The sequence below is a fragment of the Vidua macroura genome, chromosome 1 (assembly GCF_024509145.1).
Source record: "Vidua macroura isolate BioBank_ID:100142 chromosome 1, ASM2450914v1, whole genome shotgun sequence".
Taxonomy (NCBI): domain Eukaryota; kingdom Metazoa; phylum Chordata; class Aves; order Passeriformes; family Viduidae; genus Vidua; species Vidua macroura.
The window spans coordinates 125,523,616-125,667,794 of NC_071571.1; the positions used below are offsets into that span (position 1 = coordinate 125,523,616).

The following is a 144,179-nucleotide window of genomic DNA, read 5'->3' on the forward strand; positions in this document are numbered from 1 at the left end:
TTCAGGGACAAGTGACCAAGTTCCCAAGTCAGTATTTTGTGGTTTTACAATCACACTTTGAAAAATGTTTTCTCATTCCTGTTGCTGTGTGGAAGATCCACCAAAATAGCTCTGAAGATTGCCAACACACCAGGCAAAAGAATAAAATACTACTAATAGCATCTGTTTTGAAGTTTGTATGACATACAATACCAGGAGACAAATAGATTTGAAATGCAAGTGTGTTTTCTATTGTTTTTAATTTGACAGTGACTCCTTAAGAACATAACATTGCCTGCAGAGTTTATTTTACAGTTCACAGTAAGTAAGAGTGAGGCTGCCAGGCAGGATTACTTTGTTTTGGGTTTTCTTTTCTTTTCTTTTCTTTTCTTTTCTTTTCTTTTCTTTTCTTTTCTTTTCTTTTCTTTTCTTTTCTTTTCTTTTCTTTTCTTTTCTTTTCTTTTCTTTTCTTTTCTTTTTTTCTTTCCTTTCCTTTCCTTTCCTTTCCTTTCCTTTCCTTTCCTTTCCTTTCCTTTCCTTTCCTTTCCTTTCCTTTCCTTTCCTTTCCTTTCCTTTCCTTTCCTTCCTTTCCTTTCCTTTCCTTTCCTTTCCTTTCCTTTCCTTTCCTTTCCTTTCCTTTCCTTTCCTTTCCTTTCCTTTCCTTTCCTTTCCTTTCCTTTCCTTTCCTCTCCTCTCCTCTCCTCTCCTCTCCTCTCCTCTCCTCTCCTCTCCTCTCCTCTCCTCTCCTCTCCTCTCCTCTCCTCTCCTCTCCTCTCCCTCTCCTCTCCTCTCCTCTCCTCTCCTCTCCTCTCCTCTCCTCTCCTCTCCTCTCCTCTCCTCTCCTCTCCTCTCCTCTCCTCTCCTCTCCTCTCCTCTCCTCTCCTCTCCTCTCCTCTCCTCTCCTCTCCTCTCCTCTCCTCTCCTCTCCTCTCCTCTCCTCTCCTCTCCTCCTCTCCTCTCCTCTCCTCTCCTCTCTCTTCTTTCTTTTTTCAGTTGCTCCTAAAATCATGGTCTAAAAACTCCTAAAATGCAGATTGAACTCCTGCATGGTTTTGGAAGGACTGGGTCATTGTGTCCCCATAGCACCGCATACTCTGCTCCTCTGTTGCACAGTTGCCTGTAAGTCTGTATTCAAATGAATTGTTTTCATAATGACTTTATTATCTTTTGAGGAGCACTTCCCTTTTTTAATAACTACAATTTAAAAATAATGAGCTAAACAGGGCACAAGTGGTGACTGATGAGTTCATGCTGACAACATGCTTCTTGGGATGGCTTTGGTCCATGCAGCCCATACTTCTCAGTCAGTGCCCAGACACAAGCCAGAAACTGTTCCGGGAGACATCATGGAGACTTGTTTTAGGAGACAAGGAAAATACTGCCACATGGACACAAGCTGGGCAGGGCCACTGGCCTTTAGAGTCAGAGGACAGGCACTAAAACTGTTCAGTGTAATATAGATGTAACTGTGATCAGGTAACTAGAAGAAAAACCAACACAAATTTCAGCTTCATTAAGTACTTAGCTGTCCTGTGTAATGAATCTGTAGAATCTGCTAGGAGGGTCTCAAGCTGGTAGAACATGTAGGGTGCATGAAGCTGCTTGCTTCTATTCTTTATAGAGTATATAGTGATTTAAGTTGAAAAATGCAGATTTCACCAGCACCAGATATATCTGAAGAGTCTTCTTTTTATCAAAAAATGTTTGTTTGTTCTATAGGGTGTGAAGTATAAACTACAAGATAAAGGGAGAAATAAGATGGGTGTAACTTGTGTTTTCTTCTCCTACTACAAGTCTGTAACATCTGGCAGTGAGTGCCTTGTCAGCTAGCCACTTTCATGCCTCAGACGTTACTGCTAAGCCTTCCAGCATTTCTCTCTGAGAGACCAATTGGAAGGAGAAGTCTCCTTCAGCATGTCACTTCAGCTATTCAGCCACTAAACTTAGGGATTTAGCTGTAAAACAACAAAATAAATTCCAACTTCCCTTCTTCTCCCTCCCCAAGCCCCCTGGGTTCTCCTTAAATAATGTCTGTGGTCACTCATTTAGGTTATTTGCAAAGTTTCCACTTACCACAGTAATTTCGTAGGAATGACTGTGTTCCTTCAGTGTTTTGTGATAATAAGAATAGAAATAGGGAATGGAAAAAAAGAGCAGAGGAGAGTAGAGGCCTCACTTAGAACTGCCCTATTACTAAGTAGCCTGAGCAGAGTGTCAGGGAAAAACCAGGCAGTACTTCATCCTGAGCTATCACATCACTTAAAACTGAAAGCAATTATTGACATTTTCACAGGGCTAAGACCACATTTAGGGTTGAATATGTTTGTTCAGCATAAAGTCCGCCTGTGCAGTTAACTTCAAGACATTTAGTTAGTCTGATTCATCTGAAAACAGTAAAGTCCAGTTGAACTGGGAAACAGGGCATGAGGACCCTTTAAGACTGCCTTCCTTAAAAACAAGAAGGTGAATGCAAGCTCTCACTTGTAAAATAATTGTGCCTTAAAATCCCTGAAGTTTTGCTCCTCACTCCTCCTGTTAGGCTGTGTGAATACCCGGGGACTTTAAATCACATAATTTCCCTGGATAAATGAATTGATGACCTGAAGCTTCATCAGAGCATTATCCTTATACCCTGCAGCAGCTGTCTGTAGAAGACCAGGGGGGTCGTGCAGTTAAACCTTTAAAATCAAGTAACAAGCTCACCTGCTACATACATAAGATAGGTCTTTGTTAAGGCAGGGAAAATACAAATGTTAAGGAAAAGATAATATGCGTAAAGTATTGTGTGCAATTTGGGGCACCACAATATAAAGAAGATACAAAGAAGCTGTTCCAGAGCATCCTGAGGAGGGCTAGGATAATGGTCAAGGGCCTTGAGAGGAAGCCATGAGTGGCTGAGGACACTTGGTCTGTTCATTCTGGAGAAGAGGAGACTGAGGGGAGACCTCATTGCAGTTTAGAACTTCATTATGAGGGGAAGAGGAGGGACGGGCACTGATCAATGTTCTCTGTGGTGACCAGTGACAGGACATGAGGGAATGGCCCGAGGCTGTGTCAGAGGAGGTTTAGGATGGATATTAGAAAAAGATTCTTCCCACAGAGAGTGGCTGAGCACTGGAACAGGCTCCCCAAGGAAGTGGTCACAGCACCAAGCTTGACAGAATTCAAGAAGCGTTTGGACAATGCTGTCAGGCACATGGTGTGACTCTAGGGGATGTTCTGTGCAGGACTAGGAATTGGGCTTGATGGTCCCTGTGAGTCCCTTCCAACTCAGGATACTCTATGACTCTATGCATACAATAGTGAAGGAGAGCTTCCAGCACAAAGTTGGATGTGTGTGGAATCAGGATGTAGCAGTCCAGATTTGCACAGATAACATGCTGAATTCACATATACCTTTTTCTTGGGAGTTTCAAATGGCCAAAGGTGCCTCTTGGATTTAGGTAATCAATTTGCAGTGGTACCAGGGTGCTTAAAAGCAGTAATTAGAAGTACAGATTTAGTGTTAAGGCACAAAGAGAAGAGCTAAGAGATTCTGAGTAATAATTCTATTACTCAAAGCAATGCCAGTGTGTGTCCCAGCTCCCATAGCTGTGCACCATTTCAGCAAGAATGGTGTAATGCCACATCCCTGGGAGTGTACAAGGCCAGTTTGGATGGGTTTTCGAGCAATCTGGTCTAGTGGAAGGTGTCCCTGCACAGCAGTGGGGTTGGAATTAAATAGTCTTTAAGGTTCCCTTCCAACCCAAATCATTCTATGATTCTTGAACAACTCCAGCCACTGTGTTGTAAATTGGATTTAAAGGTACTAGACTTTCCTTATCAGCATAGAGGAGGAAAAGCACCCTGGAATATTTATTGATACTACTCTTTATCTTACAAGCAGGGCCATCCTTGGCTTGACCCAAAGAAACTTTCAGTGCTTCAGAAATGAGTTGTCATTGCTTTTGCATTGCTCTTAAGTGGAATGCTTTCTATGCCTGGCCTTATAAGTGTCAAAAGCCTCCAGCCTAAAGTCTACAGCTACATAACTCTCTGTTCCCCCTTTTATTTCAATCTTTTCTCAGAAGCTCAGAGTACAGAAATATGGTTCTGTTTCCCCAAGCAGTTCTAGTAATCAAATATGAAAACAGTAGAAAAATCTGTCTATGATATTAAAGAATATCTTACAGAAAATTTGAGTGGAGTTTTGAATAGCATAGTTTTAAAGCTAATCAGTAGCTAGAAATGCACTTTATCTATGTAACTTCACATGAAAACCACTTCTAAAAGAAAACACCCCTGTTTCTCCTTTTTCTTAATTTCTGGGGTAATTGCAATAGCTTGTATTTTACGTGGTGAAATTAGTGTATTAGGCACTGAATTGAAAGAAACTAAATGATACTTGTGCTTTGTTTATCTTGTTTATTTGCTGACTTCTTTCAGACCGAGTTGATTCCTTCTGTCCTTTACAGAAATCACACTCCTTCACATCATGGACCGAGCCACCAGCCCTTCAGAACAGCCCACATTTTAGGCAGTAACAACCTCTCCATCTCTCTTTTAAACGGCCAGTGGACTGAACTTGTTAAATTCTTTCTGTGGAGTCTCATGACATGTGAAAGGGAGTGCCAAGGAGGCCTGGACATGGTAAAGGGATAAACTACAGTACCCTACATAGCCAACATATATAGATGGTATAACATATAAAGATGGTACAGAATGGCTGAAGAGAGAAAAAACCCAAACCAACAGAAAACTATTTTAAGACCCTTTCAGCAAAGCACTTGTGTGTCTACTTTACCATGCTGGGTTTTGTGGCAGTGCTCTACAGAATTTGTCAGCCAGACCCTTAAAAAATCTTGGCTTCCACCCTACTCACTGACATTGCCATCTAAGCCAAAGATTTCACTGTCTTTCTCTCCTTCACCTGCACTCCCTTGGAAAGTTCCTCCTCTCTCTTCCCTTTACTCCACACAAGGTTCTTGTTAGCTGTCCACTACCTTCTAGCCCTTTACCCTTCTGAGTCTGACCATATCTCTCAGATAATTTTAATATATTTTAGAAACTACTACATTAGAATGCCTCCAGTTTTGAAGCCTCTCTTCTTGTATTTCCCTCAGCTGTACACTAGCAGATCAAAGGAGAAATTGTTGCCAGCTTAAAACATCTCCGCTTCATCTAAGCACAGCTCTTGATGAGCACAGACTGTCCTATCATTTTTCTGTTCCTTCCCTGTGGCTGCTGTCACTACAAGCCCATTTTTAAAATTTTCTTCCTCATCTTGTTCCAAAACCAGGATCCAGCTATTAAGGTATTATGAAGTGCATTAGAACTCAGAAGTTTATCTTTACAGCAGGCCAACAAGCACCAGCCTTTCAAAAAGCAGGGCCAACAAAAGGGTGCTCCAAAGCTTTTCCTCCAAAGCAAACTGAGAATTGTAAATTGTACTAAGATGTGAATTACATTCATATGAATGTCATGTGTAATGAAGAGAAGTGTTCTCAGAGTAATGATTGTGATTACTTGAACAAACAAGATAGGCACCTTGGACATGTAACCCTAGTCCTCTTTATCTGCACCACACCTTTCTCCCTAACACCATACATTGCCTCCCATCTAGACTTAATTCAACACTTTGAATTGTGTTTGATCAGGGACAGATCAAAGAAGTTGTCACCAGACATCTTTGACAGATTTTAGAATGACCTAGTTTTTGATTTAAAACAGAAACTTAAAATGTCTGGTGGCTTGTCCTCAGAGATAGTAGTTTGCTCAGTTTAAAACACAAAATTCCTTGCTTGCTGTAACCTGCTGGGCCAGGATTCTGATATCCTCAGAAATTACATGCACGCTGGCCTTCGCTGTGCTGAACACGTCACCGGAACACTTTCAGTTCTAGTATTTCAACATAATATTTTTATCTCATGTTCAGGATGAAAACTGAAAAAAATTACCCCTAACCCTCAGTGAAATATGTAGAAATGCTCTCATGTGGAAAGTTTTATTTTGAAATCTTCCAATTCAAACTAGTTCATTTTGGCTTTGTTTCACATGGAGATGTATCCTTACGGGTGGTTTTACTGCTTTTCAGTCCTTGGGATCTATATCCGCTCAACATTGTCACAGTTCTCCTCATGCTCTACTCCTGCCAGAAAATAGAATGCAGTGAGGGGAAAAAACCCCACCTTGATAAGAACCACCATCCCAAACTTGTTCCTTGTGTGTTCCAACAAGACATGTTTGAATTAAGATGATAGAGTCATTGATCAAATAATTCATTCTTCTAGGGAAAAAAAAAGTACAACTTCTTCACAGTTGCGTTTTCCTATAAAAATTTGTTTTGGTGCAAGTTTTAAAGCAGCTGTAAAATGTGATATATTGACAATTATCCTCTTATTTATGGACCTTAATGTAGACTAAAGACACCCAGATTCAACTCTTCAAAGTTTTAGTTAGGAAAGAATGTATTCAAATATTTACTGAACAGTACTACTATACATTGGATTAATCTCTACCATAGTTTTCCTAGATGGAAATGTCACTTCCAACTTGATTCTCCCCCAGTGTTGATAATGCCCTCTAGTCAGTGACTACTGTTTGCAGTACAAGCAAAAGGGCTCTGTTGTGAAAGAGCAAAATCAGCTTGGCCACAAATAGTCAACTCAGAATAAAAATAAAGTCCCAGAAGAAGGGCTGAGGTTGAAGAACACCATTCAGAAGATGCAAGAAGCCAAATTAGTCAAAAATAGACCAAATGGCAGGGAAATGTTGGGTGAAATTGAAGAAGAAGTCCTCAATATTGCGTCTTTCACTACATAAACCTGCATTTTCATTTTCTGTCACAAGTCATTAAAAATGTCAATTCCTATTCAGAGAACCTCACTGCTGACTGTATCTCAGTTTCACTTGGAGGTATCACTTTTCTAGTTTGATTTGTCTGTGCCTGTACCTTAAGACAGCTGCACTAAATTTCCCAGTGACATCTGCAGTTAAGATCCCTATAATGAGAATTCAAAAATTCTTCCCATCCGTCTGTCTGAAGAGCTATGGTAGCCAAGTGTTTCCTCTGAAGTCCGCGTGCCCCCTTCTCCCCCACAGCCTTTGTGCCCGTGCTCTGACACAGGCCTGAAGTCAGCAAGTGAACAGTACACACTGCAGGGCCTCCTTTCTGTGCAGGGCCTCCTTTCTGGACTGAGGGACTGCTGTTGCCTGTACACTCTCCCCTTCCCCCTGATGAAACCTGGAGTAATAAGGAGGAGTCAGGGACTCGAGCTCTGTCCAGCTTCCACTTTGGATAATTACAATAGATTTGTCTGTATCCCCTCTGCAGAATTAACTAGATACAGTGCACAATTCACTTCCCACTAGAGCATGCCATGTAGTTTGTTGGGTGATTAAGATACAGTTCAGCAAGAAGATAGTGGATAGCCTTTGTGTGTCTGACGAAAGATAAACAGCATCTGAATAGACTGAGCACAGCCTTGAGTCTTTAGTCTATGAAGAAAGAAAAGCCCTTACATCTGCTTCTGAAACCTGATTCCTGATGAAACATACACCACACACTCTGGATCACACCTTAAGATCAGACGAGAAAAACATCAAAACCCAAGTCAGACCTCTGCAGCTAATGGCTCACAACTTGGGGCTCCTGGTGGCAGGAGGCTGCCCAGGAAGTTCTGACACCCCAGGAAATTCAAGCTGCCAGAATGGCCTTGAGAGAGAGAGCCCTTCTGCTTTGTACTGCTGACACAGTGCAGGCTAAGCAGAGAACCCCAGCAGAAAGGACCCCTATCCTATCTGCCTCTCCTCTGTGGGTGTCAAGCACATCACCACATCAGACAAAGAGCACATTTGCACACACATTTCATCAGTGCTCTGCAAATTCTGGGTCCAGCTCCACCATCTGTCCACATCTTCTTGTTCATGCTGGGAACTAGCAGACTGACCACTCAACACATCTCTCACCCGCCCACTGAGATAACTGTTACCACTGTTACTTTGGTAGCCATAAAAAAACCCAAAAAACATTAAAAAAAACCACCAAAAAACCCAAAAAAACAAACAAAAAAAAACCCACCCAAAAACAAAACAAAACAAAAAAAAACCCACCCCAAAAACCAAAAACAAAACACCCCCCCCCCCAAAAAAAAAAACCAAAAAAAACACAAACCCACACCCAACCAAAAACCCAAAAAAACTCGAACCAAATCAGAGTCAGTCAGGCTTTCTTTCTTTCTGGTGAATCATAAGAGATTTGAATCACCAAGACAAACAATATATTCCTCTCCCAAACGAGAAGCTTTTGAAGTCTTTGAGGGTGGGACATGCAGCCCTGTGAGTCAATTCATGTCAGCTGTGCCCATCCACACCCCCCAGGAGGGCAGCTGCCCTTTGGAGGTCTCAAAGAGCCTCCCCGATCTGTGATGTATCCCCAGCACATAATGCATAATGCTCTCCAACACTTGGTAGCCATTTGTTGGCTTGCTGATGCTAATGCTCTGTGAACTCTTATCAGATGTATTTATTACCACAGTTGTTAATGTTTTGGGAAGCACTGGCTGGCTTGAGTTCAAAGGAGAACCACAAGAACAGAAAATAAGCCCTGAAGGTGCTTATTTCAGGAGTCTGACTAATGCACCTTACTAAAGAGAAAGTTGAAAACACAACTTGGTGAGTGGGTGTTGATACTCACAGCTGCAAAAGGTGTTTTAGTGCAGGGCTTTTCAGTTCTTCAGAGCAAGATCCAGTTTCTTGCTCTCAATCTTAGAATCTTCAGCAATATTTGAAGTATATTCCTGAGACATAAATATAATTAATCACTGGGGCTGAAGTGTGGGGCTTTTGTGATTAATTGTAACTGATCAGCAGGGAACACAGGGGGCATCAATTAACTCGCTGTTGGTAAAAATTTTAAGAGAGAGAAGGCTGAGCTGCATCACTTGAGATGTGATGGTGTGTTGAAGAGAATAGTGCAGGTGAGGATGTGAGGTAGCAACATCCTGAGGTCTCTCTTCTAATGCAATAACATGCAAATAATTTGTGTGTCTACAGTGTAGCCTGTAAGGGTGGCAGTGGAAACATGTTCAAGGTTATATTGTGATCTAAGAATACAAAACAATGAGGTCCCGCATCTTATACTGCTCTGTATTCAAATAAATCCATCTTACTAACAGATTTATTTGAATACAGAGCAGTATAAGAAACAACCATGGTCCCATTTAATTCCAGGGAGGCAGTGCTGCATGTGCAAGAGCTTAAAGCTAAAAAAACCTAAATGCATTTTGTCACTCTCATCTCTTTAGATGCTTTGTTCAGTGCTTGTTAGCACAAAACTCACATGAAGGAAAATGAAATGAAATCACTTGTTGCTCTTCTAGAATCTCAAATAACTCTCTTCTTCACAAGGACGGGCATAGTGAGGCCAGCATGGGTCTGATACTCTGGAGGACATGAAGCCATGGAGAATACAAGCTTGAATTTTCTAGAAGATGTGTTGCTTCATAGAAGATTAATGTAGGTCAGGATGAAAATTACAGTTTAGGTGCTCTCCTAATTCCTTTCAGTGGCTCTTTTTTTCCCCCTAAGCTCTTGGGGTGCTTATTTGTAGGTGCTTGTCAGGAATTCAGTGATCAAGGGAAAGAAGAATTTTTCCATCATGTTCTATGTTTCTTTTAAAATCAAGAGGTTTAATTAACTATATTCATGCTACAAGCTTCTTAAATATTTTGTGGAGTTTGGTGTTTTTTGACACTCCTTATCACATTCATAAGTGTAGAATACATACATGCAGTTGACTGCTTCAGACTATCCAGGCCATTACTTTAATGTTTCTTTTAGAGAAGAAGAACAAAGACAAGATTTCCTTGCCATCCAGGGACAGTGTGATTCATACACTCAAAAGGATTTACCACAGCTAAAATAATATTACTTAAAACCAGTGAGAAGGAGATAAAATGTGCATAGGGCTTCAGGTGTTCTTGCCTGTTATCAGTCCTGTGAGAGAGAGGCTGCTCTGGTGTGTGGGAGCTGCCCTACCCCTGCAGAGGGATGGGCCAGGCTGGGCTGGGCAGCTCTGCTTTGCCTCCTGCTCCCCACCAGAGAAGGCAGCCCTGGCTTGTCCTTGGGAGAAAGAGCATCTTCCCTATTGACTTTCCAGCTGACTCAGCTCTATTCTGACATTTCCAACTATTCTGCTCCACTCCCTGTCATCTCAGGGAATGCTTCAGCCCTGCCAGCAAGCCCAGTCTGCAGGGACAGGGGAAGCAGGGGTCCCAGGAGAGGTTGGTAGAAGGGAGGCAAGGGGATGAACAGAAAAAAGAGGTGGGTTTTTTTGCAGAAGTTAAAAAAAAGAAAGAGTCAAGGGGCTGCCAGCCACAGCTTTGTTTCTTTATTGGACTCTGCTTAGCCTTGCCATGAAGAGCAAACTTAGGCATTCCTCTCTGTAGATTGTGTTCTTTTATTGTGTAAAATTGTAACTGTAACTTGTGCAAAATGAAGACATTAGAAGGAGCTTTCCATTTGCAACATTTTTACTGGGAGTGATGCCTTAAGTTGTAGCTTTCATATTTTTCAGATTCTGTACTGCATTAGTATGTAACTTTGAACTTCATATAAAGTGTTAGCAAGTTCTCTTCACAGTTTAGTTAGACAAAACAATCCTTTTCCTGTCTGAGAACCAAGGACACCATTGCAGCTTTATGCCCAAAAAGTATAAACAACAGTGAATTGAGGAGAGCAATCTAGGAAGATAGGGCTTCATAATCTGAAGCTGTAATTAGACAATTAATCCCAATATATAAATGGACCAAAACTTATAAAAGTGTGAAAACTTGTGACTTGAAGTCCATCTTAGGTGGAGCCATGGCCGGGCTCTTGTACTGCCCAAGGTGTATCCTTTGAAAGCCTTTTTAATAAATACTGACTTTATTCCTTTAGCTCTGTCCAGCCTCTGTTCTAGGCAGCCTCTTTAGGCATCAGGAGCTGAGTCAAGCCTAACTGAGGTAAGCAGAAAGGATTGTGGAAGGACACACAACTTAACTGGAGGTACAATGGGGAAATGAAGTTGAAGTAAATGTACGTTTTTACATATATATGCAGCAGTCACACAATCACTCATATGGCAAGAAGGCATGGATCAAAGAGGAAGAGCCTAGCATGAGATTAAAGGGGGGATAATTGCAAGCAACCAGAAAGTTTTATAATAGAGGTGATAATAATATACAGCAGAGGAAGGAAATGGCAAGGAACAGAAATGAGGATAAAATGCAAATATAAGAGATCCTTTGATCCTTCTGGCTTGCTCCTATATAACAGAATTATTTTATCACCCACTTACTTCATTTCCCTTCCACTTTCATCTTGCTTTCCTCTGATAGCTTTCTAGTTCCCCTGCCCTGACAACATACCCGCTCTGCCTCTCCACATGTCTGGTAGCAGTGCAGTGCAGGATATGTCTTTATCATAAAGTGCTGGTTCTAAATATGAAACATCTTCAGTGAGGGATTGTACTTCTCCTTTTGCTGCTGACTTTGGGAAGCAAAAAAGCTGGCAGGGGGAGGAACGCAGAAAATGAGCACATGTAGTGAGCCAAATAGTCTAAGTTCAGCCTGAAATGCCAAAACCCCTCACCACCATTCTGGGGGAAAACACAAATATTTAAAGAAAAGAGAACCCAAGAAAGAAGCAGCCTAGGAGTGGGATTTTGCAAATATTTTTGAAAATGTCTATTTTTTAATAAAGCTGCAGAAGTAAAAAACATTTTCCTTCCTCCTTCCTCCTGTTTTTCTGTATCCTGTTTAGTTTTATAGGTCAAGAGGTCTGTGACCAGAAGGAAGGAACCAGCCCTTTTCTAAAGAGGATGTCATTTAAGTCTCCAAACAGAAATCTCTGCCCTACAGCACTGTAGAAAGCCTGGTCAGCCCTGGCTAAAAACTCAGGCTAAACTTGGTTACGTGAGTCACCACTTCACTGACTTCATACTGCAGGCACGATGGGAAGCAACCACGGTGATGCTGATAGACACCAGAGCATAGAAGAGGGGGGAAATAATGAGAAGCAAAAATAAAGTGCCAGTTTCTCCTCTACAATGGCTAGAAGGTGTGTTGATGGCCTGAAAAAGACTTAAAAGCATATCTGGCAGTGATTTCTGGGGGTGGCTTGCTCACTGTGCGGGTGTGGGACTTGAAAGCACAGGATCTGCAGCTAGAAGGATTTTGTGTTTGTGTTTGAGTAGCAGTTCCAGCTGTGTGGTAAGATGAAGGCATCCTCGGTGTGCTCTGGTTTCAGAGGGTGCACTGGGAAGGCCTGCTTTATACACTGCTGCTTCTGCCAGTGACAAAAGAGCAAGGCTGCAGGAATAAATTTGTTCCCTCTTCTGAGGTAGGACTCAGAGCCCCCTTTTTACTGAACACTTGTATGGACACTGTTGGTCAGAGCCTTGTGCCTGAGAGGGTAGGGAATGCTCTGCATCATCTGGAGAGTAGGTGAGGTGTATCCCAGAGATGGGGAAGCAGGCCTAGTGGGACAGGTATAGGTGTACCAAAATGAAAGGGTACCTAGTGAAAGTGGACTTCAGGGTGGGTAAGAATATGATAACCCTGTTTTGTTGCAGCCCTCAGGCTTTGACAGTTCACTCCTGGCAGAGCTAGTAGTGTCTGCTTCCTGTGACCTTAAATGGGCTCACCACTGAGATGAGGTGTTAAATATATTTGGATTCCCACTTACAGACTCATTTTCTGATCCTCTGGAGCCTAAATGGAATGAGTGATTTGAATGATGAGAGCAAGCCCTTAGAGGAGTGAATATTGAGCTGTAGAGCATGTGTATCACCTCCCTTGGACAGCTGTGGTCCTGCACCATGCTGGTGGGGAATGGAACAACAGCAAAGGTATCAGAAGTGGGACAAAAGACTTGGCCTTCCACAGATTAATTAGTCAAATGTTCTCAACCACAAGTAGTGAGAGAGGGATGCTCCATGCCTTGTACACAGTGAGATAACTCAGTGTTGATGATGACACAAACACAGCTCTGACCTGCAAGAAGGACAGGAATCCAAGCTAAAGCTGCTTGTATTTCTTTGCAAGGAATTTAGATCAACCCTTCTCAAATTTAGGAACTATTTTTACCTGATTCATTCACCATGTTTAAGTATTGGGTAAGTTGTAGGATTTTGTGTGCATGAGAGTTAAACACCAAAGTTTAAAAGCACGTGGGATGTGTGTTCTCTGGGACATGCTCATTGTGTTCCCTGCGTTCCCAGCCTGGGACTGGAGGACCAGCCAACCGGTATTTATCCGACCTCGCCATCCTCTTGACTTCTGGCGACTGCAGATTCCTTACGTACCACAGGAGGTCAGCACGGGATAAGTTTTTACTTCCACTGAATGCGTGGAAAAAATGTGTCTCAATCTCGAGACTGCATTTCACACCTGCAACGTGGTGTTGCTCTTGGTATCAGTTGTATGTAATATAGTTTTAGGCTGCACATATTTTTATTCTCCTCTTTTCTAAGAAGGGCTAATTTATAGTTTTCCCCCCCTTTTTCTGGATGTTGTCACTATGAAAACTAATTTTGTGAAAAGCATCTCTGAAATATATATACACACGCATACTATCACATGTATCTTTTATATATATATACTGCTTATAGTATTTAGAAGGAAAGCTAAAAAGCCTACAAAGTTAACAGTTTAAAAGCCTGGGAAAGGTGGGTAAGTTTGCTTTTAGCCAATAGCCAAAGGGGAATGTTCACATATTAATGAAAAATACTGAAATGAATGTTTGGTGGACTAGTGATTGTCAGAGTCAGACAAGACACTTGGAGCTGTGGCCCTTGCTTGGTTAAAAACAACCTTGGTGGTTTAATCCAGTCCTTGGTAGTGGTTCTTCCCTTTCTCACCACCCATAACTTTTACAACTTGGAAAAAAATTCAATGAAGTCTTGTCTCAGAGCAAGACTTTACAATAGGTATCACAAGGCAGAGCTGAGACAGAGTAATAAGAAATTTGCTTGTCATTTGCCTTGCAATGAAACAAATGTGTTTGAAAACTCTTTTCTTTCCCCAGAAATTATAAAAAAAAAAAAAAAAAAAAAAAGAAGAGCTGTGTCTGTTCACAGTGGTATCTTCTTGGTATAAACAGGCAAAATATAATTCAGGAAGGTGCAAATTCTTTTTCCTCTCCAAAGTTAATTTTAGAACATAAATCTTAGCATAATATTTGCTTTTTATTTTGTAAACCAAAAAGAGAAGTGTAGCTTCTTCCCTTCAAACCGTTTTTATAAACCCTTCAAACAATTTTTATAACATAAATATTTTTCTTGGCATCATAGAAATGAGTGTGTGGGAGAGGGAGAAAAAAGTTGGCAGTTTAAGCAAATAAACTGGAAAATAATATGTTCGGTTAAGGGCACCAAAATAATATTATTGTTCTCTAAGCAATATTTGCATTGCTAAAAAGTTGCTTCTGATGCAGCAGATTTCCATTAGGACCTCACATCAAAAGTAATATTATAACATAATGATTCTGTAAGGCCACATTTGGAGAACAGGTCTCAAATATAGTAGCATAAAGCAGGATGATGGCAGCATGCAAAGTACAAAATGCACAGGTCATTGAAACAGAAATTGTTTTCTTGCAGCTAAGATTATTGGAAGTCTAAATTTGAATCTAGTGAATTATTTTACTACAAGAAATGAGGTTAGAGGAAGTTACTGATGCAGGTAGAGACTGAATCATTCTGTCTCAAAATTTTCTTTGGGAAGTACATGAGGTTGTGAAGTATTTCTGAACCAAATGCACCTAAGGTAGTCATTCATGTCTTAGTGCAGAACTGGATCAAAAAGAGAAAAAGCCTGTGCAGGAGTGGAGAGAGGGAAGCATAGGTATTGAATCTTGGTCTAAAATGGAATCCCTTTAATGCAGAAAATATGATGAGAAGTCTAATTCTGAAGACAGCCCATCTGTCTTCAGAAACATCAATTACAGCAGAGATTATTATCTCTTAAAGTGGCATTTAATTAGTGGAATTTAATCTGAAATATCATTTAAATGCTTCTTTGGCAATTATACGACTTCATATCCCTTCCTTTTTATATCTACAAGAATCAGCCACAGGATTCCCCACTCCAGTGATCCAAGTCCGACAGCTCTGATTACCTGTGCTGTGTGGCAGGAACGGGGCTGTGAAGGGAGCTGGCTGTTCCTACAGCAGCTGCAGGGAGCGCCGCTCGCTCCAGCAGTGCCTGAAAGTGCAGGATCAGTGCGGGCTGCGAGGGACGGTGGGACACGCTCGGCTGCCGGGACCGGGACCGGGACCGGGACCGGGACCTCTTGTTGGGCAGTAGGGCGGGGCCTTTTGGCCAGAGCTGTTCCCGCTCAGAGAACAGGTTTGTTCACGGATTTCCTTTGCTGGAGAGGTGACTGAGTGCTCACGTGTGTGGTGAGGAGGTGCTGCTTGAAGGGAAGAAAATGCGAGCACAAGAAGAGTGATTAAACCGCTCATTAAGTTTAATAGCCTTGCTATTTATATTGGACTTGGCATTGCAGCAGTAGGTAAGAACGCATTAGCCAAAGGAAAATCTAAATATGACCTAACAAAGCTGGAAGGGGAGTCAAGAAATTGGACAGAAATGGTATTAGTTTATACTTCCCCCCCCCCAAGAAACGACTCCCTTTTTCAAGAAACTACTCCTTTTTTCAGGGATGCCTCTCCAGCTTGCTTCATCAGCTTTACCATGGCGAAGGCATATCCTGGCCAAACAATCCTCTGCTGTCAGGACTGCTCCTTGCTGTGCACAGGGAGGCTGCTCCCCAGCTGCCAGCCAGGAGCAGGACAGGGGAAGCGTTGCTTGCAGAATGCATCAGGAGGAGCAGCGTGAGCCTGGAAGTGGAAACCAGAGTCACCAGCTAAAGGCTGAACTTCAAATTGACAGGGGCAAAACGTAGAATTCAACATCCCTGTCCTGTGTGTCTTAGCTCACAGTGTGTAAACATCAGCCCTCTGATGAAAGGGAAGGAAATCAGCCCTGCTCATAACAAAGTCGATGCAAAGGATATCACTGACTGACTCCAGCTGGTCCTTGGTTGATGCACAGGCATTCATGGCTGTGAAAGAACTGAAGTGCACATAAACAACTAACAAAAGTTATACACAAGGGATTTATTACATGAATAATTTGACATACTCCATGGTAGTCAGATACAAGTGCATTTAATTAATGTTTTGTGGACATCATAACAGTCGGAATATTTCAGCTGAACAGTCAGTATTTGGCTGAATTCAAGCCAGTGCAATTCATGACATAACCAGAAACAGGGAGTTACAGGTCTACAATGAAGTTAGACTAGATAGCAACAGCATATTTATTGTCACATCAAAGCATTACAAAGTATGAAAGCCCAATATTTCAACTATCTCTAAAATGGTATTTGTACAAAGCTGTTGTGGATACTTAAATGTAAGGATTTGTCGCATCAGTTATGGACCATGACTTTATTTTTGGAAGCTATTTGAATATTCAAAACTATCTGGGGCAACAAGAAGAAATGTAAACATCTGACAGTCCTTTGAAGGTCCCTTCTGAGAAAATACATTGTGTGCCACAGGAAAAGTGCATTCTAACTGGTGTGTCTGCAATGGCCAGTTTGACTCACATTCACTTAGCACCAGGTATTTATCCATTTCTGCAGTAAAAAGTTAGAAAATCTTTGTATTAACTCAGAAAAGAGAAAACGAAGTCAAAAGTTTTTTTTCTTCTTCTTTCTTTAGAGGAACAACAAGTAAATTAAAAAAACCCCCGACCCAACATTTAAACAGTTACCTCTTATGTACAAAGGAACCAGGAGCTAGCAAAGCGCATAGCCCCTGAACAGTCTTTATTATTTTTTTCTTCAGGTTCATGTACCTGAATATATGAGTTTATTTACAGGTGGACAGTATCCACAGAAGTAATAATCAGAATTTTTCTATTTGGCTAAAAGTTGTATAAAAAAAGACAAAACACTTTTCAAATACTTTCCAAATATATATATATATATATTAAAAGTATTCAGTATTTCCATCAGTGCCAGAGTTGGAAGCTCTTCCTCGTTGTAAAAAGTTAACTTTGTGATATAAGTGACAGCAAAGGACTGACAGGGTCAGTCAGAGCTTTGATTTGAGGGACTGCAGCTAGAGCTACCCCAGGCCCACAGGGCAGTTGCAGATTGCAGGCAAGTGAATCCATGTGTGTCTGTTGCAGTGACAGGCCACATCCTGGTAAGGGTGACCTGCTGCTCCAGAGAGCCTCCCACTCATGCTGGACAATCCTGTGGAACCCTCTGGGGCAGGTTCCCTTTGAAAACAACCACCCAAAAACCTCTGAAGTAGTGGAAATATTCTTTATGCAAATGAACAACTAGCATGGGCAGGTAGCTCAGCAAATGGAAAAACAAAATCACCACACTAATTCTTGTGAAGAATATAAAATTAAAGACTTGGCCCCTCAAATACAAATACATACCACAAAAATACTTTTAATTAACATAACCTAGATGAGTGCAAATCTCTGGATACATAAGACTATGACTGCCTTCATACTGGTATGAAATATCTAAACAGTTTGCATATAAACAAAATCTTTGTTGTTGAGTCCGTGCTTGCTTTAGTCTAAAGCAAGGATATTCTTATTACTTCTACTTTTTTGGTCTTTCTTCCTGTAGGATAAAGCATAAGAATCACACTTCATTGAGTAGACTGGGCTGATGTATATTACAGCGACAACTCAAAATTTAACTAAGAAATGGTGCATGCAGTATCTTTTTCCCATATTTAATTACACCAGCTACAAGAACAAGACATCCATTTTCCATCTTTCCTGCTCCCTTCCAGCAGAAGGTACACTAAACCCAAGCTCTGATCCTTTGTCCCTTGCACACCCCTTTAGCCCTGAAGTCCCCCAGTGATTAGGAGGAAGGGCTGAGCACTTTGGGCACTGCATCACCTGGGGCAGCAGGTCTCAGCAGTGAGACCACAACCCCTGAGGAGCCATCCCTGCCTCCCACGTGCTGCAGGGCGCTGTGGGGAAGGGATGGTCAGAAGGAACCCGTGATGGCTGGAAAGGCTGTCCCGAGGGGGAGGATGGCCTCTGCAAGCCCAGGGGCAGTGGCCTCTTCTTGGCACAGCTGGGCTGAGTGTGGCTGCAAACTCCTGCTGAGTGCAGGTGAGAGCAGCTGCTGGCCCTGCTCGCCTGCCGCAGCTCCAGGATGCTGAGCCAGAGTGCAAGAGGTGCAGGGGCTGGAGCGGCTCTGGCAGAGGCTCCACAGATACTGCACCTCTGTTTGACCACGCTGGGCCTGGGAGCCCAAATTGGTCCCCCAGAGCATGCCAGGTCCTTGACTTGGCCACAAGCCCCCAGCCCCTCTGCTCCTTGGGCTGTGCAGCTCAGCATTGTTTTGTCCTGCAGCTAAGGTTTTTGGAGAGCAGAAACAAGACAGGAGACAAATATCTGCCAAAGGAGGTGGGAACACCTTCAGCTCCTGAAGTTTGGGGGTTTCTAAGCTAGGGGAAAGGTTGAAGTGATTCAAGATACAGTATGCAGCTGTGTGAAAATGCATAGTTTGTATGTATACATTCATTTACGAAGACCAAAGGGAGGTCCTTAGCTATGTAGTTTAATCACCATCTGCTTTTAACAAAAATGTGAGCTGACAATGCTACAGGATGTCAGTTAAACACATAGCCTGGGAGTTAATGGTAGCTGAATGGCATTTCCCAAATAGAGAATTAACTCTTCTTTTTGCTTTTTTGAGATAATTTAAAGTAATTTTTCATTTGAAGTCTGTTGTTTCTCTAATCATGTATTTTAAAATTTCAAGAGATTCCTATTCAACCATGGTCATCTCAGTAATGACAGACCCTGCTTTCAGGTTAAGAAGTAAAAACCCCAAAAGACAAACAAGCAAACCAACAGAAACCTGGGTTTAGCTATGGTGTGTGAACTAGATCAAAACATGGTTCTTTTAAACTTCTGAAATTCTAGTTCAGTAGTGAGTAGTGCTTTTTTGCTGTTTTGGATTTTTTTTGGTCGATTTTTTGCAATAGCTGAGCTAGTACTAAGAAAATCCTATGAGTTTGCTCATTTTTCTTTTATTTAGTTGACACTTTGGAACCTAGCTGCTTCCCATGAGGAATGTCTGTTGTCGTGAGCATTCCTGAATGTACAACAGTAATGTAACAGGCAGGATGGGCTTAAATTGAGAAAATCTTGGTCTAAATGATCTATTTTAATGTTTTTTTTTTGTTTGCACTTTTTCTGAAGAAAAATTCCTTTGTCACTCGTGACACTAAAACACAGTGGTCTATTTCTAAATGTAATTCTAACAAAGATCAGTACTCTCTGCTAATCAATGTGTTCTATAAATATTTAATTCAGCAATGGATTGACTTTTCTCATGATACTTTATCTTCATGTTTGTTTCATGTACTTTATTTTTACTTAGCATTTGACTTAGATTCTTCCTTGCAATTTTTATTCAACTGTATCTATGGAAATTGCAAAAGGCATTTCTGAAGCTAGAAAAAGGTAAGAATCTCATATAACTAGATTCATATGGAGGAGAGAAAAATTATCTAAGCATATTTTGCAATCTAAAGTCAAGAAACACTGCCTGTTGCTTAGTGAACTGATCATTCACTGGGAAATGGAAAAGTAGTAAAGTTTTTTTTTTCTTTCCATACAAACAATGAGTATTAGAAGTGCAAGAGGATAAGATTTGCTCTTTCTAAAATGCATTGATCAGAAACAAATTATTCATTACCTGAACTACTTGAGCAACTTGAGCAAAAAACAAACCTTCTCAATTTTTATAAAATTACTCTGTACAAAGCTGGTTTAGTGTGTTGATAGAATTCAGGAGCTCATGCTCACAAATCACAAATTCAGTAGTCATTCTTTAAAGTTTCAGGTGCAAGCAGATACTTCTCAGTACCTTAACTCAATTACTTTCATCAACTTTTAGGCATTAATATGCATATTGCTAATTTTGCAAATGTTTCTAATTTAAGAAAAACAACTGGAATGTTTGGAGTGGCCTGACTTGTACTGAGAATAATTCCCAAGATATCTGAAGTCCATTGGAAGTACTCTTGATTCAGCAGGCAGAATTGACTCATGCTGACATAAAGATTTTAACAATTGTTTTGAAATGAAATAACAGCAAAAGTCTCAGAGGAATTTTGCAGGGCCAAGTCTGGATGGCTTTGATCCAGCACTAAATGATTTTCAGTGGCAACAGACTGCAGAGGCTTTTTGATGAGTTATGGCCAAGGTCCTCTGAATTCTTGAGTTCTCCCTTAGCTGCTGGTGCTGTGAGCATTTGACAAAGGTCTGTATGGTGGCATTTTGTTGTGTGTTTTTAATGTTGTAAGAATGAGAAGAGCACCTGCTTCTTACAAGAAACAGTTTTTTGCTATGTCTAAGTCACTGTAAGTGGAAGCCCCTTATTTAAATGTGCTGTGCCAGCCCACAGGCTGCCCCCAGAGGGCAGAATCAAACCAGACTGCTAAGGAATAGCATCTGCAAGTCTTCTCTTCTAGGTCTTCCTTCAAACATGCATGGAAATACAGCAACCAGTTGGGCCACAGAGCTGCTATTTGTGCTCCCTGACAGAACACGACCTTGGACAGGGCCCGACACTGCTCTTGCTCCTCAGCCAAACATGGACTGAGTTTTCAGACACCCAGTGTGTACTATAAAAGTTTTAAGCTTAAGCTTTTGGCCCATAATTCCAAGAGCTGAGCTCTGCTGTGCAGCCCTCATTTCTGTAGTGGGATGGACAGGTGACATCAGTCCACACTTCTCTTCAGCACATGCACCACTGATGCTAAGCTCAAGGCTTGCACACCACTGGCAGTGCTTGCCTCGTTCCAGGAACTCCTGGCGGTCCCTGGAAGGACACAACAGCTTTGCAGCATGCACAAATATCTGGATCATGCCCATCTTTTGCAGGAAGAACTGCAGCTTGATTAAAAATGGCAAGATGATACATTTGCAGTCCAATAGGAAGCTATACCCAGGCTATTGGAGCAGCAAGTAGCTTTTACTTTTACCTATGGATGTAGAAATGAGCAGAATGTTTGGAACCCTCTGAAAAGGAACAGGGGTCTCTGGGAGGTGGCCAACTAAGAGCTTTTGCAAGGATGGATTTTACATGACTTCCAAGCTGTGCATGGTCCATGCACACACATGTTCAGCCTGGGAGAGGGGAGCCCAGGAATGATTCACCCTGGGAAGGAAATGAGCATCGCTGTCTCTTTCTCCCCTCTTCACTGCCATGTGCCTTGTTTGCCTCACTTTTCTTTGTGTGATTTGGAATAAAGATTTGGACAAAGTAAAAGTCAAAAAGGTCTTTATTTTTCAGCATGCTCCATAAGATTAAAAGGATTCTGTGCTGGGGCAGAGTAGCTGTTCTTTGTTTAAAATGCTGAAACTGGCATCTACAAATTATGACAAACTATGTGCAATAGTGAGTGCTGCAAGCTTAACGCCAAAACCAGAGGGAAGAAGAGTTCATTAATTCACTTAGGAACAAAAGGATTGTCTTTAGGACACTAGTTCCCAAAACTAGTGGGGATGAAGTCGGGAAAAACCAAATGAAAATACTATTGCCAACCTGGCAGTGGTCCTGCAAGTTGGGAATAGAGCTGTTTAAAGCAGGAAAATCTGTACTCTCCTACAGCTTCTGCTGCTGCCTTGTACCGGCACGAGTTCCCTGCCTGCAGAACCCAGGGGCTTTGCAGGCCGCCCACTGCACAGCACTGCACAGCACAGGGAGAAACGGCTCCTGGGTGCTTAACTTAAAATAATTTCCAAATTTCTATCAGCTCCTGGCATTTTAAACTTGCCTATTAAAACAGTTTCACACTTCTTTAAACTAGATTAGGCTGTTTTTTTAAACCCTTATCAATTAAACTAATGCAGGTTTTGCATATAAGGAAATCTACTGTCTAGAACTTTGTCTCCTCCTCATTCACATTCCACTTTAAACCATTATATCCATTAATGTATTGAATTTACCAAATGATAAATAATTTCAGAAGCTATAATATTTCTCAATGTATCATTAAAAAATGTCTCAGACCCAAACAGATTATTTACTGTATTTTAGGGAACTTCCATTTTTATAAAAACATCTTAGTTTCATGGTTAATTTCAAGTTAAAACTAGATTAATAAAATCTTTACTGTTCTGTGTATCAAAAATACATGGCCCAAAAAGTGAAAAAATTATATAAAGTGCGATGCATAGCAAATTAAAGCTCTGTAATTTTACACTGAAGTGAAAGAGGAAATGCTCTGGTTCTAAAAATAATAATTCAGAAAAAAATGTTTTTAAAAAAGAACTTGAACTTACTTTTACTCTCTGAAACAAGATTTGATAGGAAACAAATTAAGAACAATGTATACAGGCAGGTATTTCTCTTTTGTGACTGAAGCAAGAAAAAAGTATGTGTGGATATAAATACTGCTGTCTTCTGCATGCAGAATGTTTTAGAAATCCTCTACTCATAAAAACTAGGCAATTGGGTTTTTAGTTTCCTACAGCTGCTTACCCTGTGCTAAATTCACCCCCTTCTGTGATGGAAATACTTTCCTTACATGAGACAATATGAATAGCAAGTGACAAGAAACATGCTTGCTTTTTCAGAGAGTTAAAAAAACCCATGGTGCAATTGATGCTGATGGTCCTCCTTCTTCAGTTACCTGATGACCCTTTACCTCCTGCCCAGCATTCTCATCACTATTAAACTGAAGCTGTAATTAAAAGAGGCTAAAACTCTGCACTAGCAAAGCAGCTGAGGATCATTCCTAGTTGTTACCGCATCTGGGTAAGAAGTATACCCTGGTTCTCTGTAACCCAGAGATTTACAGAGGTCATGACTTCCCAGCCCCTTAATGAACCTCGCAGGGCCTAAGATTACTGTGAATAATTCCAGACTGGCTCCAGGGAGGAACAAGATCCAGTTAAGGTTGTTTTTCACATCCCTTAACTCCTCCAATATCTGCTTAGCAGAATCATGGAGCAGTTAAGATGCAGTCTTAAGACTCGTTGCACGTACAGTTATTGATCTAATTCCTCTTTTCCCCCATATATTTAATTTCATACCAAAATCAATGCCACCAGCCATAGGTGGAGCTCTCCTGAGTTTAATGCTGTAGGGGTATGTGCAAGATCAGGTCCTTAATGAGACTCCAGACAAAACAGAGTGGGGTAAAGGCAACATTACCATGCCTGCCCCATGGAAGAGCAGGGCCACAGACCCAGCAGGCCAAAAGCGATCTAGCATTTTATACAGACCTACACTAACAGGACTGGCTCAAGCCAGCATAACTCAGGAAACTTCTCTCTAGAAATGTCTCTGCTGAGGGTGGGAAGAGCTTTTTCAACAGCAGCACAAGCTTATGTCACCTTAATCTGCTGTGGAACTGCAGCCTGATGCAAGATGCAGAGGTCTAAATCTAAAATAATATTCCCAAACTCCGTGACTGAGCAAGATAATGTCTGGCTCCTTGCAAATGCAGCAGTGGATTTGAAATGCCAGAGGCAAGCAATGGGGCAATGTCCCCTTTACAAAGGTCTACTAATGAAACACTAACTTAGGTAGTCTAAGAGTTGGGAAAGAGCTGGAAAGAGCTTCCTTTACCTGGGGGTCCAACTTGTTTAGGGCTCAGTGCTGGGTCCCAGCAAATGTTTGGGAAAAACTTGGTTGAGTTTCCAGGGCTCTGTGAGAGCCCCTGAGGGAGCTGCAGCATGGCTCTGGAAGGAGGGAAACAACCATGCCTGATTCAAAGTCTGACAATGCTGTGACTCATTCAACAACTTTCTGTAACTTCAAAGCTATCCCACAGTTTTATTTTAATAGCTGAAAAAGAGATTATTTTTCTTCAAAAGAGTGTTCTGTACTATGAACATGTCATGAATGCACATGGATAACCAACCTCCCTCTAGGTGGACACAGCAAAGGCAGCACTTGAGCCAACAGCACAGGGACTATGGTGGTGTGGACTCCTTTCAAATTGGGCTGGCTATCCTGGATCCCATACTGAGAAACCCCCTTCTCCCTGGGGCTGGTATAGAATAGATTACAGGCTGAATACCACAGCCTAACAGCTCTTAAATTTGTCACTAGGTAACACATCCAGAGTACTGCCACTATGGTATTAGTAGAAACTCTTCCAAGAGCCCTGCACATGTGCAGAGGTATCCACTGTATCCATCCCTCTCACAAAGCTGAATGCACAATTTTCAAGCCCTCAGAAAGGGAGATTCACAATTTCACACTCCCAATCCCAGTGGGAAGTACACAGAGGAAAACCCACGTGCCTTTGTTCTTCATTACCTGTGTGAACAGCCCTGGTCAATGAAGCTGTTCAGGGGAATAACTGAACTTTCCTGAGAAAACCGGTACTGCTTAGAGGGCTCAGCTTGTTACAATGTGATCTGCATTTTACCAGACTTGTAATCCACAAAAAAAGACCCCAAAACACCAAAAAACAACTACAGAACTTCTGTAATTGACTGCTTATGACCAGTTTCCTCCTACTGGGATCCAATTGCGAGCAATTTTTTTCAGGTCTTTTTCAGGCTCAAGCCCCTTTTGGCTATTGTCTCTGTATTTGTACTTTGGCCCCTTGTTAGAAGTCTGTCAAACAGGGAAAGAATCAAACTAGTCTCTGTTCAACAGACCTGATTATTTCTGTCTTTCAGTTAATTCTGGACTCAGAGCACAAGACAAAAACAGTAAGAAAGATGGGAAGATCTCTCTGAACTGTATTTCATTATTTATCAGCAAAAAAAAAAAATCCCCAAACAGGGGTGAGATAGCCAGATACATGTGGCAGCCTGTATTCCATCAACCCTGCAGTGCAGATGGAGAGAAGAAATATGTGAGTGGAGCTTTTCGTTTGATTGTTCAGATCTTTCTAATGACTGAACAATGAATGCTCAATGCAATATTTTCCTGTAATCTTCTGCTTATATGAACTCTCTACTAAAGCTGGAGCAGATCATGTTGCATGATCTCATTCAGACCGCACAGTATCATGAAGAACTCAATTTTAAAAGCTTTTTTTCAAAATGATACCATTCAAGCCAAACACTGGTAAATTTAAGAATGTTTTCACCATCAGAATACAAAAAAACCCCAAAACTTTGAGAAAATGCAACAGACAAATCAAGGAAAATTTCAGACTAAACTATCTCTGTAACCAAGGGGAGTAGATTTTTTTTTTTCTTTCAATAATCCAGAATTTTTATGGCTTTGTAAAGGTGTTTTGGTATACTTTTGTTATGGAAAATAACATACCACTAGTCTATGTGATTTACAATTTCTCCCTCCTCCTTTTGGTTCTTAGGAATTCCCAAATTTTGTTTCATAATGTATAATAAGCAGTTATAAAATTATACCAACATTATAATTTCAGAGAGGTATTAAGATGCCAGTGCAGTAAAAGTTCATGTTCAGAGAGCGCATGCTTGCAGTGATGTACAGACGCATCACTTGTTTCCCTAATTTAGCCCTTTTTAAGTATTGCACCTGGTTAATAAGGCTACTGTCTATTTTCTTCTAACACTAAAAATCACACATAGGCAACATCATTTGTGGCTTAAAAACATAGTATTCCTAAAGTTTTTAGGTAAACTCATTTATTTCCTTGCATACTCATAGCTCCTATGCCTCCAGTTGCCTGGAGGAGTGTTGAGTGTACAGGAAATACAGATGGAACAAGTGAAATTTATTTAATGTGACTTGCTTATCATGTATTTTTTTTCAGTGAGCTCAAGTAGGATTCTTTGAGCTTGATGCCAAATACACACCTTTTACAACTTAACCAATGCTTTCACATGCTGAAATGTACAGCTGAACTTGTATCTTTTTCACCTTCCCTTCTGCAATACAAAAAACAAAAAAAATCTGTAAATTTGTCTGGTCTCCTAACACAAGATAAATTGCATAAATCCAGGAAAAGGTAGATTGTCCCACAAAGTGCATATTTCAGACAAAGCTATAGGAGTATCTGCTCTTGCCAAGGCCTGATTTCAGAAGAGCTCAAAAATGTGTGCCAAACTTTAGGAGCACGAGGAGTCTCATCAAGAAACTCCACAGGTGGAGGTAAACACATACTCGAGTGCTCTGATAAACCTAAGCCTACATATTATTCCTGAAATACCAGCAGTTCTATGTCTGTGCAGTTGCACTTTGTAATTTACAAACTATGTGCTCCCCTTCCCTGAAAGATTTGTTGGCATCACTTTAAAAATTAATTACTACAGTTAAACACTGATACTAAAAATTCTGATACCATGTAAATGCTATTTACATTTGTAGTTACTAATACTGAAGATGCTGATTTTTATTCACTTCACTATACACATTTGGGAAGTTGCAAGACAGAGTGCCTGGACACAGGAAAAAGAATTGATAGGAAAAGATTATTAAGGATCAAATATGATTTTTCTGTGTAAAAATACAGCAAAATTGAGAAATTGCAAAACTTGTGGAATTTCAAAATCCTAGACAGCCCAATTCAAAACCTTGGGTTTACTGAAGCTGATACCTTTGCAGATATGACAAAAAATATGTGATGACATGTTTTCTTTTAATTTCATGTAGAACTAGCCCTTTGCAAAGTGCAGTACACAACTCTCCAGGATATCATGCTGACATACTGCTTTTTTGCTTGCTGAAATCATTTGGTAAGAAGTAATGCAATTACAGACAAAGCATGTTTTGACCAAGCAACTTTGTAGACAAGAAGCCCTTATATTTACACTAGATCCTGAAAAGATTTACACAACTGTATAGATTTACATTATAATTAGGTTATGATTTAAGCTAATTTTCTGTATTTTTATGTAACTTTTTTTTTTTTTTTTGTATTTGGAACTTCCTAAGCTACAGCATTAAGTAAGATCATGTTCATCAATTAGTGCTTCATTCTAATTTTAATAATTCAAGTAGTGACATATTGCTCTTTTCATTTTGCCTAAAAATAGAAAAAAAATCATTTTGTTAGACATCTTCCATTCAAACAAACTTGCATCCTGCCTTTACAGCCCTCTCACGTTCCCTGAGGAAATCTGTTTCAACTGTTTTCTTTTTTCATATCTTCCAGAGAGAGCTTTTTACAAACATTTTAGTAACTTTTGTTTATCTGGCCATTGCCATTAAACATCATATATTAATTGATGCTGTATGTGATACTATGTTAAGGACTCCAGAATCAAACCTGAATTTTTAAAGAGGATTAGCAAGCAGTAAATACCAACACTCAAACATTTTAGAATGTTCAAGCCCATATTTAGAATTTAATTACATAAAGAATCCTGATTTAATACTGAAAGAACATTTATATTGCTAAATTAATTTCCCTCAAGGGTATATGAGAGATCTCACATTCAGATTCAAATACAGAAGGAGAAAATTCTAGGTGTTAAGATGTGTCAAAAACCAGCAAAACACCAGCTTGTTACTAAATTTATCTATTCTATTTCATCAGCTGAATAAATTCTTGCTGTGAATGTGAGCAAACACCAGAGCAGCCTGTACTTTCTTCTGGCTGGTGCCATCTGAAAAAGGCTGATTTCCCTGTTCCCAGAGTCCTTCTGTATTGCTGTTACAAATGGTCTGTGTGAAGCACAAAGAACATGATGAGTGCTTTCTGTATTGAGGAATAAGTTCAAAAAGTTACAATCGGAGACACACACCTCCTTAAATCCCACATTTGGATAGGACTGAGAGCAATGTGAAAGCACTGTAGTCCAAGATGGAAAGAGCAGTTCAAGTTCAAGTGGGCACTCTCAAGGTGTACATTGTCTGTTAAGATTTTCCCGCTCCATATGGATGCAAAGAAAAGCTGCTCCCATCTAGCAGACAGAGTGTATTTAAATGCTCAGCTTGATTTCTGTCCATGACTTCCATCTAGGTATTTTCCAAAGGTGCCATAAAATTCTGCTGAACTTGTATTAGAATAAAATCTAATACAATGATATCTAATACTATGATAACCTATACCTGCCTGGTTATGTACTAGAAAAAACTGACAAATGCAGATTAAAGCCCAAACTACATGCATGCTACCACCTCACAGGAAGATTGAATAAAATATAAGATCAACATGAGGCTTTACAAATGTTGCCGTATCAAAATATTTCTAAGGAAAGGCGCAGCACAACTTTCTCCAGCAGATGCCTCTAACCTTGAACCAATAGAAGGAAGCCTCACTGGCAACCTCCAACTTCTCTGCAAATGGCTAGCAAGCCTCTAATTCCATGTCCTGCTTCCGAGATCATGTTGCAACACATTTACAGGCAGCACAAGAAAGAAATCACTTTGAAGCGTGACACCTATAGCGATTGTCCTGGATTCTCAACAGGGCCATTTTAGCTGGTCCCAGATCACAATAAGCAGTAGAGAACCATCCCAATGAACCATCAGAATGAATGACAAAATGAAATTAGTGCCAAGAACATCTGGGACATTGCATGGTGCTGGAATCTATCGTGCAGGTTCTACAAGAGCTTTTGGCTAAAGCTTTACCTCCTGTTGTGCTGCCTATCTAGCCATTATTGTGAAAACCAAAAGGGAGAAGGAATAAAGATAGCCAATGGCTGCAAGGAATTTGTAGATAATTAGATAGCTAACATTCATACCAAGCTAAGGATTTGGGAAAAGTAATCTGACAGACAGGCATTCTGCTCAGCTTACTCACACAAGCAGGGCTGACCTGCCAACAGGTATGTGTTAGGTGATGATGGTATTGGTTAAAAGTGTAAACTTGCAAATTGGAATAGAAGAAGTTTTACTCACTTTGCATCTTGTATATCCTGTTGCGTTTGTGCAAGGCACTAGAGAATCAGGCACATTGTTTTGCGTGGAAACTCTTTTATGAACTATGATCTGAGCTGTAATGTTCAATAGCTTCATAGAGGAGCAGCTGGAGCACAGTCAATATTAAAAATTGCCATTAAAATTTCCCACTTCTAAAATTACCTCGTTTTCCAGATCTTTTGGGGGATGGGTGAATGGGGAATCAGGAAATAGCTTTGTTTTAACAAGGAAACTCCTAAAGAAAAATATTTGGGATGAGTATGGTTGATCTCCACTCTGATACTGATGCTGGCAATTTCTGTTACCAACGTCAATGCTATTAACAATAAAATAGATCCTTACATTTTTATATCAAGTTCTGGTTCTTGACATAGATGAACCCCCATCCAATTCCCTGTAGCATACAGACACTGCATGATGTGTTCAAGACATTCCTTCTGACTTCTCTTGGGGGGTCTGAGACAATGACCTACCTCCCAGAGAGAAACCAAAAACTGCAACTGGCATGTAGTGATGACAATAAATGACCACAGCACTCAGGCTAGCTCCTCCTCAGGAAAACAAAGAAATCTGACTATTTTGGACTGGTCAGTGCAGAAGTGTGAGATAAATCAGGTGTTAGGAGGACAGCGACACAGCCCAAAGCAACACAGAAGCAAGAGACTGAAAAATGGAAGCGATTACTCCAGATTACGATCAGTACTGCCAGCAGAAGGACGGCTTAGCTGACACTTCTGCTCTTGCTGGCTGTGTGAGGGATCACAGAGGAGATCTCGGCAGGCGCTGAACTGCTCGTGCAACATGAGTTAATGGGAGCTCAAAGCACAAAGTGACTGCAGAACGCTCTGGGCTGTCGCGCTATCGCCGGCCTTGCTTCAGACACGGCACCTCCACAAGTGCCTACTATGAACCAAAATGCCACAGCCATAAGATCCAAAACTGATTTAATATAAACACTGATTAAAGGTTGAGTAAAAATACTGGTAATTTAGCTTTGTCCTGGCAGGATTTATTAATACCTTCTGACTCGTTAACACCAACTTTCTCTCCAGTTTTGATGGTTTGTGGCTTTAGTCCTTTATGCAATCTATATTCAATTTGTACCAGAGGGCAATCTGGTCTGGCAACAAAACCATTCTTCTGTGCAGAAATTTATAAAGAATAATCTTATTACAATAATTCGTAAAGTGCCCTTGGGAAAATTGCTCACAATGCCATGACATTATAGAAACAATATACAATCTGATACATTATTTTCAAAAAAATTCTCCAAAGCAAAAAGGAGGTGAACAACAAATATATAGGCAAAAACTGTTAGTCCAACAACAGTCGAATTATGGAACGCTTTATAGTCTTGGAGTGCTTTTAAAATGCGGGGAACAAATTGGCAGGAATATCTTGGGAAAATCCCAAATTTTAAGTTTTATCAAAGTAAGTACACCATCAGCAAGCCCAGTGTTTGAAGATGAAATGTCTGTGAATTACTATGAGGTATTTAAATACAACTTGTAAAGAAAATCCATGTTTTACTGAGAGGAAAGAAGATAATACAGGTCAGTATAACCACTAACTCTTAGTGTCTTTTTTTTTTCTATTTGTAAAGAAAACAACCTTTCTCCTCCCTGTTAATTTCAGATTTTATATACACATATAAAACTATATAATATATATAGTTTTACATGTATATACACACACACACATACGAAAATACTCATAAACACTCATATGTGTATATATCTCAGGGCCTTACTGGATTTCAGAGTCTGTTTTTCTTTTTTTTTTTTGTGTGTGACTTAGAGAACACAATTGGGCAAAAAACCAAGTAACTGCATGCATGCAAGTGTATCTTGCCACTTGTGCATGTAAATTACACAATTTGTAAATAACTGCAGAAATAGCATGCTCAAATTAGGCACCTGATTGCCCAATTAACTTGTTCACAGAAAATCAGATGATAACCTTCAGTAGCTTCTATTATGGATTCTTCTTTTCACTGCTTCCCTATGGAATCCACAGTTTCTATTCCAAACAACTGCATTGTTATTTTGTGCTTTTACACAGATACAAGCAGTGCTGCACATTTAATAAAGCTATCAAGTGAACTTTGGACCAGATTTTAGAAAGTTGTTTAGATACTTAAAAGTCCTCTTATGAGAATGAGCCAGCTTAGACAATTAAAAAAAATATAAAAAGATTTGGTCTAATTTCAATTGGTTCAAATGTTCAAATGTGAAAAAAAATAACTCAGGCATTTGTGGCCCTTCAGCCTCTATTAATAGACAAAGTTTTGCTTCTGTGTCTTTGATTTTTTAAAGTGTCTTGTTTTCTTTAACAGGCAAGTATTATTTCGCCATATACATTCACTTCCTAGTAAATCCTTCCTTTATTTTTGCATTGAAATAATAATTAATTAACAGTAATTTGATACAAGTGGACACAGAACACCAGGTTGCCACATTCCAGTGTATACTTCCTAATGGACAGAGAAACTGAAATACCCAAATCAATCCAAGTACTGCAAATAGAGAAAGTCGTTAATTCATGTATCAAAATGAGTTAAGAAATGGTCTTTTACCACAAGTATGTTGCTCCTTTGCTGTTGTACTTTTTCTGAGATGATGTTGTGGAAAGAGGGTATTTTCTTTTCTCTACCAATTTTTTGCATCAAATAAATCTTAGTAACTTTAAAAGAAAAAACAGAACGAACCATTATCTTAACAACAATCTCTGAAATAAGAGAAAAGGAAGCAAAAGCAGAACTGCTGGGCTGGATCATTTCCCTGAATTAGGTATTACAGATAATCCTAGTGGCTGCAATTACCAGTTCTTCACAGGCCTCCTGCAGCAACAGCTGTGCTGGTCCAACTGTTCATCCCCCCTCAGAAAGGGGAGAGTAATAAGAAAAGCTACTGGAGCCCCCTTACTTTCTTGTGGGTTTCAATCAAGCATCACCGTATTTCTTCCCTCAGACTTCTCGTGACAGTATCTGCTGGTGAGTTGCCATTGCTGCTTTTCTTCCTCTAGAGGATCAAAATCCAATTTGGTACTTAAATTACTTTGTTCCACTCCACTGGTCTGTGTCTCTTTTAAAAAACTTCCAGGAGTGCTGCTTGTCCTTCTTGCAAAATCAGCTTTGCTTTTCTCCTATAAACAATCAAATTAAAATCCCAACTCTTTCCCACATGCCCTTTTCAAAAATATAACCATGATCATTTGTATCAGGAGAATTATTTAGCAGTCTCCAGTCTTAGTACAGCTTTTGTTGAGAAAACTGTAGCTTATATGACTCTGAAGTGTTTATTAGAAAGCTTTCAAAAAGAGATCTTCATTTCAGGAAAAGAAAAATTGTTCAGTTTAGCAAATACAGACGTTCACAGCAGAAAGACTGAAATGGTTAAAAATGATCCTAGGGAGCAAGCAGCTCACAGAATTAGCAAAATAATTAATATTTTCCTTTTTTTTACAGAAGAACACTAATAGCTGCTCTGGTTTCCACACTTACTCAGACAGATTTTTGTTGTGTGGTCTTCTTGGTTTTGCTTTTTTTTTTTTTTTTGCTCTATTGCTCCACACAGGTTTTAATTAGTGCTTCTCCTTGGCTACAAGTGCTTCATTTTGAAATACAAAGCTCTTCAAAAAACAAAAAAAACAAAAAAAACCCAAAACAAACAAACAAAAAAAACCCCAAAACAAACAAACAAAAAACCTCCCCAAAAAACCAAAACCCCCAACACCACATGGAGGGGAACATGGGAAGTGATACAGTGCAGCTGCAGCAATCTGCTTCTGCTGTTGTCCTCCCCCTCCCCAAATCCTCTGCATCATTTCAATCGTTAGTCGATGAACCTTTGGCAGGCCTTCTTCCACCGGCAGGCAGTGCACCACATATCTCTGTTCTCCATCCCATAGACCTTCCGACACTTTTTCCCCTCCCCTCTAGGCTTCCTGTCAGAGAGAAAGGGAAGCTCGTTAACGAGATGCTTTAGTAGCTTAGCTTTTCACCCTAAGACCAGGACAACAAACTCAATGTAGTGCAGGAGGCAGAGAACACATGGCCTTTCATGGGATTTGGGCTGTTTTCATTCCAGCCGATGAAGTGACAGACACATGTATGGCCATGACTGTCACTCTCAGGGACCAGGCCTTCTCCTCACCTGACTTCCACAGCTTCTGCAGCAGCTGCTGAGCTCCTAGGATGATCCCAGGAACATACTGCCCTGACTTTAGCCAGCAACTAAATCTGGACTTAGTAAATTATACTTCAGCCTCATGAAGTGCCAAGCTGTAATGGGCAGTCATAGCTGCTCCACAATACAGGCTAGGCCATGTCAGGCTAAAGTGCTGCAGAGCTGTGGTAAAATATTTGGAATAGGTCAGAGCAGCAGACCTTGACCATCAACAGGTATCAGCTATGCCAAAGCAGAGACAAGCTACCAGCTCCTGGTCCTTCCTGCAGTTTGCTCTGAGCTCATTGACTGAAAAACAACAAAGTGAGTGGGAAGTTTTAACCCTTGCTCTCACTCATAGCACCTTCTCTGTGGTCCCCAAAGTCAGCAAGGTGGACAGCACCTGCTTTTAAAGCTGTAATAATTGTCCTGTTTTCTATCTTACAACCACACTTGGAAGATCACAAGTTTAGAAAATGATCCAAGTAACTGTTACAATGGATTTTTTTATATTCAACACACAGCAAGACAGCAAATCTGAGGAGCAGTGCTTCACCAAGCAATCCAACGTTAACTACTGCAATGCCATCTGTCCCAGAATCTTTAAATAAAGTAACTGTACCAACAGAACTGTTTAATACTGGTTTTACATATTGCATGTCACACACAGGATTCCTTTCTTGCATACCCACATATTTTCTGGTAACTGAACATTAATGAATGGGCACAATCCATGAATTGGGAAGATCCCAAGTTTGGTTTGTAGCATATGCAATGATCTGAGAGTCATAAAGAAAATGAAAAGCATGAAATCTTCTTTTTGCCTCATTTTAGGGTACAGTCACCTTTAGGACTGTGAGAAATAAGGAGTTTCTTTACTGTAAGAAATTTAGCATTACAGTATGATTTTTTTAACCAAACTTTTTGAATACTTTAAAAGTAGATTCTGGTCAAATATCAGTTAAATTTAGTGGTAATGAATGCAGCTTATGTCTAGGAAGACAAGGCATAAAAAGCTTTGCCTTAATCTAATTTATTGTAAGACAGGGTTTCTTACAGTTCAATTGTAGCCAAATGCCATTCTGACTGACATAAACACATAAGATAGTCCAGCCTTTCAGGGAAAAGCACAAAGCCAGACAGTGCAACTGAACTTTACCTTGGATGGTAGTGAAGGGAAAAATAGGTTCTGAATATTTACTTTGAAGAGCTCTAGCAAGACTGCCTGACAAGTGCAATCAGGGCTGGCAGTGGGCTTTTTCTGATTCTCTGGCCACTGACAACTTACTCACTGAATACCCTCCCAGCTGTGAGGCTGTGTGTCAGCAGGAGCTAATGGTCCCATACCTCAAGCCAAATGCTACTCTAGGCGGTGATGAAAGAACTGTGTGGGACTGTTTCTGCTCTCCACTCCCTGCAGGACGATTATGGGTTGGTGAGACCTGTCAATACAGACAAAAAAGCTGCTTATGAATAACATACACATGTGAATGCAGTATAAATACTTTTTCCAAGAAAATGCAAATTATGCTGCACGGTGACAAGGATACCCAGGAAAGGTGATTATATACCATACAAATGTAATTAAGTGAGAAGTTTATTTAGCATTAGGTATATTACATTAGCTTCTCTTTGTTTCCCTGTATTTCCAGTCATCCTCCTAGAGCAATCCAAAATATGGATGAACATCACTGCAGGTTTTGGAAACTACAAGAAACACATTCATTCTTATTTAAAAACTCTGAATAGCTCTTATGAAAACCTTTTCCTATTTAAGCAAAGAAAGTAACTGGAAAAATAAACTCTGTCCTGTGCTGAGATCAATACCAACAATCTTCTATGAAAAAAAGGGATTTCACTTGTTGCTCCTGTCACTTGGCACTCTTTGTGGAGAGACACCCTTGGAGAAGAGGGTTTGTTGAAGAGCACTCACAGTGGGGCCCCTCGAGGTCTAACAGGCAGGGAGCACAGTGCAGCCCTTCTGACCAAAGTTGCTAACAAGATGTATCTCCTTACTCCACACAGTAAACCTTCTCAGCAGGTCTCCTCTTTGTAAATGTTTCCAAGGGAAGGGTGTTGTTTGGTCTTCTGAGACGTTCCAAAGAAGTCTCCTACATGAGCATGAGGCTTGGCAACATCATTCAAGTGATCACATGGCATAAAGCTTGGCCTTAAATAATACCTAAATTATTTTACTATGGTCTTATTTTGCTCCTGTGTGAAGGCCACAACCACTTTACATCTAAAATACCAGAAAAAAATTCTGAACACTCTTTTTTTTGTTGTACATTGAATGTAGCATCTAGTGCACAGTCAGCCTCCTGCTGCCAGGAACTGCAGATATGGTCATAGTTCTCTGCACTGCTATGACTTTTCCCTCCTGCCCTCTTCAAGTTTTACAATATCTGGAAGAGAGGGAACTGACTGACCTCAGTTGAAGAGAATTACTGTAAGTGCTTTAATTTTTGATACAAAGTCTATTTTAAAGATACTCCATAGTAGCAAAAAACGAATGCTTGTAATTGAGTGCAGACACTTTCAACTTTTACGCTTGGCTAGTAGCGAGATTAATTTTTGATTTAACTGCGTATGTGGCTCACACGCTGAACAAACTTAAGACCATTACTGATATACAAAATATACCTGCAAAACTTGGAAGACATTTCTTCTCTCTCTGCCAGCTTACCATGTTTTGTACATCCAAAGACCACATTAGCTCCTTTTGTTCTATCCCTCCAGAATACTAAGGGCAGCTTGTTCTCTGCTACTTTTTTCCAAATTTTTATCAACCACTTTCCTTGTTTTACCAAAGAATGGTTGAAACACTGAAGATAAAATGCAAAGCAATAGCACTTTTGTAGTATTTGACATTCACCAGACACTGTACTGTTCCAGTCATTACCAGTAACCAGAGATCTCCCGTCATTGTGCTAGGGTTCAGAAACATTTTAAAAACCAGAAATTATTCTATGTGTACCACTAGTAAGTGACACTCAATATATTAGCTGTTTGTCATTGAACAGAAGAGTACTTGGATGGCCTCCTATGTTATAAGCAATTATCTTGCTTACTTCCAAACAGAGATCAGGCTGGAGCACTAACTGCAGCATGCAGACTCCTCCCTCACATTCTCCTGGGAGGGTCTCTGCATGATGGTTCCACAGACTGGCACACCAAGGCAGCTACACAGCACCGAAGTTGAGCTTTAGTGTATTTTGATGGGCTTTGTAGCAGGTCTAAATAATACCAGTCAGCTGCTCTCTATAGGGAACACTAAGAGCAGATTAAGAGCAAGCCCTGAGAAGGCAATCCTTGCTCTTGGAGGCTTTTCATGTCTGAAGCGCTGTCTAATGCAGAGTGAAATAACACTGTTTGTTTGAATCAAGGACCCGGAGTTTCCAGTTACAACTCCTGGGGGGGGGAACTGTGGTTTGAGAGAAGATTTGTCATCTGTAAACATCAGATTATCAAAGATCTTGCCTGTTCAACATTTTTGTGTCTTATAGCAGGCAGATATAAGTAAGCATCAGACAGTCGAGATCATACTGACATTCAGGAAGACTTTTACCATACATTACATAGAAGTGGAAGTACATAGTCATTATGTTAAGTCCTCCAGTACCAAGACATATGGACTTCACCATGGCTCATCCCATTTGAATCATTTAACTCACTCTCCTCATGCATCCCTAGGGTGTGGCTGCTTTATTCTCCTAATTCAGCCTGAACTGGTAGAGCAATTGGTCTGTCCTTTCTGCTTCTTGTAAGGAACAACATCTCACAATGGCTCATAACTGTTCCAACATTCAACCTTTCACCTGCAAAGTTATCTTCAAAAAATTGTATGAAAAAGTGTATTTCCCACTTGCCTTGGAATCTAACCTATGCATGATTCAGAGCACAAAGGGCTTTGGAGGTTCCCCTAATTACAGAACCACAGAATAACCTGAGTTGGAAGGGACCCACAAAGATCATTGAGTCCAACTCCTGGCCCTGCAGAGAACATCCCCAAGAGTCACACCATGTACCTGACAGCATTGTCCAAACACTTCTTGAACTCTGCCAGCTGGTGCTGTGACCACTTCCCTGGGGAGCCTGTTCAGTGCCCAACCACCCTCTGGGGGAAGAATCTTTTTCTAATATCCAACCTAAACCTCCTCTGACACAACTTCAGGCCATTCCCTTGGGGCCTGTCCCTGGTCACCACAAAGTAGAGATCAGTACCTGCCCCTCCTCTTCCCCTCATAATGAAGCTCTAAACTGCAATGAGTTTAGAGTCCCCTCAGTTTCCTCTTCTCCAGGATGAACAGACCAAGTGACCTTGGCCACGTCTCCTCCCTTATGACTACAAGACATCTAAATAAATGCCTGTGTTTAGATGTTGTGAATACTCCTGAGCCTAGAGCAGCCACATACTGAGCCCAACTGATCCAGCAGCATGTATGGGTTGTTCTGAAGTGCTCAGTTACTTGCTGGTAAGTACACCCATATTCACAAAGGCCTTTCAGTGCTGCTCTGATAAAGACTTTCTGAAAATAAGGACTTAATGCAACTCCTGGTGTTTGAACACCCCAGTTCCCAGGACAGAAAGCAGGAAGTGCTCAATGTCATTGAAATTCAATGTCCACAGGAATGAAAGGGGGAAACAGTATGTGTCAAAAAATAAACATAAAAGGAGACTATACTGAAAATATGTAGACCTATGCACATTTTCAAATCTCTACCTAATCTTTTCCTGTCCAGTGATTTGTCCAGGCCAGAAAAGTATTCCAAAGCCATTTTAGAAAACTGCTTGCTTAAGTATTAAGGGTCAGGCATAAAGTAATGGTTTGGACTTACTCTCTGAGGTTCTCTTGGGTGGTACAGATTTGTGTCTCATGTCAGGGACCGTGTACATCACAATTGTGTGAGTTTGTTATGCTGGCTTTGTCACATAGTCTGGCCTTAAATAAACCCCATCAGAGATGAAGGAAGTCTGAATGCAGGTGAAGTACCTACACTCAGTGTAAGGGTGGGAATTGCCAGACCCCTGATTTTGTAAAGCAATATCTAATTTACTTTGAAACAGAAATAAAACTTTAATTTAATATACAGGTATTTAACATAAATTTGCATTTGCACCCTCACTTACTGCACATAATTTTTCACTGCAGGCAAATCTTTGTAATTCATAAATGATCACACTGATAACAAAGTAGTCAAGTGTATGCAAACCTGGAAGATTTTTTTCTTATTATTATTTTTTTCTTTGTTAAACAGCCTTATAAATGTTGTTAGAGCTATAATGGCAGTTCAAATGGTTCCCTGAGCAGTTTGTAATTCTGCATCACTGCTTCCCCAGATTTGTATTGGGATTACTTTCAAATTGTACTTAAATCATTGCCATCTCCATCGAATTCTCAGAAAGTGATTTAGCATTTCTTAAATTCTATTGAGAACTCTCCACTCTACAGCCACAGATCAGCATTGTTGCCTGAACAAGTAAACTCGATGCATACGTGTCTAACCCTGCCCTCTTAAGTGTCTGATTTACAATGTGACTAATTGCATTTTTAGATTCCCAACACTCCTGGCACCAGTTTCTGCTACTTCACAAAAGGACCCAGTTTCATAATTACTCCGTATCAACCCCATTGTTGGGAAATCAAATTCTCAGGGAACTCTGTGGATAGCACACTCTGTCAAGGCACTCTTGTTGAAATTGCTGCCAGCATGATGTCTTTCACTGCTAGTTGTTCCTTGATGGAATTTAATAAATATTCATTGGCAGAGTGCAGTGTAATTGATTCAGTCACTTTCATTTTTATCAGCTCTGCTGGATGCCACAGCCTCTGCAGAAAATCTCCAAGATTTGCCAAAGGTTGACAGTAAGAAGCTTTGGAGATTCATTTGGTGAGGAGAAGGGAGGGAAATAGTATCTCTTATTGCCTTGTCTAATATTCACTGTCAGAAGAAAAAAAGCTATATGGTTCTTTGGATGAGCAATGTGCCTTATATAACACACCTTAAAAATTCATAAATTCATAAAGTGTAATATAAAATGAGATGTTATGATATCAAAAAGGTTTATGATTAGAGAATATTAATTTATAATGAAAACAGTGCTTTCCAATAAAATGAGGATACTTTAGATTAATATTTATTTATATTAATTTTTATATTCTATTTACATTAATATTTATATTCATCATAGAGAAGATTTCCCATTACTCATAAACAGTGATTTGCATTTACTTTCAGCAGTCCCCACATCAGACACTACAAGCTGAATTCCTTGCAACTCTTCATGAAGGTTTTGCACTCCCCCCACACTACCACACCTACACTGTGGTGTACCACACGTTTAGAATCATTGCAATTCTGTGTTTAAGCAAATATCACATTTCTGCAGTGCTGTTGATGGCTTAGGATTTTAGTATCACTATTGACAGAATTAGGCCTTGTACGCCACCTTTTTGAAGAAAGGTCAGTGTTGAATTTCCACTGAATACATCCTCATTAAAATGCTATCAAACTGCAATATGTGTTAATAACAAAATGCAATAGATACTGAACATATTTTCTGTATAAAACAATATTTTCCTGCTATTAGTAGGGGCTACATACTTGTAACCTCCTAAAATGGGACTTTGCATTTAATTTTATTGTTTCTTACAGTTGCCTTTCAAAAATGCTTCATCTTCAGAGTTCATTTAGGTAACAGTCCCACTGCCTGAATCCAACTGGCCTGTTAGCATAAACATCACCAGGCTGTTTTTCCATCTAATTTTTTAAGAAATCTCTTAGTGGCACAAAAAAGAAGCACATAATGCCAAGCTCTGCACCTACCAGAATGTTCTTTTGTAAGGATATAGTTTAAAAAATATATACTGTAGATACTATAGAAACTATAGATGCAATTGTCTGCTTGTAGACACTGATGCAAAAAGAACCTAACTGCACTGATAAAGACAGTTACAAAGGTGTTAAAAACAGCCATGCTAGCAAATTCAGGCACATGTTTAATTTGTTTCCTTTTGGTATCTGCTATGTCACATTTACTTCCATAATTACACACTGTGAAACAAAGCAAAAAGCTTTAAAAAAATTTTTTTCTCCCCTTCTTTCCTTTTTTGATGTGCACTTACTGGAATGCCGGTGAAGGTAACTGGAGGCGACTGCCAAGAGATGCTAAAGCTACTGCCATTGGGAGTGAATTTTGCTGACCCTGGAATGTTCACCGGAGGAGTGGCCTGTGTGAAGAGAAAGTATTATTCTAGCAAGAAGAACCATTCCTCTTCCAAAGGATCTTTCATTCCTTGAAATGGTAAATATGTGAGAGATTTTCCAAGGCATAAAAAAACTCCATGGTGACAAGCATTTTACCCTTGTGAGAGGGATAATCATGGATAAGCTAGTAAGGAAGGGACAGAGCTATATATATATATACCACTGTTCCTGAACCTTGTTTAAAGAAAGATGATTGCTCTCAAAAGAATCCATAGAAAACTTTTAAGAGTTAGATCTGTTAAAAAACCAGACAAAATCACATGTCACATAAAATAATTAAAATAATGCCAGCAAGAAGCAAAACCAGATGATCACCTGTTCCACAGTGATAAACAAGGCCATACTTAAACTCATGGCAGTTGTTTTACACAATTTTAGTGTGGATAGCAAGGCTTCTTGGATGGAAGTGATTAACAGTAAGTGTTGGCCATTTCTCATTTATCAGAAAAATGTTTAGAGTCATCCCAATTAAAACAGTTTTTCCTATTAAGAACAAGGAGCTGTAAATCATCCTTTGGATTCAAAAAGCAGCTCTTGAAACACTAAACTGAAGCAAGTATTTGGGCTCATTGAACTCCTATGTTCTTCCCATCCAGGCTGTAATACCCAGTGCTGCCCTGGGGTATAAGGGCGATAACCTGAGCTTAGACTATTGAGCATTTTTCATTACATGCCTTTCCTTTGGTTTTCTCACTGGGTTATGAATTTCCATGAATTCTTCCCTGCCTCTTTTTTAATCCCATTTAATTTTCAGAATCAGGAAATTCACAGCTGTGTAGCTACCCTGCCTAGAAGGAGCATGAGCAGCCAGCATGAACGAAGGCTCACTTTGACCCTTGAATTTCAAGCTGTCACCACAAAAAAACCCTCTCCTTTGTTTAAACTTACAAAGATTTTGCTAAAATGAGTTTTCACTTCTGCCTTTCAGTTGATGGTATGTGACAGTAACACAATACACTCACTCATTTAAGCAGTGTTTATGTTTGGGGCTGCTGAAATTTTCTTACTGGTTCAGGAAGAGAGTGCTTCCTTGCGCCACCAGGCAGAGAGGAGTGATGACAAACTACAACCTGATAGTCCTCATTAAAGATTATCTTACAAGTAAACAAGGGCTGAAGCAATCCCCTACAGCCTTTCCAGGAAAAGGAAGGTGAGACCACCAGATGCCTCTGTATATGACAGTGATGCTCTGTGGGCTGCCAAGCTGCTGACAGCTCCAAGAAAATCTACACAGACATGCAGAGCCAACATCCACTGTGCTCCATAAAATATAAAAACCTCTCTGAAAGGTGTCAATAACAATTTGGCAACTTCATATGGTACCAGTAGTTCTTCAACTTCAGATGGTACCAGTAGTTCTTCATCATAACCTTGTTCAAATGCGAAGGAGTGAATGACCACAGAGCTCCAGACAGAAAGAACAGGAGAGAGCTGGATAAGCAGTGAGGCAGCACTGCCTCTGCTCAGCATCCCACAAGGATGGCAGCTCAAACCCAGGGTCAGCACAGCAACTTCCTCAGGTATTTGAATAAGACCTAGAAGGGATATCCTAGGTGCTGAAAGAGCCCGTCTGTAGCTCCTCTGTAGTTAAAGTTAATAGGTACAGGCAATAGTTTTGTAAAGAAACACGAAGCTTAAAACTGATGCAGTTGCTTAAAATACCACAGTGCTCAATTTCTTTTTCTCAGTGCCTAAATATCTACCTCAGACATGATCAGACTTATATAGTCAATCACCTTGTTCACTTGTTTCCCAGATGTGCATCTTTGCTCATCAAGCACAGTCTGCTTTTTCAGGCTAACATTTTAGTCAATCTCTTCCATAAGGTAAGCAACCACATTACAACCAACTGAAGAATTTCTATACCCAACTTTAATTTGCTTAGAGACCTCCATCTAATTGCCAATCAAAATAAATTATGAATAATTTGTATTTATTTGTGCCAACATTACCCTTATATCTGAAATAGCCCGTGCTCATCCTCTTCCCCTCTCATGCTTGTCCTTTCACTTTCTTCCCAGGCAGCAATTCCATCTTTTTCTCGTCCCTTGCTTTGCCTGAGGTATCAGTCCCAACGGTGGAGAGGCTGCCCATGTCCTCTCTGCCCTCTTTCTACTTTTTCTAGTTGGAGCCCATTACATCAAATTTGGCTGACCAGAACTCTAACTCAGGATTTCAGCAGAATTTATATAGTGGTCTAGTATAATGGCATTAAAAACCCCTCTCTCTCCTCGGTATTTCTTATCCAAGAGAGCTGACAACTATTTTTCCCCCTTTCATGGCTCTGTTGTTGTTGGCTCACAGTCATTCTGTGCTTGATTAATGAACATAGGTATCCTTCTTACATAATTTTCCAACTATCCTGGTTTATTGCAGAAGAATCTCATTAGTTCCTTAGATGCAGGACTTTGCATGTTCTGACATCCAAACTGCATCCAAAACCTTATTTTTAAGGATCCAAAATCTTATTTTTAAGAACACCCAGTCACGTAAGCCTGATCAGCCCTTACTGCTGATACCTCCCAAATTTGTTATCAGTAAAGTTTATTATAGTATTTGTGTATTACCAAAATGATTTGATGAAAGTGAGATCAGGGCCAAGAACAGCTTTTCATTTAACTCCACTAATGACATTCAAAGGCCCTTTCAAAATAACTCACTGTTATCTGTGACTTTCCAGCTCCTTTTCCTACACTAAATTTAACCTCTTGCTTAACAAATACTGCGTATATGTTTTAAGATCAGATGCTCTCCTTGAATCCAGAGGGATTTATTCTTTTGCTTCCTGTATTGTTCTAGCATCATCTTTCTCTGGGGCTCCCCCAGTGCAGTTTGCCTTAACTGCTGTACATGCCAGAATTTCTTCAATTATTCTTCTAAATCATTCCTCACCTGTAGGATGGGGTCAGGGAAGAGCATCAGGACTTTACTCAGTTTCCTCCTATATTTCTCACTACAAGTAGTCTATTTGATATTTTCCAGTCATAGAGGAAATGGCAATTAACAGATCTCTTTAGGATTCTTGTGACTGAACTTTCAGTTCTGTATTTTTCCCTTTTTTTTTTTAACAGGAATTCTGTGATGAACAATATTCAGCCTCCCTGATGCAAGTTCCTTGAGCTGCTCCCAATGAAGTAATCTCCACTTTCTCCTCTGGCAGATGAGATCTGAATCTCCACCCTGCTTCCTGGCCCTTCTTTCAGGGCTGAAGGGACCTTGGTAGAGGATGCCATTGACCTTCTCTACAGAAACTGCCTCCTTTGCCAGGACAGCCTGAATGCTTGAGCAGGGACCCTGCCTCCTGCTTCCAATTAGCAAGCTGTGAACAGTGTGGACTGTGTCACTCCTCACTGATGAAATTAAGCACTGAAACCACAGCAACCTGAAAAGCCCATGGGCCTCAGGCACTTGTAGTCTTGTGTCATGGAATACATCAATTAAAATCCAATTCAAGGACTTTAAATACTTGAATTAGGATTTCCTTAGCCAAGTGCTTTACTCAGAGGCTGCTTGTAAAAAAGGGTTGAGTGGGTCTCCAAACAGCAGGGCAGGCTGTCATGCAAATCCCAAATGAAGCAAAACTTGTCATTAGCCTAGACTTGTTGCTTCACTCTCTGAGGCAAAGCTTAAGCTATACTGAGAAGCAAGTCTTTCTCCTAGCTGGTTTCATCATTCCCCAGCTTGGCATGCTACCTGATGCAGCTTCTACCCGCGATGCCACGCTTCCACCCACGCTTTTCAACATGCACAAAAGTCTAAAACAAGCCTGTGAATTCCCTATAGCTCCCTCTGACCTTTTAGTAGGTGAGGTCCAAACACACCGCAAAAGTTTTATCTGCACATATGATAACTATTGAATCTGATAAATTTAACAGAGTTCAGCTCTCCAGTGCATACGCAGGTCATGGACCACACTACTTCAAAGCCTCTATTCCTCTTTTATCATACAGTATCCAGACCAAAACATGTCAGGCTTTAGTGCAGTTTTATAATTAATGCTTTCTGTTGAAACTTAGCTGGAATGTTTTAGGACAGCAGTTTTTGCCATTTGAAAATACATCACCTCCAAAAATAGGAAGATACCATATTTGCTTTTTCATTCTTCCTGCTCTACTTCACAACTAAAACTGACATCTCACACTGTAGAAAAAGAGGAAATGAATTGTTCCTGGCATCCTTTGAGTACTTGTTGACACTTCAAGTAGAGCTTGTATTTGTTCAATGAAAACAAAGCTGAAATGAAGACTCTGGGAGGGATTCAGCTGACTGGATGGGAATTTTTACAATGCAGGAAACCCCATCTGAGCACATCACACCTTGGGTTCTCCTTACACTCAGTGAAAATTGAACTGATGTAGGCAGTGGGATACACTGATCAACTCTTCTCAACCTCAAGTATGCACCTATGGCTGGATAAACAGCACCCCAAAATCCACTGGCTGTGGCGGGCACATAAACAAACAATGAGCTCAGAAGAATACATCTCAGTTTAAATAAAAAAATGCCTTTGACTGCTCTGAAAAGCTTTCAGCCTGTTAAAATCCACACATTGTGATGTGCCATTCCTTTACACATTAGTGAGATTAGTGTAATGACTGGAGCTCATACCACTGGTGTTACCTGGTAAGCATGGTCCGTGTGTACGAGGTAGAGGTTGGTAGGAGCTGAGCGGCTCAGAGGTGTCATCACTTTAGTCTCGGTTTTGGCACAGGATGTTTCAGGACGGATTGCGTCTTGGGTGGGAAAGGAAGGAGGAGATGCTAAAGATGGAGAGACTGGGGAAAGACTGCTTAAGCCATCAGCTACTGAGTCCGTGTTGAGCCTGATTTCTGTATAGTAAAAATCCTCCTCTCCATCACTGTAGTCAGACTCTCCTACACGTCTGTATCAAGAGAAAGAAGTAAGAATTGATTGAAAGCAAGAACCCTGAGGTAAATTTAAAGTTCTAGATGCATGAGTGAATATATTCATATTGTCAATTAATATTTGCAGTTTCAAACCTTCCTACTTTATCTGCATTCTGACTGCATGTAGGGGAAGAGGAAAATCATCTAATTTTCAGGGAAAGAAAGTAGGAATTACTTTTTTCCCCGCTCTGTGTTATTCTTGACCAATTCTTTCACCTTGGAGTAGATGTTTTGACTCCCTGAGATCAAGTATCAGCTTCTCATTTGTAACCATTGTAAAGTTAACAAGAACCTCAGTGCACTCTGTCTTTGAAAGTCACAGCAAAGATAATAGACACAGGCAAGATATATTTCACTCATGTTACAGCAAACAATATGCAATCTTATCAGAAGTTACTTAATTATACCAAAGATACTTATGGCTGACATTCACTGTAATTTTCTGTGACATAACAGAAGAATTTGCTAGAAAACAGTCTCACCATGCAACTCACTCAAGACACAGAGAAAGCACTCATATGGGCTGGCTTGCACGGCCAGGACTTTCTGGTCCTGCTCTCCAGAGGCAGACTTATTGAAGGAGGGCATGTAGGAGGTTTAATTGCCTTAAAGTTTTATCTGATGTGCATTTGAGTACAAGTGCTAAGAGTGAAGCAACCCAGTCAAAGCAGTAGCTCCCAGTAGACTACATGTTATCTTGAAGTCCAAACCAGAATTTGTTGAGAGAACATACATCCCACAGGTTTGAAAGGCTCTACCAGAAGTACCATTCATCAGAATGTAGCCAGTCATTCACCAAAATTACTCTTTCCAGAAAAGTTTCTAGCTCCAGCAAATTCCAGAAAGGTTTTGCTGTTTATTTCCGCCTCTCTGACACCACATGTTCCGATATAACATAAAGCACAAATCAACATTCCTAACTGCATTTTGAGAGAGATTTTCTCTGTTTCCCACAGCCTTACTCTTGAGCCCAACGGTAATTGCTGACCTCTCTTAGACCATCCTGAGCTCCAGATCTTTCTTGTGGTGGCTTTAATTTTTAAGCTGTGGGCAACATAGACCTATAGAGAGATGTATTTTCACCTAACAGATGAAGATTGTGAGTCCCAACTGTAATTATAAATGAGACAGGCACATCACTCAGTGAATTGCACTGGAGAGTTCAGTTGCAAACTAAATCTCTGAAACAAATTTGTCTCCTAAAATATTAATTTGCTTTTGCTTCTAGCCCAAGTAACATACATGTGTGTCCTTGTTTTGTCTGGGCTGGAGTTAATTTTCTTCCAAGTAGCTGGCACAGAGATGTCTTTTGGATTTAGGATGAGAAGAGTGCTGATAACACACTGATGTTCTAGTTGATGCTGTTTCCCATGCTCTGCCAGTGAACAGGGGCACCAGACGCTGGGAGGAAGCACAGCCAGGACAACAGCCTATAGCACAGGATATCATGTTCAGTAAATACACTGGAGGGAGCTAGCTGGGAGGTGCTGGTCAGCAGGCGGTGAGAAACTGTACTGTGCATCACTCATTTCTCTTCAGTTTAGTTTCTCTCTCTCTCTCTCCCTATTCCTTTTAAGTATTAGAGTCACCAGTATTACTGTTATTATTATCATCAGTGTTTTATTTTGCTTAAGCCATTAAACCATTCTTGTCTGAACCCATGAGGTTTACTCTTTATTCCTTTGATTATTCCAGGGAAGGAAGGGGATAGGAGTGAACAGCTTTGTGGTACTTTAAACCATGACAACGTGCATATCAGTTTCCTTTTGCTTTTAGGTTTCTTATGTGGTTTGTGGGTTTTGGTGGGGTTTTTTGCATTAATTTTTTTTTTTTTTTTGCATTAATTCAACTCAGAATTGGCACAAGCAGCTGACCTGATGGGATACAAAGCTGGAAAGTATTCATGCAAGACCCTGAACCTGTCTACCACAGAATGTCATCCCAGACATGATGTGCACACAGCACATATGATGTAATGGCACTGAGCTGTGTAGCTGGCAGGGAGGTGCAGTGTAACCTCGAGCTCTATTTGACCTTCTAGCAAAGCTGACAGAATTTCAGGAAATAAAGTGCCTTGCTGTTGGAATAAGTGCTCATTCACCTTGATGCACTATTCCACAATTTCCTCAGAAACAGAGGGATGTGAGACAGAGAAGCCAAGGACAATCCAGTTCATGTCTCCAGCTAAGGGCAATTGCTCCTCTTCTATACCAAATCCTTTAGACCCAAAAAGACTGCTCTCTTACCCAAGGTGAATGGTCCGTATGTGCTTCTGAATCCCTGCAGCTGTGCTCAGTACCTTCCCACAGTTCTTCCACAGGCATTTGAACATCACCTTCATGGAGTTCTGAAAATTGGAAGTTGTAAGGATATTAGGAAAAATTTCTTCCCTGAAAGGGTTGTCAAGCATTGGAACAGGTTGCCCAGGGAAATGGCTGAGTCACCAATCCTGGAGGTATTTAAAGGACTTGTAGATGTGCTGCCTGGGGACATGGTTTAGTGCTGGACTTGGCAGTGCTGGGTTAAGGGCTGAAAATTTCTGTGACTCTGTAATTCTATGAAGGTAGAAAAAACCCCACACTACCAGATAAACAGTTAAAAAGAAGACTGTGAAGATTCAGAGCCTTTGACTCCAAATTTGTAATGACCTAATAGTCTCTTGTCAAATGTGTCACCCTACTGAATTCAAGAGAATCCAGTGAAAAGCTGCACGAGCAGCTTGCGACAAACTTTACCTCTCTATGTTCATTGGCAACACTTTTCCATTTTTAAGTTTCAGTTCCTTCACTAAGGGAGGTATATGATATAAAACCTTCCTACACTTCTTTCAAAAAACCCTACACTTCTTTCAAAAAACCTTACTTCATCCAAGGCATCTTCTTAAATTAAGGTCTTTCCAAAGCAAGCTCTTATGAATGTTTCTGCTCATGATATTTGCAGCACAAAAAATATTGTGCCAGAAAAACATAGCTTCTGTTATGTCCATATTTGCCATGAGCTGGCACAAGCTGCTTTTGTTTCACTCAGAAGCTGCTGTGGACCTTACTCAGAAAAGAGAATGGGAAGTTATCAGTCTGTGTTCAATATTTTAAAAATACAGGTATGATCTCATTTAAATACTCTTTTTATATTCTTTAATATAACTTCATTGATCCCCATGGAGTTATCATTGATTTAGAGCACAGCCAACAAGGCTATTACAAGGCCAATCTTCAACATTTTGAAGACTCTGGAGAAAAGTAGTCTTAAAACAACACAGATGTTACAAACTCTAGAGATATTTAAAAGCTAATTTTACCCCAAAATGAAACTGATTTTGTACAGTTTAAATAAAAAAAGAATTCTAAATAGCTTGTAATTCTTAAAAATAATTTTCTCTATTATTACAGAACACATTATTAACATGAGGAAGAGCATCAAAATGATGTATTTTTGTTCTATAATTTTAGTTACATGTAAGATTAAATTAATATATTAATATAAAACTCAATTTTAAAAAAAAGGAGGGGGGAAAAGTACATCCTTAGGGTTAAGTACATTTCACTGTGCCTTGAATGAAAGCTGACTTGGTGCTTTCTTCAATTTGGACCCTTTGGAACTGCATGCCAGTAGATGGTTTTAGCATTTGCTACAAAATGATGATTAGAATATAACTTAAAAAAGAATCTCAGCAGATGGGGTTTTTAAAATACAAGTTGATTGCAGCAGCATGTTCTCATAGTTTCTTGCAGTCTAATATCTCCTGTTTGAAGTATGAATGCTTCGGGCTTTGAGATTTGAAGTACCTGATCATACTGGTTGTATGAAAAACTTCTGTTAGGAATAAACTGGACATAAATTGCCTACTTTTTATTTGATAACACAACTATCAGTCAAACACATACAGAACTCTTTCTTTTCTCAAATTAAATATAATCTATCTAGCAATTCTGATTCATACTTTTCTTACTTCCATAATATAATACTAAATACTATTATCAGCTCAAAACCACACAACCAACCACCAACTATGTCAACAAGATGAAGGCCATGTTTATAACTGACATCCTAAGAATTCCAATATGACATCATAAACACCATATGCATCTTTATGAGCACAGAATGGTTTAACATCCATCCCCAGTTTGATGGTAAAATCAGTCTCCTAGCTCCACTGTGGTTTTGGATTTATTGTCACCGGTAGGAGTTTGCAAAACCCATGCACTTTTAACATCATCAAGTGAAAGCTCACTCAGTAGAAATAAAGAACATGCTTACATTTCTTCCATTCCCTTTCCAAAATTACCTATTCAGGTTTAAGGTTTTATTTAAGAAAATAATAGAACATAAATGGTTTGGTGAGGAATAACTACCTTAGAGGAAACTTTTAAGCAAATAGTAAGGTTACCAATCACTCTATTTCCAGCTTTACGCCTTCTGACTTTTTCAGCCCTGAAGAATGAATAACCTGAACATTTTTGTTTCAGCTTCTAAAGATGCTAACTTGTACTCAGATCAAGTACCATGCTGGAGCCAGAATACAGAAAAAAAAACAAACTGCAGGAAAGCAAGTTAATTTATAAAAGCAAGTTTGGCATGGAATGTTACTGTTTATTTAGATAAAACATTTGCCATACAAAGCAAAATCCCTGAGAACCAGAGGAGATAGTGTAATAGACCTATAGTGGGTACATAAATAGAAATATTTGAAAACAACTTAGAAAACAATAAAGATGGCAGCTGCAAACCCATCTGTCTCATCACAGCTGAGCAGTAAGAGTGGTGCTAATAAGATGAAGGTTAACTGAGAAGTAAAAGGCTAACCAGGACACTTCTGCACTCCTACTCCTCCTGTCCCACACGCCCCCAAATTGTATCTCTGTTTAGTGCAACACTCAGCTCCAACTTCTAATTTATTATAACAAAGGTGTCCTCCAAAATACTTTTTTCCTTCTTAGCAAGATGCACAGACATTTTCACCCCTTTCCCATGAACAAGGGAACAACTGCATGGGTCAGCAAATAAGCAGCTTCTGGAGCAAGAGGATAAATCTGAACAGGTTAAAACAATCATTAAAACTTCTTCCTGCTGGTGATGAAGCAATTGACTGCCTCAGACTGAGCCAGAAACAAATTCACTAAGGGAATAAATTCTCTGTTTTTACTACTTACAAAAAGTCCTTTTACATCTTGCTATGTAAAATCTGTCCTGTTGTGTTGGAAGGGAAGGGAACTTGGACTAGTGCCATCTCTTTGTTTTCTTTTTCTTCCAGAGAAACTTGCTGGCTAGCAACGGTGCTTTTTTGGGGTTAGTTTTGGACCTTTTTTTTTTAATGTCATGTTTTATTTAGCCTGCTTTTGCACTCCAACTGAGGATAAATTTGGCTAATGCTAATACTATATCAAAAGCCATTGGGTTTGAGCTCTCTCTCTCCATTTTCACTCCATATGTTTGTGCAGAGAAACCTTCACAGTATTAAGGTATCTGACATGCTGTCAGATAAACAGCACTTTCAGGGAACAAGGAATATTAAGGCCATAGTCAGTTTGTGATGACATGTAAAGGCTGCCTGTTGCATCCTGCACACAGAGAATTTGTCAAAGTAGGACAGAAAACCCTTGAATGGCCAGAGGCAACACCTTCTGGAAATCCCTCTAGTGTTTTCTGAGCAGGAGGCTTTATAACACCTCACCATCTGGCAGGAAATATGTGGTGCTGATGGCAGCATGTGTGTGCAGGAGGTGACCACGCTGAATGAGACACAGTGACTAGGCGAAGTCCCTATGTTAAATGGATGCCAAGGAAGGATACACAAGCAGAGGCATTTGGGTGACCTGTTCCTTTCTCACAACAAAGTAAGCCTACCAACATCCTATCTACCCGTGGTGATGGAATTTAACATGAGGCTAACCTTTCTCTTCCTAGGAATGGGTTCATCGAACAGAAGGTTGCTTGTTTCACCTTCATCAATACCATCATCTGGCTGGGAAGGTGTCCGAAAAGCTTTGAAGCTATCAGCTGACAGAGGTGGAGATGGGGTGGATGGGTTGGACTGGTCACTGGGAGCGTTCCAGCTCCAGTATCCGCTGCTGCTGGTACTAGAAGGCACAAATCCTCCTTCTTTCCAAGATCCATTCAGGGATTCTGTCAGGAACAACAAATGCTATTATTACAACAGTATCATTGTGAGAGGGTTAAGGAGCTCTTTTTTCTAAGGTTTAGATGCCATGTAGGTAATTAACTGCACATTCAGTAAAGAAATATGAAAGCATTGGATGTAAGAGAGGACAACTATATCTAACCCACTGCACACAAATTACATATTCCACACTTGATTTTTACTTAATTTAAAACAAACAAACAAAAGCAGCAAAGTATTTTTCTAAAAAGAAATGTTGCATTTGAAAAGACAACCTGTTCTGAAGCATAAACAGCAATGAACGGTCATATATTGCATGCATGATTTAAGGAAAACATTTAAATTGACCCTTAAAGGTCCCTGCAAACCCAAACAATTCTATGATTCTAAATACATCCTCAACTTTCAATGGGAACACATGACTCTGGTGCAGCACCAAAGCAAGCTCCAAGCCACCAGATGGCCAACAGGAGATCCCCTGGGAAGGGGACACACACTCTGAGCCCCAAAACACTGAGCAGATCCACAAAAACATGACCATCTTCCCAGTACTAAAACACCAAAGGAAACCATAGTTACACTCTGTGTTCTTACAATCTCTCAATACACCCGCCTCTGCCTAATCTGAATCTCTCCATGAGGTGATATGTATCCCTTGGGATATACAGGTGCACAGGCATCTTGTTTCAGAAGTGGAACACACAGACACTGGATCACCTCCACACCTACTCGCTGGAGGAACTTCCTCCTCAGTGCCACAGTTCCCCATCCATTACATGCTAAGAAGACACCTGAACTAACAGCTTACACTCTGCAGCACCATGGGTGGGAGGAACAGCACTGCTGTGCAGTCTGAGGCACAGCTTGAGCCATGCTTCACATGCAGAAGTCCTCAGGCTTTAGACACTGGCATGTCACTCCTGCCAGTCCCTAAAGGGCTCTGGCAGCAGAGGAGTATGCACCAGCTCAGTGGAGGCATGGCCCGAGCACATCCAGGGTGCAGGCACAGGCGGCTCTGCAGGGCCCTCAGGGTCTCACAGGGCTTGGGCAAATGCGCAGGAAAGGTTTAGGTGCGGCTTCTCCCTAACTCAGGCACTGGAAGCTTTTCCTAAAGACACTGTAGGTGCCTGAGTATTGTGCAACACCTGACTTTGGAGCTGGCAAGCAAATAATATCTTATCTGTTCATGAAACAGTATTTAAGTGTGAGACAAGTCCTTTCAAGCCAGTGCCTGTCTTTAAAAGATCTGCAGAAGTCACTCCTTCTTTCCTTCTGAATTTCTTACAGATAAATTTAACTAATGATATTGGCAAGAAAGTGAGCTATCAAAAGCTTACCCCTAAACCAGTGATTTTTTGTTTTTTTTTTTTCTCCTAATTCAGTTGGTTTTGGACAAAATCCTTAATGACCAACATCAGCTGCTCAAAAAAACAGAACGCAGTGCCCCCTTGAGAAGGCAGCTGCTACAGCAGTACTGATTTACTGATCAGGACCACACAGCATAAATGGATTTGATCCTCTCCCTCCACCCTGCCCAATTCCTCTTTGGAAAAGGACAAACATACACATTCTGGTAGTTCTGAAGTTAACATATGAAAATGTCATGTTTTGTCTCATGATTACAACCTTCATGTGACTGAAATGAAGGTGGGTTTTGTTTCTTTTAAATATTTGGTACTTCAGTCTTATGCCAAAGCCAAAAATTACATCTAGTATCAACTTGTGACCCTAGCATAGCTTAAAATTTCCATGTCTTCAGAAAAACAAAGGAACACTCTTTCAATTACTACTTTCTGAAACAGTTATGGTGGTATTTGTAATCTCAGTGTGTACAGCTTCTCCTCACCTTGCTGAGAAAGAGATGTAAATCAAGAACATTTTTTAAGTAGCATGGAAAGACTGAATGAGGTTGACAACAGGAAAAAACCAAACACTGGTTCTCATTCATACTAACAAATCTGTCAATGTAAAGAAGTTCAATATATAAATAAATGCAACTTACTCTTATTTTGGGGCTCTTTTCACATTGCTGGAGTTGCGTGAAAGAGAACCAGACCAAATATTATTCAACTGCAGAGAAACAAGGGCCAAACCCTGATCCAGTTTACATGGGTGATCATTCCCAGGAATTCCAGCATGGAACTGACTTTAATATTAACACTAATGCTATTTTTTTTACTCCTAGGCAAAATTCCATTTATTTTAGCAAATGGTCCTTTAATTATACTGCTACTTATTGCCCTTTTTGGAAAAGTATGTAGAAAAAACTAATCTCTAATACATTTGTTGCTTGTATTACTAGGATCAGAGCCTAGCCTTGCAACACCAAATAAGCTTTAAATTATCAAGTCTTTATACTTCTATTCAAGTCTTTACTAAGTCTTGACTAAGGCAAAACTAAGATATTCAGGGAGATGGTGCCCAAAACCAGCTTCAAAATCTTGTCTGTGACTATTGAAAACATGTGAATTACATTTTCAGGCTAGTCTTCCCATATTTTGGGAAACAAGCAGACAAGCTATATAAAGAACTATCAAAGAGCACTCAGACTATGCTGAGAAATATCAAAGGCAATTAAACAGCCACCATTTGCCTATTAGCAATTCAAAAGAGCTTGTTTGGAAGATCTTTCCAATTGACAGCTGCAGCTAATGTGCACTGCTGCTCCTGACAAGTGTCACTTGCTCAGACTGTCTAAGGTGGCAGATACTGCTTCACCCACAGCAGAGCAGCTCCCCGGGACAGGGAGGCAGCAGGGAACATGTGTATTCCTTGGCCACACCAAATCCCTGCCTGCCACATCAAGCACAGATCCATCTTCATGTGGTTTTGTCTGTGAGCTGAGCAGCTGGAGAGCAGGTGTGCTTTTACCCTTTTGCTGGCCTTTCCCAGGGGCTAGCAACATCCTGTCCTGAGGTGTGACAGTCACCAGGGATGTCACTGCCTGAGGTTTCCCAGGGCTCCTCAGAGCAGTGGCACTCCAATAAACACTTCTGGCTTTTAACACTGGAAAGCACATGAACAAAGGCCATGACTGTTCATGGCCAGAATTCCAACTAAATGGATAAAACTAACATTTTCTGAAAATAAATGGAAAAACCACAGCATTGACATTTGCTATGAATTCCTTTAAGAACATCATACAGTGGATCATGCCTGTTTCTATGAAGAAAAGCAAGTATTTCTCAATCTTCCAATTACTGACAGTAGGAGAGCATCTAAGGGTTTTTTTAGCAGTTATAAGTAAGAAAAGTCAGTCATACAAACAGTGCTGAGGTACCCTAAACAGGGTGTCCTAATTTAAATCATTCCTTAAAATAAAACATTCCTAAAAAATTATTGTAACTCTAGTCAATCTTGCATAGATCAATTATATTTCATAATTGATCTCTTCATTACCTGAAACTTTATATTGTGTCTTCTGCTATACCATGAATGAAGTAGTCTTTAAACGGATTATGGATTTGATGGAAGACCAGCAGAGAGTTACACACAGCACAGGAACTGGAGGTGCAGAGAGAAGCAGACTGCTTGCTGTGTAGATTGCTACTGCACGGCCTCTCAGCCAAGGGCTGTGATCTGGAAGTGCTTTGCCTTATTGTGGCTTTGGGTAAAATCTGATCTCATTTCCATGGAGTGGATGACAAGAACAACTGCTATCATGTTTCCTGGATATGGCACTCAGGCCATGGTTTAGAGGTGAACATGGTGGTGGTGCCAGGTTAATGGTTGGACTTGGTGATCTTAGAGGTCTTTCCCAATCCTAACCATTTTACAATATTCTAGGACTGTATGTGTGCAAGTGCAAACAAACTCTATGAAAAATTAAGTGTTTCAGTGATGTCAAGAGACTTTTTGAAGTTCTCATATCCCATTTATGGAATGGGCATCTCCCATTTCATAAACTAGATCTGCTCTACAGTTAAAGAAAATGTTTCTTTTCATTTCTGCCAGTGCTGCACCAAAGACTTTGACTAGGTTGGAGCAGAGCTCAGTATGATCCCGAACATACCAGAAGATACTCACCATTTGTTCTCCACCATGGCCACAACTCCTGGAAACAAACCCCCCGATAAAGGGCCCTGGCACCCCTTCCCGCAGCCCCTGGCTCCAAAGGCTTACCGTTGGGTCGGACAGGAGGGCTGCGGACCAAAGGGCTGGTGGACAAACTGGTGAGTACCATGGCTGCTGTTACTTTATCCATGTCCAGCTCTTCCAAAGATTTCCTGAAATACAGTGAGTGGGAGGCGGGAAACACATCAACAAATGTTTAACTTTTTTTAGTGTCAGTTTTTTTTTTTTTTTTTTTTTTTTTTTTAATACCAGCCCAAATCCTAAGCCAGCACAGCACAGTAACAAAAACAAGCCGCTGCACAGAGTTCTCCAAGCATTGGTCTTCTGGCAACCTGAGCATACCAAGAGGCTTCTTTAAGCAAATTAACTCAGTGTAAATAGGAAAAGAAGTGGGAAAAGAGAATATATCTTTGTATAAAATTTTCAGGATTACTGTGACTCTCTATAACTTTGACTTTGTTCCTTTTTTATTTTTCAGAATTTTTAGCTATTCATATTCTTAGAGCTAAGTGTGTTCTTAAGGTGGTTTTCTTGGATGAAGACAGAGATGCAAAATTGGGTGAGATTACCAGCAACATTAACAACATACATTAGTCTCTAGGGTAAAGAAAAACCGTGAACTGGAACAAAGGGATGTGAGTTCATTGCTTCTGCTTAACACTATTAACATTCCCACACTCTCTCCAAAAGATTGATCCTAAATTTTTCCTGATCATATTAAAACCCAAATATTTTAAGTAATTAGGAAACTGGCATAAAAATGGTGCAGGAGGGGTAGGAGTGTAAGGGAGAGAAAGGGAGAGAGGGAGAGGAGGTTGTTTTGCAGGTGTGATGGGTGCCTGAACCAGCATGATGGCACAGGGGCCCATTGCTGCCTCAGCCAGGTCTTGCTGGGGACCTGTGAAAGTCAGAGGAGAGGACATGGAGAAGGGGTAATAAGGGAAAGGAGAGTAGCCAGCTTTCCAGGGAAAGGAAGAGAAGATTTGGACAATGGCGAATGCCACCAGGAACCAGGATTCAGTGATCCATTGTTCAAGGAGTCATGGGGATTTTTTTAGGCAATGAAGGAAATATTATTTTTTGTCTGTAAAAATGATATTCTGTCTTTTCTACCCAAGAGTAACTCTCTCAAAATGCAAAATTTCTGAAGAGTCAATGCACCAAAATAAAACTACCAAACCCACTACGTTTAGCAGACTTTTGCTTTCCATCCTTGTGGGCTGGAAATCCTTGTGGGATTTCCGCCTTGTGGGTGGAATCAAAACAGACAATTTTTTGAAAATGTTTCCTTTCAAACATATGACTGATCATCCAAAATCACCTTCTCAATTCCTAGAGATCAAGTTAATTTAGTTCTTACAAAAGGACACTTCCCCCCCACCGTATTCTGCTTTCTGGGTCTCTGGAGATATCTCTGTGCCTTGTCAGGAGCTCTCCTGAAGAGATCAGGTTGAGTCTAATTTAAAGCCCAAGATAAGAAGCGGTCAGCTACCTGCTGTTTCCCATCAACTGTTGGTCAGTGAGTCACCAAGAGGAACAGGATGTGCTGGGTGCACTCCCGTTTCTGGAATCCTATCTCACACATCAGGTGGAAGGTTCATTAACTGGAAACTATACTACAGTCAAAGGCTCTTGATATTTTAGTGAGAAAACCTTGAACTTGCCCATGAAATGGTTCACAGCTGCTTTCTGGCTGATACAAGGACCCACACAGATGCTGATGAACACTCTCCCATGCTGCACAACAGCTTAACTCTCACAACTGTCTTTTGCAACACATCAGTGCCTGGAACTGAAACACTGATGATGGTTCCTGCTGCATTCTGATTATATCTTTCCTCCAGCCAAGGCTTCTGCAAAGAGCATAGCAGCCATATGGTCATGATCACGTACTGGAAAGGTCTTGGATGGCTGCTATAATCAGTTGAATTCTTAATCTGTCACCCATTAGCTCCTTGTGCCTGCAAAGGAGTGTTTCACTCAGAATGCCAAATTCCTTGGGGCTCAGAAGACCCTTCCTTGCGGTTGACATGGAGATGCTACACTTTCTCAACACTGCCAGATGATTTTCCAATTACCTAATATCCCAATATGAAAATCTAGTTTCTGAGAAGGCTTCACCTGCTCTGTAGCCCATTCCTGCCAGACTACACCAACTGTCCCTGTCACTACCCAGCTGTGAATGAACCATTACTATCTGCATTTCTGCAACATACGAGGACAAAATGAGCAAAAGTTCCTGATAAGATGGAGAAACTGATCCCTAGTGTTCGCAATCAGCCTTCCAACAAGGCTCTTCTGTCTGTGTGGCAACAGGACTAACACGTTCCCATCCAGGCCTCTCCAGAACTGCAAAATCTCACTACAGCAGTTGTTGCACGTGTCTGCCAAGTTGGTGTCAGTATGTCAAGAGTCTCAACCCAAAGCTAATCACAAAGTTTCCCCAAGCAGTTTATAACTAACTTCTTCTAGTTATTTTGATTTTTTTTTCTCTCCTCTACAATGATAAGCACTGCTGTTCTGAAAATCTAGCCCTTGCTCCAAATAATTTAACAATGTCTCAAAATTGTCAGCACTGGCATCTGTGCTTAAGGTGAAAGTTTTCACAACCAGGCAAAGAATAGGAATACTCATGAGAATCCTTGCCATTTCTAGACATGCTAAACCACACTCTTGCAATTACTGGAATCTTTTTTTCTTCCTGATCCAATTTAACAGGATAACAGACCAAATAAAATGAACTTTGGACTTTCTCTCTGCCCATTTTGAATGACAGTAATTTTTACTATTTACTGCTCCTCTACTGCATCCAGCAAACAAGAACACTCCACTCATACTTCCCAGCCACAAGAATTTTAGCAGCTACAAGTGTTGGCTTATGTGACTCTGCTCCATTTTTACAGTTTGGCTCATAAATGTAAACACACATATTTCATATATCACTCAGACAGTACTGCAGCAGCAGCAGCCGCCTTTGTGATACAGGCAAGGCATAAAACTGAAGACAGCAACCACTAAAGCCATCTGCATTTAGTCAGCATCACATATGAGTTGATGCCTTAAGACTTCCCTAGTATTTTCCAGCTTTGTCTACTGGAAAGCTGAACCTGCACACAGCTGTTCAACACTATTTGGACTCAGAGGAGAGAATAACTTGTTTGTTATACATCAATTGCTCCCAAAACATTTATCTCACCATTTGCTAAGGCAATTTTCTGTGGACTGAAATCATAAGCCCTGATGTTACTGTTATTAGGTGTAATGAAATTTAAATCAGTTTTAAGATCATCTACTACATGAACTGTGAAGATTTATTCTTTTCTCTAACCTTACATCCCAGTCTCTACATTCCATCTCCCAATTTCTGGATGGATGGATTTGTGTCAGCCCAGTCTGCATTTGAGAACTAAGCAGTTTTGGATCCTTTCCTTCCAAGTGTTTGTAAATCTAAACACATGAAATAGCCAAATTACAATGAATCAGCTGAGATATTAGCAGTAGAAGTTACAGGTCCTTGGAGGTAGACCTTTTACCACCACCCGAGGTCTCAATGCTTCATGTTTCCCTGCTTCCTCAGCAGGGAGAGTGGTTTCATGGATCCCTGCAACACACTGATCTAGCCAGCCTGGCAATTAAAAGTGTCCTTTTCTTTAACAGTCAAGGCCAATCAGGCTTGGTTACTACACTTACTTCTGATCAATACTTTCCTTGATTTTGCTGATGAATTTATTGCTTTTTTTGATAATAATTTATCACTGTTAACCAACCATCACAGTTTCCCCAGTCAAAGCTCTCTACAAGGAAAGGCTGCATTTAAGCTCCAATAGATGAGAAAAAGAGGGTCCATGACAAGTCCGAGGCTATGCAAGTGTTCCGAATCTTAGTCCATACAATACTTTGCATTTACCATAATACTTGTTTACCATGTAAGAATTTAAAATACTGACAGTACAGATAAATTATCTTTCTTCTTGCTCTCCTGTTTGGTTGCTGATTACGGAGATTAAAAATTACTCATTTGCCAAACACAAAACCAAAAATTACAGAGAAAATGATCCATACAAACCAAGGTCCTCAGCATTTTTAGTAAAAGCCATAACTTTCACAATAAAGCAAAAGGCAAAGGAAAATATTTCCAAATATTAAATTAAATCAGCAGAGTACTAGAATGATATATCTCAGAACATTGAGAGTGTTACTATTTACACATTTAAAAAGAGAACTGATGTTTGATATTTAAAAGAGAGATACAATAATAATGCATTAATTAGAAGTTAGGGATTTCTGCCTTTGCTCATTGTGGTCAAACATAAAATTAACATTTTCCACGCTAACTTTATATTTGCAGACTAATTCATATGCAGAATGAAGGACCTTTGTTTTTGCTGTCCTTGTTACACACAAGCAATTTTTTTTTTATTCTGACAGTGACTAGAATTAATTCAGATGAAAATACAAATATAGGAACTTTTCTTCTTAAAAACATATATACCTGAACTTCTCAAGGAAGAAAAAAGAAAAATGCATCAAAGACCACCTCAAAGTTCTCCACCTCCTCCTGGCCAAGGTAACAGATTTTGTGATTCAGTTATTCAAAGGGCCTTTGGAAGTCTGGCTGGTGTGTTAGAGCCTGAGAGCACCAGACAGAGTCCACAGTAACTGAGACATTGACTTTCTATTTTGACTGTAATGGCAATACAGTCCCTGCCTATCAGTCCTAAGAGATGGGAGACATTCACAGAGTGGTTCTCAGCATCCTGGAGTAGAAAATACAGTTTAACAAAACTGAAGAGAAAGTGCTAACACAGGCAGGTTTCTCAAAGTGTTTTATCTGAACTTGCATCTAGCACTGATCCACAAAGAAGAGGCCTGTTTTTACAAACACCTATTTCTCTAAGGTCTCCATTTTCACTAAAACCACTGAAACTTGACAGAAGAAAATCCATTCATTTTTACAACCATTTTGTAGATGTAGATATCCAAGAAATTGCAGTACTTGGTTCCAAAGCTTGGCTGTACTGGATGTACTCTCCCAAACACAGGGCTCTCCCTTGTCTCTCCCTCTGCTGCTCCAGCCACCTCCTCAAGCTAGATGGCTTCCAGGCTAGGTGTGTCTCCAGGAGCACCTGGAGCTCCTTTCCCAGTCCCCTCTCCTCCCTGTGGAGGTACAATCCAGTGATGATACCCAGGCTGCCATGGAGGCTATCACCACACCAGACTTTTCCATGAGTGCTGTCAGAGCTGCACCAGCAATAAAAAGGATGTCAAATTCTGTGATTTCTGATACAAATATATCCTATGGACATGCTCTGCTCCTGCTGCCCCCTCTGCAGTCCAGTGGCAGGAATAGCTGCTTTGCTCCTTAAGGTTCCCCAGAAAAGTTTGCTTAAGTTTTGCAAAACAGATGGAAAATGCCTTTTTTATAGAAACCTTTTTATTAATGCTTTTTGAGCAGATTGTCTGACTTCCTTAAAGATAACTGAAATTTCAAACCTATCCATATGGAAACAGGATTGAACTTCTAGATCTTGCTGTCTGATATACAAAATATGGGAAACAGTGTGCTGGGAGTGAGAAAGGAGAGGACGGGTGGTAAACCACTGCTCTCATTATTGGCTGGTGATATGATCTCCAGTTTTAAATGCTCTGTATAAACAGGAACAGTGAGGCAAGCCAAATTCCACACTAGGAGATAAGCTGCAGTTTACAGGAACAATTTATTCTATATATTGAAAAGATTGATCCTATGAATAATTTTTACTTTTCAAACAGCTGCAATCTATCAGGAAAACTTATCTGGTGAATTGCCTTGGGGCAATGACTGAAGCCAAAGTAGAAGTATGACACAGAAATTGCCTGCCTCAAAACAGAGCAATCAAATAAAGGGTAATCTCTTGATAGATTATAAGTGCAAAGCAAAAATTAAATTAAGAAAGGAACAACAGAACCCTGCAGAGAGAGGTTATCCCTTATGGTGATCCACAAATCTTGAGGATTTTTGGGGAAGATTTTCTGTTCCGTTTTTTCTACTTTAAAGGCCACTTCCTGATGCAACAAATAATTCTGTCTGCAAACCAAACCTCAATAGTGCCCTGAAGTAACAGACCAGTTATTCCAAATTTATCCAAAATATTCATGTTCCATCCCTTTCCTGCCTGTGCCTTATGCTACTGTTCTAGTTTGTTCACAGGTACATCCCCACTCAAAAATGAGATCGCTTTGACAGGGTACTGTTTACAGAAAGAAAACTTCACACTTCTGATGCTTTCCTCAGGGAAAAGGGCTGGACCACTTGCTCAATGCAATACAAATTACCACGCTGAACATGAAAAAAGATGGAAAAGAAACAAAACAAGTAGTCCATAAATCTTAATTTTTGAGAAGAATTATTAGCTGGAGATATCCTCACAGCAGATGTTACAGGAACTTTGTCTTTCCTAAAGTAAGAGAAAACGCAAGATCAAAAATATTTTGCTTTTCCTTCTTCCCCCCCTACCTATTGCAAACAGCGTGATTCCTATACTGTTTGAATGTGTAATATTCCCAAAATATGTTTTATAGTATTACTGCATATATACAGTCCTAATGCACATACATGGGTAATTTGCCTAGCACAACTTGTCTCTTAACATTTGCTGTAAGTCAAGTTTAAAATAATATTTAACTTGTTTTCTGCCACACATTAAAAGTATAATTTTTTTTTCTAATAAAATATACACTGATGAAACACTTGATAAAACCTGCAAGTCCTCATCTCACCAAATCAAAGGGCACAGGCAAGTTGTTCTTTTACTAATGTGAACACTTTCCTGAAATCAAGCCAGTCTCAAAAATGTCCCAAGGGTCAGTTTCTGTTTATTGTTAATATTTACATGTCATTCTTTCTGTGCTTTCCAATTATTTGGAAATAATTTTTTTTCCAAGCAAGAAGCAAAGAGAATTGTAAATAAAAAGCCACTGACTGTGGACAATGCTGGCCAAAGCTGCCAGTACTGCTGAGAGAGATGTGGAGACTCCAGGCAAGAAACACCTCTGAGAAGATCCTCTGTTTCCTGCCAAAGTGAGATTGTATATCCCAAAGAATGGAACCATTAAGCCATTGTTTCTATGGCATGCACAAGCCAAATGGTCACAGGACCATAAACTACCTTCCAGGGGTTTCTTTGCTATTGCAAGCATTCAGGAGATACACACTATAGTCCACATCACAATTGGCTGTATTTCTGTCCTTCTCCATCCACCAGAAACCTGCTTCAGAACAGGGAAGGCACAGAGCTCATCTTGCCGTCTCCAGTCCCGACTTCCCTTCATCTCCTGTCCTTGGGCCAGTTCTGCAGGGCTACATGGACTACAGTACCTGTGAGAGCTAATTCAAAGCTGTTTTGTCTATGCACACATTCATGCAGAGCATCCAGGTACAACTCTCAGATGGGTTCTCTTTCCATTTCCCTGACCATCCTACAAGTCTGTGTTCATCTCTTGTCACTTCCATCATGAGCAAAGCTGCTCCAGGTGTTGTTAACATGGTTGTGTCAACATCGTCTACAAGAGCACTGTTATTTTCCTGTTCCTGTTGAAATCTATGATTTGACTCACAAGGATAGCTCAGTCACCTGTAAGGAACAGTAGAACCCCACTGCTGTTCTCTTCATCACTCGTTTACAATTAATGAAGTTGGAATTATTTGGTGCTAATGAACTTTTTTGTTTTGAACAGGTGATAAAAATGTTTCCTTCTAAATATAGTAACATACATAACTGACATTTATCTTTACAGCTAGGCTAATTACAGGCCAGATTTTAATGCTTTTCCTTTCTTGGTTTTCATCTTCTCGGCAAAGATCATTATTGAGATAGCAGCACTTCCAGATAGTTTTCAGGTACAGCAGTAGGGTGCATAGTACAAATACCAATAACACACAAACTCTCTTACTTTATATGTGGGACTCTACAGACCACTTGCAGTACTCTGCAGCCAGCACGGACTGTGTCAAAGGAAGATGCAATAGGGACATTCCCACAACTGATGTATCATCCTATTCCCATGATCTACAAATTTCCTTACACTCTGTGACCAGATTAAAAAAGCACATTCTAGAACAAAAAAAGAGAACATTCTAGATATTTCAGTATCTCTTCCATCAGTTATGGCTCTTCTTTTATCAGCTATACTCTTTTCTCCCTCCTCCATACATTGTCCTCATGCCTGGGCTTCAGTCACATTCCAGGGCAGGGAGCAGAGAAATCTAGTTACGTTATTCAGGAGACAAACAGTACCTTGTAGCAGATTTGATTTAGTTACTTCTGTGACAGTTCTGTTGTTTTCAAGCTACCAGACATGGAGAGCAGAAGCTTCACGTTCATCATTCCTTTATTTGTTATGACATCACCTCCTATCAATTGCCTTTTTGATGTGAGCATATCCAGGAACTTCAGCATTCATTTACATCAAGCTCCTTCCATGTTTATCAAGCCACAATTCAGGATATAACCTAATGCTGAGATGTGATGAAGTTTCAGAATGAAAATGTCTCAGCCAGAGATGTGAATGATGTACCTTGTAGCAACCCACAGTTCCTCTGAATTGCACACGAGCGATACAAAGTGAAGCCCCTGAGGCTATTCCAGTGTCAAGAAACTGCCTTCATCAATTTTATGCCATGATGACTCAAGAGACAAGCTGATGTTCTGACAACACACTGGCAATGTTGAAGAGCTAAAGAAGACCTGAGTCCTGTTTTAGGAAAGAGAGTACTAGATTACAGACTGAATAAATCCCACCACATTAAAAATACATTGTGCGGTAAGCATCATCATCTTGTACACAGTCTACACCATATAAACTTGTTTTGGGTTTACCACTAGGACTTTCAGATGGTTGCTTTTTAAAAAAAAAATCTCACAATTACAGATGAGAGGTTTCTGTTGTTTCCTTAGCACTTGAAATTTCAACTGAACATTTTGAACTGTGAAGTATCACCACCAGATAATCTCCAAGCCTAATCAACACAGAAGAAGGAATACATTAAATCAAACATCCACCTTTCTTCTTGCTTTTTAAACAATTCTTCAAACTTTTCAAAGGTCCAAAACAATTTCTTCCAAAGGAGTCAAATACAACCTCTTAGAACCTCATCTCCTCAACCCATGAGTTAAACTTTTGCTGAACAGGTAAGAACTAGAGATATGTTAAAAATGATGGATATGAGAACAGACACTACAAAACAACAAGATTTGAGTAGATAAATGGACAGTAAGGAAATGCCACTGAATCTTCTGGGCAGAGTAGGACCTATCAGGCATGAGCCAAAGGTGCCTGACACTACCTACACATCCATGTTAATGCATCACTATGGTTGCCAGCTTTCTGTGGCTGAGCAAGCCATCTGCACAGCTGGTGTGTGGAGAAGTCAGGGCTTTCAAAGAGCATGTACACTGTACAGCATGTGCATGTGACTGTCAAAGAAATCCCAGGTAGGAATAACTGCACCAAAATCTATGTATTTATGTACAGCAGAGTAATAGCAACAAGAAAATGAGGAAGTATGGGCCATCTAGACTATCTATTCTAGACAGCAGCCAGTGTTCACTGATAGCAAGTATTAGACTCCATGACCACATATATTTCTTCACCACTCAATACTAACTGCTGCACTGAAGATGCTCCTCCTTAACAACCCCACTGAAGATGAGTTTAAAATAATCTCATGTACAAGGCCCCTCCTGAGTCTGTAAACAATTAAAATTGTTCTGTATTTCCCAACTCAGGATGTTGTCCTAGGATACAATTTTCTAACTGATAAATGTTTGCAAGAAGAAGTGGTAACAGATTAGTCAGAATTTTTTTTTTTCATTCATGTAGCATCCCAAAAAATGAGAGTTAAAAACCCCAATACTAGACCTAGAGCTTTGCTTTTAAACTATACCACTGGTATGAGTCCCAATGTGAAAAGGGATGTTTCACACACAGATCTGGTGACACTGCAGATGGGAATGATCATTCTTGCTGTAATAGCATGAACTGAAAACGTTTGTCATGGCAGGAAAAACAGTACCGTGCACCACTACTTTGCATTACACTGCACTAAGGCCATCAAGCAGGATCCCACAGTTCACTTAAACTATGTGACATTATAGTATCTATATCAGACCTTCAGATCTACCTGAAATTAAATAAGCATTTCACCTTTTACCCCACCACCACCATTTAAAGTAGACTTATTCACTTATAAACAGTTGTAGCACCCAAAAACCAGTAGTATGAGTGATGATTCGTGACAATTCTGGATACACAGTGGTTTCTCTTTAAAGCTACTGGGAAGTCACTTAGTCCCTCACAAAATTTCTGAGCTCTGGTTTCTCACCTTTGATTCCCTCTTTTGAGGGAACATTGCCCTTTTAGAGAGTGATGTCAAAGAAAAACAAAACCAAAAATCAAACCAACCAACCAAACAAAAAGTTTATCATAGAATGGCCTGGGTTGAAAGGGACCCTAAAGATCATCTAGTTCCAGCACCATTGCCATGGGCAGGGACATCTTTAACCAGACCAGGTTGCTCAGAGCTACGTTGGTTATGTTTTCAAAACACATGCAACAATTCTGGTGGAACAAATTGGACCTTAAGTTAGAATCTGACCCTGTAACTGAGACAACTGCAACACAAAAATACCAAATCATCAACAATTAAAGGCTGCATAGTCAAGCAGAGGGTGGACAACACACAATTTGAGACCAGAGGAAGGCTGATATTCAATAACGTGCAATACACGAAACACCTTCCAAAGCGGTAGAGGATGCAGAAAAAACTGGAGGCAGCAATTACCACATATGGTTTTCCTGGGATGGTAGGAGATTTGGACAAAACTAGTCTGCAAATTATTGCCTTCCCAGTCATTTTTTTCCAAGCAATTTACCTATGATCTGTAATACAATTATAGAAAATAACCTAAATACATATTTACATTTAGAGTGAAATAAAGGCAGAGCTTCATAAATGATCTGGAGATACGAAAATAAACATGGATGAAGAAGTCCTATGAAACTTATTTTTGATAAAGCATTGTACGCAAACAAGATGGTCACTTTAGATGGAATAAAACTGAAGGGAGGTGTCAGGAATATTTATAAGTACCCTTGATCTGAATGCTTTTCCAAGATGCTTTTAACATTAAACATTCATTGTGCTATAAAATATGTCTGCTCTATGAGTCCAGGGCTTTTTGTTGTGTTTCTGTTTGCTTTTTAATTATTTGAATATTTTGTATTGAAAAGAATGAAACCACTGACATAATATGTGGTAGCTGAAGAATGCATCTGGCTTAACTCTGCTGTCATCTTTAGTGTTCTTGCTCTGAATTCAACCTTTTTTTCATTATAAGAAACTATCAAAATTGTGGCCTGCAGGTATCAAAGGGAAATTGAGAATACACCACCCAGCCTCTGGTTAGTACTAGGTCCAGCTTGTTCCCCAGTTTGGTCTGCTAGACAGAAACACTTCCTTGGTAATGTATGTATTTGTGTTAGAAGCTATTTATAAAGCCAAAATACAACAGTGCTGTACAGACTCAGTTGCTGAATATGTTCTTCAAGTTTTCAAATCAGGTAGCAAACTTGCTCACCACCATTATTTTTCATTATTATTTTTGTCTAAGCAAACACTGCTCTCACAAATATTACAAGTAACAATTACCATGACATAAAACAGCCAGTCACTTATTGTGGGTCTGGTACTATGCTCATGTTATCCATTTTCAGACTTCTGTAAAGTTACTCCTGCTGCTGAGAGAAGTACAACAATAATTGTAATGGTCACCAAATAAATTACACAAAACATGATCTTCATTAACATCTTCACCACTTCCCATACTGTCCTATGCAAGCAGTGTTCTCTATTAAACTACAGATGCATGTTGTAAAAATCTACCAAAGTCTTACTGAAATGTCCATGTTACAGTTGATACTACAAACCTTATTTCTGTTTCCATCTATCAAAGACAACAGGGACTTTAAAGACAAGAAGGCATCGTTTTTCATTATAGAATTCAATTCTCTTCTTCCTCTCACAAAAGAAGTGCACTCTTTTCCACTATTAGTCAACAAAGTACAACATTTTCCATCTTTTTTTTTCTATTTTCATACAATTTTCAATGGCCTAATGGTCTAGTTTCTTTGTCTTCACGTCACAAATGTAGAAGTGGCTAAGCATGTGGAATGTTCCACACTAATGAATTAAGAGTATTTATAGTCAGAGAGGCATTGACATTTAAACGTTTAGCTAAAATTATTTAAGGAATTCTCTCCATATGCAACAACAGCACCTCTTTCTACAGAAAAGAGTCTCAGAGGAACACTGTTATTAGTTTACTCTTAAAATTATACCCACTAGAAACACAGGCTTGGAAAGCTGGGAGAACAGTAAATGCAATCATATCCCACTCTGCACACTCTCAGGCAGACTGCCCACAGTTTTCTTAAATTCAAACATCCTCACCCCTCATCTTAGTCCCTCTGTGATGCTCTGCTCCAGTCTTTCCAAAATCCATTTTCTTCCTAACACCAGACTTCCCCTAGTATGCCTGTCTTTTCCAACAACCATCAAAGAATTTCAGGGAGAAAAAGCCCCCTACAATTTAATGATAATTCTAAAGTTAAGGCAAATAAAGACATTAACAAATAAATAAGTCTTTTCATAAAACAGATGAAAAGGAGAAGCTTTAGCCTGTGAGCAGCTGGAGGTGCCTGCTTAAAATCTGCTTTCATCAAGTCCTCTCTGCAGTCCTGGACAGCCACAGCCTCCTTGCTGCTCTCTGGGGAGCCCCCAATTAGAGTTAGCTACTTTGGACAAAAGAGACACACCCTTCATGGAGAATGAGTTATTTCTTCATGAGTCACTGAAAGCAGCATTCACCTGACAGCAGGTTTTAATACAATACAAACATGAGCACTTCCACAGGGGGATTACATTACTGTCCTGTAGATACACTGGTTGTTGTGCAAGTTGGAGCACTGCAGCTATACACTACCTTTGCAGAACACTACAGCATTTTGAAAATCTACCTGTTTATTTAAAGAATAAACTATCTTGAGAACCATAATTTCTGACTGTTTTTCCCCACAGAAAAATGAAGTTGATTGAATTTATGCTTTCTCCATTGCACATCTCAATACACATGTAAAAACCGCAATGCAGCTGCAACTCTCCAGTGAAGCTGATAGCAGTCTCATCTCTATCATCACCCTTTGGCTTTTAAAAATAGATAAACCATATTATTTCTCTCTTACTTCCCTTCAGCAATCTTTTCTTATACACACACAACCTTGACTCTTCCCCTACCAAGCACAACTAACCTACCAGCTAACCTACCAAGCACAACTCAGCAGGTTACTAATTCCCCTGGCTAGCTTAAGGTAATTTTTGCCTCATTTCATCTCCAGCACAAAGTCCTCATATAACATGCCATTAAAGGAAAAGATGTAGGTAGGAAAGTACTCCTGGATCCCCAGTATGATCTACTTGATATGAGTCACTGTGGAGAAGAGACTGACAACTTGCCCAGCAAAGACCTCCTGCCCTGGGCAGGGGGAATTGCTCTCTATGTGACAGGATTTTTCTGTTTGCACTGCAGATCTAAACAGATGAGGAAATTTAGGCCAGCATCTTTCTTTACAGCATACTGGGAGCAAGGAAGCCCAAGTAAAATTAAGTGTATCTTAGTAGGATGTTTCCTTCTTTCAAATAAAGACGATGATACTCTTCAAGCCCTGATCATTGCGGCTGCAGCTTCAGTAGTAGGTTCAACTTGTCCCTTGGTCTGCATTGTCACAAAGGTATTAATCTCAGACAGCACCCAGATCCCTTCCCAGAGTATCTGTAGGCTTCAGACACTACTCCATACAGACAAAACTATTAAAACTGCTTGACTTGGAACTTTGAGAACCATGGGTCTCTCAACTTGGCAAACTAAAACAGATTGAAACTATATTTGTGACAAACAGTTTTGGCAAAAAAAAAAAGGTGGCATTTCTGTGCTTCAGTGATGAATGCTAACCATGAAGAAATACACAGCAGAGCCATTGACTACAATAGCTGGAAATTTCTACTCATGTTGGGACAATGTACAAGATAATGTACATGATCAAACTGGGGCAAAATGGGAACAAAAAAAAGAGCAACATGCATGTGCACATAAAACTAAAAAAGTACTATTTTGTGACTCAAATTCTTTTTTGTTGCTGTTGTTCTACATTTCATATTCCATCCTCTTGTGCAAGACCTTATAGTTGAATTTTTTTTTGTTCACTGATTACATATAAAATAAGATAAAACATCGTGTACCCAATGTATATTTGTCCTTCACTTTAAAGGAATATCTTAAAAAGATAAGCACTAACTTACAAAGCTGTAAGAAAAATCATAGGCATGTGTTTGTATCTGTACATGATCCAGAAACGGATTTCCTAACAAAAGATATTCAGCTATAAACAGCAATATGCAGAGCATGATAAATCACTTAGAAGCAAGCATCTGTAATAGCACAGCCTCCAAAGAACATTTCACAAACAAAAGTATTATTAAAACAAAAACACATGCTTTCAGACTGTTTTCTCTTGGTCTCAGTTTGCAAGCAGGGACTTGTTTTGAAGATGTGAAGATAAACTCAAGGGCAGATTGAGCTTGTGACAGTTTCCGTACGCCTGCTCTCCTGCCTGCCCTCCCTGCTCACTGCTGCGCTGAAGGGATGCTCTGTCACAAGGGATACATCAACCAGCCGACCAGCAAGGCTGTTATGCAACGCGTCCATCTGTGGCTCCTCTGCTGGCATTGACTGCCCGCCTCAGGATAGCCAAGAGTGTCAGCAGCCTTGCTTTGTAGAGACTCTCCTTGTTTTTTAAATAACTCCAAGGATGACGTTTGTGTGACTCCTTGCTGCCATACCTGGCTCATGAAGAGCAGTGCATGGAGTCCTGGCAGTACAACACCAATTGCATTGCCCCTGGGACTGCAGTACTGGGAACTGGAAAATTCTGCCTTTCCAAAGCAGAAATCCAGCAAAAAACCCACAACACCCAACAGAACAGGAGGTGAAAATGCAACAGCTTCATCCCTGAGCATTTTATTTCACCTGACTCTTCATTCAGGCTGACATCTGATGACCAAGCATGTTTCTGGCTGAGCACAGATCCAGACCAGGAGGAGAAAGAGAAAGCTGCTCCCTCCTGCTCTCACTGGTCTGTCAGTGGCCCAAGCATGCCAGCATAGGAATGTGTAAGACTCACACAGTTTCTGTATTTCTGCCCAGATAACAGAACTGCTGGTAACTGCAAAGATTTGTCCCCAATTTAGTGTGTTTAGATAAACATACTCCTAAGTAACACCTACACTTTAGCCAAAGGTGAACAATTAAAAACCGAAGACTTTCAACTGGATAGTGCTGGGTGCAAACACAGTCAAAAAAAAAACAAAACAAAAAACCGAAAAAAACCCAAACAAACAAAAAAAAACCTTTGGCCAACTTCTGTAATTCACACCTTCCTTCAGCACACCTCATTCCCAAGCAACATACCTGTTTAAATACAAATTTAAACATCTAAAATGTGAGAAGAGACAAATGCACTATAAAGCTACATGTGTTGGACTGTTTAAATATATTTATTTGCTGTCAACATCAGCAGACAAAGGTTATTTTGGCATCCACTCAAGAGGACCATGTCTGAACCACCTTAATCACTTGATGGTGGATGTTCTATCAGAAATAATATCTTTTCAAAATACCTAATGAAAATCTAAAGCAAAATAGAACTGTGCTGTTGCATGTGTGCCCACACTCATGCTTCGTCTAGAATAACCAGAAATTTGGGACACACAACGCAGCACAACATTGTAAGGACAAGTTTTTCAGAAAAGTTTTTAGGTGAAAACTTTCCCAAAAAAAGTTAAAAGCAAAAACAAAACGCCATTGCAATCAGTTGTTGCAATCAATGTGATCAACACAGCTTCGTGCATCACTCTTAAATCAGAGAAGTGCACAAGTAAAGCTGGCTTCACATTTCAGCCTATCTGAGTTATTCAGGGAAGCCCAAATGTCTTGCACAATTCTGCTGTGGCATTATTGTCATGGTGAACAGCCAAGATTTCAGATCAATTGAATGCAGTAATCAAAAAAGTAATCATAGCCTTCATTTTTTGACTAATCTCCTCATTTTTTATTCCTCAAGAATAAGCAGTTTCTTACTCGGTTGATTTTTAAAAAAAATACCATTACTGAAAGAATCAAAGAAGATTCACTAGAATCAAAGAATATGTGACTTTAGAAGTTGCCTTCACATAAACATTCAAAAGTAACTTAAGTTTAGAGTAAAATACAGCAAGTAAAGGCTGTATTCTCACTAACACGGAACATACTTCTATATATAACATTGAACCATACTTCTTTAATGTATGCAATGCATTCTCTAACACTGAAAAATGTTTGCAAAAGTAATATCCAGTATTTCTGAGTTGATATGAGTGGGTTAGGGGTTATTACAATATCAGTCAAGAAAAAATGGCATTTGATTCAAGAAGTGGTAAAAGAGAAACTACTGTTAAAGAGAGAGACTTTATCTAATGATTTCTGGCAAGGATCTGCATAACGTCTGTTCCCAAAGCTAAATCACAGGGACAAAATCTGTGGGGTCAATATTTATTTTTGTTAACTTGAGCCTCACTGCAGCTTCAACTTGTATGAACAGAAATCTGTAAAAAATAAACATTTAGAGAAGCTTTTTTGCAGCCAGAATTTTAACTGTACTTTAAAATCCAGCTCTGGAGTATCCATTTTCCCAACTTTTTTTCCCATGTAAGTTTTTGTCAGATGAAAATCATGTATCTTAGAAGATAACACTGCATAGCTATATGTATAGTCCACAGGATTTCAGCACATTTATTGATTGCATTCTTTCACATTAGACTGCTGGAAGAAATCAGTAGCTGAAATTTTGTTTCAGTAGCCTACAGTCCTCCATACTGAAGAAAAAACAGACATGATAAAAGGGGCACTCCTTTTTGGCCCTCATCCTTGCACTCAAGAAAATTTCATGAAGTTATATGTTGCCTTTTTCTTCTCTTAGTTAGAATATAATTTGACAAGGGAAGTTCAACAAGGAGAACCTCAGCTTGCTAATGTGGAATGGTAGTTGATTGCATAACGCTTTTTAGAATCCATTTATAGTGGGAACAAGAATATAGTTATCAGTGGAAAGTGCAAATAAATACCTGCTCCACACAGAAATCAGCTGACAGCCATGGTGACCTGATACTTGATTTAATTTCCATTAATTTTCCACTGGAGAAACTCCCAGAAGGGATCACAAAAGATTCAACAAGAAGTTTTTACAAGTATTTGGCTCCTTTACCCAAGCAATCCTTTTTCCTGTGCTGTTTTTAAGCTAAATGTGCTAAAATCAATGTTTTTGCACATGACTGGCTATTCCAAGCCTTATGGAAACAACCAAAACACAGGGTACCAGCAATGCACTGCATTAAATGCTTCAAGAAGTTCCCAAATTAAAAAAATCAAATGGTCAGCTAATAAAAACAATGCATTTTCTTCAAGTTGTCACAAATATCAAGGATCTAATCCTGTCAAATTTAGTTCACACCAGAAATTCTACCAAAATTAATCTTCATTTTTTCCCCTCTAAAACAAAATCTCTGTCAACCCAGAAAATGCCTGTATGGCATTTATTATAGGATTAAAGTGTACCAGTATTATGACTTAAGCCCTATAAAAGAGAGTTTGATGAACTACTTCAAATTTATTTATTTATCTATTTAGGTAAACAAAATGCGGAATTAAGCAACAGCTGAGTGGATAAATTGCCATGCATTTCTAAACCAGGAGAAAATGCTCCAATTAATTTTAAACACTATTCTGCAAACCAAGTACTAGAAATGGCCACATCTGGTCACTCTGAAACGGTCATTTTCAAAACGTGAGTTACTGAAAGAATAACTAAACAGGAACACAAATTAAAACACACTGGCACAACAGCATTTATTTATTTATTTATTTATTTATTTATTCAAACACACTCAGACACACAAGTCAGCTCCAAGTTCACAAGCTGAAGTCCCCCTAAGTAAGATGTTTGGTGCTGGGGAGAAGGCATCACAGCACTGCTGCTTTCCATTAACATGACAGCTCAGGCAAGGGACCACTGGGCAGAGTGCCAGCAGATAAAGTTCAAACTTACACCCCCCCAATCTTCCAGACAAAGACCTTACAACTGTAGGAATCTGGAAAACTCAGCTGCCATCTCAGGAAATCAAAACCCAGCCTTGAATTTAAAAACTGCACCCTGTTGAGTTTGTTAATAGATGAAGTGGTGGTTTCCCTCCTTCCACCATCAAACCCATCTTCTTCCATTACACCTATATACAGCAGTATCTTAAAAAAAACAGCAAAACCCAGAAAAAATATTCAGATGGCTTTGGTAACAAATCTAGGACATCCATGCCTGTGTTTAAGCTTTTAAATGTAGTAAAATATTGCCTCCAGCTCGATTATTTAGCTTCCTGGGTACAAAAAGGGTACAGTTGAGAGCACTGAGTATTCTCACTCTCCCGCAAGCCACATGCAATGACACTTGATTTGTAGTTTCCATATGTTTAACTACTGTAATTGAAGGATGCTTTTTAGTCACATTCTGAAACCAATTTGTATCTTTATTGAGACTAGCAGGAAAGGAGCACTACCTCTCCCTCTGCACTCCCCTGCTGCAAGTTCCACATTTTATCTTCAGTGCTTAGAACTGTGCACTCGGTGCAGCACCCAAGGGTGTTCCAGCTGTAGGATCTGCACTGGAAGTCTTGGTTTCTCTTAAGAAATTCTCTCACAGAAACCTTTTCACATTTGGAAACAAAATGTCTTTAATGCATCAGCATGTTTTAGAATCTACTGTCATAAGCAAAGTATGTTTTTCAAATAGTCCTTTTGAGGATTTTTAAAACCAAAATATATGGGATATTTGACATGGAGCTTCAGTTAAAAGATGTGTTAGAAATGCAAAGCTGTCTGCCACAGGGTGGGATTCAGGTGCTGTATGCCTGCACTCCTTCTACTGTCAACAGAAATCTGGTCACAATAATTAGCAAAACACAAGACTAGATGCTACCAGCAGGGTTAAGCTTGAGCTTGCCTAAATCTAGGTATCCAGCATCTTTGAGATGCTCTAGCATATTCTCCCCTGTCTGCCACAGTCACTAGCTGCTGCATGAGTCACACACAGAGCTCCACACAGGCGTCTCAAACATCTTATGGCACCTAACATGGCACTGGATGTTTGTGCTGGCCAACTCCATCTCCCACTTCCTGCTTCCTTCAGGTAAGATGAACTGAACTCAAAGTCAACTGGCCTCTCTATTGAGGAGATTTCCTGACCACAACAGCTTACACAAGACTTATATTCAATCCTCTGAAAGGAAGATTCCATTCTTAATTCATTTTTTGTGTATAGCAAAATAGTCCTAACTTTACTTATGGAAAGGCAAAAGAGCAAAGGAGCTTGCTCAGCATCAGCTACATCACCATAATCAGCTGGTGCTACCAATTCAGTTGTGAAACCCAGAGCAGATCCCCCTCCTTCAGTACTCCTGGAACTAACAGCATCCCCAACAGCATTTCATAGCAAAACAATTAATTAAACTTTACTTCCACAAAATCAAGGTGTGGGCTTGTCTCAAAACTTCTACATCTGGGTAGCAGACTTATTTTTGCTTTTGTCTCTGAATGCGAAGATTAAGTTCATCTTTGATTGAGCACAGCTGTACAAAACATTCTGTAAAATACTGGAAACTAAAAGGTTTATTGACTATTATGTTTTTTTTTACAGAGGGACATGCTGGGTTGTTAGTGCTGAAGTCATTTTGAGTTCACCTCTGAGTAAGTGTATTTTGGCACTGCTCCCATTCATGGTGTGAAATTAAAAGATTACTATTTTGAAAATATACAAGCTGGCACAGTATACAATTTGTCTATCACAGATAAAGTTGACTACAAGGAAGCCAGCACTTAAACTGCAAGTCTGTTTGCTTTTCTCCAGACTTTCCTAATGCTCCTGGAGTGGGAGAAGGACAGGCAGCACTAGCAGGCTCCCAGACATTTTATAGGTGCTGAAGAGCTGTTACCTGCTGCCCATGCTTCTAGAATATTTTCATGAAGTTGAAATGTATCCTGAATCTTCATCTGTTCAAGTTATAGAGTCTACAAGAATTACACCAAATCCTTCCATAACTTCAGTAGCAGAATTTTTTTGAAAACCTACCTGTAGGTAGGAATACCTGTTTTGTATACAAAAAATATTCTTTTCCTTTCAGAGAAGAGGATATCCAGTGCAGAATTTCCATGCTCTAACAGGCTGCAGTAATTTTTAAAAAACAATTATTTTTCTACTGGGCCACTTTTTGGTGAACCGACTGACAAACAGCTTGGCCTTTGGACTGAGTTATTTTCTCCAAATTTGAGTATTATTGCCCAGCAAATAATTAATCTTTTTCTTCACTTCCAGGATATTCAGTCTCTCCCCAGAACCTGAATGCAAATTTGAAAGGGGGACACAGTGCTTTTAGAGGAAACCCATTGCTTACCTCTGTTTTCAGATTTCTCTGTATTTGTATTGCTTACTGTCCTACAGCTACCAAGACAGATGCATCTACAAGAAGTGGCTAAAGCACTTTACATCAGGAACCAGTAATCCTATAAAGCTGTTACAGACAGCAGCAATAATTAGAGTTTAGAAGTACAGCAGTTCACCCCATCCTCATCTCAGAAGGCAGGTGTTTCATTAAGGGAGAAGGTACAAGGTACCTAGAAGAAACCAAAATAAAGCTGAAGATTTATCTTACTTCTTAGAGAGGTCCTGAAGTATTTTCAGAAACTAGGCACTATTCACCCTTTGAACATAACATCTAAACCTAGCATCTTAATCTTTAGAAATATCTGTTAAAACACATTTTTGAGGAGAATTGCACTGACTCTTAAGTATACAAATGCAGTAACACCTCTAGCCTTCAGCCAGGCAGGAGGCAGAATACAGCTGATGCAGTTCCCAGGTACTTTAACTGATTTTCAAATAGATGCTCTGACCCATTTGCAAAATGGCATGGTTTCTGACAAATACTCAGACTGGATTGTGAGACATTTTAGGGTTTAGAATTTTACTTTTTTTTTTTTTTTAATTTTTGTACAGAAGAGCTTACCCTATCTTATATGAAACACTGCCAAATTCCTTAAAATAGTGAAAGGCAAATCTATTTTGTTCTCAGGTACTTTCTTGTGGGTTATTAAAAAAAAAAGTTAAATAATTAGTCTTAACAAGAACTCTAGAAATAGAACATGCTTGTTCTTTTCTAACAGCCCAAGTTTTAGATTTAAACTCCTATTAGAAATTAAAACCCAGTTATTGAGGGGAATAATACAGCTTTGCCAGAGCTACACTGCATCTAAACAAGAAACATATATACATACATTAGGTCTACATACACACATTAAGTCTACATACCCACCTTCCACAAAAAGGTAACTCAGATTGCTGCTGAAAACTAGTAGTGCAAAAATGTTAAGGAGCAGGAATGGGGGCAGAAAAAAAACCCCTGCTTATCTTTTTGGGAATGGCAGACATGACATTCTTTAACAACATCGTGGAAGCAAAATAGAGAGTTCACTCTTTTGTTTTGCACTGATGCTTGTATTTATTTAGTAGAAGCTCTCCTAGGTCTTTAAATAATTCATAATGCAGTGCCTGTTGTTCAGTTCAAGGAGGGAGCTTGGAGAATGTTAATCAAAGCAGAGATGAATTGGCACAGCTGTAAATCTGCAAGGCCCCTCCCCAATGAGCTCATCCCCTAGCAGTGCAAATTAGAATGACATCATGCTTGCAAACCGCGGGTGCACTCACACTGCTCCCTGTCTCCTCCTCCCCGTACAGGATTTCTCCTACTTTTCCACACAGCTTTTGTCCCCTGAAAGATCATTATAGTGATATAAGTAGGCAGAAGGAACAGAAGCTGGAGAACCTGCATTAAAATCCTGGGGTTTGTTCTCTTCTATCTGTCACGGGTCCAGCACAGACAAGAAAGATATATCTTTCTATTTAGAGAAGAATGAAACTGCGTATTTATCAGTCCAGCTGAAAAAACACTTAAAAAACATTAGAGACATGCCTTTGAATAACATCTACAAGTACTTCACAGAGTACCACTTCTACTTGCTTTCTTATAGAGCATGCAATTAGATGACCTTTGGACCACAAAAACACTTCAAAACTGGGTCTCAAAGAGATGTATTTCTAAAATAAAATGTTCATACAGCTATGCTGTTGGAATCTCTCATTTCTCTAACTCTGGTTCAATTAGTCGTCAGACACCTAAGGCACGGATATAAAAATATGCAACACAGATGAATAATTATTAGTAGTGGGTAACAGACAAACTAAACAGTTAATAAAAAGCCCACAGAAATAATGCATGGGAAAGAAACAGTCCAGGAACAATTTTGATACAAACCTGCAGAAATCCAAGGTGTTTTCCTATTTGTCCATGAACAGAATGGCCAGCTGCATTCAATTACTTTTATGAATATGTTAGCTGAGGTCCATAACAGCTTAGTAACTTCAGAAAGTACAATAAGCATTAATATTAACAAGCTCATTTAGGTCTATTTCATACTCTTCAATAATTAAAGTTATTATTTACTAGAGAAGTTTATAAAATTACTGATTGCAGTAGAAAGCCCAGCTCAGCTGACTGATGAAGCAAGCATACCACTCAATGAAACTAAATTGGGAACACCTCTCAGTCTCATAGCATCCACTGGTCTGGTAAGCAGCCCACGCCAAGATCAGGTTTCTTTCTTCTCACTAAGGAGATACTATATAAACTCCCATATCAGAATATAATGGAGAACAAATATAATCTAGGGAAATTTTTAAACCCTATCATCACATATTCCTCAGAAAACACATAAAAAGTATGCTTTCTTGTAATTTTGAAATCTTACTTTTTTTTTTCTCTTTATAAAAGTCCTTGTAAGAAACAACTGAAGTCAACACACCCAAAGCTATGTAATTTAGTTTTAACAAGCAGTATCACCTTTTAGTCCAGATCAAAACCAAGTTTCTGCTTCCAGTGAGAATGACAGAATGTGGCTGCAGGAGATTTACTGGTTTACTAGTTATATTTTCAAACTCCTGCATTTTCTGTGCCTCATGTTGCCTGTTGAACTAGGCTCTCTAATATATCCATAGTTTGAGGAAAGAAACCAGGCACACAGTGATTCTCAGTGATGTTGGAAGAGCTTTGCAGACAGCAGTACAGAGGATAATTGAAACAGGTCTCTGAAGGAAAAGAGTATAGCTTCTTAAATGCACAGGAAAAATAGAAAATGAGAAGAAATAAAACAGAGACAAGCTGCAGAAGCAGCACACTTGACAGTGATAAAGGATGAAAGGCAGTAGAATGCACCCAGATGTCATTACCACACGGCCTAAGCCAAGACAAAAGATGTGCCACAACACGAGAGGTGTCCCAGCCATGCAGGAATCATGACTGCTCCTTGGGGAACACAACTGGGATATTTGTAAAGTTATAGAAATGCTTGAGAAGCACTTGAAAAAAAACCAAAAAAAAATGGTTAGAGGAGGGTTGGAGAGAGTTGCAGAAGGGCGAAGGACCATTACAGATTGACACAACCTGCAGAGGAGGAAAAAGGTCCAACTCTAAGGTTAGAGGACTTTTTTAGCTTAGAGAACTTCAGTACTACAGCTTCGCATAGCATTTTTAGTGTTGAATACAATGGTGTCATTCTGGACTAGGACCTTTTTCAGATACCAAGAGAAAAACAAAACTGAAGAGGTTCTTTGCTAAATAAACTGTGAATTAATTCTTCCATTAACAAGCAGAACACCTTGTTATTCCAAACCAATACAAGTCCCAATTATATTTTCAGATACAAGATTAAGAAACCCAAAATACATACACCCAGAAAATCATAAATGAATTAACAAACTCATACTTTAGCTATAGACTTTGGGACATGTACAAACAGAGAATGCCATAAATCAGTGCCTGCACAAATGCTTAGGATCTTCCTTCCATCTCTATTCCAAAGAAACCTGCCTAGCATTCCTATGTAAACAGCTGCACATTGATATGCTCAAGATTTCAGAAAATGAGATTTCAGCAGAGGAAAAAAAGCCAAAACATCCCTTCTGATCCAAGTGCAGATTTTGAATCTTGTAAACAGACTCTGTATTATGAAAATTGGCAATCTCCCATGTTAGCATCAAAGTCTTTGGCTATTAGCCCCCAGATCCAAATTCTGTAGCTTCATTCTACCTCAGTTTGAGGAAACATACTTATCCTTCCATATTTACTCATAATGTCAAACAGCTTGTATCTCTCCCTTCTCCAAGCTTCCCCCCTGCCTCCAGCTCCCATTTGGATGCTTGGAACCTGGACAAAGTCTAACGAGAAACTTTAGAAAGTTTTGATGAAACAACAGATTGTTTGATCTCTCTGTGCTATCACTTTGCCCCAGAAGATGGTAACAAAATGTGCCAGTAATGCCTCTGCTTAAAAAAAGAAATTTTAGATTTGTAATTCAGAAAAAAGAAAAACATTTAACCTAAGCTCTTCCGCATTTTGTTTCCATCTGCACAAAGCAAGTATTTAATGCAATCTAGTGACTAATGGCAAAAAGTTTTAGCCCTTAGTGCTTGATAAGCCTCTTCAAGTAGAAAATATATACATGAAGAATTACAATACGGAAAAATTCTTTTGCATAGAAGACTTTTTATTTCTGTGGCTTTCAAAGGATATACAGAATGACACCCACTTGGACAGTCAAAATGATAGCTGCACTTTCATTACTTGTTATTAATATTTTAGAAATAATCTAATTCTGTAAAAGTTATTCTGAAAATCTGTGGAATATAAAAGATCTTTTCTAGGGACTGTGTACAGGCAAATGCAACTTACAATGGTTTAAAAAAAACCTTTCAGAAGTACCATAATTGCATGCAAAACTTGCTTATGTAGCTTTTTTAATAATGAGATGTGTTAATTTACATTTCTTTGATCTGCATAACACAAGCTCAGAGCTAAGGACTGCTGCCAGTTTCTCGCAGGCAGGGATCTAATCCATGAGATACAAGATGGACAGGTGCATCAATACCAGCTGCAAAAAAGAGGCATGCCCAAAACCAGAAGAGGGAAAGCTGTGGTGTAACATCAGTCAGAAGTGGCACTTCAAGGAATATCTAAAGATCTCTGGAAAGATCTGGTTGTGCAAGCCATGGAAAACACACAGCTGGGTACAAGGGAAATATATACCGAATATACAAGAAAAGGACTTTTGGATGAAATAACCAGAAAGACTTCAAGAGCTATGATGGTTAGATGTAAGCAGAAGTGGACAACAAAGAAGGATAATGAGCAGAGAAAGGGCTATGTGCCAGGCAGAAGTAAAATGCTGGCTGAGAACAGAATTTTCACCCCAGTGTAGGTCCCAGTGAATTAGGGATGTGAAAATGGGAATGACCAGATCCCCAGGAAACAAAATATGCAATCTGTAGGACAAAGCTCTAAGAGACATGGAGGCTCTACCGGAGGTGCTGAAATGCCAATGGGCAGAGCAGAAGGGCTCCCTGGCTAGTGCAGGATTTCAGAAACCATCAGAAAAGACAAAACTGCACCTTCTCACCAGACATTTCATTTTTCTGCCTTTACAGTTTCTCTTCAATGTGCTAGTGAAGCACTATTAAATATTATTAATAAAAGAGCAAAGAGAAAGTCAGCTCAGTTCTTGTGCTGGCCTGGTTAAACAGGGAAAATCACCAGTTCACCAAAGCACAGCTCTACTCAATGTAAAACACTTAAGTTACTGTTGGTTCTAAATATGCTTACTCTCCAGTTAAATAGCACCACCATAATCAGGAGAAAGCTTTCTCTGCTCTTCTAAGCTCTTCAGGTCCCTAACAGCTGTAAGAGAAGGTTCATATTGGTTAAATGCTGCTTTTCCAGTTTCAATAAGATAAGGCAATACTCTGTGGGATCACCATTACTCCAAACTTAATATAATATCTGCTGCTAGATAAACAACTGCAGGACACTAATACACTACTTCAGACCATCACATCAGTCATTTACCATGTTTTCTTTGGCTGATTTATCCCCGTTTCTTTTGTCTAACAGCAGACAGTCATATTTCAAACACAATTTTGTTTTCTTTGCCTCAGAAGCTTCCATTATGTGGACTAAAAATGATGAGTTTATCTAATGAGATTAGAGTCTTTAAAGCATTTTCATGCTAGTCAATCCTTATGATGGGATGCTTAATTTGGAGAATCTTGCTGAAAAAAAGCAAAGCACTTCAAGAGACCAGCAACATACAGTGTAGGAAGCACTGATGCTGTAACAGAGCCACTTCTACCACTGTGACTGTGACTGACATGTATTCTTCTGTAGTACTGTTTATTTATACAGGAAGTATATATTTATATATCCTTATAAAATATGTATACACGCTCTGCACACCATTTTAACTTTCCCACTTCTAGTAATTCTTCGTGTATCTTAGGTTGGTAAGTGCGTAACTGCTGAGAACAGTACACACACTTGGAACCCCCCCATCTCATAGAGGCAGAGGAATCATCCAGCTCATTCCTGTGGCTTGAGCTGTGGAGAATATCAAATGCACGAACATGTATTTTCTTCCCCAAAAAATATACACTCTGCTATTGACTTTTATATTTGGGTGAGGTACAAGGGTTGGTGTCACAGACACTAAGCTTTTCATAAAGTAAGCTACAATGAAAGAATGAATGCTTTTATTCTTCTTTTAAATTTCAACCACTATGAATTTCACTCTTCTGTTTGAAGACCAATATGACTACAAAATGGATTTTAAACCAGATAAAAACATAAAAATCTCAGTTCTTCATTGCCAGACCACTGTTAAAAATTGCTATTTAACACCTTGTCTGGACTGATCAGAGAGACTGGCAATAACCTAAAATTGCTATGGTGCAGCAGGACAGAGAGTCAGAATGTACTGCCAAGGCTAGACACTCCCTTGTGTCAACCTAGACAATTCACTTAGCCCATCATTTTCAGAAAGTGGATGATTCAGTTTTATAAACTCATGTACAGGTCTCACCACAGAATGCCTGGGACAACTGCAAGTCTCGATGTTCAGCTGCTTTAAAACCACACTTTACATAATTTGTGTTGAACACCCAAAGATAAAAGGTTTTAAATAAATAAATGACATTTTCAGAATACATGCTTTTGACCATCATTTGAATCTAAATACAAGAAAATAAAAAGTAATTTAACATGTAAGAGAAACCAAGGACTTTTTCAAGGTCATTTGGCATAAAGGCAGAAATGGTACAGATTTGCTCAATAAGAATGTAAGACTTCATATGGAGTAGAAGGTATTTTGCTTTGTGTTTGGATCAGAGGTTTTTCCCTATTTTCAAGTCAACTTTGAGGCAGACTTTTGAACAATGGACTTTAGATGGGAAGTGTAAATGGGGCATAAAAGTCAGAAAAAGAAGCTGGCTATTGGGATTTAAAAGAAGGAGGAGAGCAGGGTTGGCTGTCAGAAGTCTCCACTTCTAATCCTAGTACAGCCCCTGCCTTGCTGGGCAGCCACTTCCTCCTGCTGTATTGCTTCTTGAACATCTTTAAAGTGATTTTGCTTAGTGTTCGCAGTTTAGAGCACTTTAGTGTCTGTACCGCACTGAATCACAAAAATGCTGTATAAAGAGCTATTATTTTTACTGTCAGCACAGTTGCTATCCTATACACACCAAAGGAGACCTTTTCACCTAAAACAGTCTTTTTTCTGTGCATGTCTGAAGTTCAGTTAAAAAGCAAAAAATCATCTCTCCTAAATTACACAGCACATTAATTAGCTGTGCTGCAGTACGTAAGTACAAAACTGTGTGCAGACATGGACAAGGGAAAATAAATGGGAAACAATTTGCAGCAAATGTAGTTAGTAAAGCAGCCATTCTCAGAGCAGTTAATTCCTGGAGGACATGAGTTTCAACTGCATGATGCACTTGAAAATTCCTGGGTAATGGTCCTTCACTTTTAACACTGGGTCATTTGCTCATCCATTCCCAGGTCTAACTTTAACGCAATTCCCACAGAAGACAATCAAAGTATTTTTGGATGGGGGGAAGGGAGAAGTGACCCTCGAGACTCATTTAAACCAGAGACTTTTTGAATTCATGTTCACAAGGCTTTACAGGTATGCATATATACTGATCAATTCTACACACACATATACATGTGTATGCTTCATCAACACTGTTTGCAATCTGGAGTTTGTCAAAACCTATCTAGTGCATCACTATTCAAACAAATAGTAATCAAGTTTCAAAGCTGCACAGATGGATAGTTGCCAACTTCCCTGTTCCTCCAGAGTGTAAAATAATGCTTCTGTTTTATACCTGCTGTAAACAAACTGTGTTCAAAGCACTGAATCCTCAATGCAAGCCTCCTTCATTCCAGCAGCACTCTGCTGTTGGGGACCTACATACATTTTGTGGGGCACAGAAGCAAGGAGGTGGGGGCAGAAAGCACAGCTGAAGCGTATTGAGCATTATAAAAAAAGAGACTACTCAGTTTAAATTGCAGAGCTAGCAGTGGTGATAAGACTACTGCTTTGCAAGTGAACAACAAATATGCCTTCTCTGAACTAGTTCTTGTGCCATTCTTTGGTGGATAGAAGTGCTTTTCTTGGCTTCCAACCACACATGAACTACAGCAGATTGGGTCAGGTCCAAGCTGTGCCCATACAATGCATTACTGTGGAAAAACAAGTGCTGGATTCAGTTTTCAGAACAGGTTACTTTTATCAGCACACTAAAATGCTCACCAATCAATCACCATCAATCTCACCTGGTTATTGTACTCACTAACCTGACACAGGTACTGAACTAGCTCTGGAGCTCCTCTAATCCTCTCCACCTCTATTTTACCTTCTGTGTTAAAACTGGAGAAAAGAGGCAAAGAGGGAAAAAGAATAATAAAACCACAGAAAATACAGATGCTTAAAAGGCATGACCAACAAAATTCCTCATGAGCAACACAGAAACCACAGGCATCTTTGGTTCCTGCTTGTGCTCAAGGGTTTCTGCCACTGTGTGTCTGTGCTGGTTGGTGTCAGTCTCATCCCCATCCCAACCCATCCCAAATCTGAACCCCAGCTTCCCAGAGGGTGCTTCAATCCCTTGCCCTTGGCAGAAGGTCAGAGCCTGAATGTCTATGACAAAATGAAATGGGATGATCACCGGTGGGATGCTCATTTTTAACTTTATTTGTGCAATCTATATTAAATAGCAATTGGATACATGGTGTCAGTTCCAATATGTGAAACAATGGCAGAGAAAATAAATAAATAAAGGTTATATTGTTTCCATGCCCACTGGGGCATGGGGAAGAGGCAATGCATACAAAAACAATGAAGGTTTTAGCTGCAATTGGAAAAAAATTACAGCACAAAAAAATATTTAAATCCTGGAACTGACTGCCCCTCCAAATGATGACCTACCAACACGTACAGACTTTGAAGAACAGATTAGACAGTTATCAAAAGGGGTAAATACAACTTATCTTGCATGATCTATATGCCCCATAGAGGATTTTTAACCTATGGTTATTCTATTCCAATGCTATAAATCATATTATGCCAGTATCTATCATATCTTCTGAACACATCTCTGAGGCAACAGTATTTAAGCTACCAGTGTAGTAAGTGAGCAATTACTTGGCATAGCTGATGATACAGGAAATATGGCAATATACCAGAAATAAAATATGCAGTCATGCATATCCTAAGCGATAGAGTTTGGGCATATTTTTTAAACAGAACATGGTATGAGTTTAAGATTGTTAAAATCTGTTCAAATATTTTCCATTAAAACAACATAAATTCTCTCTATCCACAAGGCAAGGCTCTGCAGCAACGACAGCAAATCCATTTTGCCATCAAGATAAACTCTAGCATAAAGAATTTACTCTATGCACATATACACAGCTATGTTCCAAGGGAAGTCTTCATCAATTATCACCTAGATTTCTGTAAAGTCTTTTATCGATTCCATAACCTTCCTCTGCAAGTTGAATACTGCAGATGATGATCACACCTTGCTTTCACTGAAATCAACTAAGGAGGCTGAACAGCAGCAGAGTCCCTTTGCTTCAGCAGAGCAAGAGCAGCCCACTTAGTGTACACCGTGGCACTGCTCACTTCCATCTCCAGCCTGTCCTCCACAGGTAGCTGCCCTACTGAGTTACAATGAACAACATTTCCCAATAGCCCAAAAATGACCTAATTTTGTGTGCTGGGAGGAAGCAAGGTACCCTTAAGCCCATAAAACATAATTTCCATAACAGATACCCACTCACATTTGTGCAGAACTGGCAGACTGGCAGGCTCCTGTCATTGTCTAGAGATAATTGTGTGTGTTTTGTCTCAAGTATAGTGTGAATAAACCCACTTCATTAGACTTAGCAATATATACTGACAAAACTGGTTTAGGAACAGAGGAAATTAGCCATGTGTTCATAATGGTTGTTCTCCAGGCTTTTGGCTGTCTATCCTTCACTTGGCTTGTGGGGCTTGGTTTGGGATTTTGTGCTTGGCATCTTTTAGTTTGTTGGGTTTTTTTATATTTGTTGTGTTTGTTTGTAGTTCGAAAGATAAGCTTCTTCAAAGTCAAGTGTTTTCTTTAGGTTGTACTGTTTACAGAAATGGGAAACAATTTGTCCCTCACTGCTTACATAAAGAAAATAATGTGCATGTTGTTTGTGGCCTCACCACAGAAGTTACTCAGCAAATTTTAATTATCCTGTTGGTGATTTAATGTTGTGTAAAAACATATCCTAGCATGTATACACATCTGCCCTTGCTTATTAAAATCTGTTAATTTTGGCTAGCTCACAGACATGAAGATACTTCCCACCAACCAAAGCAGATTTTGAACTTTTGTCTGTTGTTCGCTGCTCTCTCCCAAATAAAAAATGAGTGTAATCATATATCAAATGTTAATTATTTCATGAAAATAGTAGCAAAAAAATTACGACTGGGTTCATGTATGTAGTCAGCCAGATTTGCTTTTTCCCAGCTACTTCCTTCTCTCCGTGAGCTTGCACAGCTCTCAGAAGCCTTCCTTCACAATGTGGTGGGGTAGGGGAAGGTTGCTTGGATATTTTTCCAGGCACACAAATACAGTTAGTGCAAAATATGGGAACTATGTAATTTCTTAATAAGCATAAATACAACATATTCCATACACGGTTTATAGAATACATCAGAGAAGCATAAGATGATTTGAGGTGTATCTTTTGTAGTGGAAGAAAAATTTTTTTCCTCACTGGAACTGAAGGGAATGCTTTAGAAGACTGACCATGAAAAGTGTCAAGTATTTTAAAGAAGGTGAGGTTTGGAGAGTCAGTGATGGTCTTAAGGGATTGCTAGAGAAGAGGCATATCCATGGATGGAACTTGGGCAGAGCAAGCGGGAGGAGGAGAATACACAGCAAAAGGTGGGAGGCTGCAGAGCACAGTGAGCCAGATCTTACAAAGCAGGAGGGCACTCTAGGCCAGATGCTTTCTGAACTCCCATGATATCAAGGGATGCATTTAGCTCAGACAAACTTTTATTTCACAAAGTAGGTAAGAAAGGCAGAAACACAGAGAATGGCTAAGTATTTGCCCCCAGTATAGGAATGAACTGAAGGACAGCTTGTTCTCAGTTTTGAAGTACAACTGAAGATTTTATCTTCCATATTTCCTGTTTCTGATACATTTGTAGCAAGTAAGCAAGCCATCCTTCTAAGACCACTGAGAGGCAAGAAACAAGGGTCAACAGTACTTTAAAAGGTACTAATGACTAATGAACTGCAGCCCTGATGTAAGGGCTGTATTTTACTGGGTATATATACTAAAAACTACCTAGGAGCCAGTCTCCTGAGCTGTACCAGGCAGCCCCTCCATCTTGGGGGGGCGGGGGGGCAGTGCTGAAATGAGGTGAACTCATTTCCCTGGTGAAATGAGGCCAACATCTCCAAATGCTCTGGAGGCTAAGCTACAACCATGACTGAAGGGCAGCAGCTGCTGAGACCTCAATCCTTGTCCCATGGAAGGAATCCAAGACGGATGGGTAGCAGTGGTAGGTAGGACATCTACTGAGTCGTCATGGTTTCTTTCACAGCAACTGTACTTTTCCCAGGCTCTCAAATCCAACTCCTCACTGCAGAAATGTTGTCTCCCATATTCCTCTGCTATAATAATGACAGGCAAACTCAATTAACAGTGTGAGCAGTTTGGATGTCTGCGCAACAACTTGCCAAAAAAAAAAAATCCCAAGAGGGAAAAAACCCAACTAAAGATAACTAAGAACATTTGTTGCATAATGTAATTCAAAGCTTCTATCTGTAGGACCAATAAAAGACATGTTTATTATGTCTTAAATCAAGATGTGAAAGCTTGGTTTTGAACTGCTTTAATGTTAATGATTTATTATACATGCAATACGTATCTAGTTTGGTAAGACCTATACTACACATTCAATGCAGATTTTCTCTTCAAGCTTCTTACTGAGATCAGAACACAATAAAATGACAAAACTGTGCATTCCCCTGCAAATAATTTATTCAGAGATTAGCAAGAGAGTAATGTATCTTCCTTTGTAATACCCCGTATTTCTGTCAACATCATCATCAAATATACACCACAAAATACAGTAAGTGTAACCACAAGCCTTTTTATGGGACATATTTTAAAGGGCTTTCACCATTGACTAGGTATTTACTACTGCTGTTATTATTCCTGTGATCTAAAAGTACTCTAGATACTCTAGGTACTTGAAGCAGAAACATTAATTCAGAAAGATTAAATATCAGGAAGAACATTTCTCTAGATACTAGAGATGAGCACAAATACGTCACCAAACAAATGCTTACCCCCAATTAAAAAAAAATATATATATGTGTGTGTGTGTGTGTATACACATCCATAAACACATTATTTAATAGGTACTCTGCACTTACTGTGGGAACTACTCAGCTGTAACCTTGGAGCCAAGGGCCCAGTGAACCCCATAAAAACAACCGCCATTATATAAGATAAATTAAGCAGCACTGAGAAGCAAGAGATAACATAAACATTCCCCATACTAATAGCCTTTCTATTAGAGAGAAAAGAACAGATCATTTAATCCAAGAGGGCACTGACAACAGTCCATGACTTCAGCATGCAGTCGTGACGAGTTAAGCTAGAAAAGAGCAGCCAAAACATTCTTTGTAAAGTGTCAGCACAGGCTTATAAGGAAGTGACATCAAACCTTTTTTTCACAGACACTTTTCATTACAAAGAAAATTCAAAATAAGCCCAGCACACCCTATTCATCATCTTCTCCCTCCTCATCCAGCCAAGTGAGGAATCTCCTCACACCAAGCCATCAGGTGACAGCACAATATGTGGCACTGTGTGTGTGTGTATAGGAAAGTACTAAGTGCCTTTTTTAACACCTTATGTCACTGCCTGCCTTCAAGGGAGGAACGAATTGGACATACACAACTAAAAAGACACAGAATGGGATGAAAAATGTCCTTCACATACAAGATTCAGACTACAAAGTATTTAACAGAGGTTTTCCTGGGGAAAGCATTATCTAACCACATGTTCTACACCTCATTATAAAGCTGATGATAATGACAGTATATCTGCTACTCATGGAAATATCACCCTCTGTTCTTCCTCAAACAAACAGCCATGACATTAAGTTTTGGGTAACAAACCAAATCAAATTAGGAGCAGCAGTTACAACAACTTATAAGAATAATTTACTAAAAGCATCAACTCCTTTTACCATCTGGAATATTGCCATTACTATAAAAAAATACATATGTCAACAGAGCAGCAGCCTCAGCTCAGTATGCTGGTGTTGATGCTGCAGAGGACAACTCTTTCCATAGGATAACACAGCTCAGTTGTCCAGCCATTTTTGGGCTTCTGGTAGGCCCCCTGGAGAGAAGGAAGGACAACACTCAGATACCTAAATTTTAGTATAATGTATAATTAAGGAAACTCTGCTACTGTATTTTAGCAATTTTATTCTATATTTTTCCCCTCAGTTCCCCAAGGAGGCTATCACACAGGCAGCCACTAAGAGAGAATGTTTTATCCCAAAATGAGAACAAATGAATGTTTCTAAACATTGGTTTTAAGCAGAGTGTAAAAATAAATTTGCTTGGTAATGTGAAATATTTTTAGCAAAATTTCTAATCTAATTTCATTTTACTCATTTTATGGAAGAGCAAAGAAGCAAAGTACTTTGGGATGAACTTTCTCTGCTGGGACAACTAGTAGCAGAAGTTCATATTCTAAGCACAGTTTCCCCCAGTCCTCTGAAGATGCTACTACCTCTGTTCTGGTCACTGGGTACCAAGCACAGATGGGCTGAGGTCACAGTATCAGATCACCTGCAGGAATTCTTAAGGCAGAATTTAAAATAAGAGACCCATGCAAAATTGCAAAGCTGTTTATGTATTGATCTTGATTATCATACTTGAAGAACAGAAACTATTTTTAATTGTTGGCTCGAGAGAACTGTGATCAGGTTAAACTTTTGCAAGCTTCCAAAGAGCAGCTGTTTATCCAGGTATGGAGCTAGGCTTTCCACAGGTAGTACAGGTGTGGTGCAATATCATGTTACTGAGTGCTGCTTCAGTTACAAGATCAGACTGTATCTGTTTTGAAAGACTAACTGCTGATCAAAACTTGTAGAGGCTTTATGCAGACCTTGTGTATCTAGCATCACTTCTGTTTCACCATGTTCTCAAAATGATTGGGGATTTGAGAAGAAAGAGCTACAGACTATATTAAACTATGCAGATTAGTAAAATCACAAGAAAATAGGGTTCTGCTTCAAATAAAAACAGCCCTTTAAAAAAACTAATTTACACACATATCCTAATTTAGATACTGATACTTTTAAGTGATTAAGTGCTCCCTTCTTTGACAACACCCTTATTGTCACAAAACCTGAAGTCATAATAGGCAAAACAGGTATCTAATGTGTATAAATAATCATATAAATATTTCTTATAGTTATTAATAAAAGACATGAATAAGAGTCATAGGAGTTTCACTGTAGTGTATTTGTCTCAGGGATATAAACAAAATATTTATAACTCCTCATACACACAATGCAAGCATATTACTATAAATGGAGAAAAACAACACTTTCTATCTCCTTTTTTCAAAATGTGTAAAATGAATGTTTTCATGCATATGATGCTAATTGAGTTTAGACAAAAACTTCTAAATATATTTTACAAATAACTGTCAGTGATATGACTTCTCTCAGAAAGAGAGGCTTTGTGTTTTTGACGACCTCAGTGATACAACATCAAATACCACTAAAGAAACTAGAATATTTTAATTTTACAGCATTTAAATAAAATTATAGCTACGAACATAGCTGTGATGTGTGTAATCTGCGTAACCATATATACAGTAGGCCATTCTTGCACGTTTTTCACAGATACACAAGTTACAAACCATGTACTCATTGACTTTTTTCTTTTTCTCAGCACAGATGGCATTTCAAGAGGAATTTTTTTGTGCCACAGCTAACACAAACCACAAAGAAATTACTCTTATTGAATATTGCCTGCTGTTGAGGAGTGTTTTGAAATTACACTCCATTTTTTAAGGGAACTGAAGAGCTGAGAACAAGCCGTGCATTCACATCAATGGCTAACACAGAGAGCAGCAGTGCTGACTGAATGCAGCTCTTCACAAACCAGCGCCTAACAGTCGTTGCAGATTAGGGACACATTTTTCCTCTGTGCCACTTTTGAGGAATTCATTGAAATTTGCTTCGTAATGAGATCACTGTCTGTTGGCAACTTCCATCACACAGATAAAATTATGTAGCCTTTTGTACTGGTACCAGTGGAAGAAGATTTTTAAGAGATGTAGGTATACTTCAACAGACGAAGACTGTTGCAGTACTTTGAATACAGGATTTTCTAGAGAAATGGGAAACTTATTTATTTTTATATATATATATATGCACAAGCAAAGCCTTCATCTGAAAACAATGATTACCTAAAATAATACAAACTCCAATGTCAGGCTGTAGAACAACTTAGCTTTATTACACTTAATTGTACCATCAAATTTTCACACATTGTGTTTTTCACTGGGTAGCAAGTGAATTGAAAAAAATGGAAACTAACACTGGCCAAAAATCCAGATGGCCAAAGTCACCAGCTGGTGTTAAAATTCCCTCTTCGAACATTAATAATATGGAACCTGGGAACAATGAACTCAGAAATGTTGACCAGGTGCTACAAAAGGTCCCACGAATGAGAGAGTCACTTTTCCAAGAGAAGTAAGCTTCAGCTGTATCCTTGTTAGGTCTATCCCTGTTAAATCACATCCTGCTCTCATAGAATCAGTTATGGTAAACCAGACTCAAAACCCACAATCACACATAGTTGCCATTATGCCCCATTGTGTGAGAATCATTATCAAATATGAAACATTACAAGTAAAGAACAGCAAGAGCATGTTTCTTTATTCAGGAGATTAATATTCCTTCTGCTTTAAACATTACTGGAAAAAAATACCTCAAGAGAAATGTTAACTAATCCAAAATCTGTGCTTTAACAAGAAAATTATGCTGGTAAAATCCTGTTGGATAGGCCATCCAGCACATCCAAGACAAGTGATGAAAATAAATTGTACTGGTCAGATACCTGGTTCCTCTTACAAGCTGCAACTGATTGAACATGATGGTCATGGGGACATCAGTCACACAGTCAAGTATGAAATATCTTGCAAGTGTCAAATCTGCACACAGCACAGCACAAAGGAGAGAAATGGGAGAACTGACAATGGTCCACTAAAAAATAAAGATACATTATGCACAATTTCAGAGCAATTTTTTCTACAGCTGGGAATGCTACAACTCTTTTAATAAACAATCCTATTCAGCATATTCCTGTGGCACTCTGGCAGTGGGGACTTCTGAACAGTAATGCCTGAGCCCATACCATCAGCTAGGAAATACAAACTTATTTATAACAAGCTTAACCCCCACAGTGGTCAGCCACACCTAAAATGGGAACAGCCCTACTCTGCTCCCCAGCATGTTTGAGACTTGATGCATCTCACCACTTGAAAGGTGAGTTTCCAGCAGTTTGCAAGCTGTCAGGAATGCTGTCATCTGTCTCAACATCATGAGAAGCTGGTTCAGCTATCATGGCAACAAACACTATGCACACCTAGGCAACTAACCTGAAGATGGCCTTCCAGATGTGCAAGGTGACTAATGGAGTTGTGGTTTGGCTCTGCGGAAACTACATGCAAAGTTTTTATTAGCAATTTAATCTACCATTTTCAAAGAAGTTTCTGCTACACTGCTTTTGCATACTGCAGGCAAATGAAAGGCATCCAGAGCTCAAAAGATACCTACAGTCCTTCTAGAATGCAAAGGAAATGTAACACTAGAAAACAGCATCAAGAAATACATACGTTTTTACTTCAAAATATGCTCACAGACCCTTTCTCTGATTGCTCTTTGGATAAGACTTTTTTCTATCATCAGTTTGATCCTAGAAGGCACCACACCATTTTGTAGCAGATCATGACAAACAGTGTACTACCATCAATATTAAATATAATCAAGCTTTACTGACTGTTTGGGTAAAATTCAATCAAGCTGCACACATATTTAACTAAATAAGTGTAGTAAACAAAGCAACAATTTATTACTTCAATAATTCACTGCTGTATATGTCTGGAGAAGCTGCTTTTAAGTGCATGGAATTGCCAACTATCAGATTTTTTACAGAAGCTCTGAAATACAGGAATGACACTGGGAATAGTTTTTGTTATATAAAAACAACTGTTATCAAAGTTTCTAAGTAGCACGAGTACAGGAAATGAAACTTAAGAAAAAGGAGCACTCAACCTACAGGATTGTGAAAAAATAGGAGAAAGTATCACACCTCCATGAAAAGCTATTGGACTAGCAGGGAAATTTAGAGGGTTCAGAAGCTCACAGTAGCTCCAAAGCACAGCCTGATTTCTTGGCCTTTTGTTTGCACTCAATTAAGCTGAAAATCCTCAGCAGCCAACAAATAGTTGATGCCCTCTGAAGCTGCCCCATCAGTCCCCTCAGCAAAAATTGTGAGAGATATAGGAAAGAACTCCCCCAAGAAAACTGAGGACTAGTCTAAAACAGATGGAGAAAAATAATAGAAGACAATTTCTGAATAAATACCACCTCTGGATAAACAGAAAAGCACAACTTGATCAGCAGGTTCTTCCCTCTACAATCAGATTGGGAAGTCCTTCCAGTGAGGTTATCATAGTTAAGCAGATACTGCTTTTGATCTTGAAGTCAGGCTCCTGGAGAGTTTTGGCTACGAAAATATGCAAATGTTTCCATTGGAATGCATGGTGCATAATCAATCATGCCCAGCAGGCCCTACAGATCAACAACACACTCTAATCAGAAGGCTGCCCAGAGCTATGTTCCTGGAGAGGCCAAGCAAGAAAATAATTTAGGGATGAAAATACATCACCATCTGTACTATTTCTTTATAATGATGGTCAGGAAACGTCGCTGAAATTCATTTTGCCCCAGCTTTCTGTAGCTATTCCACAAAGACCTAAAGAGACAATGTTGGAGAGAATTCCTAGAGATATTTCATTTACTTTATTTCAATTATTTAATATATTTTTCCATTAAATTATAAACTAATTAGTAGATAAAATGTAGGTACAGGAATAAAAATTAATTTCACAGTAATTAACAGCTTTTTTAATATAAAAACAGCTTTTTTAATATAAAACAGCTTTTTTAATATAAAAAACCTTTTTTAATATAAAAACATCAGAAGATAGCAAAATCCAATATATTATTATCATGGCAAATGTCACTGCTTAACAGCAGTAAAACCTAAGGCATAGCAGCTAGGGTTTATTGCACAATAACTATTTTAACACTATAAGGAAATGTTTAAGCAGCTGATGTTTAGCTGTGGCTTGTCCTTTAGCAGCACAAACTATGTAGAAAAAGATAGGTAGTTAGAAAATGTATCTTTTGTTGTTTTCTTCAGAGACAACAGAGTACAGGAGGGCTGGGGAAAACGAGGATGATGTATCAAGAGGATAATACAAATTTCACAATATTTTGAGGTCATCTAGCAGAAGACTAACAAAAGAAAATCTGTTGATTTTTACAAATGCACCTACCCATCAGAGGGGTAGAAGTGATGCATGCCTAGTGCCTTCTAGAACACCTGAAAGGACCTCCTCTGACACTACTGCATTTAAGTTCTGAAGGGCTTCCAGTGGTAAAAACACATCACTACCAATTTCAGACATTTATTCTCACATGTTACTCAAAAAAAAAAAAAAAAAAAAAAAAAAAAAAAGAGACTTCATCCCCTGCTCTCCACCACCCACCCTTCTATCCTCGTTCTTCCAAGAGACAGAAGCCATTCCCTATGTACCTGGCCTGCACTGGGTCTCTCCTCACATCCTCACACCCACTGTATCAGCAGTCCAGGCTCTTTCACTCTTTCATGTCTTTATTATTGACATGCTTTGGAACTATGTATCCATGATGGTAAGTATCTGAAGAAAATACAAATGAGCAAGAAGGTCCTATTAATTTCCACACCTCTCTGCCTACTGGGAACATAATCTCTGATTAGATTTGACCTCTACAGACATAGCTGTCTGAAATACTGGCAAACCTGGGCTTGCTTCTGCCCACCAGACAAGGTGGGCAGCGATACCACTCTCTTTTTAGTGAAAGGGCCTTTCACTACTTAGATCCATGGATCTGGCTGTGTTTGACTGCTGCTGCTTGAACTGGAGATCAACTGAAAGTGTGTTTTTTCTCTCTTCTACAGATAACATCTCAGTTCTCAGAGATAACTGCAGTTCAAACCCAGACCACTTTTTCCAAGACTGCAGTTCTTTATGCATCAAACTGACAATAAATTCAATATTTAAAGGAAAAAATAAAGAATTCAAGTTTCCTCATTATATCAAATAATTCATTTGCTCAAGCTGAACAGTTTCATTTATGCTTATCTGCATTTCTGCATTTCAGAAGAAGGAACACAGTTTAGCTCAGATAAATTTTGTTCAAAATGACCAACTGAAGAAATCTGAAAAGGGAAAGAATTGATGCTGTTAACTGTCATTTGATTTCTTGCGTTCCAAAAATAAAAGTCATTATGAAAAAGTCATGATCTCCTCCTGTCTTAATCCAAAAGACACTTCCAGTACAGGACATAACATAGAGAGAAACGTCTGTAGTATTTTCACAAGATGAAATAAAAATGTAAACAATGAACGTAAAAATTCTGCTTCCAATGAAATATTTATTTTACTATAATTTCCATGCACCTGACTACCAGGCACACAAAACACTAGGAGTCAGTTAAGATATTTTAACATTTCTAAAATTTCAGCATCTATAAGCAATAATGAAAGCCCTGAAGCTGAATGCCTCCAAGAAACATTATGCTGGTGTTTTGCTGAACTGTTAGTTATTTTAGATACAGTGCCTCACAAAGAATTCCATTCTTATTCACTGAGATCCTTAAAACAGCTAAGAAGGGATGGCTTTATTTCATTTTGTGGAAAAAGAGAAGTAAATTTATCCAACTCTTAACAGTTCTTTTGGAAACACTTTTTCAGAGCTCTTTTGGACATACTCATATGCCCCTGCTAATAATGAATCCAAAGTTTTGATTTCAAAACCACTTAAATATTGTAATGCCTCAAAATCACTTAAATATTGTAATGAGTTTAGTGGGATACTGGAGAATGTAATGTTATCTTTCACTTCAGCGCCTGAAGTGAAATGGGTTCCACTCAGTTCCACTAAGGTTTTAAAACAAAATAAATAACAAGCTTCACTTTCACTTATTACTACATATGCCCTCTTTACAAAATAGAAAATTTGGGGTTTTTTTGTAAAGAGGGTATATGTAGCAATAAGAAATTAAGACCATATTAAATCCCTTATTTGTCCCACATAATTGTAAACATTATCTGATCAATTCAAGATGACCTTCCACAGCTGGGTATAACAAATCTGCAAAGGCAGGTGAATTTTCTCATCATAAGAAAGGACAGTCAACCCAATGAGTCCTGCCAGGAGGCAAAGGAACGAGGAATTCACCTCTGAGGAACATACAGCTCTCTCAGCACAATCCTAGACAGAAGATGGAAGGGGCCTAGAAAGAGGCAAGAAATGAATAGAGTCTTCTTGGAGAACATGACTAAAGAGATGAAACTGTGCTGCCATGGAAGAGAGACTGGGTTAATTACAACATTCAATTATAACAGCAAATATTTAGGAAGATCTCCAAGCAAAGATCTCCAAGTTTAAGTGTTTTTCCCGTCAGCTGCGGACAAATGGCCCAGTAATTCACCTCAGCTTCAAAGTAAAACTTGAGCTTGACTGGAAATATGTAGCAAGAATGACCAAAATGTTTATTATGCTATTGAACATAAATTTCAGGTTTCTTTCCTACTTCATTCTTTAATTCTGCTAATGCCAGAGCTCAACCTGCATGTCTGAAAACACACAACAACATAACACAGTAATTTTTATGCTCCTAATAAAATACATGCAGATGGAAAGAACAACTTTAGAAGACACCTTTGTAAGTGAACTTATTTCCTATCATCTTAAGTATCCTGTGCTCACAACTAGTGTCACAATTAGCCTTAAGAAGGCAATAAAGATGTTTATTCATCCTCTTTTCCAGCTCATTGGGGAAAAAATATCCATCCCTCCAAGGAAGGATGATCTTGTAGCTATAGAAAATGAGGGCTCAACTACTACTTCAAGTAGATTATCTGCATGAAGTCACACAAAAATGCACTTAAACCCTGTACCTTAGCAGCCTCAGTAGTTAAATGGAAATGCTAACATATGGTTTGAGCAGAAGGTTAGACTAGGTGACTTCCTGAGGTCCCTCCTGACCCACATGTTCTTGTGATCCTATTTGCTTTGAGACACAGAGGATGAATGAGAAGGGCACTCAGACATTACAAGGTTGATTACTAGTGAAAATCCCATATAAGTATCCTAACATTTCAAGGATGCAATATATAGCTTTTTACTACATATATATGGGGGGAAAATCCTGTAAAAATGCTCATAGACACAGTGCAAGTGACATCTATGACAGCCAGAGGAAAAAAAAACATCAAGTCATCTTGTTCTGGATGATATGGTAGAACCTGCTGGTTATGTTTGTTTTCAGAACAACAAACTGAAAAACTAAAAATCTGTTTTGACTACATTTTTTTTAAGTAGCATCATAAACTTGAAAGGCCTTTTATTGAATTACATGCGAGTAAATTTACCAGGCAGATTAAGCAGAAATCTTTACAGACAAACTGATGCTAACATGAACAAGAAAAAGAAAAAGCACTTGTCATCTTGCAACACAGAATACCCAATGAGTATAAAGTGTCTGCAAGTATGACAGTAAAAAATTTGAAAAATAAATTGCTAGCAGGTAAGATGATTCTGTGTCTAATTTAGAAGATTACTTCTCAGGGTGAAGCTGAGTCAACAATCTCTTCCTCTTAAGACACATCCTCTTCTCCAAGTACCTCAGCTGCAGCACATTTTAAAAGCAAAAACAATGCAAAAGCAATAGCAAGTCCTACTCTGCAGATGCTCTTATTTTCTGCTACTGGTGTTTTTAATTTCCTAGCAGATCCCTGAAATAGGAAGGTTGTGATTGGCTTTGGAGTGCCTGGGCACAAACACTAGTCTTAGCAGTTCATAGTGCTGTTTACCAAACTTGTATCTAATGTCCCATTAAAATCTAATGTCCCATTTAAAAAATGGCAGGGAAAAAAAAGGAATAAAGCTTAAAACAAAACACAACAAAAAAATCAAACTCACCTTGCTGGAGGCACATCAATATTTGAAGAAACAACCTTGCGCTTCTGTTCCAGAAGACAAACAGAACGAGTGTTTTCTTTTTCATACTCATGAGCTCTGTTAAGTTTTTTGGTCTCTGCTGTTTTTAAATCTTCCTCCTTTGTGGTGAACAGGAGAAACTGTTGGTCTGGCAGTTTTCGACTGATGTCACTTTTTACATCCTCCTGTTGAAATGCATGGAAGGTCATTTCACGCTTGATGTTGGCTGCCTGAAAAATGGAAAGCAATTATTAAATTTTCCTTTAATTTGCCTAAAATGGGAAACAACCGACTACCTACAGGCATTTGCTTCTAATTAGTTATTTGAATTAGTGAATACCATTTCTTTGTCCTTCATAAATTCTGAAACTGCCATTAATTTCTCAAAAATGTTGAAGACTAGCCAGGAAAATAAGCAATTTTTGTCCATTTGATAAAGCTATCAACCTCTTTGTGTTAAATCAAAAAGGTATTTGAATTAGAATGTCAGAAACCAAATTATAAACAACATATCTTTAATGTACACACATCTGTGCTACATAGCTATGCAAAAGAAATCCTAGCTGCCTTCCTCCTAAAATTGCAGGAAAAAAAGTCAGAATTTTTCCAGATTAAACATAACCAAAAAATTAAAGCACTTCCTACAGCCACATACTGGATTGTTTAAAAGCTGGATTTGTAAATGAGGGTTTTTCCAGGAGCATAAAAATAATTTGCTATGATCCAACTCATCTGCCAGAAGGCAAAGGGGAGCAACTGATGGCAGCAGGATCTCTGTGAGGAGCCCATCCAGCAATAGTGAGCAGGGACACACACCCAGGAGCAACTCCAGGTTGTCTCTTTGCCAGCACTTCCCGTATCTTCTGGTCTGCCTCTTCTCACAAGCAAAGACTTCCCAAGCAAACAGGTGTCTTAACAAATACACTACCACTCTGGAATACAATGTGCTGGTGTTTATAAAGCATACTATTGCAGGGTTGCAGGGAAGACCCCAAAAACTCATCAGAACCAAGCCACTCCACCTTCCCAGCAAGCAAAACAAAGCACAGGACCTAGATTTTCTTGTGAAATCAATTCCCTGGGCAGCTACACTTCCCTGGCCAGCTACAGTTTCACAGGGGCAGACGTATCTGTGAGGTGACCCAACAACCCAAACAGCCAAGCAAAATACGGTCCAACAAAGTGGCAGCTTCTCCTGCCTTGATCAGAGGTACTGCCACACCACATGCACTTGCTCGCAGAAATCCAGGTGCCTTCTAGAGCTGGCAAACTGGATTTTAAAATATTTGTAAATTATTGCTGATCTTTACATTGGAGATACCCAAGCTGTATGGTCCTCAGATAGTAACAGCACCAATAAACTGAAATTCCTATGTCAACTCTTCCAACTTATTCCTCCTTTTCATCATCCAAAAACTTAATCAATATATTGCTTACATATAAATATATTATACATAAATATATTTATGTAGTAAAATATATTCCTCTCTCCACAGATCTCTGTTTGTAGATTTCAAACCTTGGCAGTTACAGAAATGGTGCAAGCAATTTTAAGTTCACAGGAAAGATACTTGCCACAGTAATTTTGCTGTATTCTGTAAAGTGTATCACATCACGAATGCATATTTAGGACTGATGATTTAATTGTTTCTAGTGCTTCCACTGAAGGGCTTTTAGCAGTTGCTTCAAGAACAAAACAAGAGTTACTATTCTATGAACGTAAACAGTAGAAAGAATTAGACACTTTACACTACTTCACACACAAACAGATGACACATTACCAAGAAAATCTGCCTGGAAGACAAAACAGTCAGCATGTGATCATACAGAATTAGGAGAATACATATAAACAACACAAATTGAATTCTGATTTAATGATTTTTTTAAAAAAAACTTCTTAGATTTACAATTAGCCTTTTTTTGAGTGCCTGAGAATCACTGAAATGCTGAGTTGCCCTCAATTTTCATTAAAACTGACTTATAAGTAATGCAGTGAAGTAACAAAAAAGCCTGAAAATACCCAAGTTCCAATATCCAGCCCCTAGAAATTATGTAACACCAAACAAGGGTTTACATAATTCTTGATTTCCATCTCCTCCACTGCTGCATGGTCTTCCCTTGCATGACCACACCTCCCTTCCTCCCTGCCCAGGATTTCCACCTCATCCGCTGCAGAGGAGAGTTCTGTGCAGGGCAGGAGCAGCTCCACCCGTTGTGCATGGCAGGGGTGCTGCTGTGCACAAGTACTGGGCAGCACCAGCAGTTGCCTCCTTACCCTCTACAGCCCTTAGCGTGGAAAACGCCAAGAGCACAGGAGAGGGACATCCTCCCTCATTTCCTACTCTCCAATGCAAGACTGAACTCAGTTTTCATCAGGATGGTTTTAATTAATCTTTTAATGGACTAAGTGCATGACTGTACCAAAGGAAAAAAGGTATTTTTGTCTTCTATTTATGAAATTGTAGGATTTTACTCAGTTTCAGCAAATAGAATGTACCATACATTGCTGAGTTTTCTTTACAGACTTAAGTAGTGACGACAGAAGGTTGCAGGCTCAGACTACAGCTGTAATATAAAGCCAAAACCAAAAATAGCAGAATACTTTTACTGTGATACCAGATAATCTATTCTTACATATCAAATTTATCCAGTTCAAACACATTTCGTATGTCAATATGCCACAATTAATAGTCAGCCCCATGCATGCATATGGAAGTGAGGAAAGACAAAAATCACAGAGCAAATGCTCAGGTTGCAGAAGCAGCTCGGGTTCTTCAGCCAATAGCCAGAAAAAGTAGGAGACCAAATCCAACACTTACACTAATTCTCTTCCTCATTTTCAGTTTTCAACAGATGCTTGGAAATACTAACTTCTTTCTAAACTTTCCCTTGAGAGTGACTGCATGTAAAGAATCTTTTCTGCTTTAGAAGCAGGTGATCATGAAGAGAAAGCCAACAGTTTTCCTTGGTGGGCTTTCTCCAGTAGCTTTCCCCTACTCCACATGCAGTTTTTCTATTTTAATTAGTCCATGTCTCTGGAAGCCATTTCCCCTTGAGACACCTGCCCTGTCTGGAAGTGGATGGTGTCTTTTGCTGGAAATCCAATCACCTACACAAGCAGCCATTGATGTGAGGAGTGCTGAGGGCCACAGTCATTTGAATGATCAGGTTCCTCACTTCCTGGAAAACACTGATTAATGACCAGGACGCCTCTGATTTCAAGCTCTGCTTCATAGTTCAGAGATAACAAAGAAAATTTCCAATATATCTTTCCAGATAGTTAACTGCTCTGCCACATATTGTTAGTAACTTTATTTTTTTTTCATAGATCCTTAATATTCTTTTATCCACTTGAGTCTTGTGGTGGTCCTTCAAGTCCAGAATGTTTCAGCAAAAATTCTGTGGAAGATCTAGTCCAACCTGTCTAGGCCTGTCTCACAGACAGATAGAATGTAAGTCTTTGACACCATTTTATTTCAGCTTACTTCCAATACTTCACATTTCTCCATCCTTTGCTGTTCTCAAATGGTTCCGCTTTTCTTGTCCTCCAAATTTGCCATCTTATTGCCTCCAGTATCAACTACTGGTAAAACTTCTGTCCTTTTCATGCACTTGATGAATTATCGCTCATACAAGCCACTTGATAATAGGCTGCTTTTCTATGCAATTCACTGTGTATTTTCACCCTTAAGCCATTAGCAACCTTCAGCTTACTTTCAACAGAGTTCTTTACAACCTGGCCTCAGGCAACCAACATCACTTGGATGTTCAGTCACAGAAACAGGAGCTATAAACCACCTGTAAATTAAAAAAAAACTGGTTTTGTTTCTCTCTGCAGTTACCTCCACCTACCTTTGTCAATTTCCCCCCCATCCCTATTGGGCAAGAGAGACTTTTGATACTGTGCTCCTTGGAAACAACCATATTATCCAAGCCTCCCCACTGGAGCTCAAGCATGGGGCAGTGCCAGAGCTGAGGTCTGATATGGCGTTAGTCCTTCAGTAATCATCCTGCAAAAACTGAAAACCATTTCTTGCTTTGGTCTCTAAGTAAAAACTTTATTAAGAAAGCCTTTCAATTTCTGTTTCAAAGTTGTCAAGACAATCGTATATATTTAGATTGAGGGTTTTACTTTTAAGTTAAGGGTTTTACTTTAAAGCTTGATTCTTTATTATTAAATGACAAAGTTTAATAATCCATGTGACAGCTAAATTATTAGCATAGTTACTATTTTCAGCAGTATATTAATAATTTTTCATTGCAAAACCTATCTTAACCTGCCAATAGAAACTTTTATGTGGTGGTATTTTGTCCTAACCAAATTGCTGGTCCTAAACTCCACATCAAGACCATGTGTTGCAATGTAAGTCCTGTCCAAAATGATGAGCATGCTTGACACTGACACAAACTGAGGAATTTAAAGAAGTGTTTCACTATTCCTTACAAATGATGTGCAGGCTGCAATTTTTCAGTAGTTTAGGCCTTAACTTATGTGCAGTCAATTTTTGCCCTACCCAAGAGCACATCCTGATAAGATGCTGACATTGCAGTCAAACCTCAGTCTCCTCCAATTTCAGTAAAATTTCAGTTTGCATTTTACCCTGAACAGCAAAAAAATTATTGATCAAAAAGACAACTCAGGCACTGAAGCTGTGGTCAGGCCTATTCAAAGGATCAGCGAAAACTAGAATAGGTAGACGTATCACATTTATATGGAAACACAGAGAGTCAGATTTGACAGATTATGTATGTCACCCCTTTAGTACAACCTGATTGGACTTTATCATCTTCCCTTGCTTATGGTACACTACTGCTTAAAAACTGGAGTTATTTATTTACAAATAACCCAGTAGCATTTAACAGGCATTAAGATGTCTGTGATTCCTATACAATGGAAGGCACTAAACTCCCAAGAATATTAGCATTATTTGCATCTATGTGACCCAACTGTATGGAAATGTATCTTCAAATGTGAAAACTAACTCCTACCCATGTTCTTTCAAATTTCCTATTTTTTTGGTGAAGAACCTGTGGATTCAGGTGGGCACAGCAGGAATAGAAATGTAATTTTTAATAGACTTTGTAATAGATGACACAGACAGATGGAAATAAACTACTGAAAGAATTGCCACACCACATACCATGCCTACTTTGCTGACAGTTTTATAAACATCTCAAGGGCTGATTGCCACATGGCAGCTGCCCAGCTTAACAGAGCACTGCCTCCCACCCCCTGTGACTCGATGAAGCACCTTCCATGAAGCTACACCGATTCACACCAGATCAAGAAGATCCTACCACAAGTGTGACTGCATCTGCCTGCCAACCACAGCCTCGGCAAAGAGAGGCTTGCAGCTCACTGGCAGGCAGCACAGCAGTGAGAGCCCAGCAGGCCCCCTTAAACTTCTGGGGGTTAACACTGGCTAACTTCTGTTTCTCCTCATAATGTCTGCTGGGATCTGGAAGGACTAAGACACATGAGAAAGTTGAGCATGTCCCTTCCACACACACTTTGAATCCTAAAGGACTGTGTAAAGTAAATAATCTTCCAACTGTGGCCTATTTTGTGCCATTATATTTTGTTCATACAGATAATAAAGCTAATTTTACAATAAAAGTGAAGAAGTACCTCTAAAAACCAATAAAACTATTTTACAAGGCAAGTATCTGTAGAAAAGCTGACTGTATCCAAAGCTCCCTATAAACACACACACTAGTGGAAATACATTTTGGGAATCTAGCTTAGAGTAATCCCACCATTTCTTAATAATCCTGAAGCCATTGTCATGTATCCATTTTTGTACAAACTTTTTTTCCTCTCTCAACCCATAAAGCTGTATTTCCTTTACCTCACTTACAGACCACTCTAACTGGAGTCAACTCCAGTGTCCCTTCATTTCAAAAACAACAAGATCCCTCACAAGCCACACTAGGCCGTTTCCTAGAGTGGGAGAGGCAGGGTTGAGGGGTGGTGGTATGGGGGGGGGGGGTGTAACATGCTCATTAAAAAACACATATCAAAAAAACCCACCCCACCAGCAGTCACCCAACTCACTGCTCCAATTCTGGCTATTTGCATTGTCAATAGATAAATAATTTTAACAGTGAGTCCTAGGCCTATGCACAATATTAACACTACATAGCTGATAAAGACACAGTTCTGGATGTGGATTTTTGATTTCCATCGGATTTATGATGTAATCAACTGATCTAATTCCATCAAAAAACTCTTTAGATTAAACACCAATTAAAAAAACAGCAGATTAGACAGATTAGCTATGAGATGGTTTAGCACCAGCCAACCCACTCTATAACTGCTGCTTTTCATAAACCATTTTTTGATTCTGGCTTTGTGACCACCTCTTTCCATTTTCTGAAATAGATGTAATCATCCTAAGTGTTTGGGACTGCCAATAGAACTCCCAGCTGGTAAGAAAACAAAAGTTCCACGATTTTTTTTTTAATTAAACAAGGCTTTAGCAACATTTTTGATCCATTACAAAACAAACAGGCAGCTCAATGGGGAAGTGAAAGAAGGAATCAATGTATTTCAGCCTAGCATGTTAATGGGAAACAAGAATGAAATGTGTATCTGTAACATGACATACATTTAAAATGTTCAGCCAAATAAGAGCTCAATAACAAGAGCTCAATAACTGCAAGGCCCTTTTCAGGCCAGCCTGAACAGCCAGGCAAAACTCTAGGGACAGGGATAAGACACTTTTCTCAACAAGAAAGAAACCAGGAATAAAGTTCACAACAAAACACAAACCAAAAATTAGAAACACCAAACCTGCTACCAAAATTAAATGCAAGTAAAAAATATTTAAATTAAATCCCTGGAAGGACAAAGATTTTGGTTCACTCATATTGCTTCATACAATATTTCCAGTTTAGGTTCCTGTAACAGAGGGTTTTTTTTACTTTAAAAGGCTCTAATTTTTGACATTCAAAAACAGTGTCCTCACTGGAAGGAAAGAATGCATTAAATTTCCATTTTGCTAGAAATCCCTATTCATACTGCAACACAAAGAGATAAGACAGATTCTTGTAATGATGCTTGGAAATAATCTGCCCTGAATTTCAATGTATTATTACATTTTTGAGTATATTTTGCATTTAATTACTCACTTCACCAGCAGTTGCTCATTACACATAAATCACGTTGATCTAATCACTCTAAGCATTTATAAATTGTTGGTCTCTAACAATATAGAACATAATGCATTTTAAGGTCACTGTAAATATTCTTTACAATATATAGTACACATTAATGTACAGTAATGCACTATTCATCTTCAACCAGGCTAGGACAAAATCCCTATCTTCATTTGACCAAACATAGAAAACCATCCAAAGAATATATTTTCTATGTATTAAAACATAATTCTAAGCATGCTAAGTTGCCTGGATTCACAATACAGTGTTATGCAGCAAGAACTGCAGTCAGCAAGAAGCTTCTACGATCCCATCATCCTCACGTGTATGTCAGCACTTACCTGGCTAAACATAACTCATCTACAATACCCACATATCCCAGCACCAGGTTAAGGTGCTTCTGAGTTACAGAGAATCTACCCAGATGAATGACAGAAACTTTCACTCCCACATTTGAAATTCAATACCCATTCAATACCTGTTGTACCCCAAATAAAACCACCACCAACTTCTGACGTCTGAACTACTGCACTAACTGGCACATGAAGCATAAATGTTATTAAAACTGAACAGAAAGGTCTTACTAAGAATACAAGGGGACACAGCAAAGAACACTGGGAATTCATGGTCCTTCCCATACACCATTTTCAGGTCTGAACAAAAATTATTCAGAGATATTTGTGCCTTTTTTCTCTCCACCACATCAACAAATGAATGAAGATGTGGAAGTATGGTAGCTTTCTTTCCAAGCCCATATGCAGGCATAGTAAATTCCTCACAGAAAGGTACGTGACATAACTTCTAACATTATCAGACACCAATTAGTAACAGTTACCAAATTTTAATACTGATTACTGGAAGTGTGCATCTTCAAAATTTGCTTGCAATGTTTAAGTCTCAAAGAAATAACTCTGTGTTCTGTGTCCTGGCTATGCTGTACACACAGGGATGTGACCTGCAGTGACCACCCTGCAAACCCAACTACCTGGGTTCCAACTGGACATTGGCCCCCAGGCTTGGCATCACTGGCAGATCTCAGCAGAGCTATTTCAGTCCTGTTTTCCTTTTCTTAAATAAAACAAGTGCCTTAGAAACACACTGCCTCTAAACATCTAAAAATATAGACAGTACCTTGGAAAGTCTTAAACAGGAGGAAAGTGGAGGGTCATAGATGCAAAAAACAGGTTCATTTTTTATTTAGGAATTCTGTTGCTTCAATCTTTGCCAAGCATGCTCACCACTGAGTGCTTGGTACTCCACGACGCTTTTAGCAGGACTTGCAGGCCAGGAATGGGCAGTCATAATTGCCTTCCCAATTACTGGTTGCACAGAAAGTGAATTTAAAATCAACTAAACCAATTATCACATATTTTTCTCACAAGGACCTATGTGCCTGGCCCTGCAAGTGGGAAGGAAGCAAGCGCCAGGCAGCAGGTTCACCTCACCTCTCCTGCAATGAAAGCAGTGTAAGCAATGCCCAATGCCACCAGAGCAACCTGTGGCCACAAAGAGAACAGATGAGGGCTTGGCCAAGGAGAACAGAAGGAGAAAAGAGAAGGATACACTTAGATCTTGCTGGTCATCTCTGGGGAAGCTAAAAACCCTGGAACTGGAGACAAAACCAAGCATGCTAATGTGGGGTAGCAGGGAATTCTGTTCTTATTTCTGTTGCATTACTAGATGTACTTACAAGCTGCAAGTAGTGAGCAACATCAAACCAGGTGTTCCCACTGCACTGACTGAAGTTCTGAAACCTCATGTCACGGTATTTTTTTATGGTATGCCTATGAATATCTATTTTCTATGAAATGGTGATTTTACTTGTAAGAGATGCAAAAAGGGTCCTAGAACCCAGTGGTAAAGTACCTACTGTCTTTGCTGCCCCTAATTTTGATTTTCTAGATTAAAAAGTTGTACACAACAGCTTATGTAGCTTAATACAGCCTTGTGTATGGACTGTCTTACTGATATATCAATATGGCATTTACTAGTTGAATTTCATGTGCAAATAAAGTATCTTTTAACTATTTCAAGACCGTTGCTTAAGATGTACAAGACACTCCACCTGTTTCTCTCTTCATCTTCTGGTGATCTGGGATCAGTAAGGATGGCAGCAGCTCAAAGAAGTACTACCACTTCTATAATCTCATTCAGGATCAAGTAAGTAAGAGCTCACAAAAATCAAACTATAGAGGCAGTGGGGAACTCCCCACACTTAGCTGGTTTTGGAAATGCTGCCTCACTGCTCCTCAGCAAAAAAAACCCTTGATTGGTACATCTGCATTTGAAAGCCCTCCTCCTCTTGATGGACAGAGTAGGATATTTTTAGTGAAAAGAAAACCAGGTTGGCTTTATTTTCAAGATCTCTTGCAATTAAGATACAGAGGTGTGAGATTTCGGAGGTCAAAAGTTATTGTCTGACTTTAAAAGCAGCCAGCTGAGATGAGATACTGCAGATCTTAGATCACTTAAGAGGGTATGGAAATGTAATCCATTTGACTTTACATCCTAGAACTTTGCTCTTTTTTATTTGTTTGTTTAAATTATGGCATTGCAGTGAAATTAAACCAAGGAGTTCACAGATATATGCAACTGTTTTAACTTCTGAATTAAATAGGTGCTGTGAATGAAAGGGCCAATGCTGATCCCTGATGCTGGAAGCCTGGAGAGATATTACAAGACAAAAATTAAGCACAAGTCCTTATCTCCTCTAACAGATCTTGAGCCTGGAAGTAGAAAGCAGGATCCCTCAGCGGAGCAGAACAAGCAAGAAGCACTGCCTCCAGCAGAAAATTCTCCCAAGTCTGAGCTGAGCTCGAGACAAAAACATGTAGCAGTTTTTCTGTTCAGATTAGGAGTGATGCCAAAAAAAGGAGTTTATTTTTGTGTCTGACTACACAATAAACAGTATCACAGAGTTACAACTCATTACCCTTAGAAGCAACAGAATAACATCAGTAAAAACATGCAGAGGCGAAAGGCCACCTTCTCCAGCTGCTCCAGAAAACAGCCCTCTACCAAACCACTACCGGGATGCAATAATATCTCACAGGAGAAAAGCCTTCACAAAGAACCTGAAGGACCATCAGGCCCAAAGTAAAGCACAGTCCAACTGCCACATGGCTTCTGTCTTCGAAAGGATGAAGGCTTGCTCCATTTCTAACCTTCTCTTTCCTCCATATGCCTGTCCTAGCTGTGATATCCCATCTTTTCCTCTATGCTATCAAGATGCTTGGCAAGCCCTTCCTTGATCCACCATAACTGAAGGACACCACAGAGTCTACAGACACTGTTGCACGTGTTTTCCACTGATTCAGTAACCCACAAAAGCACACAATAAATTCTGGCACAAGCACAAGACTGACTGTGAGTAACTAGGAGCTGGAGGAAAGGAATACTTTACCCTTTTTGGAACTGATGAAACATAAACTGCACAAACTCCAGTTTGTGGCACATCCAGTGCCCAGGCACAAAGCACTCTATGCCACCCATGTTGCTGCTCCAGCAGATGGACCTACCAGCATGGAGAAAGAAACACCTGCCAAGACCAAGCACTTCTCTCCTGCTTTGAGAAAGTAGGGACAATTGTCTGAAACAGTGTTGGTCACACATGTTGAAGCAAAATATTACTGTAAATCTTTAGCAACCACCAATTCACCTTTATTCATTTCACTGCTTTTTCTGTATAGCTCTGTAAACCAGATGTGAACAGCTTTCCATGGCCTTATGGATCACCACTGACCTAGACCTAAAGGCAGCAAGGACTGCATCACAGTGCTCTCTTTAAAGTATTTTAAAGTAGAAAAATCAGATATTTTCCTCTGGAGGTACTCACATTTCTCATCACTGCATCATAGAAAGAAAATTGTTGAGAAATATGAGGTAAAAAGCATTTTGGATCCAGTGAGGTTTTTTACGCCATTTAAAAGGGATATGCATATATACATAAAAGATCAGGCTGGCTCAAATGTTTATCTTGCCAGCTTTACAAAGCCCAGTTTATAGAAGGTGATTGTACAATTTGCTCTCTATGTCAGTATGATGTAGGCATCAGCCACCTTATCTGCTGAAGCACAAAATAAAATTTAAGTAACCATCCAATCTTGACTGCCTGTTTTAATAGCACTGCCCATCTAAAGTTCAAATAATCTTTCATCCACCATGTAAAACAAAACATGAAAGATGGTAAAACACTGTAATTTCACACATCAGTATCTGATCACTGAGGCATTTTACTTTCCCTCTGATTCTGTGTTTAGTGATCATAACAGTCTTTTACAATTATTAGGACCATTATTGAAATGGTTTTAGTCTACTAGTAGATTTATACTTGTGTTCAATTAATTGGGCTGAAATCCTAAATCTGCTTAAACTGGCAGGACTTTTCCATCAACTTCAGCTGGGTCAGGATTTTATGGAAATTAGACTCTGTATGTTTTGAAAAACACAAGTAAAAAGATCTGTATTTTTATTTAAAGTTCAAGCAACAGAAGTTGTTCAGTTTCCTGTCTTCATTAGTTTTGTTGTCAAACAACAAATACCACCCACACATGTACTTTTTAATACAATACAACAAATGTCACTGCAATAATCATTTGAGATTGGAAAGTTTGGCAAGATGCCAGAGTAGTGAAAGTGATCCTATCACAGATTGTTCAGCAGCAGCAGTGGTAACATTAAATTCCTGTGTGCTGTGCTCGGCAACATGCTACAGTGAAAAACATGAACACAAGTTCATGAAATTAAAGCTGATTCCCAGAGGAGCTAATGAACATTCTTTTCATTCACCTTCTATTTCCTGTTCAATTTTTGAAAATAAACAAAAACACTTAAGAGTTTCTCTTTTGACCTATTGTCCTTCTGTAGTCTTTGGGCTGGCCTTAAGCTGCAGTATTAGTCAAGCTGCTCACTATTTTTAGAAATAAGCAATTCAATAAATCACTTGAAAGCATTATAAAGCCAATGTAGACTCATTCTGAGGGAATAAAAACAAAAAACAAAACAAAAAAAAAAACCATCATTGCTCAATCCACACAGTATTTACAAAGCAGACACCAGCAAGGACCAGCATGCTCCTGGCTGGCCAAGCAGCCAAGCAGCCAAACTCTCATCTTTGAGGCACTGATTTATCCCACAGTGTAGTAAGTCTAGTAAGAGCTCTCCAGTGCTCTTGTAACACTGGAATTTCTAATCTAGCAGCTGGAAAAACAGAGTAGGACTTGAGGGTTCAAAGCTGATTTACAGGATTCTTAGACTTCTCTGTAACCTTGGGTCTGAAGAAAGCTTGGAAGAGCACAGGATCAACAAAGGCACAGATGGTCTGTGCATCTGCACTTGTCACAGGACACATTACAAATGTTAATTACCAGCCCATGAAAAGCACTTTCTCAATATTTAGTTTTCAGATGAAAAAAAAAAAAAGTCATTTCTCTCTCCAAGGAAGAACCAGAGAACTACAGGCTGGCTGGGCATCCCCACCTTGATCCCTGGGAAGTGATCACAAGACAGGGAGGAGTGGGTGATACACCTGACAGTCATGCTGCCACCCAGAGAAACCTCGACAGGCTAAAGAAATGAGCCAACAGGAACCTCAAGAAACCCAACCAGGCGAAATGTGAAGTTCTGGACCTGGGGAGGGACAATCCCAAGCACTAGTTTGTGCTGGAGGCCACCCAGTTGGAAAACAGCTTTGTAGAAAAGGCCCTGGGTTCCCAGTGGACCCAAAGTTGAACATAAGCCAGCAGTGAGTCCTTGTGGCAAAAAGCTGAACCATGTCCTGCACTGCTATTAGACAAAGTATTGACAGCAGGTGAAGGGAGGTGATCATGCCCCCTCTACTAAGGCACTGGAGAGGCCACACCTGGAATGACAGGTTCAGTTCTAGGATCCCAAATACAGGAAAGACATGGACATACCAAAGAAAGTGCAGCAAAAGGCCACCAGAATGATTTCAACGTGGAGAAGAGAAGGCTTTGGAAAAACCTCATTACAGCCTTCCAGTACCTCCAAGGTACAAATGAGGGAGAGGGACTTTTTATATGGGCAGACAGTGACAGGACAAAGAGCAATGGTTTTAAAATGAAAAGAGGGCATGTTTAGAGTAGCTGTTAGGAAGAAATTCTTTACTCAGAGGGTGGTTAAGCATTGGAACAGGTGCCCAGAGAAGTGGTGGATGCCCCAGCCCTGAAATGTTCAAGGCCAGGTTGGATGGAACTCTGAGCAACCTGGTCTAGTCAGTGAGTGACATATCTGCCCATGGCAAGAGGCTTAGAACTAAATGATCTTTAAGATGCTTTCCATTCTAAACTGTTCTATGATTCTGTGATTAACAGACTGGATTATCTCTCCTATGAGGAGAGCTGAGACTCTTCAGCCAGAAGAGAGGGCTTAGGGGAATCTTCAAAATGTCTAGAAACACCTGAATGAGGGAACACAGAGCCAGACTCTTCTCAGTGCTGCCCACTGGCAGGACCAGAGGCAATGGTCACACACTGAAATACCGGAGGTTCCCTCCGAACATCAGGAAACACTTCATTGTGAGGGTGACCCACCAATGGCACAGGTTGCCAAAACAGGCTGTGGATTTTCCCTCCTTGAAGATATTCAAAACTCATCTGGACATGGTCCTGGGCAATCAGCTCTACATGACCCTACTGGAGCTGGGGGATTGAGCCAGGTGATGTCCAAGGGTCCCCTCCCAACTCAAACATTGTGTGACAGAGACTAAGCAGTATATCTCTGTCCACTGGTAGGTACTGAATACCTGAAGGCTGTCAACTGATGACTCTCAACTGACCTCATTCTAGACCAAAAAGAATATAGCAAATAAAGATCAGAACTGTTAGTGGCTTCACTTTTACGTAGTTACAGTTTTCTAATACATTTCCTTTTAGAGGCAAAGTGGTTTTGTGTGTGTCCAAACAACAACAACAACAAAATTATATGAAAAAATCCCCAGCAAATTAGTCCCATTCATTCTTTATTAGGGGAGAGTGGGCAAAAAATACTGTCTTATTTTCTCACCACCCCCAGCTCTGCTTCCAGTAATCCATATTATGTATAAACTTATAATTTTTTTTAAAAGGAAGTAAAGAAAAAAATCCCAAGTCTAGCCATGAATTTTCCTTACCAACTTCACTAGACAGGTTTTCACTCAAGAACAATGAGAAGCCGAACAAAGTTTGAAATTTAAAAATTACTTAACTTTATCTACTTACAAAAATATGGCTAAGCTGCTGGTGTTTATCTGCCTCTCTCATCTTACCCTTTAGTTGCTCCTCACAGTCCATCAGTGTCCATTCATGTCTCGTGTTACTCTTTGTAGAATTGGGCAGACCAGGATCATCTTGTTCTGAGTTTGTACACAGCCTAGCCTAACAGGCTCCAAGTTCAGGACATGAGTTCTGGTGTTCTAATAACTAGCAGTATTTATAAAAATAACATTATTATTATTATTATTATTATTATTATTATTATTATTATTATTATTAGTCTGAAAGGGAACATTTTATTTACCGCTAAAGTTCCTAATGGGTCTTGCAAGGTCTCTCCTCCTCTAAGCAAATCTGGTATTTGAAGCTTGTATTTTGCAAATTGCCTCTGAAAATACATTTGCACACACACATGAAAGTGAAATTAAGTAACACTTGCTAATCAAGCAAGAAAACACACTTTTTTTGTCCACAATGAGTATGTAGCCCATTCAAACAGCAAAGCTGAAAGTCTGATTTAAAGGACAGCAATGAATTCACACCTGGCTTTAGAAAGAAGGTGCAAAAGAAAAATGAGTGAATTCAATGCAGCTGAACAACACATAACTAAAAGGCAACTGATTTCTTCCACACAAGCTCTAAAGATTCTTTGCATCCCATATATCACACAGATGTCTTTATCTTTAAAAAACCAAAAAAAAAGGGTGAAAAAATCAACCCAAAGCATAACAAACCACAAAAACTGTGGTTTTCATGAACTCCTACCACTGTCTGCCATCTTCACTCCAAAACCTCTGGATCAGACTTGTACATGCTCCTTACTTTGCATCTGTCATAAATTTCACTTCACAAGATGGGTGAAACTGAGCCTTAATGTTAAAGTGTAAGCATGAAGTTAAAGTCTTGGTTACACTGCTTGGGCTTTTGTATTCCTCTACCATCACTGCACAGCTCTCTGGGCCTTTAGTTTTCAGACTCTTCATCTGATCATTTTCCATCATTTTGGGAGCTATATATTTGCAGGATCAAATCCACTTGTGGGAAATTCATCCCTCTGAACTACAAAGAGGTGCTCACAAACAAGCCAGTATCTGGAATGGGTAGCTCCACAGGTGAGGAACAGGTGCAGCATCCATAGTCAGCTGGATTAGGAATGTCCTGTGCCCATACTCTCAGCCTGGGGACAGAAATTGGGCTGCAAATAAACTGGCAATTCAACTGGGCTGAACAGAAGAAAGCACCAACCCCTTTACTATTCGTAACAGCAGATAAAACATTGCAACATGCTGGCATGTTATCACAAGCCCATGTTCACTACTAGCCCACATTCTCAATCTCTGATGGTTTACAGACAAATTAGCATAATTCTGCTACTTGCAGTGGGGTTTTCTTCTAAGTATCTGATAAAGTCAGCATTGGAGACTGCTGATGGACTCTACTTCAAAACTCCTTTCCTCATCATCCAACTCAGCAGTTTCCACAGACTGCATTAACCCCAGCATGGTACACTAACATGGCTGTGATATCTGAACTAGGCTGCATACAAAAGATGAATTAAACAGGACTGCAAATTAACCCACGCTTCAAGACAAAGTACTAGCAATTACACTATTAATACTTTTTCATCTCATTTTAAATGGCTGAAAATCCAAATGCAGCCAAAGCAAATACGGGCTGCACAAAAAGGGTTTCACGTGCAAAATGAGTCTGCATAATCAGCACCTTGGTGTAATTTGTTTCCATACAGAGATTAATGAACTAGTTCCGACAAAGTAAGAAAACACAGCACTTCTCAACAAGACTTTACAGGCTCTCCAAGACTCTCTGGCTATTCTGCCATTACCCACCAGCAACACACAGCATACTCATGCCTCTTCCAGCATGCTAACATAGCAGGGGAGAACAAGCAACAAAAAAATTCTCCAGTGCTCTCCTCCTGGACAGCTACAGCAACATAAAGACACAGTTTTTGTATCTTCCCCATGACCATCAGTCTCTGTTTTTTGTCATATATGTTCTCTCTTTCCATGACTTCAGAAACTGGAGAAATAATATTTATCTTTATAAGGTACTTCATCTTCTCTATCCCCCTGCTTGAGAGTGAGGGTCAAAACTAGACTACCAAACATGCAGCCACACAGTAGATTCCTTTCTGGAGCAGAGGATATGACTGTAAAACCTGATAGTGCCAGTACTTTGCTGATTTTGAGTAGTGGACCAAATTCTCAGGCACCTTTTAACAATATTAATTCTATTGCTGACCCTATGATGCTTTCATCCATGTATCACAGGCAGTCCATAGAAGTGACTTTGTCACAAGCCCCTGAAACCTCTAGCTTTGAAATGCCATTCCACCCAAGGGCACAGACATCAGGTGTACATGTGAATGTACACCAGAACACCGTGTAATGTTTCTTAATTGCATTATCCAGATAGCATACACTGCAAAACCCAAATCACCTTGCTTTCAAGTCCAAATAAATTCTGAAGCTCTTTAGGATTTCACTTACTATGAAGGTGTTAGTCAATGCAACAATTTATGCCATCTCTCAGGAGTGAACACCCCTTCAACATACTTTGCTCCCAGGGCCCAGTTCAGAAGTCCATGTCTGGGAGTCATATGCTGCTGACTCCATGTCACTTCTCCATTTGGAAGGAATTCCAGCTGACAAACCACAACCAGATTGTGCCAGTCCTATTACCTTCCCAGTGCTTTGCAGTTGGACCTCAGTATTCATTTTATGCCTGCTTCTCTCTATAACAGAAACACAACCTGCTTGGAAAACCCACCTTCCAACACACTCAGGGCCACAAACCCAGAGCTACTTTTGGGAAACACCTTTGCAGTTCAGTCACTCCAGGCTTAAAAGCACCCAGAAACACAATGCCAAAGGCAGAGAAGTTCAATCTGTTGCTTTAAAATTACTTGGAAGAACCCTCCCATTAAGCTTTGAGAACTCCCACACTAACAATCTCTAAAGAAATACACAGAAACCAAAGGTAATTTATTTACAATGTTAAATTTTAAGCCCTCCCAGTTTATAATATTCAAAAGTATAAACAGAAAAAGCAGAAACCGAGCAGGTAATGACAGTTAGAAACATTCCTCCAGAAGGTAAATTATGTGCACCTGGTTATCAACGGTGACTTGACAGTTTACTATGTACACTAAATGTAGCCTAACAGGCATTACTACACTCATCTCACCTATGAGGTAGATTTACTATTCAAGGAAGTAAATACACACACAGAATACTTTTGTATATATGCATACTCCCAGGTGTAAGGCAGAAATACCAGCAACCTCTAACAGTCCTACTACTTGAAAGCATGTTGAGGGTTGACAAAGAGGACAGTACACTCCCATGTTATATGCAGATTATACCTATGTGATCCAGTTATATTTCAGTTCATTGTGCTCCACTTGAAAATTTCACTCTTTTTTCCTATTAGGTACACACAGGAAGTTCCTCTAAGCCTCCTCTACCACTTAAGACTTTCATTACTAAGGGGAGAATTATGGGACCAGAAGCCCATTATGGTGCTCTTCATCCTAAGGCTACCACTGAAGTGTCAAGCGCTGGTTCCGTAGCAACAAAGTTGTTTCAGCCTGTCAGGCTTCAGTACCATGGATGGTCTGACCCAGACACCATAACCACAACTCATGGCATTTGATGGACTCAGTGAAGAGCTACAGTCCGATGACCCAGCTGTGTCAGACTGATTCTCTCAGAGCTGTAACAAAATTGCTCTGAAGTAATATGCAGATAACTTGCATTTCTGCTGCAATTTTCCTTTGTGCGTTTGTTTTGGATTTGTTTCTTTCTGTTCCCCCCATCTGTGGATACAGGAAAGACCCCAGTGGCAATACAGCACTCCTAACTATCCAACCCTGAACTCTTATTAAGTAAGAATTATTACCTAGATTGGAAAAAAAATAAAAATCAGTTCAAATGGGTACCCTCTAAATTTTCATACACATTTATTTTCCATAATCAGTGCACATCTATCACATAAATCCTCTACAGTACCATCCATAGACTTAATCCTACTACTCTGGTTATCCCAAGAGAAAAATAATTACAGAAAACGCTTCATAATAAAATCATTAAGCCTAAATTTGCGGGATCTCAGCCAGTGGGTGTGTTCATCAGGTTGTTCCAAACCGCACCGATTTCAGCGCACTGCCCGCGCACGCTTCGATGGGATTTGATTCGGGCCTCTGCACAGAAGGGCTGCATTCCTAAACTTTCCACAGGTCGCCCACCCAGGCCTCCTGACCACGGCCACCCGCGCTCGCAGGAGCCCGGCCCGGCCCCGGCAGCTCGCACGCCCCGCAGACACAGTTCTCCGAACACCTCTGCGCACACGGCCGGGCTGAACACCCTTCAACCCCCGCCAGCCGCGCGCTTCACCCAGCCAAGTCTCCACTCCCAATGCTCAAACTCCTTCAGACGCCGGTGGCTCCCCACGCCCCCCGCCCGCTTTTAGCCAGCCGCCCCCGCCGCCCGCTTCGCCTGGGACTTGCTGCGGGCCGGCCGGCCCGCCCGCCCGGCGTCGGAGTCCCCCGTAGCCTCCCGGCGCCAACCCGCTCCCAGCCCCGCCGCCAGCCCCAGGCCGCCCCCAGCACTCGCCGGGTCGGCCCGGCCCGCCTCACCGGCCCCGCACCCCCGCCCCGCTCCCTCCCGGGACGCACCTTAAAGCTCCCCCGGAGGGGGCCCTTGCCGTGGCCGGCCAACGCCGGGGGGGCGCTCCCCAGGCCGCCCTCCTCCTCCTCCTCTTCCTCCTCCACCTCAACCACAACGTCCTCGTCTTCGTCCTCTTCTTCCAGCGCTGCAGCGGAGCCCTCCCGCCGGGGCGGCCTCCAGGCGCTCTCGGGTTTGGGGGGCCGGACCGCGTCCACCTGCGGCGCCGCCGCGCTCAGCCGCCGGCTGCCCATGCTGGAGCGCTTGGCCAAGCGCCGCGCCTGCATGGTGCCTCCGGCCGGCCGGCCCGGCCCGGCCGCCTCCCGCCGCGCTCAGCCCCGGCCGCGGGCAGCGGCCCCGCCGAGGTGCCCAAGGGGCGGCGGCGGCGCTCACCGGGGGGCGGCGGTGGGTGTGTGCGGCGGGCGCGCCGCGGCCATGGGGGCCCGCGACCGCGGCCAGGCGGGCCCGCAGCCGGCGTGGCCGCCCCGCCGCTCGCCCACCTGCTCCCGGCGCCCTCCTTCTCCGCCGGCTGCCCGCCCGGCCCGGCCCGGCCCGGCTGTCGGGCGCAGCGCGCGGTCCCCTCCCGCTCGCTCTTCCTCGCCGCCGCCGGTCCCCGGCGCCAAAACCCGGACTGGATTCCCTCCGGCCGCGGCTCCGCCAGGCGCGGGGCGCTGGGGCCGCGCTGCCTTCGTCGGGAGCCGCGGGCGGATTTCGCTGCCGGGCAGGCCGGCCCCCGCCGCCCACCCGCCTCGCTCGGGTGCGCCCTGCCGGGGGAGCGGCGCGCCGGGCCGGCCCTGCCCGCCCGGGCTGTGCTCGCACGGCAGGAGGGCCAGGGGCGCCCGACACGACATTGCGGTGCTGCAGCGTGTCCGGAGAAGGGCAACAAAGCTGGAGAAGGGTCTGGAGCAAAAGTCCTGTGAGGAGGGGCTGAGGGAGCTGGAGTTGTTTCGCCTGGAGAAAAGAAGGCTCAGGAGGGACCTTAGTGGTCTCTACAAGTTCCTGAAAGGAGGTTGTAGCCAGGTAGAGGGTGGCTTTAACTCTCAGATAAGCAGTGACAGGACGAGAGGATAGAGTCTTAAGCTGCGCCAAGGGAGGTTTGGGTTGGACATCAGGAGAAATTCCTTCATTGAAAGGGTGTTAAGACGTGGGACTGAGCTGCCCAGGGGATGTGGTGGAGGGAGTCACTGTCCCTGGAGGTGCTTAAGGAAAGACTGGAAATGGCACTTGATACTGTAATTTAGTTGACACGGTGGTGTTCAGTCATATGTCGGATTTGATGATCTCAGAGGTCTTTTCCAACCTAATGGATTCTGTGACAACCTCCACCTGCAGGACATCTCGGGCCTCAGTAAAATAATTTTATTTCATTTCTCCCCCCTGAAAAAGAGAAATGGGGGAAAAACAGAACTTTTGAAGAAAAAAAAATGAAATGAAAAAATTTTGTTTATTCAAGATCAATAGTTGAAGCATTGGTATCTATACCCTGTTGAGAAGAAAATTATCTGGGACGGTTAGGGAAATAATTTCTGGTTTAAATTATGTGCTTAAAGCTTTAAAATACCTTCCTGAAAAGCTTTATAAAAAAAATTAAATAGTTTCCAAACAGTCTGAAGTTACTGTGGCCAGCATTTAAATTTGCTACAGGCTTCTTTGCCATTCATTAATGCCTCCTGAGATTGAATTATACTTAAGGTTGTCACATGCTTTTCATAAACTCTTCCTCTAGAAGTCTTAAGTCTGCATTTACATGTTATTTTTGAGCCATATGTATATTCTTTTTCATCTACAAGTGAATTACAGTCATTCCCTTCTCAGTGTTCAGTACTTTTCTCCCTGCACATTCTGTTCTAGAGACCTGCCAACAGGCCAAATGTACACATATTGTCAGCATGGGGCCAAGCTTCACCCTAGGTTAATTAATCCCTTTCAAAAAGTAATGTTGTTTGTTTTTTTTTGTTTTTTTTTTTTTTCTGGAATATAGCATACAGCATTTTTTAGGCAAGAAATTATACATAATACAGTACCCATTCTTAAAGAAATACTGAAGTTACTTTTCATGTCAAACTCTTTAAGTTATTTGAATTCTCTCAACCCAACCCACAAACCAGTTGTTTGCATTCATTATTTCAAGGTTTCCACAGATCTGGGTCAAGATCTGCAACAAAATTGCTGGCAAATTCTGGCATATCAGGGCTTCCAGCAGTATCACCCCACCCCTCCAAAAGTGTCTTTTCCAGATGTTTTGCCTGTGCTTTGACCAGCTGCACTGCAATGTCCGCTCAGTCCATCTCAGCAGAACAGCAGCCAAAACTCCTGGTACGTGCTGCCACAAGATGTTCTGTCTTTTTTCCTGCCACTACATGTGTACTTAGCTTCTTGACACCTGGCTGAGTGGATCAGTCATAGTTTTTTGAAGCTGATGTTGCATAAAGGAGAGATCTGTGGAAGAAAAAAAAAAAAAAAAGAAAAGAAAAACACGAGAGCAATGATTTTTTTTTGTTTTATTCCTGTGCTGAATGTTCAGATTTAGAGTTAAAATTTGACATAATTAAGTTATGCTTAGGTTTTAACTTAAACATGAATTTTAACATGAATTTCAATGATAGTCATAGTTCCTTTTATGCTTAGGTTTTACTTTAAGCATGAATTTCAACATGAATCTCAAAGATAGTCATAGTTCCTTATACCTTAAAGGCATGGAAATAGAATCATTCCAATACCTCCTAGTCTTCAAATTATTTGAAATGTTTTTTATCATTTGAATACCACCTGAATCTAACTGTGATCTTTCCTAGTGGCCTGTGTTCACAGTTAACTGAATTATAATCGTGTTACTAAGGGTCCCATTCCTATTTGCCACATACTGGGCTATATACTAAGAGACTTCCTTAACTTTTTCAGAGTCCTGTATGTTTTAATTGCAGCAAGACAAGAAACAAATTTAGAAACTATATGCAGCAAGTGTGTTATCACTGAATTGGATTATATGTGTTAGCATGAACACCACAAGTAACAGAATGTAAACCAAAGGATCGCTTGCAGGAAACAGTGGTGATAAAGGATAGCTGGGCTTGTACAGGCACATCTGTTAACTCCCATGACAGCTCACGCTTCAGCCTCTCTTTGAACTCCCTATTCAGCCTTTTTGCCAGATTTGTTCTGGGGCTTTCTGTAAGGTACAGCTAACTTGACACCTCTTGCCCCGAGGTTTGGTAGGTGAATATAAAAGCAGAGCTTGTTAACCAATTATCAGGCTTTTACTTGTCAGTTCAACAATTGTTTCAAGAATTACTTAGCTGGGTTCTCTGGTTTGGGAGCATGCTGGCAGGAGGCAGAGAGGCTCAGGCAGGTTTTCAGGAACACACAGACCATCCCAGGAGGGTCTGTGCCTGCAGGAGGATGCTCCATCCCCCAAAATGCTGCCTCTTCTCCACAGGACTCTACCAGATCATGGCCCATTAGATCTCAAAGCAGAGCAGGACAGCATGTGAGCCCTACAAGAGTTGGTCAGGGTGACAGAGGAAAGTGTAACCAAATTCTGGTGGAGGGAGAGGTGCCAAAATAGTTTTGGGATCCAGGGGGAATGACAATCCAGAGTTCACTAGGCTGATGGCCAGGTCAGTCTCAGGAAGGGGTTTAGAGAAGACTGACTTTCCATTCGTAATCTGAGCTGCTAATGTTTTTTACTCATGTTGGGTTATCAAATGCAATGAGAAGCCAGTGTTGACAACTCTACAACAGATTGGTTAAAGATTCCTAGCACTTCTCAGGCGAGCCAGATTGGAGCTGTAGTAGGAATAACTTCTCTCACAATATTTGATACAAACAAAAGATAGAAATGACTGTTTGCTCCATTTCTTCCAGTCTGCCTGACTTGCAGTATGAATGAAGCTGAAGCTGAACTCTTGCTGTCCTTCCAGTGCTTCCCAGGGGAGCTAAATTATGGAGGAAGTCAGGGAGTCCTAGATACAGTCTTCTTCTATATCTGTATATTCACAAACAGTTAAGAGTCAAACACAGGTCATAATCCACTATCACACATCAACATTTTTTTGTCCAGGACTCAGCACTCTTGGGGTGATCTGCTGAACAATTCTGGCCCATAGCCATGGCCTGATACCAATCAATTCTTGTGATATGTGGGGTAATACAGTATCACTTAGCTCAACAGAGATCTCTCATGATTGTACCACAGCATAATACGCCTCTAATGCAAGTACAGGCTCTGGGTGGAATAAGAGCTGTTTGCATGTCAATGATTTCCAAGCTTATTAAAAGTTAATGTGCACATCCACACTCCCTTTGTGTACACAGCTCTCCACACAGCAGAAATGTTTCAGATGCTTCTTTGCCTGTAACCTTAACAATCAGTTCACACTTCCAAAAATGAAGATTCTCTCTAAAGACATATGAGATAATTCGAATGGTAAGTACATATAAGCATATATCTCTCTCTCTAGAAGTTCCTCTAGAGCAAGTGAAGGTGAATTACACTGACAGCTTTTCAGTTCATCTTGAATAATTATTGTCTAACTTCTTTCAGTATACCTACTCGGCAGCCCTTTGCACTAGCCACAGAAAAAAAAAATAAAAATCTGGGTTTCCCTAGCACTGCCTTAACTACTCCGTGCTGATTAACATCAGGTGGAGTTGTCTTATGATATATATTTTCCCCAAACATTTCATTTAGTCCATTGTTCAGTTAAGTATTCCTCGAATTTTTAATATAATTATTTACTGATCTGTTTGACATTTTGTTCTTTTCAGCAGCTGCTATTGTGATCATGACTGCAGGCAAAGCTTGCCTGACATCACATCAAGGGAACAAGTTCCTTTTACTTAAAAAGCAGAGATTTTTCTGTAATGCTGAAGAAGGCACTACTCTGTAACCTCCCTGCTCGCTGGTCTCAGAACTGTTTCCACCAGGGACCATCACTCAGCAATGTAGCTTCCAGCAGGGATGAGCACTAGCCACAGCCAATAAGTACTAGTTCAGGTGTCCTTTAGTTTGCCTCATAGGAGCAGGTGGCTACATCTCAGTAGGCATTTTATTGGACCACCCTGAATCCTGCCTCAGCTAGCTTTCCTTTTTTTTTTTTTTTTCTTTTACTGTCTTTTTTCCATGCCTTCAATGAAAGAATACATTTCTTGTTATTTTCTTTAATATCTGAATATTTTCCCCTTGTCCATGAATGCCGGCTTTTTATCACTAGAGGCGAGATCCCCCCTGCTCCTGCCTCCTCCCAGACTGATGCTATACTTCAGTTCTTGCCTTTAAAAAATCTAGCAGCAATACAAAACAAAGAAACCTTCCATTCACTGCACATTTAATCACTTTTTTTTTTCAAAAACCTAATCAAGGAGTCATTCACTTTTCACTTTTGAGTGTGCAACAAATGTATTTGTTTGAGCTCTGGTATTCAAACCAGCATGTGCACTAACTGTGTGTGTGTTCCACTTCCCTCATAATCCCAGGCATTTGAGCCCCTGCCAACTTCTTTATTCAGGGACCTGCCTTCTCCACACTCCCTTTGTAAACTTTGCATTTGTTTTGCTTTCTAGTGATCATTGAAGTTCTCACTCCAGCTGGGAGGACAGCTAGGCACCTTCAAGAACAAGGGAATGATTGACAATATTAGGCAGAAAATTGTCTACCAGATGCTGCTCAAAAGGAGAGGTGGCAACCTTCCGACCTCCTTCTCAGTACGCGAAATCATCACTTCTGTGACACGCCTCTGCCCCACTTGTCAGCTGAGTGGGGAGCACAGGGTCACTTCTGCGTCTGGCTGTTGTGCAGTAAAATGCCACCCTGCAGACAAGGCTGTGCCTTCTGCGTGAAGGAGGTCCCAGTGCCAGCCATGCGTTGGAATGAAGTGGAAAAATTCACCAGATACTACACATTACTTTTCACTTACCACCCTAAATACTGACTAGGTCTGAATAACCTTACTGGTATAGAAACAAAAGGAATTCCAGACAGTCCATCCTCGGGCTGTGAGAGGATAAACACCAACCAGACCTGCACGGCTGTTTAAAAACCCCTCCCCAGAGGTCTTCCTGTTGCCAATAGTACTTTAACATGATTTACATGTTTATGTCTCTTAGAAGGTTTTGCTCCTCCCCTGAAAAAAGAGGTCAGCTCGCTGGAGTTTCATGCCACTGCTAATACAACGACTATGGTTCCCCTTTTTAGAAATTAACTAGACTGAGAAAAACAAAGGGATGAACTTGAAAAAAGTAAGATTAACATTTTCCTACCTAATTAGCTAACTGAACATGAAAAAGAAAGCAAGCAGAAAGAGAAAACACTTCTTCTGAGCAAAAGCAGTGGAGGACCAAAAAACCCAGTCTATGCTAAGGGCAGATACACAAGACACGCAGGCCTCTGAAATGCAAATGTTCGAGCACAAAACAGAAATAACCATACATACACAGTTGGGTTTTTCTTACACTCAGAGACACATGCACACACAAAGCTATTTGAGGGAGTTTCTATGTTGTTTGTGCTCGTTCATGTGGGATAACAGCAATGTGTGTGAATAACAACCCCTGAAATGACACCAGAATTAAAGGAAGAATACAGGAAATGAAAGATGATAATTGAAATGCTATTTTAAGCAAATGTATTAATTAATTGTCTTAATTCAGGTAGAACTTCCCCTGCAAATTAGCATGTCAACTTCCTCTTTCTCAGTGAAGTGTCAAAGAACTCAGATTGATTCTGAAAGTCAAAACTGAATTTGCAGAGGTAGCAATTACAAGGAAAATAACTAGCTTTTCCTTTCAAAATGAACAAATTAGATCAGGCACTAAGAAAAACATAAACATTACAGGACCCATAAAACTTATTTCAGACTCACTCTTTACATGGAAGCTCCTTTATAAATCTTGTGGAAGCAAGATAAAAAAAGACGACATAACTCCAAGTCAACACCAGCAATAAAAATATTTACACCAATAAATTAAGCAATGGGTACATTCTTATTTTTATCATCTTGCTACCTATCATAAGATAGTATAGTTTTATTTGCATAAATTCTTTATTTTGCAGATGAATACTTTCCTTTGAAAAAAGGTACTGCACATTTTTTTTTACTTGCATACCACACTGACAAGGCTCCAAGTAAACACCACTAACCAAAATTTAAGGGAAACACCAAATAGCCAGATAACTTGAGGATCACCCACACCTCAAAGATTCCAACATCTACCAGCTGCAAGCTAGTTCACTAGCTGAAGAGGTAGGAGACGTTTTCTGTGTTGAACATGTTCCTGTTTTCTAGTGAGTGCAGCAGTTCATAAAAGCTAATTTTTGGTGCTGGTGGAGTTTTTTGTTTGGTTGAGTTTGGTTGAAAAAATGGAAGTTACTCTAGAGTAACTCCTCGGGAGTGTCCAGAAATTTGGACAGTTTTGGTGGCCCTTTTTTTTTCCTGAAAGGCTGAACGAGACCACACCAGACTGTTTGTTCCACTTTACTCGTCCGTCCTCCTTCGGGACCAAACTGTCCCGTTCTCCATGTGGAAACGCGGCCGACCTCTTCCTGCCTCTCCCACCCTGCTCTCCTCCATGAAGAAAAATCCCGAGTAAACAAACAAGTCACACAGCTCGGAGCTGGACAGGCACAACTGAAGTGGTCTGGCACGGAAGCGGGCCGGCCCCGCCACGTCCATGGCCTTCGCTGTCACGCCGCTGGTGACGGGCCGCTCTCCGCACCGCCCCCGGGCGCTGAGGGCCGGCCCAGCCGCGGCAGCCCCCGCTCCATGCTCCCGCCCGCGATCCTGTTCGGCTTTTGCCTCGGATTCCCGCTGCTCCTGCCGGCGGAGCGCGGCGCGTAAACACGCGCGGCGGGGCCGCCGTGCCGCCCAGCGCTGCGCGGGAGGGGCGCGGGGAGCGCGGCGGCGGCGCCGGGACGCCCCCGGCCCCGCCCGGCCCCTCGGAAGGGGCGGCCCGAGGGCTGGGCCCCCGGCAGGGAAGGGGGGCCGCGTCCCGGCGGCGGTGGGTGTTGCGTGTTTCTGACGCCGCGGTGGAGGCGGGCGCTGGTCCCGGCTCCGAGCGACTCCCGCTAGCAGCCGCCTCCGCTCTGCCCTTCTCCGTGGCCCCGTGCGGTTCGGGCTCTGCAGTAATCGGTGCCACAGCGGGTTATAAATAAACACCGTAAAGCCCCCGCTGCTTACACGTCGAAGGCTTGTGTAAGACTTTCGGCTTCCTTAAAAAAAATAGCCAAATAAGGCCATTGTAATCTTCCTCTGGGAGGGGGAAAAAAAAGTTCAGAAACTTTCATACAAGAGCTGAGAAATCGGCAAATGTGTAAAATGACTCAGACTTGGATCTGTCACGCCTCAAGCTTGTTGAGCTAAAATTGATAACCAGGGACCCTGTGACATGAACGCGATTGGGACAATTTGTACTCGAGCAGTTACCTGCTTTACGGGCACAATACAAGTGTAAGCGTGTACTACTAAAAACGCAGTGGGATTTGGGTGCAATACACATAATGTGAAATGCAGTCAAGGTCGCAGCTAATAGCTGTGGCAAGTTCAATTCAACTGCAGCAGCCCCCCTGGGAAACGGGAAAAGGTCTTAAGCTCCATCTACTAAGTTTCACTCATTTCTCTTCCGGGAGTTTAGGGCTTTGGTTTTGTTTTCAAAGGGAAGATGTTGTAAAACCAAAACTGAATTTTAAAGTGGTGGTGTTTTAAGTTTATTTTTTTGTTTGTTTGGGTTTTTTTGTGATTATCTTTTCAACTGTAATGTTTTGGCTTGAATTTCTAAGTCGTTTGAATTCATTTTTCAGTTTCCAAATGGTTGGGCTTTGTTTAGAAACACTTCAGCTCTTCTGTTCTGCTGGCTTCCTTTGGTAGAGGTGTGTTGTATTTTAATCTATGATTTATGTAAGCAAAAAGAAAACCTTGCGGGTACTAGCATGTTGCTAAATACAAAGGGTTCAAGTGTTTATAGAAGAAACTTATTTGTGTATAATTTTTTTTTTCCACATGAACTTTCAAGTCAGGCTTTATTGTGGGAGGAGTGAAGCAGCAGGAAGGAGCAGACCAGAGGGAGAAGCCAGCACGAGTCTTCCTGAAGGCTTTTTGTCTTGTTGGTATTGAAGATATTTGGCCAAAAGGTGCTAACACAATGCACAAATTTGGTGTAGATGGCAAGATAAAGATTTTCATTTGAGCTAGCGCTAATGAAGCATCTACTGTCCTGTCTGAGTTAGTAATTTGGAACATGTTACTTGGATAAACACAAAAGTGGAAAACAAAGGCAGAATGAAGCAGCTCAGGGAAACATAACAGAGAAAAGAAGGAATAGGAATGGCAGAGGATGGTTCTAGTCACAGGGGAAGGACAGCAGAAGAGTGGAAAGGCAGGGGAATCAAGTAGTGGGAATGGGAGGCTAGGCCCAAGGCAGTGAATAATAGCAGAGATGTGTATGAAGCCAAGAATTTTGTTTCTAATACTGATTTCCTCACAAGTTCTCCTTGAACACAACTCTTCTTGATGGACAGCTTACTGGGACAGAGAAGAAGAGGACTAAACACCCTTGTAAGAGAGGCTTGGGATAATTACACATAACATAGGTAAGTGTATTGAAGATACCTGATACAGCTGTTGTTAAAAGTTTGGATCGTTTTCCTTTTGTGTCTCTATTTCGTGTTCACATTGCTCTTTGTGCTGCTCAGCTCAGCTGTCTGCAAAACCCAAACTTAGGAGATTAGGAGATTTGGGACCTAGGTTATCATTTTAGTCAAGTTCTTATAGAATGACAGCACTGATTTTTGAGGAGAATTAACCTCTTCTTCCACAGAGCATTAGATGAACAACCTGATATATAAATTATTATTTCAAGTGTTTTAATTTTAATAACTAAAGTGTTGCATAGTTATTTCAAAAAGGAGATAACTGACACCACCCAACCTTGCTAGTTATCTACAAGTAGATTACAGAGAATGATACTCCTTTGCACATGCATTTTGCAAATGTTCTCCTCCGTTGTACCCTTTATTTTGCAAATTGCAGACATTGAGATGAAGGGTCTATAATTTCCTAGCTTGCCTTTCTCTTGGAACACTGGTGCTGCACTGGCACACATCCACTTTGCTGTGACTTCATTTGAATACAGCAAATTCTTTATTATTATGAACAAAGGATTGCTCTCTGGTCTGCTTTGAATCTCAGTCTGCTCATGGAGATTAGTGGGTTTTGAGCAATGCCAAGTCACTAAATATCTCTGCTTCACTGATCTCAAAGACATTTGTGACAATGGATTTAGTAGTCATTTTCATGCATGTTCTTGCCTTTGAATGGATAATACCTTAGTAGTTCTGCTTCCCATTGCTATTAGATTCTCCATTTCATTCAAAAGGGTTTAAATTCAAAACTTATCTTTACTCATATGTTGTTGCTTTGAGATACATAAACACATTTGTTTGTGGTTTTAATCCTTGAAGACAACTCTCCTTCACCTCTTTGCTTTTATTTGCAATTCTGGATTTATTGTCATTCATATTACTAAGAAATACCTTGTGGCTAAACAATGTCTTATATTGATGTTTGTCATATTGCTTCTGTCAATGCATTGGACAAAACCTTGTATAACAAAGCAGGATCCAGAAACAACAAATTAAACATTTTCTCCAAGACTGTTAGTCAGCCTTTTTGGCTTTTCTGAAAATTTCTTAAGACAAGGAGTATTACTTTATCTTGATATATGAGACAGAAAGTGATAAACCTTTAAAAAACACTGGGTTAAATTTTCCAGAAGTGGACAGATTCCAAAAGCCTTGTGTTGCTGCCAGATCAAGCAGTAGACTTCTCTTTTAGTTATTCCAGAAAAACAGCAATTAATCTCCAAAGCTGGGTTTGGTTTCAGAAAATGGATGAGCACAGTGAATTCCTTATTAAACTAAAAAAATTTACTAAGTCAACCTCCTTAAAAGAGTAAAGCAAAAGTATTCAGAGCTCAGTTAACAGAAAATTCAGATCAACCAAAACAGACATAAAATAGGTAAGAGAAATATTAAGAAAGGCTGAAAAAACTTAAATAGACCTACCTTGGTGGTAGTTTCTCTACAGTGAAGTTGCCCCTGGTTCAGGATTTGGCTGTTGTACGCCCAATCCATGCACACCAAAGGATATAATTTATTCATAGTATTTCAGAAACTTTTTCTATGTGAATCTTTGAACATTTGTCCTACTCAGTATCTTTACCTGCAATTCCAAAGGCCTTTACTGTCCTCTGAATTCCAAATTCACACTGATGAATCCAGTGAATCAGCCAGGGCCTTTGCTTCTCTATATAACATGCTCTGACATCAGCAACACAAAACCAAAGTGAGTGGCATAAAAACCTTTCAAGAAAGCTGTGTCAGTGCTGTGCTACACCCCAGCAATAAGCCACAAAGATTGTGTTTAGGGGGAGCAGCCTGCCTGAAAGAATTGCTGTCACTTCTCATGCTCCAAGTGCCGGATCAGCCTGAGCTGTGAGCCCCTGATCACTTCCACCTGCTGTTCATGATATTGGTCACAGAAGATACCTGGCCTCAGGCTATTAAATCTAGGACAAGGTTTCACTAAAGGTGGTATCTGAACTGCCACCCAGCAATGTGAGGTCACCTTGCATCATTACTTGCCCAGGGATGTAGTAAATCTTGCTTGGTGGGATTTGTATCATTATAAAGTGTTTAAAAACTGACTCTTGTTTTTGTACTCAAATAGACATTTTGCTGCAGTGTGACCCTGGTCTTTTCTTCTCAGGTAGCCACCTCCAGCTCTTCTTTACCAGACCCAAGGGTTCACATACCTATTTTCAGCTGTGCTCCACAGGGGTCCTATCATCTTTGCAGATGCCACAGCCCTCTAATCCTTGAGTTCTAATCATGTTCCAGCCTTGATTCCAGTATTCTGACCTGGCCTGAAGATGCCAGCAATGGTAAAAGATATTGCTGTTTTGCTATGTTTCTTTCCTCAAAGCATAATTATAAGCCAGAAGTTTTGCACATTGACATGTACCAACAGACACTAGGCCTGTAGAAAATTTTCCATTGATCAAACTTGAATTCCATTCATAGTTACAGTCAGGGAAGCAGCTTCCAGTGCATGCACAGAACATTTGCTAGATAATGAAGAATTTTAAAACCTGTCCATGAAATTTTGTAATACTAGATGAAGTCAGAAGGATTGTTACTGTATCTGCCCAAAATTCCCACTGCTGAAAAGAGCAAGATGATTGAATAAAAGGCAAGATTTTCCAGTTTGCCTGTCAGCAATTATGAGGAACAGGAGATAATGAGGAAAAAACTAATGACATTAATTTCAGACTAGAGTGGAAAAGAAAACCAACTAGTGCATGGTTCATCATAGGCTAATACTCTCTAATGATTGATGATTCTGTAATCAGAGCCCACATAGAGAGAAACAGGCTGTAAATTAAATGGTGTATTTCACAAATGGTTTGGAATTGTAATGTGATGATCAAGAATTTGCAGAGAAGGACTTTATGCCCCTTTATAACAAGCTGCAGTGCTTCTAACAGAAATAATTAGGGTTCTGACAATGTGTTTGTTGGAATGAAGAATTGAGTTTGACAATAAAAAATAGCTTGTAATCTGCATGTCACATGCAGCTTTCTACTGACACGGAGCCTTATGGTCTAGTGCACCAGCATTCACAGCAAATTAGTCTCAATTTTACTGTATTGCTTAACCATACCAAGTAGTACCTAGAGAGATAAAGTTGTTTTACCAGGTCACTGCTAATTAAATAGTACTTGCAATTGAAAAAATAATAGAATGATTCAGTGCTTAAAAATAGACTTAAAATAAGTCTTCAAATATGTCTCACTATGGTTTGAACTTTCTTTTTTAGACTTAGTAGTAAGGAAAAAGGAGAAGGAGGAGGAATCCATTTCACTTTTGAAATCCCCAGTTTGGCAGGCCACAGGCTTCCTCAAGCAATTCACTGCAATTCCTTCCTGGAAAGCTTCCTCCTCTCCAGAAGCAAAGCACCCCTCTTAGCTTTGCATAGAAGAGGAAAAGTGCATATTGAAAGTAAATTCCAGTGTTCATTTGGGGAGATGAGTAGCATTCTGGTTAGGAAACTGGACAAACATGAGAAAACATGCACTGAAAAGTCCAAAACAAAACAGCTCTTCTTTTGGTCAAACTCATCTATATCCAGCACATGGGCAGATCAGCCATGCAGCATACACAATGCCTCTGACATCTCTAGGAACCACAGGATCTGTTGCAGCGTTTCAGAAAATTTGAGTAAACCATAAAGTTTTGGATGTATCTTGCCAATGGTCCACTCGCATATGTACATGTTCTATTTCAGAAATCCCATGGGCAGCAGCCTTGATTGTTTCTAATGTTAGGTGTCACAGTGCAGCTGACCTCTTTCTTAAGGCAGTCTAAAATGCTCTACAACTGCTCTTCTCAGAGGTCCTGAACACAGTTTTTCAGCAGCTCATCAGAAAACTGGATAGTGTTATTAACCCTATCTTCAGCAACTGATAAATAGAAATGGATCTTACATTCTGTGATGGCTTGTGTGATCATACAGTCTAACAAAACACCATTTCTGAGTTACTGAACCATTTTGGGGGCCAGTCTAATTGTTTCCAAACCAGAGGAAGGTAATTCCAGCAATGACTACTTTTGGGCATTCAGAAACTGCTCCCAGAGAAGTCTGAGTCTGCTCAGGTTGGGGCAGTCCTTACCAGTGGCATCCATCCATACTAGTGAGAAATTTATAAGCCTTGTTAATACCTTCTTTTTTCTTTCTGTTTTAATAATGATTTGTAACAAATTTCCTAGCTCTTAAATATGTGATGGGGTTCTTGTCTGCTTGTGGTGGTGCATTTGAGTCAGATTTTTCACTGACACTGGGAAGGTGTGTGTTAGCATGTGGAGGAGATGACACACCCATTCACAAGAGCTGTGTTTCTTGGCTAACTTTTACACCAGTCTGGTTATGACAAGAAATGAAAATGTGTCTGTGCCATAGCTATCAGCCAGGATTTCAGTGGCTGTCCCCAGGCGTGCAGGAATGAGCATGCAACAATTGTGAAAAGGGGCACAGCACAGGGTGACACAAGCTCCTGTCTGTTGACCTCTGAGGAGGTCATTTTGATCATGAAGCTAGTAGGGAGAATTTGCAATATAACTGTATGATTCAGTGCTTTAAGGTCTTTTTTTTCAATATTTTGTGCAGTTTTTCTCTTGAGTCTCCCTTGTGTTATGCATATAAACTTGCACGCGCATGCCAAATTGTCTGATGCATGTGTGTGATGGATTACATGGCTGGGGGAATGCTGTGTTGTAGCCATGTACCAAGCCATCTTTGGGGGTGAGCGTACTGACAGTAAGAACACTCCCCATTGCTTCCCTTTTTGCTTGTTTCTCCACAGTAGCAACATCACAGTAAGATGTTGTATTGCTTAACCCATTCCCACAGAAGTTTAATAAGAGTCAAAAAACACTGGCTCTGTCCCATGACCATGCAGCCCTCCCAGGTGTGCATCAAGTATGGGAGATAGACCTTTTGTGTAGAACATGAAGATGTAAATGGTCCAAAGTGCTTCTATCCTCCGTTAGCTCCCAGATGTGGTCAGCCACACATGGTTGCCCCAGAAAAACAGTTTCTAGCTACTGCACCAAAAAAGTCTCCTTCCAGTGCTAAAATCAGTGGTCTCAGGCATGTTGGTAGCAACAACAGCTGTGATTTCAAGTGAGCTCAGCAGACCCAAAATAAAATCTGGGCAGCCACCAAAGCCTACCCAAAACCACGGAAATTAGAGAAATATTTTCAGTTCCAAATTTGCACAAGTGAAACAATGCTTTAAAATTTAATCCAAGGAGGTACCTACTGTGCTTTTGACTTCTCATGAGTGTTTAATGCTCTCATGACAGTTTTAGGGCTAGAGACAAATTTGAGGGGTGTTGAGCCAACACTTTTCACACATATTTCATTTATTTACACTGCAGCTTGTTTTGTACATTGCCTACAAAATTATGCTTCATAGAAGAAAAGCCTGGCAACACGGCAACACCAGCAAAATTGTTGTAAACAACCAGAGTGAACACTCCAGCCTGTGTACAATAGACATGTTAGAACTCAAAATAGCACCAGAGGAAAAAAAAAACAACCTCCCTTAACAAACAATAAGAACATTGTTTGTTTTTAAGAAACACTGAGCTTTGTTTTCAGTTTCTAGATTAAGCCTAATTGCCAAAAATGCCTTTGTTACTGCCTAAACCAAACTCAAGTTGGGAAGCGTAGTCAATAATTATTTCAATTAAGAATGTACCGTCAAAAACCTTAGGGTTCCCACCTAATGCAAGAGGTGAACAGTTGTTCAAAATTAAGAGCCTCTTTCTCTTCCTATCCTTTGCCTCTTTTTTCCCCCTCAGGTATAGAAATTACAGCTTTAATGAACAGCAATAGAAACTGAGTTTCTGAGAAAAACTAAGTTCAAAATGGAGAGCTTTTGGCAGCAGTCTCCCTCCCCCTCTCTTTGAGATCCTTAACACATGCCAAATTTTTCCTCTTAATGCTTGCCAGGACTATGGAATGATGCAGTCACTGTTTTGAACTTAGAACCTCCTGGAACTCGGAGACATCTGTATGGAGGGTGCTTGCTGCCCTGCATATCTGCCAGAACCCAAGACTGAAATTCAGCTTCACAATCCTAGAAACGAAAATTATCCCAACTGCATTCTGTGTCCCATCATTTCTCTTCCCCTTCTGGCTCTTCCACCCCATCAGGCACAAACAATAGAATTTCTTGTACCCTGCAGTATCCACCTTTTCCTATTAGGAACAGAACACTTGGCAATCTTCCTGGATACACATGCTGGTCCAAAATTGTCTCTGGGACACATGCCTTCTTTTGTGGTCACTGGACTGAGGGGTACGTCCCTTGCAGAACAAATATTACTCAGTAAAATGAGCAGGAACAGAAGTTGTTCACTAGTGGCAGTTCCTGTGAGTGGATGCATGTTGTATAAACAGTAAGTATGCTCAAGATGTCCAAGCCCATGGATTCTGGGGATTGCCTCTCTTCACATCCTTTTGCTACTGAATCTGTTTATCAGAGACAGAAATGAGCTAGGGAATTAGGCAACCTAATGGCACGTTTTTTATTTCTGCCCTAACTGGCAGTACAATTCATACATTAAACAGCCCTGAGAAAAGCTAGGAGGGACCCCCAAAACCTTCATGCAAGGAAGGAGAGCATTTGAAGTTTTGGACCCTGTGGAGACCACTGATGGATTCAGAACCAATCATGCAAAGGGCTTGCAGCTTTCTAGGAAAAAGAGAACATTTTCTGTATGGTGAGGAAAGGCAAACATGCAAGAGCACTTACTTGATAGGCCTTTGGTGTCAAATCGACAAGCTGGGTGTAGTAACATGGCAGATGTTGGCAAAGTCTGTCCGATGAAAATTCCTGTATTTTTTCCGCCTACCTTAAACTATCTCTGAGTCTGTGAAGAATAAGTAGCAAGAACCCCTTGTGATGTGATAGCATTCTCATTCTTTTCCTTTGTTGCAAATGTACTTTACAGAGGAATAAATTAATTAGCTTAATCATGAATGAACTACACTTCGAATTGCACTGTGTGGCTGTCAGTGCTGCAACTTTCTTCTTCCTGCAGTATGAAAATTGCATGTGCATCACTGGAGACAAATCCCTCCAGATGCAGTTTTTGTTGTTATTTCTGAAATACCAAAAGGAAATCTGGACATCTGTGTTATCCATGAGAGATGTCCTGGCCTGACCAGATATTAATCTCAAATGAGTTCAAGCACTCCTCTAAATCAGTTCTGAATGCAGCCTAATTTGTACCCAGCACTTAACATTTCCCACCATACGATAATGGAGATGACACGTGCTTTAAAGCGTTGGATTTATGCAGGTTTGCTAGGAGGGCAATGATGCACAAGTAGAGATGTGTTTAACTGAAAGGACATGTGCTCCCCATACGGCCGCGGTCACGGTTGCTTAGGCTCTGAATGAGTTCATGAGTTCATATTGCACTTCTCCAGAAGAGAACATGTGCTAAGTATTTCTTTGGGCTAATTTTTTCATGCTACAAATAGTAGTTGTCATCATCTCACCCAACACACAGGTTTCAAGACACAAGCTGTCAGAACATACTGGAATGGTTTGTGTCTGTGCAAGATGACTGCCAGGAAGTACCTGCCTGTCCTACATTGGGTGAGCAAACTCTTAATATCATTTCTGTGTTCCTCAGTGACTACCTCAAGCAGTTTGTTCACAGTATGTTGCCTGTTGGATACTCCTTTGAAGTTACCTAACTCCCTTAGTGCTGCAGGGGACCCAAACACTCAGCTCTTACTTTCTGATAACCATGTAGGGGCTATAATAGCCTCACGAGTATCCTACATACATGTTAAAGTGTTTTGGTTTTTTTTTTTTTTTTGAAAGCAAACAGAAACTTGCTCAGCTTGGGTTCAAAAAGGAATATTTTGTATTTTGAAGGGGTCTTTTTCGATTAACCTAAAATTACTTAATTTATTGAGAACATGCCTGTACAGTCACCCCAGGCACCAAGATAGTAATTTTGGTTTTAATTCTGTCATATATGTGTCTGAAAGGTGCAGGATAACCCCCCAGGCCTTTGTGAAGGGGTTCCTCTTGCTGGAGCACCTCATGGTGGTGTTGCCTCCGGCTCACACATTTCCAGTGGGAGAGTTCTCTCTTCCAAACTCTCTTGTTCTGTGAACCACACAACTGACCACAAACAACCTGAAATCCTTCTGTCTTGAGTTTCCAGCCAATTTTCACTATAGGCCATTGCTTGGACAATTCCAAGTGGAAAGGTACATAAGAAGAGCTTTGACAAGGGAAGTTAACGTGATTTCAAACCTGTGATGCTCTTTCTTCTCCTCTCCCCTTGACACCCATGCATACACATAGTTAAAGAAATACACCCACCTATTTATTTCCCTTTTGTGGGGAAATTACCTAGGTTGTGGCCAAACCACAGTGCTGGTGCAGAGACATACGAGCTCCATGGGCTTGCGTGGTTCTGTGCAGGCTCTTCAGTTGAGGCTTGGAGCTGGAGCTGCCAGGACCAAGGCTGGAGCTGTGCTGAGGCAGCTTAGGGGACATTATCCCATGTGCCAGAGCTGACTGTGTATTCTGGTAACATGAAGAAGCAGGCTGTGCCTGGGCTAGGAGGCTTGCCAGACACCACATGTATTGGAGAACACTGTAGATGAACCCAGGAGGAGCTAGTGGGAATTTGGGAGCCATGGAAAAAACTAATCTCACTTTTTAGAGTATCATAAAAAACCTAATACAATGAACAACAGAGAATGGACTTTACTCCCACTCATCTCTTTGCACTCATCTGCCCAATGAGTATTTTATCTGCAAATTATAAAGGATGGGATTCTTGTCATCTTATCTTTCCACTTATCAGTCTTTATAGTGTCAACTGCAGACATGTCACAGACAAGTGGTAATCAACATCTTTCAATCATGTACCAAACCTTCAAGTGTTACCTAAGCTGCAAAATCTGGAGGGAAAGAAACCTCAGATTTGGAAATACCTTCCCATACTTCATACAGGTTTGTGCTATTTTTTATGCTTACAACTACTGAGACAGTTTCTGTGGGCAAAAACCCCACACCTCATTGAGCAACTAAAGTCATTGCAAATAAGGTCACAATACTACTTTTCCACAAAAATCCTTTTATTTGGTGAATGAGGTGGCTGTATGGGATCTGCTTGAAAGAGTCCAAAGGCTTTGGAGGGATCCAAGAAAGCTGATTGATATTTAAGCTTCACCTCCTGCAAGATCAACAGGGGTCCATCTTAAGGAGCAGGAAGTCAGGCAAAAATGCTGGGAGACCTGCATGGATGAACAAGGATCTTCTGGCAAGATTAGAACACAAAAATGAAGTATATAGAAGGTGAAAGCAGGGACAGGAGACCTGTGAAGGATATAGAGATGCTGTCCAAGTGGGTGACACACAGGGAAACCAAAGACCAACCAGAATTAAATCTGGTGAGGGGTGTCAAAGGCAACAAGAAGGCTTTGTGTAATTGTATCAGTCACAAAAGGAGGACTATGGAAAATGTGAGCCTGCTGCTGCTGAAGGTGGCAGGGGCCCTGGTGACACAGCACACAGAAAAGGCTGAGGTACTGAATGCCTTCTTCACCTCAGTCTCTACTAGGAAAGCCTGCCTTCAGCAATCCAAGGACATGGAGAGAGAGGCAAAGTTTGATGCTAGGAACACATAAGTGAGGTGGAAGAGGATCAGGTTACAGAATACTTAAGCAAACTGGACATGGACCCCAGTGGGATGCACCCAAAAATGCTGAGGAAGCTGGCTCATGTTATTGTATTTTGATTATCTTTGGATGATCATGATGGCTTGGAGAGGTGCATGAAAACTGGGGGAAAACAAATGTCATTCCTATCTTCCAAAAGAACCTGAAGGTGTACTCAAGGAACTATGTGTTTTACAGACAAGCTACTGATAACTCTCTTCTCCAGTCTGTGACAGCCTCAGCCCTCTAACCTAGAAACAGCACAGTGATGGTTCTGCTGCTGGGTTGCAAGATTCATTACATTACTTGGAGCAGCAGCTGTTTGCTTCCTTCTGAACCCATCCAGACTTCATTTTCCCCAGACCCTTTTTCCCCTTTGCACTTTGCCTCTGAAAATAAGATGCAGGTGAGAAATTAGGAAGACCTCTGAATGCTAGTTTGAGTGCCAACCTTCAAGTATCTGCTGGACAAGGCTTGGCTCTCTGCTGGTTGATATGCAGCCTCAGTGCAGCCTTAGAAAGTTCAGGTTCAAGTTTATTTGTTTGTTTTTAGAGACATAATTTTCCAGAAAAATAATGGAAAGGAAAAACCAGTGACTTTTAGGATAATCTGACTTTTGTAGCTCAGCCAATCCCTTAACAGAATTTTGTGGCATAAAGGAAAACCAGAATGCTAGCCTTGGAGTTTTGTCCTTGCCAGATTTTAAGGATTAACTACATAAATGTGGAGCATGTATATGGTTTTCGAAATAGGTGGCACAAACCTTTTGCATAATAGAAAGAGTTCATCAGTCCAAATTAGAGAAACAGTTCATCAGTCCAAATTAGAGATTGCTGCCAGATCTTCTTATTTTTATTTAATCTTGTGGCAAACTGAAATCCTTAATAATAATGATCCACGTTATTATTATCTTACATTATCCTAATAATCCTTAATTACATTAACTGATAATGGGATTTACATGCCAGTTCAGTCACATCTGTAAATATGCAGATCTTGACTACTTTGGTCAATAAGCTATTTAGCAGGAGCTGTTTCAGAAGAATCTATTGTAGGTCTAATATGCTTTCTAGCACCACGACACACACAGGATCCCTGTTTTCTGCCTGAACTGACAGTTCTCTGTTCTTGCCTATCAGTCCTTCCACAAAGGCTGCACAGAAATTCCAGTTGTGTGAGTTACACGAAAGGTCAATCTCATTTATGCAATAGCCAACGGAGAAGAAGTAGTGCTGAAGTATCTTGCCAGCTACAGTGCTAGGAAGATCATGTCACTGCAGTTTTGGGCCTTTGAAACAAATTTGTCAGACACATTTTCTACGAAGCAATGTCAAGCCACTCTTTAGCTCCAATGCTTTCTATTTCAACATAATGCTATGCTTCATGAACACAGGATGAACTGGGAGTCTTTGGGTGAATATGTACCCAATTAAAAGTAAATTGTCAGCCACACTTCACAGCGACTAATTCTATTTTAAACACCAGGTGTCACTGCAGTATACTCCTGCTTCCATACGGAGCTTCTATCACGATAAAGCTTTACTTTTAAGTGATGTCAAAGCTCATGGAGAACAAAGATGCTTGTACTTTCTGTTCCCAAGTGTGTCCATGCAGTGATTAGCTAGAATCTGGGAAAATTGTTCAATATTTCAACCAGCCACATTTATAGTTCTGTGTGGTTGGTCTCAAACATGAAGCTAACCATAGTAATAGAGCAATTTTATGGCTGAGAGCAACTGTTCAGAATGAAGAATCAAAAAAAAAAAAAAAATCTGTGAAACAGTTCTCTTGATAATAATGCTGCATGCATTTTTTTTTTCAGAAGAACAGCCCGTATTGGATAATATTCAACAGTTACTTAATGCAAAATTTATATCAAGTTGCATATTTTGCAGCTTCTTGGCCCATGAACAAATGTTCAGGAAAAAGCAATCTTCTTTTACACTTATCAGATCCTGAATGATTTTGCACATTAAATATTCCTTATTTTTACAAATTCTTTTTTTGACCTATAACCTTGTATCTTTTGAGTATTAAAATATACTTACCCAGATTAAACATTAAAAAGCCATCACTTTGACAGTGAACAGATACTACTTGTCTGTCTAATTTCTTCAGTCTCCTAGCTTGGTGTAACTAATCCCTGTCTGCACTGTGAATTTTCCAGGAACCTGTTCATCAGTAACTACTTAGTATTAAGTGGGTAAAGCTGTCCTTTTCCTATCTGTAATTAAAGATAATGAAGAGGAAGGTGCAAGTCATGGAGAGTGCAAGCCCCAAAAGGTTAGGTACTATTTTAGCCTAATGCTGTAGTGTACAAAGGAGCCTTGTTGCAGTGACATGCTTAAAACATGACATTGCTTTGTGTTAGACTTAAAAGCAGAAACTGTGTTACATATTCAGCAGTGGTCCTCAGTCACCTGCCTCTGAAATGCTTCAGGATGCTCTTAAAAGTATTTCTACACAAATGAGGCTTGCTACTGACAGAGCAGTGCAGCAAATGGATGGGGAACGCTACCTAGAGAGCATCTATAACAAAGGAAAAGGAATCAAATGCCACGGCAATTTCAGAGGATGATCCATAGGGCTGGTAATTGCAACTTTAAAAATGCTGAAAGCTGTACAACTTTGAAAGGCTCAAACCCAATATTCTTACCTGCACTGATGGCAGTCCCTGCTTTAGTCAGAGACAACTTAAAATTGGTGCTGTTGTGTGCATGCTTGAATCTTGACAGGACTGTGGCTTTGGGAGGAGTAAGGTGCTATATATCACAAAGAAGTCTTAGTAGTTCTTGTCAGATAATGAAATCAGCACAAAATTCTCAGAACAAACAGAATTCTATAAAATAATGCAGGTTTAAAGACCTGCAGGATGAAGTGACTGCAAGGGCTGAATAATGTATTTGTTAAGAAAACAATAAAAAAGAAGCACAGGTAAAAACCAACCAACCAACCAGCCAACCAACCAACCAACCAAGCAAGCAAACACTAAAACAAAAGACAAAATGTATTTATTGTGGTTTATTCTGTCTGGCTATTGAATTTATATATAGATTTTAATCCAATGATTTTTGCCAGGATTTTTGAATTAAATTAATTTCATTGCAATGTAACATGTTTCCCATTTGACATAATTTACATGGATTTCCAATACATTTGAGTTATTTGCAAATAAAATAACCAGTGAAAATGGCAGAGCCTCTTTTAAATGCTTTCAGAGAATACAGTACAGAATAATATGATTTTTTCCTGCATATAAACAAGTAAATATTAGGATGCTACTGTACATAAATAAAACCTGCATTTTTTTATTACTGACCTATGTTCTTACTTTTAGATAACTGCTTCATATGTTCATGTAGCATTTTTCCCTCAGAAATATTTACATAAAACTTTCTACATTTACAGTAAATAACCATAATTGCTTACTGTGCTTTCAGCAGCCAAAAGCTGAATTGGCTATAGAAATAACTGATGAAGATTCTGGGAACAAAGGTATGACTAAACGACATCAACTTGTGTATACTATTACAAAATATTGAGAGGAATTTAATAGCATTTGTTAATTTACAAAATGCAATTTAGTGTTGAATCTGAACTGCTCTAACAGTAGGACAGGCCCTGCAATTACAGTTAAACTACAATTTATGGAACATATATTCTGCAAAACTACAGTATTTCAGTGTTTGCAGTGGTGTTGATAAAAGTATTTTGATTTCAAACGGGTAGCAAGTCAAATAACCCTTCAGGTAGCAAACAAGCCTTAGCTAATGCCATCTCAGAAGTCTACATGCACTGACTCCATGCATTGTGTTTATGGCACAGTTGTTGAATCACTGAGCTGCTCTCACTGCCCACAGAGCTGAACTTCACAGGATATTCAACTATATCCACTCTAAGATAGCCAGGACAGTCCTAAGCTTCTCTTTTTACAAGCTCATACTGTTTTGAGGATTTGTTTTGTTCTGTGTCAGGGATTAGAGACTCAAATAGTTGTCCAGAAAACACTTTTTGTTGCTAGAACACTATGTAAGAGAACTTTGCTCAGAGATATTCCAGTAACACATATTTTTTTCCATTATAAAACAATGGATAAAATAGACAAATGTCTTTATTTACAAATTCTTATCCACTATGTTATTAGTATGCAATGTTCCATATGTAAAGCAATTTTATGCTGGAGCTCATATAGCACCCAATTTTAAGTGACTCTTACTGAGGCATGATTTTAATAATTAGCTATTAGACATAATTATCCATATAACTGACTATTTTTTGTTGTTCTTATGGAAGTCATATCAATTCACGAACATTAGAAAAAGAAAATACATTTAACTGAAAATACAAATATAAGTACCTAACTTCTAAACCAAACTTCTAAACTCTTAGGGCCCAATCCTGCAGCCTTGGCTCATGCAAATAATTCTATTTAAATAAAGTACTCCAGTTAGACTTGGGGTTTTTGTTTGTTTGGGTTTTGGTTTTGTTTTTTGCTAAAAACCCCATATAATGCAAGTCCAGATCTACACATGGTGCTTACTGTAGCGCATTTATATTTGTCCATGTGTGGTTTCAGAACAAAAACATGTATTTAGAATTTATTAATTTCCATTATGTTGATATGGAGGCTTGATAAAAGATAATCCAGCTGCATCATGGTTGGGTGGTGATGACTTGCTCCCGCCTCTCTGTATATAGGGAATGCTGAGAAGAACAATGTGTCACAAATGTGTTGTGAGACTCAGCAACTCCTCCCTTTACTGTAACCTTTTCTACCTTAAAAATCTTTCAAAACAGGTTGTCTGTGGGATGGGGGAAGTACAAATGAAACTTAGCTATTGTTACTTTGTCTTTCTTCCTAGCTGCTGCAGTGGGCTGTACCTGTCTTACCCTGACAGTGAATGCTCTTTTGTGAGTCTGGAGGTGGGCTCTTAGCACACTTTCATCCAGAAAGACCAGTCAGACTGAGGAGAAACAGCTCACATCACCTTCTTTAAGCTAAAGGGGTTGGGACTGTGAAGCAAAGGGTCATTCTTAAGTAGTCATCACCACAGAGGTGAAATGAGAGATGAGATGAGATGAGATGAGATGAGATGAGATGATGAGATGAGATGAGATGAGATGAGATGAGATGAGATGAGATGAGATGAGATGAGATGAGATGAGATGAGATGATGAGATAGGCCCTGCTGGAAATCATGAAGGTGGTACATACATGCAGAAACAGAGGAGCCACCACAGTGGCTCATCTCAAAGACCTGTCTGCTGGTAGGATGTCCTGAGGAGACTGGTTATGTGACCTTTCTCAATCTCAGATACAAAGAACAAATTCCAGTATCTTCAGACATATGAGAAAGCAGTTTCTTGTGCTCTTAGATGTCTCTCTAATAATACATTTGAACGTTGTGAAAATTCACATCCTTTATGTGTCTTTGAATGTCATGTGTGTGCTTGCAAGCTACAGAATTTCTTGCCTGGAAAGAAAGTGAAGACCTCCACAGATGCAATTACCCCAAAACATTGGACTTAAGACCAGGCTTCTAAATCTCACAGGCACATTGAAAAGGTCCCGTTCAGAAGTGTTAATGTGATGCAGTTTTTGTGCCCTCTGTACAACTGTGATATTTCACTAAAGACAAAAGAAATTCTCAGGTGGTGACAGATGAACATAGTAGGGAAGAGTAGTTCCATAAATAAGAGGGTTGTCCAAATCCCACCTATGCTGAAAGTTAAAATATGAGTTAAAATTGTTCTCTTTTGACACTAGGAATTGAAAACATAGAACTGTCTCTCTCTCTCTTTTTTTTTTTTTTTTTTTTTTTTTTTTTTTTTGTAATAAGATTTGTAAGGTTTAAGCCCTCCTCCTCAATATAGCAAGATTAAAAGGATAAGAGTTGGTTATATTGTCTTGTAGTGAACAGAAGGCATTCTGAAATCTCAAATGGAGCATTCTGAAGTCAAGTGATACTTACATACCTTATAAATAATCTAAGCTGATTGTTGCATTATCATAAACAATAAGAAATAATGTACCTGCTTTCTAAACAAAAAAAAAAGTTTGTTTTGTATTTTCTTTACAAACACATGCTAGTTAAAATTAGCCAATGAATTTGCAGAGACAAAACCCTTGTCAGACTGTGCTATTATAACAATAAATGAACACCACAAATGAAAGCCAATATTTAGGAATGTGTATGGCAAGAGAGCACCACATACAGTAGTCAAGTGGCTGTGCAATAACAGTAAGCATCTTAACCTTTTCAGAAACATCCATATTTTTAGGCACTTTGCTATCATATTTGTTGTGACTGTCCTTCTGGCCCGTTTAAAACTGAAGGCCTCCAGAAACAAAACCTTGCAGCTTGTAAAAACAGAACTGTAAGATTTATATTACCCATAAACTGGGCACAGACCAATGGGTATGTAATGCAAAGATAATCTGTGCATTTCTATGGAAATTGCAGTGCCAGAGCTAAAATATATCTACATTTGTGTAGATACTCTTGCTGACCTTTGGATTATATGTAAATTAAGTTTTATCAATTAATCAATAGGAACCTTGTATTACAAATAAGTTGTCATTTTCTGTTCAGGAGAAAAGAACAGTGCCTACTGTATGTGATATCCTAATGCACTCCTGGAAAATCACCACATAGGCAATTAATTTGTTTAATAATTTTTGTAAGCCTGGGATATTTTATGCTGAGCAGCCAAGGGGGTTGTCTCTCCTTGAAGAAAAAGAACCATGTATTTTAGCCCTGTGATGTTCCATTTGCAGCATTTACCTTTAACATAATCGTGAACACATGTTGCTTGCCAGCAAGGGATATATATTATATATGTTTTTTCTTTTCTGAGGCTGAGATCTGCTCTGGCAATGGCTTCAGCCACCACAATCCCAGAAGAGATGCTACAAATCAACTTCAGCACCAGGATATGAAATTAATGTAACCTGAAATGAAATTAACAGTAATTATGTTCCCTGCTCCCAGGAAGAGACCTGCCCTTGAAAGTCTTCAGCACTCCACCAAAGGAGCATCTGTAAGGCTAAGCATCTTTCTGCATTCTTCTGTTTTGCAGCAGACTACCACACCAAATTACCTGTGAGGCACGTAAAAGCCTTATTCAGGCATACTTCAACACAAAAAATAAAACTCATCTGAAATAACTGGTTATTTTCCTAAGAGCAAGAGTCCCTCACTGGAGTGTCATCCAAATTAAAATGTTTGATACAGAAACAGATTTCTTACAGTCACGGGGCAAACAAATGTATATGCACAATAGGAGACAAAAATAAAGTCCTTGAGCTGGGCTATGATGTTTCCAGTCCCACAGTGCACAGATGAGAGTCCTGTCTCTAGCTGCTTCCAAGCCAAGTCACCTGGCCTGAATGGCTGCTTTTAATCAC

At 40.0% G+C, this 144,179-nt stretch overlaps 1 protein-coding gene and 1 long non-coding RNA gene across 4 annotated transcripts in view; one reads left to right on the forward strand and one right to left on the reverse strand.

Annotated features, from left to right (window-relative positions):
• The window catches only part of LOC128803573 (uncharacterized), a 15,054-nt gene extending 3,013 nt beyond the window's left edge, over window positions 1–12,041 (forward strand). Inside the window, exons 2-3 of the long non-coding RNA XR_008435761.1 lie at window positions 10,907–10,961; window positions 11,761–12,041. This is a non-coding gene — a long non-coding RNA (uncharacterized LOC128803573). The remainder of the gene's footprint in view (window positions 1–10,906; window positions 10,962–11,760) is intronic.
• A 4,059-nt stretch (window positions 12,042–16,100) lies between these two features.
• On the reverse strand, window positions 16,101–117,748 carry ZNF704 (zinc finger protein 704). 3 transcript variants are annotated; one of them, XM_053970661.1, is made up of 9 exons: window positions 117,473–117,748; window positions 98,390–98,637; window positions 55,413–55,516; window positions 51,063–51,295; window positions 47,419–47,519; window positions 44,886–45,147; window positions 40,124–40,228; window positions 34,344–34,438; window positions 32,503–32,775 (listed from the first exon to the last, which is right to left on the reverse strand). In XM_053970661.1, the coding sequence occupies exons 1-9, from the start codon at window positions 117,746–117,748 to the stop codon at window positions 32,664–32,666; spliced, it is 1,536 nt and encodes a 511-aa protein (XP_053826636.1). In that variant the 3' UTR covers window positions 32,503–32,663. The 3 variants fall into 3 exon arrangements, with proteins under 3 accessions (XP_053826656.1, XP_053826636.1, XP_053826646.1); XM_053970681.1 differs by lacking the exons at window positions 32,503–32,775; window positions 34,344–34,438 and adding an exon at window positions 16,101–17,655 and having other exon boundaries at window positions 117,473–117,743; XM_053970671.1 differs by lacking the exon at window positions 40,124–40,228 and having other exon boundaries at window positions 117,473–117,743.
• Between the last annotated feature and the right edge of the window lie 26,431 nt (window positions 117,749–144,179).

Coding starts and splice junctions, on each gene's coding strand:
- ZNF704 (XM_053970661.1), bottom strand. CDS start 117,748: ATGCAGGCGCGGCGCTTGGCCAAGCGCTCCAGCATGGGCAGCCGGCGG. Junction 55,517..98,389: donor ATTGATGTGCCTCCAGCAAG/GTGAGTTTGATT, acceptor ACTGTATTTCAG/GAAATCTTTGGAAGAGCTGG. Junction 47,520..51,062: donor CCATTCCTAGGAAGAGAAAG/GTTAGCCTCATG, acceptor TCCAATTTTCAG/AACTCCATGAAGGTGATGTT.